The sequence below is a fragment of the Marmota monax genome, unplaced genomic scaffold (genome assembly GCF_021218885.2).
Source record: "Marmota monax isolate L192 unplaced genomic scaffold, Marmota_monax_Labrador192_F-V1.1 WCK01_AAM20220418_F8-fsc00141, whole genome shotgun sequence".
In the NCBI taxonomy this organism is placed as follows: Eukaryota; Metazoa; Chordata; class Mammalia; order Rodentia; family Sciuridae; genus Marmota; species Marmota monax.
The window spans coordinates 899,597-1,021,492 of record NW_026692981.1 but is presented as its reverse complement, the minus strand read 5'-3'; the positions used below and the strand labels follow the sequence as shown (position 1 = coordinate 1,021,492).

Here is a 121,896-nt window from a genome sequence, read left to right as displayed (position 1 = left end):
TTCAGAAGAAAAGAAATAATTGATGAACTGGCTGATATGGATGAAGAAACAAGTGAGTGAATTTACTGAGCCTTTATTTGTCTTACTCTGTGAAACAGAGTAACTGAGACTGAGTAACTGATAATGAACAGAAAGCTATTTCTCTCAGGTCTACAGGCTAGGCATTAAAATCTGGCCGAGGGCCATCTGCTGCTATATCATCTCAAGGCAGACGACAGGGCAAAAGAGAAAGGGGCTTAACTCAACCTAAAAGGTCTCCTAAATTATGGACTCAGGAACAACAGTGGCTAGCAAATTACTACAGACCACAAAGATAAAAAACACCAGTACATATCTTTATGGTTCAAATGCCAACTTCTTTTTCTGCATGCCTCTCAAATGTCATGAGAAATGAAAACAGTTATAGAATAACAATGATAACCAAACATTATGTTTATCATGACCCATGCACTGGTCAAAAGGCTCCACAAATAATTTTATTCAGTATCAAGCCTATAAGACAAATAGTATTCTTATTCATACATAGGTAAAAGGCTCAGAGAGGTCAAGTAACCTGAACAAAGACACATTAAGAGCACTTTTCAGGACTGTTTCCCAAACATCAAAGGGTATTGAGACTGTTTCCTGTAAACATATGATTATGCTTAATCACAGACTACTAAATATTAATGTCTTATTAAATACATTTATTAAAATAATAAATAGAAGAAAAATCAATGGGCCTCATGATAAAATGCATTTTAAAGTCTTCTTTCATAATAAGACTAAAAATAATATTGTGAGACTCAGTCTCTCAGGTCTCTGAGAATTTAATTCTTTCAGAATGGATAATCATGCATTCTGAAATATAACACTATTAAAGAGTTGATCTAACTACTCAAGAATATGTAGAGCTTCCATACTCAGAGAAGAAATGATGACAAAATAAACACTCTTATTCAAGGTGTTCTCCAATATTATGTCTCCCCTTATCTGTCTATCCTTAAATTTTGAGTCTCCAGATCTCAGGCCCTAACATCCTAGAAGGCAGGTTGTTGTCAGGAAATCCATGGTGCTCTGGGACGCCCTTGGGACCCTAAAAAGATAAAAGCTCATGAAATGTGTATGTCCCTACATATATTCTTAAGCACATTCTTTTCGGCAGTTTTTGATTCATATATTAAGAAATACTGTTGGGGGCTGGGGATATAGCTGAGTTGGTAGAGTGCTTGTCACAAATCCTCAGGTTCAATCCCCAGAACAACAAAAGAGCTACTGTTCTAAGGGGCGACAGTAACCAGATTATACCAGTTTATACAATCTCATTTATCTGTAGCACGAAACAGGGCCTCAATACACTTCCTACAATGTGACACAAGATCCCCCCAAAAAGCTCTTGCGACCTACATAGTAGTAGTGCAAGATTTCTTAAAGGTTCCCTCCGAAAATACTTGATGATTGCAGACTATTCCCGACAGTCTGTACCCAAAAACACCTAGTTGTTGGAAACACTGTAACCACGGTACAAAACCCTTCCGCTGGCATAACCAGAATGTGCTACAATAATAATGTAATGCAACCCTTTCGAGTGAAAGGATGGGTGGCCCTGAAAAGGGCCTTTGTAGAGAAAGGAAAGCGACTGCAAGGACAATACCACGGCTCAGCCGCCGAAGCCGTAGAGGGTGCGGCCCTGGCGCTTGAGCGCGTAGACCACGTCCATGGCCGTGACCGTCTTGCGCTTGGCGTGCTCCGTGTAGGTGACGGCGTCGCGGATCACGTTCTCCAGGAACACCTTGAGCACGCCGCGGGTCTCCTCGTAGATGAGCCCGGAGATGCGCTTGACGCCGCCACGGCGGGCCAGGCGGCGGATGGCGGGCTTGGTGATGCCCTGGATGTTGTCGCGCAGCACCTTGCGGTGGCGCTTGGCGCCGCCTTTGCCCAGGCCCTTTCCGCCCTTGCCACGGCCAGACATGCTGAAAGGAGAATTGGGTTCTCAGCACAATAAGCTCCTCTAGCCGCCAGAAGGCTTTTATAATAACCTAGCGGACCTGTTTGAAAACCACAAGAGCAGGGGCGGGAACTCCAGTCGGTACCCGCCCTTCTGCATATTTGTCTCTGGCTCACAGGAACCGGCCCGGAGACCCTGAGGCAACCTAGAACCGAGAAGTGCAATTTAAATGTGTGTGTATACACTCACATATTTTCTACAAACCTTGACACTTGCCCAACAATATGAAATAATACACGCTGTTATTCCTTATGAGATGCTTTAAATACAAATTGAATCAATTCACTTCTTTATTGTTTAACCTTCTTAAATGATTTTTACTGACTTATGGAGTCTAGAAACCTAAGCAGGGCTCTTTAGCATGCAGGCCTACTGGAAAAATAAAACTATGTGATGGCTACTGAATTACAGGATCAGGAGTGGAAAATAGAGAAAAATAATTCCATGTTTATTTTTACTATCCTCCAGTTACACTTTAGCATTTTCTTCACCTGAGAACAATAGAATTGACAGGATATGTGCTACTAATCACATCACATTCCAGCTGTCCATATCCTAAAATAGCATTTGAACCCATTACACCCGCACTAGTAAAACTTGAACATATGGGCTGATTAGGTTTAAATATGTTAAAATTGCACTACCTTGGTGATCACTTCCTTTGTAATTCCATGTATAATCCTCTGAAACTTTATATAACATTCCAGGAAGGGACCCAAAAGGCTCATCCGGCATGAATATAAATCCATGACACAACAATGAGTTAAGAATTCCTCATCTAGAGGCTCCTCAAAGAGTGAAATGAAAGGACCTGGGCTTCGTAAATGTTCAGAAAAGAGCACTAAATTCTATGAATGATTGAATACAAATTACAAATTAGAATAATCCGATGGAAATATATAAGTGGAAATGGCAATGACAACTTCATTAATGAAAGAAAAAATATTATTTTCCTTTCCTCCAATCTTAGAAAGTTTTCGTGTAAAAATAGCTTAAGTATTTCTTTACAATTGAAATGAAGAAAAAATGTTGTAGGAATTAAAGCTGGTTTCCATTTTTTTCCTTTTAAGGATAGGGGATGCACTGGGGATTGAGCCCAAGGCTTGGCACATGTTTTCTAGGCAAATCCTAATCCACAAAAAAAAAAAAAAAATTTTGAGACAGAGTTTGACTAAATTGCCCACACAGGCCTGGAATTTGCGATCTTGTCTCAGCCACCCAAGTAGCTGGGATTACAGTTGGGATGCTCAGACAGGAGTATGGGAATAAATTTAAAGGTGGAGATTGTTGAAAGAAAAGAAGTGCAAGTTCTGTGAGTGGCAGAAGGACTTTCCCCAACCACATTAATTATTTAAGACAAGCAACAAGAGAGCACCAAATCTGTCCAGGCAGATCTGATCACAACTGCTTGCCCCAAAGTAAAGGATACGCTCATTTAAAGACATTTATATATGGATAGATCTGCTCAGGGGTAGACATAACAATTTTAGGCAGATTTTTTTTTTTTTTACTTTTTTTTTTTAGATGTTAATGGACCTTTATTTTTTACATTTATTTATATGTGGTGCTGAGAATTGATCCAGGGCCTCACACATGCTACCCAAGTGCTCTACAGCTGAGGAACAACCTACACTAGGCACATTTTTGATCTTGTGGAAATTGGCATAAACTCCATGAGAGATTTCGATATAGCTTAAGAATAGTTAATCTCTTACTAAAAATGAATAAGATTTCAGCCTTTGAATTCCTTGTTACTCTAAATATGGGATAGACACCTTGCTATGTAAATCCAGGCAATAAATAATTCTTGCTAACTTTCTTTTTATTCCCCATGTTCAATCTATGTTCTGCATGACCTAAAGGGATCACTGAGCCAGAGACCCTGACAGTTTGCAATTTACAATACAGGCATATCTCCCAAGTCATAGGCCAAATAACCTCTGGATGTGATGACATGCACCTCTAACACTTGTTCAGAATTTTCTCAACATCTAAAGGAGATTATCTAAAGCTGCACCCTCAGCTATTGAGGATATGAGAAGTTGTTATTCTACTGTGCAATATAAGGTATATGTGATTTTGTCCCAAGTGTATAGTTCTTTTGTCCTTCCTTACATCTATGTAAATCTGTTAATGTTTACTCAGTAATAAATGCTGGGTTTTCTCTCTTCTATTTGGTACAAAGGTATCCATTCATTACCAGAATTATTTTATTTCTTCAAAATGTGAAGGGAATAAAGAGCCTCATAGAGTCACATTTCTTTATTTTACGTTAAATAGTTATATGGTTATTGAACAAGAATTATATATCTGGATTAATATTGGATTAAAACCCTTAGGAAAACAGACAGTATGGGCTATTTCAGAGTTTAATGTTAGATAGAAACTGGAATAACTACTTCGTTCATAATTGCTATTTATCTTCAATGATGTTAAGGCCCCAACGGGTGAGGCTTTTATTCAATGCAAAAGAAATAGCAAGAATCAAGTTCTCCTATGTCAGCAGTACTGCCCAGACTAACTGGTGCAGGAACAAGCATTTGGGAAATAATCATGATGGCAGAAGAAGCAACAGAAGGAGGTTCACGACACTCGTGGCTCCAGACTCTGTATATGGAAAACCCTTTCCTATCAATAATTGTATGATAGATGGATAAAACCAAATCCATACTTTGGATGTTTACAATCTCCTAGGAGGAAATTAAAATGAACAAGTATACACATAATATGAAATAGATTATAATGGCCATTAAAGTGATCAGTACAGGAATTTAAACTGGAAAGATTAAATCCCAAGGGATGGAAAATAACATATATAAAAATGTCAAAGTACATTCTTAGATTAGTTTAAAATATAATTTAAGCTGGGGAGAGAAAAAGGGGGAAAAATGGAAAAAAAAAGATACAGTGAAACATTAGAGGTTATGATCAATATCATGTAACTCATAAGAGTAAAATCGACACTCAAATACACATCAGTGTTTTTATACATTCCATGACAGTTGTAAATTACAGTGCAGAATGGTGATTCAATGCCATGATAAAAGACTTTGAATGCCTCATAAAAGAGAAATTCTTAAATCCTAAAACTACAGGAAAATGGGGCATAAAAATTTGAAGTGTTTTGTTTTCATTGCAATAAACAAAATGAATTAAAGTCCATAAAGATGGCAGTTCATAACCAACAAAGATACTTTGAAAATAGCCAATGCAGCTGCAAAATAAGAGAGCCGGAACCACAACCATGAGGAGGAAGATAAAAGATGAATTTATGAAGAATCCTTCAAACGTGCTAATAGGCTTCACATGGTGACAAAGGAAGGGGAAGAAGTGAGAAACTGAAGTGCAAACTAGTTAAAAAAAAAGGCATTGTTAGTAGGTCTTTTAGGGATGCGAATTATAATGTTACTTAGATAGAGTTGGTAATTTGGGGGGACTGCCGTGTACCCAAAAGTCAACAATGATAAGGAAAAAGGACAGGACTGCAGGACTAGCCTTCTGCAGTGTCCACACAAAACTTACAGATGAATTTAAGGAAGGTAAGAAAGGCACTCCATTGGACAATTCCTGCTAACTGAAGAAAAAACTCTTCCTAGGTGATGCAGCAGAAAATCAACTGTCATGAGTTAAATCCCTTTACATTGGAAAAACATAAGCTCCGTAGTATGTGAATAAATGCTCAAAGTAAAGTGACTTATACTAAACTGCTTTCTCATCTCAAACATTTAGATTATTTTGAATTTTTTTTTTTTGACATTTATTTTTTTCCTAGTCCAAGTTAGGTGTGCTACATGATGTATTCACACATTTGTTGCTTTAGATGGGATCAAGAAAAGGACAAGATGAAACCCTCAGCTTCTTTGGACTTTGTACCCAGCGCTTTGTGTGTGTGTGTGTGTGTGTGTGTATTTTTTTTTTCTTTTTTTTTTCCAGATGAACTCAGGGGCACTGAACCACTGAACCACATCCCAGTGTTTTACTTAGAGATAGGGACCCACTGAGTTGCTTCACACCCCACAGTTGTGGAGGTTGGCTTGAAATTGCAAACCTCCTGCCTCAGTGTTCCCAGCCCCTGGGATTTCATGCTAGCACCACCATGCCCAGCTGCACCCAGCATTTTTCTACTTCACAGTCATAATGAAATACAGAGTGTACATGCATCGAAATAAACATAATGTGTGTGAGGGGGGCATATCTTATAAGAAGTGAATGAAATAAAATTAAAACACATTCTGAAGACAGTCCTATACTCAATATGAAGAAGCTAAGTGGTACCACCTTCCCTCAACATTTGCATAAGTTGTAAATGTAGTACTTGACTATAAAGAATGTTTTTAAACTTGTGTGGGTGTGGGTGTGGGTGTGTGAATGCTGACACATTCCTTCATCTTATTCCTGAATACCTTTTCAAAGTCCCTCTTCCACATCTAAAACATAACAGACCTAATCTGCAGAGGGTCATAAACATTTTACTGATTTCCCCAAGCACAGCCAGTTCAAAGAATTATTTTTTAATTCATGAAAGAGTTCCTGTTTATAATTTCCACTGAATCGCCCTGAAATAAACTATGGTTTCAATTATTTCAGGAAGATTACTGACTATTCCATTTCCTTAAAGAACTGAACATTTGAACTCCCAAAATTAATCTTCCCTGAAAAACCACTATGATGCTTGTTGAGAGAGAGAGAGAGAGAGAGAGAGAGAGAGAGAGAGAGAGAGAGAGAGACTGTTCTAATGAACTGTTGTTCCAAACATCTGCTACTGTTGTTCTTGTGGAGAAACCCCAAAACATCCTGTTACTGCCTCTAAATTGTAAGATTTCCTGGATAAATCTGAATAAAAATCAAGCAATTGAATTTATGAAATGCCAAGAAGATATCATCAAACTGAAACTGCAAACACAAATCTTATATTTTAAGCAAAGATGTTCTCTTCAACCTGATAATATGAAGGGATGTTTTGACAAAAGCATAGGCCTATGATTTTCAAAAATTGACAAATAGAATATACGACTGGGGTCCTGGATCAGTATTAGGCTGGCATAGAATGACCAAGATCCTGCATTGAACTCCTAGCACTGACAATGGAACGCAAAAAAAGTAAACACATATAAATTATAAAACCCAAACTGATCTCAGTGAATGGTAATATAAAATTAAAGATTCCTTAGGGGGAATAGTCATTCAGTTTCCCTCCCTGAATTTCAACAAGCACATTTCTGGAAAGAGCTAAAACTCTTTAACCTGAGAAGCTGCGAGTGACATGGGAACCAATCAGCTTAAAGACATTCTACGCACTACCCTGTTGCAGGCCAATCCTCTTTTAAGTTTGGGTTGTGTTCACATACACAATCTTAAAATAATATCCTAACAGTCGCATAAAGAAAACATGAGGATAACTTAATAAAAACTTAGAAAAAAACACAATAAGGGAGATTCATTTAACTAATTACCATGGATTACAAATAGACACGGGGACGATTCCAGATGAACTTCAACAGCGATAAACAGCTCTTCAACGGAAAAGGTGGGTGGCTCTGAAAAGAGCCTTTGGGTTCAGCTTAGTACTGTTTCTAAGAGTTTACGCCCTCTCCCCGCGGATGCGGCGGGCCAGCTGGATGTCCTTGGGCATGATGGTGACGCGCTTGGCGTGGATGGCGCACAGGTTGGTGTCCTCGAACAGCCCCACCAGGTAGGCCTCGCTGGCCTCCTGCAGCGCCATGACGGCCGAGCTCTGGAAGCGCAGGTCGGTCTTGAAGTCCTGCGCGATCTCGCGCACCAGGCGCTGGAAGGGCAGCTTGCGGATCAGCAGCTCGGTGGACTTCTGGTAGCGGCGGATCTCGCGCAGCGCCACGGTGCCGGGCCGGTAGCGGTGAGGCTTCTTGACGCCGCCGGTGGCCGGGGCGCTCTTGCGAGCGGCCTTGGTGGCCAGCTGCTTGCGTGGGGCCTTGCCGCCGGTAGACTTACGGGCCGTTTGCTTTGTACGGGCCATTACAATCGAAAAGAAACTGTACTTAATGGAAAACTGAATGCTTACGACTTGCTACCTGTGTATATATAAAGAGAGGCACCTTCTGATTGGGCCACGCAGTCGTTACCTTGCAGCTAGCAGCAAAGGTATTGGTGGCGACATCCACTTCCTGATCACATGAACACTCTAAGGGTTTAACCATATATTAACATCTTCCTGACTCTCCCTAATTGTTTTCAACTCTTGCTCGCCTGTACTATCCTGAGAGCCTTTCAGATGCTTTCTCTGCTCTCTGCATTGAGATGACATGTTGCTTGCTGAACAAAATTCTTCAATTTTAAATTTGGCGCCAGAAATCCATTTTATCAACTTTTGAAAAGGGCACACTAAAATGTGATCAGGCAATTCTCATTCTCCTGCAAAAATTATATTTACATAAAAATCCTAATGTTGATTTAAACTTCCAGGTTTCTAAAATGCATCATGATCTTTTAGTATGAAATTCTCAAAACACCATTAACACTACCGTATGTTTACTACTTTAATACCACCCACGGGAACTACTATGGAAAATAATCCTGCTATTACCAATTTGATTGAACAGCCTTAGGCAACATTTTAAGTCACAGAAGGAAAGCATGGGATGCTATTACAACAAAGCAGCATTTAACCTGTGGCTTTATTGCTGTCACGAAATAAACTTCCAAATGCAAGTCTAACCACTAAGGTTGCCACTTGAATTTCCGCTAAGATCGAATTGCCTAACATGCAAACATGTAGCAGTCTTAAATTTACACTTCTCAGATACCCACGCGTACCATGCTCAAAGTGATTACTTTGACAGACACATTCACGATAACGTTTTTCAGGTAAGTGGAAGCCCTTTGAATGATTATGTAAGTGGCTCTTAAAAGAGCCTTTGGTTATGCATGACTGGACATCAAAAATTCCAGCTTTCCATTTACTTGCCCTTAGCCTTATGGTGGCTCTCGGTCTTCTTGGGCAGCAGCACCGCCTGAATGTTGGGCAGGACGCCGCCCTGAGCGATGGTCACACGGCCCAGCAGCTTGTTGAGCTCCTCGTCGTTGCGGATGGCCAGCTGCAGGTGGCGAGGGATGATACGCGTCTTCTTGTTGTCGCGGGCAGCGTTGCCAGCCAGCTCCAAGATCTCGGCGGTCAGATACTCCAGTACAGCGGCCAGGTAGACAGGAGCGCCGGCCCCAACTCGCTCAGAGTAGTTGCCTTTGCGTAGAAGTCGATGCACACGACCCACGGGGAACTGAAGACCTGCTCGGGAAGAGCGAGTCTTGGCCTTGGCCCGCGCCTTGCCGCCCTGTTTGCCACGTCCGGACATGTTAAAGCTACTCAAGATGCTGCTTCACCAAAAAAGAAAAACCTTCTTTAAGTTCTGGGGCTACTGAGAATCTCTTATACATGTAAACCGGATTGTAAGCTCCGCTCGGTGATTGGTTAAATTAATGTGTACGATTTAGACCAATTGGAAAGATGATATACAATCCCTTAATTTGCATAGGACCAAAGTACTCCTGAAAATTATCCAATCAAAGCATAAACTGTACAGACGTATTGGCATAGAACAGTCCATACTCATGCATCGCATGAGACTCATTTATATATATATATATATATATATATATCTTTTGCCATGCCTGAGCCAGCAAAGTCCGCTCCTGCCCCAAAAAAGGGTTCTAAAAAGGCGGTGACCAAGGCGCAGAAGAGGGACGGCAAGAAGCACAAGCTACTCCTACGTGTACAAGGTGCTCAAGCAGGTGCTCCCAGACACCGGCATCTCGTCTAAGGCCATGGGCATCATGAACTACAACAAGCGCTCGACCATCACCCCAAAGGGTCTTTTTCTACTCTGGTATCCAAAGGGTTAACTTTTGGTAACATTTCTTGGCTATCATGTGGATTCTTGAAATTTAATGAAAAGGTTGTTAATGTGTTTCAGTTGCATTTGCATAATTTCCTGGCAATTCCTGGACAAAGTAACTTGCAAAGATTGACAAGTCTGGGTCAAACTGGATCAGAGTTGTTCTCCAATCTGAAACCATCTCATTTCACAGCATGTATCGGAGTGCAAATACATCTACAACTCTTCCTGTGAAGACATGTGGCTCTGAAAAGAGCCTTTGGTTTGTTGGAAGTACAAACTGCTCACTTGGAGCTGGTGTACTTAGTGACCGCCTTGGTGCCCTCCGACACGGCGTGCTTGGCCAGCTCCCCGGGCAGCAGCAGGCGCACGGCCGTCTGGATCTCCCGGGACGTGATGGTCGAGCGCTTGTTGTAGTGCGCCAGGCGCGAGGCCTCGCCCGCGATGCGCTCGAAGATGTCGTTCACGAACGAGTTCATGATGCCCATGGCCTTGGACGAGATGCCGGTGTCGGGGTGCACCTGCTTGAGCACCTTGTACACGTACACCGAGTAGCTCTCCTTGCGGCTGCGCTTGCGCTTCTTGCCGTCCTTCTTCTGCGCCTTGGTCACCGCCTTCTTGGAGCCCTTCTTCGGAGCAGGAGCGGACTTTGCAGGCTCAGGCATTTCGCTGGGAATTACACGCAACAAGAAAGGAAAAAGAAACACAGAGATGGAGTCTGTTTGGGGCCTCTTCTTTTATAGGGCTTGTATGCAAATAAGGGATTGAAAAACTTTTAGATGTGATTTGAAAATCTAGTGATGACGGAACATATGCAAATTTGATTGCATCATAGTTCCTTTCTTATTGGGTGAATAGCAAATGAAAATTTTAACCAATCCAAATTCGCCATTTCCAATTCTACCTACCACTATAAGTGGCTTCTTGTAGCTTCACTTACACCATTTCATTTTTGCTTTTCCTCAGATTGTTTGTTGGTTGTGTCCCGAACCAGAATGTCTGGACGCGGAAAACAGGGCGGCAAGGCGCGGGCCAAGGCCAAGACTCGCTCTTCCCGAGCCGGTCTTCAGTTTCCAGTGGGTCGTGTGCATCGGCTGCTACGAAAAGGCAACTACTCGGAGCGGGTGGGCGCCGGTGCGCCGGTCTACCTGGCCGCTGTGCTCGAGTACCTGACGGCCGAGATCCTGGAGCTGGCGGGCAACGCGGCCCGCGACAACAAGAAGACGCGCATCATCCCTCGTCACCTGCAGCTGGCCATCCGCAACGATGAGGAGCTCAACAAGCTGTTGGGCCGTGTGACCATCGCTCAGGGCGGCGTCCTGCCCAACATCCAGGCGGTGTTGCTGCCCAAGAAGACCGAGAGCCACCATAAGGCCAAGGGAAAGTGAGAAGCCTAGAATTTTTGCAGTACTTCTTATTCTCCGAAATCAAAGGCTCTTTTCAGAGCCACCCACTAATTCTTTTAAAAGTGCTGGAATACGTTAAGCCTAAATGTTTAGGCTTCATTTTTCATTTTACTGTATTTCTGGAGCTACAATTAATAGATCCCAACACTAGAGGAAAGTGCTCGTTTTTGACTCTGCAACAGTGCATTGTGTTTAATTATATTTTATGATTCAAACACTAAAAGTAGGAGGGAAAACTCGGTTCCTGGTACCCCAATTCCTATAGAGAAGTGTCATGCATTATTGTTAGAAAAGAATTATTAAAAATAAGAACGAGAACAAAGAGAAAAGCTACCCAATCACTTTGCAGGGCGGGTTTTTTGAATTACCAAGAAGGCGCCAAGTCCCTAGGCTGCCTACATCATAGGTTTTATCCAGGACACAATGTGCATGGTATCCCATCCAAGAGGGCCCTTTCATACCAAGAACATCTAGTGTGCTTGCTGCATCTGATGTCAGAATAATTCAAATATACTATTTCCCCAGAACTGAAAAAAAAGGTTCATCAGAGGGATCATTCCGTTTTCACAATGAAAACTGTTGTAACACTTTTGCCTGTTTTTTTTTTTTTTTTTTTTTTTTTTGGGGGGGGGGACAGAATGCATGAAGTTTTACGAATTTAAATGATAAGTATACACATGGGTTTTCTAGCTGGACCCCTGTTTGTGAGTTAACAATGTGATGGTGTGCAATGTATTTAGGAAATCCTTTTTTTTTTTTTTTGGAAGATTTGCTTTCAAACTAGACAGCTGGATTTGTAGCTGAAGGCTCAGTCATTTGTGGAGTGGTTTCTATTCTAAGTGGTAATTTTTAAAAGTGGTTGAAGCCAGAATTAGGCAGTCAGTACAGATAGGTAAATCGAGTCAGGTTGGATCTAGGAGCCTTCCCCTAGGAGCCTTCTGAGCCTTCCCCTTTCAGCACACCTGTTTCCCACCTTTTGGCCATCCCACCAAGCATTCCCGGAGGTAGTCACCTACACGGGAAGGAGAGAGATAAGCGGAAGAGAGCAGAAGAAAGGAATCCTAGGACATATAAAAAGGGCAGAACGCCTGGCTTCTTTTCCCTTCCAAGAGAAGTCTAAGTCACTCCTTCTTAAATATACCTGGGTTTATATGCTTGCCTCAGTGTGCTTCTCTAATGTTCACACTTCAACAGGTGAGGAAGCAGAACTCATCACCAATAACCAGTGATATCAAGATTGCTATTGCTGACAAGAAGGCATTCCACCTGACATCTGTATATACAATGCAAAATGTGTGTGTGTGTGTGTGTGTGTGTAACATGTGCGATAACCATAATCACTGTGGTCAAAATCCGTGAAAATCAGATGAAAGGAATTCTTGATAGTCCTAGAAACATCGGCATATGCCACAGAAACCTAAAAATCAAGTACTTGCTTTTTTTCATAATCAAAAAAAAAAAATGGTCTCTTATACCATTACCATATGACAGTTATCAAAGTATAAAATTCACAATAATAAACCAAGTCTCAAATATATAATGAATGTAATAAATGTGGTTTTTGTTGTTGTTGTTTTCTTTTTTGGAGGGGCTATATATGAGATGTTTTTCTACTGCAAAGATATGTGTGCTCTGTAATGGGCAAAAATCATTACAATCATCAATATCCTACAAGTTTATAATTAAAAACACAGAAACAGTGCCCTAATAAAGAGCCAAATGGATGCACATTCCCCAAGCTTTTAAAAGCTTGGGCAGGCCTTTTAGACTATGTGCTCATATGATAGTGAAAGGAAATATAATCCATCCTTTCTCTCAATCCATAGTTTGATTGTTTCTAAAAAGGGTTCAGAACTATTCTCCATAGATCAGAGTCCATACATTCATGTATTTAATGAGCCACTCCTGCTGAAGAAACTGATTTATGGCTTCACTTTAATCTTCTCATCATGTTGTTATCAATGATGTCTTGAGATGACCTTCAGAACAAGTGTTCACTTATGGAAAGAATGTGAAAGGATCAGTACAGATTCTAGCACCTCTTTACCTTCAGTTAATACATATGACACCTCTTAAATTTTTGTTTTTTGAAGGAGGGAGATGGATAAAGCTGAGGATCAAACCCTGCAGAGCCTCTTACATCCTAGGCAAGTAAGTGCTCTACCACCAAGCCACATTCCCAGCCCCATGTCTACTATTTTAGAAGAGCTTACTCTTACTAGAAATAAAAACAAATAAAATGGAAAAATTGCAAGATATATTTCTGTGGATTCTCATGGTATAGCTCCTTGATATCCTTCCTATACTCATTTATCACATAGCACAATATTTCATTTGTCATTCTTTCTGGACTCCAAAGAAATCAACCTGGCTTTCTTATCTCATTCTTAGCTTCAAAAGGCTTTCAGGAATAGTAAAAAGCTTCAGACTTTCTTTTTGTTTTCAAATAGTTTTTTTTTTTTTGGTTTGTTTGTTGGGGGGGGGGGCGGTTGTTTTTTTTTTTTTTTTTTTTTTTTTTTTTTATAAAATGACTTTGTGCTTCCCCAATGACTACTACTTCTAACCTACAGAACTTTTATTGTATATATTTAAGCTTGAACTTTCATAGACACCAATTGTTTTAAGAATCAGTTTTGGATGCTCACACTTTCAAGGGCAAAAGTATAGTCTCCTTCTATGGACACTCTACCTTTGAATAATTCAAATGCTAATAATTTTTCTGGCTGTCCATTATCCTTGCCTTGATGAGTAATGATATATTTGACAAGACAAATATAATGATATATTTTCCAGCACAAGCGATTTTTTTATGTTTCATTCTGTCTTCAATCCAGTATCATATTAAATCTCATTGAATCATTCAAAATCCAGTGTTTTGAAACCTATGCCATCAGCATTTAATAAGAAACCCCAAACACAGGAGGAAAGGAGGAGTCCTGACACTACTACTATGGAAAACAAAATCAATACCAAACATTTTTTTTATTGAAATATTTCACACTTTCTGCAGATCTTCATTTGGTGTATATTTTACTCAAATAATATTTACATTTTATTGGAGGTAACTTTGTATCAGCCTTAAAATTACAACCATACAGTAATTTCATGAGTTGCTCAAATATACCTGATATTTTCCAATTAATGCAGAGTAGCTTTTTAAATTACATCACATTAAAAAAATTCAGTCCTCAGGAGCAACATCCATATTCCCAATGTTACAAGTCGCTCTACTTTATCAGACAGTGGAAATCCAAGGAGGTGTGGAGGTGGTCATAAGAAGTGATTAAATAAATTTAAATGTGATCACGAAAATTTCACAATGACTTTTTAAATCAAAATTTTACACAAACACAGAGATGGGAATTAGGATAGCAACTGAAGGTAGAGCCAGGCTGCCAAAGACTTTAGGAAGAGATTCAAGAGTACTAAAGTAGAAGTCCATCTGTGGGCCCACAGACTTCGTTCCTATAGTGGATCTCAGTTCAGTTCTCACTCCCTAGGGCATTGTAACAGTGTCAATAACCCTTTCGATTTGATCCAAAGTGAACAGTTTCTTTTAAATTGGAGAGAAGCAAGTAAATCATGCATATTCGTCATGACAAAGTGTATTTATAAAAATTCATCCACAACCCTAAGCATGGCTTCAATCCTACCAGTACTTTTAGGTTTCGGAATCAATGGGCAAGAAGGAACACACTGCACTCTTTGTCTCCTCCTCCCTCTGCCTATGGGCTTCGCAAGCACTGTGGGCGGTGACCAATGATTTTGGAACCATCCTCTCACTCTTTCCCGCCCTCATGTCTGGTTTTCAATAAGGTCCGCAGGAGGACTATAAACATACGTTTTGCAGCATTGTGAATTACTTGTCCCCAACTTTTAACCATGTCCGGTCGTGGGAAAGGAGGCAAAGGCCTGGGCAAAGGCGGCGCCAAGCGCCACCGCAAAGTCCTGCGCGACAACATCCAGGGCATCACCAAGCCCGCCATCCGCCGCCTGGCCCGCCGTGGCGGCGTCAAGCGCATCTCCGGGCTCATCTACGAGGAGACCCGCGGCGTGCTCAAGGTGTTCCTGGAGAACGTGATCCGCGACGCCGTCACCTACACGGAGCACGCCAAGCGCAAGACGGTCACGGCCATGGACGTGGTCTACGCGCTCAAGCGCCAGGGCCGCACCCTCTACGGCTTCGGGGGTTGAGTTTCACCAGCGCCTACCGAGAAAAAAAACTCTGAACGGTCCTTTTCAGGGCCACATTACTTTTCACTCTAAAGGGCTGTGGAGTTGCTTTGCTTTTCTCCTGCAATTGAAAATAAGGTAATTCAGAGGGTGTACTGCTCTTGTCCTAATTTGTTACATCAACTACTATAATTGTTTACTCCTTGTTAATGCGGTCACTTTCGGGAGTGAACCCTTGCCAATGAGTCGCAGTGGGATTGGTCTGTAGAATCTCAGCTGGGAGTCAACCGGTAAAAGCTTCAAGTTGTCCAAGGTTCAGGAAACAAGCAGCTTGTTAACCCACATGTTATTTCTCCTTTGCTCCATGATATTTTATAAGCCATAGCTTTAGTTTCCTCAAAGTTTTGGGTATTTTTGTCAGCTATAAAAGCAAAACAGTTGCTTGGCTATAGCATAATTTTAGCAACTAGAAAATAAATTTTGAAATACTCCTAAGGAAGAGTCAGGTAAAGCTCTTCTTCTGTATCTTGGCCTTGAAAGGCAGCAGAATATGCCAGACCAAAACATGCCATCTAGGAGTAAGGATATAGAACAAAATTGGGAGTGGGAGGGTAGACAGGTTTTAGGCACTCTCCCCTGGCCTCTACTTTCTCTGCCCAAAATCAGGGAGATAACCCTCCATAGGTAACATGCCCTTCCTATACCTGAATGAAAGTATTTTATTACCATCGTTAGGCCTGTGAAGAGGAATCTGTACTAAACAAGCCTTATTGAAGAAATGCTTAACATCCAAAGTAAGTACTGTGCCACCATTAATTACCTTAGCACAAATCCCTTTTTTTTTTTTTTTTTTTTAATATTTTTTAGTTTTAGATGGACACAATATCTTTATTTTTATGTGGTGTTGAGGATCTAACCCAGCACCCTGTGCATACCAGGAGAGTGCACTACTGCTTGAGCCACATCCCCAGCCCACAAACCCCCTTTTTATGTCTTCATCATTTACTATTCTGTCAATTTCAGTATTTAAGCATTCAATTTCTACGTATGCCTATGGGTCTTAATTTTTATGATCTCACATGTCATGGAATAAATGTGTATCTTTCTCTTGATAATCTTTGATAACATGGATCTCATCCAAGAAAACAGGAGGTTAAAAATGAAATGGAGATTTTTTTTTTTTTTTCATGTCCTAGTTTTTACAAGAGGTCACTGGCAGTACCCCATTACAGGCACCTTCAACTGGTGCACTTCACCTCACCTCTAAACCAGATTCCTGCTTACCGGCTAATAGAATGAATCAGAATACCATGGAGTGGTATATAGTCAGTCTTTCTTTTAGTTCTTAGACATCTATTTTTTCTGACAGTACTGAAATCTAATAATTCGTAAGGTGGCCTCCACGCTATTGTGTGAACATAGCCTGTAATTTTTATCTACTAAAAGACTTACACTTAAAAAAAAAATAACCTATCCTGTTTCACTACTATGTCACCATCAAATATCAAGTTCAGGACCACCACAGACAACTATCATGGCTTGGTGCTTTATTTTAACAGTTTTTAAGCATTGGCATGTGCTCAAATATAATTGTAAAGGTCATTTCACTTTCAGCATCACAAACACAAATGGTCTACTTTCAAGACAGGAACCATATTCGACCACATCTTTGTGTGCTTTGTGGATGCAAAACACAGTTCTTGCTCCAAAAGAGATAATTTATTCTGAGCCAAATATGATTGGCCAAGGCGTGGGAATATGGATTGAGGTCACTCTGAAGAATATGCTCCACAACAGAAGTGGTTACATAAATTTTAATAGTCACAAAAAAAAAAAAGATAGAAATCAATGCATTTACTGCACACACTGGTGGGGATATAGATAGGTAGGGATGCAACAGAGTGGGGAAAATTCTTGCATATAGGTTTCAGATGTTATTTTACAACATTTTTATACTTGAGGATTGGTGAAATGTAGAGGTCAGCAAAGCTGAAAAGAAACTTCCAAAAGATTTAACTAGTAGTCACAAGTATATTAGCTCAGATACACAGGTGATAGTAAATGGCTATTAAATTGACTAAGGCTAGCCCAAGATCATTTTGCCTCTCAATCTTGCAACAGTCCATCTCTCCACAATTAAGATGTTCTAGTCAGCCAAGCAGCTTGCAGGATCTTCAATACAAAGGTGGCTTCTTCAGAGAATTTTAGATTATACCTCCAGGGAATAACAGAGCTCTTAAAATCCATCCCTCTCCATATCTAAGTGAAGGAAACTTAGTGACCCAAACTAAGTGAAAGCTGGGAACAGAAAAATTTAATGTACTAGACAACAACGGTAACAATATTAGACTTTCAGGTTGAAAAACACACTCAGGTCTATTCTTTATGTACTGTAGTAGTGACATTACATCACCTCAGTAAAATGTATTTTTCAATTTGTAAGGCACATAAAATCAAAAAGTAGGCAACATATTAGAAAGCACCCAAGGCCCAGTCATATAAGCATCGGGCTACATTGAACTTCGCAGTTAGCCAGTATAAAATTATGAAAGCTAAATATGGGACAAGTTTGAGAACATTCAAGTATTTAGAAAATCGCTATATACAGACCTTAAGGCCTGAAAATAAATAAATAGTATAAAGTAGTACTACAGTAGTCCAATTTATTTTTTGAATATAGTCCCTGATGCTCTGCCACTGAAACATTTTTTAAATGGACTTCTTTCTTTCTCTTTCTCTCTGCCTGCTCCTCCCTTATCTCTCCCCCTCCCTAATCTCAGGGCAAATACAATTACCTTTCTTCTCCATCCGAGACAGATATTTGTTCTTGAGCACGTGTCCACCATTGGAAGGAAGTAATTCAGACTTTGGGGATGGCAGCAGAAGATCTCAGAAATGACTATCTCCCAAATTAACAAATGAATTAGAAGTCTAAACAGACAACAGATTGAATGTAGCCTTTGAATCACACCTTCCAAAGTCCCCAGTTCCTGCTGATGAACAGAATCACAGCCTTTGGGACAGGAGTCCCCAGTGTTTCTCCTTTGCAAGCAAAGCAGTAAACCTTCCTTTTCTTTTTTCTCAAAATCATGTCCTCATTATTGGATTGGCATCAGGGACAATACCAGGCTTTTGGCAACACTACATACATATAGGGACGGGAATTTCCTCCTATACAGTTCCTAAATTCTGCTGCACTGACTAAAGTAAGCCACACACACTGTCATGATGTTTCCTCCTTAAGTACAACAGGTCAAATGTGAAAAGAAAATATATTTACAAAACATAGTACAAGCATCTTGATCTGGCAAAAATGAGTGGCTCTGATAAAACTTTGTATTTGGTAAATTCCTCTGACAACAATAGGCACACAACTGTCTGAACCTCCCTAGAGCTGATGGTTAAGCACTTATCATGAAGTGCCAGGAGAGACTTCTCCAAGCTCTCAAACACGTTCAGGATGCCCAAGGCCTTAGACTGAATGCCACAATCAGGGTGGACTTTATCTAGGACCTTACAAACTTACATAAAATAGCTGTCTTTGCTGTCGTTTATGGATTTTGTTTGTGTGCATGGGTGATCCTTCCACTGTGTCTTAGCTCTGACATTTTGGAAACTGGTGTTCTCTTTCTAAAATGGCTTCAAGAAAAAACAACAGGACACGAAAATTTAGTTCCACTAACAGGTGCTCAAGGTCCTCTTATATAAACAGGCTCATGCAAAACAGGACTTAGAAGTGTACGCTCTGATTGGACCATACTACCCAATGGACTAAGAGTATGTAAATTGTGCGTTACCAATCTGCTTTCTTTTCATTGGCTGAAAAATGAACTTGCTGGGGAGCCAATAGGCTGATTTCCGTGCCATATCATAATTTTCTTTACTAAGAATTTTTCCCAGTAAATGTCCCTTTTGGAAAGATGTACCGACTGTGGCGTTTGAGTTTTGAAACAAGTAAAGGAATCCTGTTGTCTGGGACAATCCAGTCCTGACAGCTCCGCTGATGTCTGAAATTGCGCAGGACACCTCCGATCTCTCCAGCAAGAATTTCCAAACGCTGCGTCACGGGTGCCTGAAAAGACACACAGCGGTTCTCCACCGCCATCTTGCCGGGGTTCGCCTCCGCCTTAAAGAGCCAGCAACAACAAGTTAGAGGATCGTGCAGCGTGTGCCCGGTGGGAAACAAAATTCTGTACTTTGGAACAGAATATCATAAAAGACTGTGTCTAAGAGGCTTAGATATTTACAGTAAATATAGTGAAACTAAGATTCAGAAAAGATGCGTAATCAGTAGATAATGGACTTAGATGTTTTTCTTAATTTTTTTTAAAGGTGCTGTATTGAACCCAGAACCCTCACGCATGGTGTGTAAGCACTGCACCACTTGGTCACACTCCTGGCCCTGGACTTTTAAATGGGCGGATGAGGACACTTGGATGGAAACATTAAGTAAGCAAAAAAGAAAGCTTTAGAAAACTAGAATCCTAAAGCAACTTATTCTGTTTTGTAGAGCGGAACAATAACCTATGATTGTTTATATGTAATGTTAGAGGTATGACACATTGTCAAAGTAACTGTTCAGAAAACGGTTTTTAAAGGCTATTTAACTGAAATTAACGCTCAAAATCTACACTGAAAGGAAGAAGCAAGAGCGAACCACCCCAAGCACTTCCAGACTCCACCCACGGACTACAAGGGCGTTGTCCACAATCCAATCCGAGTGCAATCCAATCAGGGCCTTTCTGTTTGTATAAATAGAGGAGCCAGCAAACCTTCCTCTTCTTACTGAGCTGACCCAAAGCCATGGCCCGCACTAAGCAGACGGCGCGCAAGTCCACCGGCGGCAAGGCGCCGCGCAAGCAGCTGGCCACCAAGGCCGCTCGCAAGAGCGCCCCGGCCACCGGCGGCGTCAAGAAGCCTCACCGCTACCGGCCCGGCACCGTGGCGCTGCGCGAGATCCGCCGCTACCAGAAGTCCACCGAGCTGCTGATCCGCAAGCTGCCGTTCCAGCGCCTGGTGCGCGAGATCGCGCAGGACTTCAAGACCGACCTGCGCTTCCAGAGCTCGGCCGTCATGGCCCTGCAGGAGGCCTGCGAGGCCTACCTGGTGGGGTTGTTCGAGGACACCAACCTGTGCGCCATCCACGCCAAGCGCGTCACCATCATGCCCAAGGACATCCAGCTCGCGCGCCGCATCCGCGGGGAGAGAGCGTAAAATATTTTGCTGAGTGAGTGTTCGAATAAGGTTTAAAGGCTCTTTTCAGGGCCAAATACATCTTACTGGAAGATGCTGCAGTACTCCAAAGTAAGGGATAACTTTGCACTAACTTAAGGTCAAGTTCTTACGTAATGTGCTCTTTTTACCTTTTTAAGTCAAGCCTTTTTTCCATGGTTTTGTTTTGCTGATTTTCTGCCCTAGTTATAAATGGCAAAGATTTATGTTGGTGTCTAATTGGTAAGTCTTAAGGGACTTTTTAACTTACACTTGAGTTTCTGCTTCTTTGCACTATCTCAAGTGATGGCCGTCCACCTTAAGCACGAACAACTTAAAATAGTTGGATTTCCATAATTCTACTTTGATTTTGAAGATAGTTCAGGGTGTCAAGGCTCCTGGTATTCATCAGAGGGTACCTTTCCTTGCTAGTTATAGAGGCCTATCTCTACTAGTGCAAGCCAGCCACCTCGTGGCCCTGCATGCAACCCTGATGGCCAAGGTTTCGATTATTACCCTGAATATGAAAGACATAGATTTCGCAAAGTACTTGGCAACGATCATTATATCATAAATCCCTGGTCCTAGGGAAGGAAGCTTATGTCCAAACAGGACCTGAAGGGAAGGGAGACAGCAATTCTATTCTGAAACTACACAGGCACACTACCTTGAAAATGTAGAAGGATATGTATTGCGGGAGATTTCATGTTAAACAGTCCAGCATGGGCAATTTAGTGATATCCTTCTCTCAAAAAGCATATTCTTAAAATAAGGGAAGAAGACAGGACATGTGGCTTGGAGTAGAGAACTAGCTGTTTTAAGTTGCAGGCTTTCTTGCAGAAGAACCAGTTGGGTTGAATTCACAATATCACAATAAATGTTTAAGAATATGTTTAAGAATAAAACGTTATTAAGAAATGTTTAAGAATAAAACGTTATTAAGATATGCTGATGGGTGGTAAAATCAATATAGGCAATTTCTAGAGATACACAAGCAAAGTTAATCATAGTATATCCTGGCAATTATATAAAAGAAATTTATAATCATGGAAAGTCTGCAAAACATTTGAGACTTGAATGCTGTGAACTCAGGCATTTGAGTATCTTTGGAAAAAAGATCAACTCTCCACAATTAAAATACTAGAGTACTAGATATTTATAATATTATTGACCCCTACAGTGTTGGAAAAAAGCATTCCACGATTGAATATATTTTCCTGTATACTATAAATTTGTTCAAATTCTGGCACATAAGTTTTCAACCTGTTTCTGTCATGGTATTGGACTTGGAGGAATGAGGATTCAGTTGGCACATAAATCATTGTGCCATTAAATCCACCAGAACACCTAGGATGCTCCTTTGCCAAAAAAAAAAAAAAAAAAAAACCCTCAGAAAATATTTTGATCAAATTAACACTTAAAATAAAAGATTATTGAGCAAACAAAACTTACCGTTGAATGCATTCCTGGTTATATAGTTTTATGTAGTGTATATATGTAATGTATACCTGTTAATATATTTTAAATAAGGTTTATGTAATTTCAATATATAGTTTTGGTAACGGAAATAGGAATAATCAACATTTACTGTGTATTTTCAATTTGCCAGAAGTCATGGATCATTATATGAAGCTTCAACAGTACACTACTAGCTAAGACACATAATGGCTATTATACAAGTACTAAAATGAAGAGGAAACTAAAAAAATTTAGATAAGTGGTGGATCCAAAACGTTTCCCATTAATAATTATGATTTTTTAAAGAACAGCATCAGCACAATTATCACCAGTACCCTGAGGACTTTATCATCCTGTCAAAGGAAGACTGTGATATTTTCATTGGCACAATTTTAATTATTTCATATTGCATATTTTAAAATAAATGCATGAATTTTGAAATTAACAGGTTCCTATGTAATTATGAAGTTCTATTGTACAATTACAGAAAGTTGTCAGAAAATGTAACTGATAAATGTACATAAAAACACAACATTGGCAGGTTTTAGATTTTATACCCAGCATGTCATTAATACCCTAGATGTGTTAGCTACATACACACACACATTTTTTTTTTTCAATTTTCAAAAGCTAACACAAAGACAGTGGTTACTAGCTGATGTTTTAAAATGAATTTTGATTTTTGCTTAGGGAAGATTACAGATTTGAGTCATAATATTCATAATATTTTATATGTTGGAACATTCAATTATATATATCCATTCCAGGGCCTTCTTTAACTACTGTTGGAGCATAGAAAATGATACCCCAAACTAATGCAGCTTCAAAAACAAAATTTCTTCCTGACCTTCAACTGTCCTGTCTCTATCTCCTCTTCCTCCCCCATCCCCAGGCATGACACTGAAATTGGATTCTCTTCCTCATAATAAGACATTAGAGCCACTTTTCCCCCAATGCAAGCCACAAAGCCTAAATATATTATTCTAATTTTCCCCCATCTTTCATTGCCTGGGAGCTGAACATAATGAACTTACCTAACCTACCTTGTCTGATGGTGGATCAAAAGATTTTTCATAACATTCATAACATTTTTCATAACATTTCACCTAGTTAAGAAGGACTTGCTCCTCAACAAGGAGGAAAGACTGTCACCCAGCAAGGTCAAGAAGAATCTGGAGAAGTCTTGCTGGGTTTCCCCACATATTCTATTATCATTAAATTATGTCCAATCATATGTCTACATGGCTGTCCACACTTTATCAAACATAAGCACATAAATGAATAGTTTGCCTTGAGTTTTGGGTCTTCATGCTAAAAACTTATATGTCATGTAAACTACATCACATAAATTTATCATTTTTTATTAACCTATCTTTTGTCATTGGGGTATCATTACTATGATGGATAAAGAAAGACATCACACCTTTCCTCCCCTACAGTACATATAATTTAAAAAACAGGTAGCCAGGCACAGTGGTACATACATGTCATCCCAGTAATAACAAATTATCAAGACATTATCTCAAATTAAAAAGGGCTGGGCATTTGGTTCAGTGGTAAATGCACCTGGGTTCAAACCCCAGTATTAGTGGGGGGGGGGGGTATGTAATCTGAATGACCAATGGCTTTGCCTTATGGAAATAACAGCTAAAACTCAAAAAAGACAATTAAGAAATTTTATGTATCATTTTTCCACATCTTCCTGCCTTATTAGCGCAAAACAAAAATAGTGCAAATATTTCTTATTTCTGTTTTGTTGCTGTTGTTGTTTATAGTAAACCTAGCCCCAAAATTTTTGAGTAGTGTACTTGAGAAGAAGACAATTTGAAAATCAAGCTGTGAAGAAAAGGATCATGCCGCAGTCCGGCTGCAGCAAAATAACCGGGGGGTGACGAATAACTGTGTACATTGATACAGCAGGAGTGGGAGCCCTTTATTGTAGGACAGGAGTGATATTTATACATTCCACACAGCTTATCTAATTAGCATAAACTAGATACATCAGTCAACCAATAAGGAATCTCCACACTTAATGGCTCGCTAGTGTTACTTCACAAACCACTCCCTCTGGCATTTTGCCAGGCACCATCCAGACTTGTTTACAGACTCTAACATTTCTCTGGCAAAATGCCAGGTGTTATTTTGACTTGTTTATAGACTCTAACAGGATCATAAAAGAGCAAGAGAATTATAGTACTTTTGGCTTCTTATATTTTTTAAAAAATACTGAAAATTGTTAATATCTGGCAATAATTTAACCCACTTGATGGCCTTTCTGAGATTCAGTTGATTTAACATACAAACACACACAAAATAGAGGAAAACAAAGGAAAGATTCAAGCCCTAGAATCTAGTAAAGAAAAAAATAAGCACATTAAGATTTTTTTCTGTTGACATTCATGGTACCCAACTTCAATCTTCAAAAAAGAACAGAGATAGCTTCTTTTCCTTTCTTCTTTCAGTGGGATTCCTCTGTGTTGTCCAAGTGAGCCTTAAACTTAAGCTCCTCCTGTCCCAGGCTTCATACTAACTGGAATTAAAGGCACAACTCACCATGCCTGCCGGTAACTAGTTTTTAACTCAGATGACATTTGTTCATGGAGATAGAGCTTGACGTGGAAATGAAAGCATTAGGAAGAATCTCCCAAGTAAAGAATAGAGGGACTTACAGGTGAACAAAGCTGGGGGCCAGGGAATAGTCTAATTTGAGTTGTTAACAGTGCTCATTAGTGTGAGCAAAGTGTTCTAATGAAAAGATGCTACCAAGCTCTAGCTTGAACAAAGGAAGCTGGGAGCCAGTAACCATTCTCATCCAGTATAGTTTGGATTTCTTTTTACTCATGACCAGAATTTAGGAATGGGACTTGGAAAAACTAGAGTTAGGAAACTAAAAAGATACAGTGTGTGTGTTGGGGGCAGGGGGAATGCAACAGACACTGACAAGTCTTTAAAAATTAGCCTACTTAATTATTAACAGGGATGGATAATCAAGGCCTCTACATAGTAATGTTAACTGTGCTTTTTCCCCATAGTTAAAGAAACAAGCAGTTGTTAAGCAGAAAAAAGAAAGTGCTGACTTCAGAATGGTCATAAAAATCACTTTGTCACACTTCCAACACACTCATCAGTGCCCTCCATCATCTGAGATAATATCAAAATGCCTTCATGCCATCCATACTAAGATGGCTATGGTCTTCTTTACTCAATGAGCATCACCTAAGATGCTCATTGTAACTAAATTAAACTGTTACAGAAATTTGTGGAAATGGATGAAGACCTAAACAAGTTCTCAGTACCTTGCAAACAAGTGCCTTTCCAAGGCATAAGAATGCACACACAAATTGACATAAACCAAAGGTCATGTTAAATTGGTCCAGTTGCATTCCAAAAGGATTATGACTTGAATAAATCACAATGAATCTAATATTAACAAAAAAAATATGAATTTCTTTCTCAGTAAACCTAAAAAGTAAAAAAAAAAAAACAAAACAAACAAACAAAAAAAAAAACTCCTTTTCCATCATAGATGGGGATCAGAAAAAGAATGACAGGATTACAGAACATGTAAAAGATCCATTTCATTTATTGACAATAAATGCTTATTTATGTTCATTATTTCTGTCTAAGCCACAATTTTTATAACTTTAAAACAAGAATGTCAACTACACCGAATGTCAGTAACATACTGAGATCCAAGGGAAGCAATTGCAGAGTTTTTATAAACCTTAATAAACCAGGGATCTTTTATTTCCTTTTTATTATTTCAGTCTCCCATTTACTCAGATCTCAACCAAGCCACTGTCACAAAGGGAGAAGGATCTGTGGCTTTCTCCCGAACAAGGGAAATCATATGATGCAGCCTGGTTTAAAAAATAAAAACAAAAATTGAACTCCAGCTTCAAAAACTCTAAAAAGATACAGGTTTTAACCTTACCTTTGAATTGAGAAATTTAAGTAGAATGTCGAATTTAATAAGCTATTAACAAATAAGGGAATAATAACAAAGAATAAGATAAAGAGTCATTTTACTCCTAAGGGGTTTGTGACATTTGGTCCCACTTCTTTATATTACACAGAATATTACCAGGCATGGTTGCATATGCCTTTCACCTTGGGAGGCTAAGGCAGAAGGATCACTAGTTCAAAGCCAGCCTCAGCAATTTAGCAAGGACCTAAGCAATGTAGTGAGACTCTGTCCCAAAATAAAATATTAAAAGGGCTGGGGATGTTGCTCAGTGGTTAAGTAACATTGGGTTCCATCCCCAGTGCCAATAATAATAATAAATTATTATTATTATTTATTATTATTATTATTACAGAATGAGAGCTACTGACTTTAAAATACCCACCAAGAATTTTTTTTTAAGTTTAATAACATCAAATTATATGATTCAGTTGCAGGCATAATACTGAAAGTCAGTGTGAAGGAGTCAAAATGAGTGCAAACCAGTACCTACTATACCTGCAAAGTGACATGAAAGTATTTGCTATTAACAATTATGAAAATGTCACAGGTACTTCAAGATCCATATGTACCATATATATCTGTATATACTCATAATTGAAGGAATTGTTAAAATGCACTGAGGGTTAGTAAAAATAAAAATGTAGCTGCTTCCTACCAGAAGACAAAAGTATCTATAGAATTCTGGCAATGAACGTGAATTTTCCAAAAATAAAAGAAGTTTGAAAGCACAGAAATAATATAGAAATGGACCATCCAGGTCAACTCATCTTCCTACAGCTATAAAACAAACAAACAAACAAACAAAAAAACCTTGATGTGTGAAGAACACAGTAGCATTTCCACCTTCTCAAAGCTTTTTGTTGTGTTGCTCCCCCATTCCGTGTTTACTAACTGAATAAACCAACACTGGCTTCCTAGATTCTCAGCAATGAGAAAACCAAAATTAGACTCTAAACTGCAAAATATGCTCTTTACTATTTACACTAAACTTTGGCATGATGGCTGCAATAATTAATGCTATGATAGTATGACAACAATAAGCAATCTTCTAAAAGAATTCCATTTTCCACTAACAAACCTGATCTTCCACAGACCCCTAGTTAACATGAAGTATATTCTAGATGTCATTGGTGCACTTCCAATTGCACGCCCAGGCATGCCAAAAGGCACGTCCTGATTGGATAAATCTAAACAGCCCAGCAGACAAAAAGGAAACCAACTTCAACGAAACTGCCAGACTACTTTTTCCCCCCATTGTCTTGACAGTTGCTTTGGTAATAATCCTGGGTGGGGGAAACAAAAACAGAACCCAGGGTTAGCATTCCTCGTACCCGGATTACTCTTGCAATATTGCGGGAACCACACACTACCGCTCGCCAGTTCACTTGGCAGCAGGGGTTGGTAATCTGACTCGGATACCTCTTAGAAAGTTAATATCGCATCGATCGAGTCAGCCAAAAGCATAGGCAAGCAAGTACAAAACGCAACACAAAAGCCCTTCTTAGGCCAACCGGCTGCATTGGACTGGGCTGCATTAGTAAGTCTTAACCATGCGCGCGGCGGTGGCGCCATGCGCATTAAAATGGCCAATCACATGACAAGGCGGGAGTTCAAATTCTAAACTTAAATGTTAGGGCCAAAATTAAGAACACGTTCTTATGTATGTCCAGACCAGCTCAGCTCTTTTTAGTGAGATCTGTGGGTGGCTCTGAAAAGAGCCGTTGAGATTTTAAAAGCAGGACGTCCCGCTCCAATCTTACTTCTTCCTGGGGGCCGCCTTCTTGGCCTTGGAAACCTTGGGCTTAGCCGCCTTAGGTTTAGCTGCCTTCGGCTTTGGGGCCTTGGCCTTGGACGGACTCTTCGCAGCCTTCTTTGGCTTAGCAGCTTTCACCTTTTTGGGGCTCTTGGCCACCTTCTTGGCACCTGCAGGAGTGGTGGGCTTCTTCGCCTTCTTTGGGGTTTTCTTGGCGGACTTCTTGGGGGTGGCGGCGCTCGGCGCTTTCTTGGGCTTCTTGGCCGCGCCGGCGGGCTTCTTCGCCTTGGCCGCCCCTGCCTTCTTGGCCTTGGGCTTGGCTTCCCCGGAGGCCGCCTTCTTGTTGAGCTTGAAGGAGCCGGAGGCGCCGGTGCCCTTGGTCTGCACCAGGGTGCCCTTGCTCACCAGGCTCTTGAGGCCCAGCTTGATGCGGCTGTTGTTCTTCTCCACGTCGTAGCCGGCGGCCGCCAGCGCCTTCTTGAGCGCAGCCAGGGACACGCCGCTGCGCTCCTTGGAGGCGGCCACGGCCTTGGTGATGAGCTCGGACACCGGGGGCCCTGACGCCTTGCGCTTCCCAGCAGCGGCGCCAGACTTTTTTGCCTTCTTCTTCACAGGTGTCTTCTCCGCAGGTGCGGGTGCTGCGGGAGGCACGGGAGCGGTCTCGGACATGTTTCTAGTCTTGCCAGGAAAAGCTAAAAGTAAGCTCAAACTGTCAGAACGGCGAGTGCTGGGCGCCGGCGGCTGGGGTTTATATAGAGAGAAGCTGCGTGGTGATTGGTTCCCGGTGCCTTGCGCCGCGCAGTGGAGAGGGTTCCTCGGCTCTGCCTGGCAGCTGTGTTTGTTGCCCCTCAAAAAAGAATAAAAATAAAAGAAACCTGGGCACGAAACGTTTAGGGGTTTGGGGAAAACGGATCCCAGAGGCTTCAGGCTTCATTCCTGCCTTGTTTTCTACATCTAGTTTCAAAACCGACACCCTGAAACTTTCCCAATTCCCCCAACTCTCTTTCTAACTTCAGTCAAATTGACACAACTTTCAGGTTTTCCTCAAAAATACGATTTCTCCCGACTTCGTTTGCAAATCTTTTTTTTTTAGTATTGTTCTGTGCATTTTCATCTTCTCAAGATCATATAAATATACTAATTTTGACTCAGATATATAGGGAAATTCGGGTTTTTCGCGGAAGCAATAACACAGGCACTCCCGCGAGCTGTTTGCACCAAGCTCTAGGAATTGGCACTGGGATAGAAACTTCTACATACAAGAGGGATGATTATTTTACAAAAATAATAGATTTTTTTTAAAGCATTTTAAATACCACTGTATAAGTTGGGCTGATGAGTCTGTTTTAGTGATTTAAACAGTTTCCAAAGATGGGAGTGAGGCACCTCCCTTCATCTTCTAGGTAAACATTTCTAAATAGATTTTCCAAACAAACATTGAGCATTAGAGATCAATTACCCCATCTGCAAAAAAGACAGAAAACTGAATCAAGAAGCAATACAATGGCAGTTCTACATCATTTTACTAACTTCTTTAATATAATTTAATGACAGGCACCTTGTCATAAAACTTTTTCCTCTCCGATCTTTAAACTAGAATGTTGTACACATTTCCTAATTCTCAAAATATGCTACTTCAAATTTCAATATTGAAAATGTGAACACAGAGGATTAGAAAAAATCACTTTCTGAAATTTCATGATTCTGACTGAGCTTTTCGCATGTGAAATATGAAATAGGATGCCACAAGTTATTTAATTCTAATTACCTGAATGTGTTCAACACTCAAGGTATTGAACAAACATGAGTGGTTTTCCTACAGCATCCCTTATAGTTTATAATACAACAGAGCTGATAGAATTGGTTCTTATTTAACTAAGCACAAAAGCAATATTTTTCATCAAGTAATCAGGTACCAAAATGAAGCCCCATGTTTGTAAAATAAAGAGGAAAACTATCTTAGTGTTCTGTTTCTTTTAATGAGTATTTATACTTCCAACAACTGATTCATGCTGACTTTCATTTAATGATGACTTGAACATTTTGTCATGTAAATCCAAGTCAGAATAATCAACATTACAGATGCCATGTCTTCACACTTAACCAATTCCATAAAAATGAAGTTCTCTCTTTTTTTAGACTGTATTGGCTGGAATCAAATCTCTGGGACCTTAAACCATGATATGTAACATAAAATACAAATAGGAGTTCTAAAGGATGCCAGCTAATAGGACTGCATCAGCAGCTGCGTATAATTCTTCTAGGAAACATTTTATGGATCTATGGAAGATCATCCTCTGTAGCATCTTTCATCACTAACAGCAGGAAGAGACATTATATAAGTACTTTTCTTCTTAAATGTATAGATTTACATTATGTAGACTTCAAGATACTAATAAAATGTAGGACATTCTCAAAGACATAACAGGATTTGTCTAATAATTGCTAGAATTGTTCACATATATTTCCTTAGCAGATGTCACCATTTCATTCTTGGGCAACTCTTACTGGTTCTCATAGTTATTTAGGTTCCCTATAAATGAGAAAACCTTGGGGCTAATGGATACTTCTTTACTTTTTGGTATATAACCTCTGCCTTTCTTGGAGGGCAAAAAATGAGAATTGATGTCACTAGCAAAGTTCCTAGTCACATTTTTATAGAAGGCTTTGTGTGGAATATAGTTGCTCTATTATTGCTTCTTTGTAAATTGTAACATGGGCAGAGTTCCTGACAGATGGATCACACCTGGGACTATAAACTAAAAGTCAAAAACAAGTTTCACCTATTACTTTGGTAGTTAGCCCTAAAAAAAAAAAAAAAAAAAAAAAGAATTTCTCTTTGGAAACTCAAATCTATATACAAACATTCATATCTAGATCCATAGATTAAATCTAAAATGATAGGTTATTCTATACACTAACATTAATTATTTTTATACATGTAAATATTAGAAGCTATGGCAATCTAACACATGGCTTCACGTTCTCTAACTTTTATATTAATTTCACCTCCACAATGAATGGCTAAGGTATTGGTCACTAGGTTATTTCACAGGGGCTATGCTTAAGCATTTTAAAATTCAGTGAACATCAGAGGCTTCAAGAGGTAAATATCTACACAGAATGAATGCCAAAAGCAGCAATGCAAGGACTAAAAGGAAGATGCAGTGTTGTTAGAACCAAATGTGCTTGAAAGGTCTATAGGAAAATAAGAAATCAGACCTAATGTCGCTTCTAACCAAATGGCCTTACGTGAGGATACTGCCCACTAGAAATTCCCCTGAGAGCACAAATATGGCATATTAATTATATTTTCTAAAAAAGATACCACTGCTTTTAAACTTTCAAAATTTTTTATGTCTTTTTCCGATCTATGATGCCTGATGCATCCCAAAGCTGGCTTATTTCTATCACACTTGAGGAAATACTCTATATCCTCACTTCCTCCAGTGAGACTCCTTGTCAAGTATGCACCACACTCCCCTACAATGGAATAGAAGTTCCTCTAAAGAAATCCCTTATCACAGCACAGACCAGAAGAACATTCAGCAATGAGAAAATATTCTCTATCTGCACTGTCTAATGAATAGTGGATACAGTAGCTGAAGAAATTTTTAATTTTAGTTTAAATTTAAATAAGCACAGAAAGGTGGAGTGTAAGAATCACAGTTCAGAACACTTCTTTTCAAACTTATATGAATGGTAAAAGCCTAATCCCAAGTAGACACTGGGTCCAGGAGATGACTGTTTTCTCTATCTACAAAGCATACACCCACAAAGAAGGGATTTTGAGAAATCATCTTCCCCTATGATATGAAAAGCACTGAATGCAAATGAGACCAATGAGGAAGCAAATGTTGAAATGTGCCTAAAATACATACAAAATCATGATCTGAATAGAACATGACTTTGGTCACTTTGTACTTGGACAGTATTCCACATAACTTATTAGCATTGTCTGTTAAACATGAATTTGCAAGTGCCATTCATTATGACATGCTAGTAAATGTGTCTCCTAGTATAGAAAGTGGGAAGGTCAGGAGATTCAAGAATCAGACACCGCATTACCACTTAGTCAAAGAGGATCAGATCTCCAAGCCTGGGAGCTTTCATCTTTATAATACTGACATCCCTTTACAAAGTGGTAAAGAATGGAAATGCAATTGACACTGGCTCCCCTTACTAGAGCTACTTATAAGTAGTAGGTGTATATACCTCATGTAGTGGTATAGAACTCAGCTAAATGTAACATTTCATGAGTGATCAAATTTAATCATGACTATTGGTAGAGCATAAAAATTTAAAATACTAGCCAGGCACAGTGGCGCACACTTGTAATCCCAGCTTCATGGGCGGCTAAGATTTGAGTATTGCACATTTGAGGCCAGCTTGGGTCACTTGGTGAGAACAGTTCAAAATAAAAAATAAAAATGAAAAGGGATGTGAATGTAACGCAGACGTACAGCATCCCTGAATTCAATCCCTAGCACCCTCAAATTTTTTTTTAAACTAGTGACTTCGTTTTTTTAAAGAAACTTTCAATTTAAAATTTATTTTGTTCTGGCAACTCTCGTTCTTGTACTCAAGGGTAGCACTAGAGGCTCCTCTTTCCAAATCATAAGTCTGGACTTGCACATCAGTTGTGAGAGAGGACCTGGACATGCACTAATCATCCTGGAGGACTCGCGACCTGACTCACAGAAACAAGAGCACAAAGCTGCCTTTCCCCTCCACTCAATATCCATTTCCTTGCTCCAAAGGCCATACTGTGGCAAACCAGAAAAGAGGCGGGGACAGAGGCCAGTGTTCCCGCCCGCGCTCTTTCAGTTTCCAAAAAGGTCCGCACTGGTGCTTCATATGTTGCTGCAGGGGGCGCCTAGCACCACAACTGCAGGAACTAGCTATTGCAAACATGTCTGGCCGCGGAAAAGGAGGCAAAGGCCTAGGCAAAGGCGGCGCCAAGCGCCATCGTAAAGTCCTGCGCGACAACATCCAGGGCATCACCAAGCCCGCCATCCGCCGCCTGGCCCGCCGTGGCGGCGTCAAGCGCATCTCCGGGCTCATCTACGAGGAGACCCGCGGCGTGCTCAAGGTGTTCCTGGAGAACGTGATCCGCGACGCCGTCACCTACACGGAGCACGCCAAGCGCAAGACGGTCACGGCCATGGACGTGGTCTACGCGCTCAAGCGCCAGGGCCGCACCCTCTACGGCTTCGGCGGTTAATCTTTTATTGTATACTGGCTACCTAACCTCACAAAAGGCCCTTCTCAGGGCCACCCACATTGTCATGAAAGGCTGCCACAAATGAGAGTTTTATAGGACGCCAAGGACAAGTTCGGTTAGAAGTGGCGCTTATAAGTGCAGGTTGGGCTTTTATGTTCACTTTGGCACTGAGTTTTACGTCATAAATAGTGCAGTTAGTTGCTGCCTTTGAGGGGACTGCCTAATCTGCCAGGGTTTAGCCGCTCTTTAGCTTTAATTTTGCAAGTCCTTTTTCTTCAAATTCTGCTTGGTCTTCTAGTTTTTACAGTGAACTGAAGTTGTATCATTACTTTGTAGCTCCCATCTCTTTCAGAGTGTTCTTTAGTAAATGGAGATGCATGCAACCTTGCAGCCCTGTCTGCCCTGTAGTGATCAGGGTCTGTATAGATCGCACCTGCATTTTAACCACCTTGCAGTCGGAAGCTTGTGCAATTTATAAACTCATCTGTGCAAAAATAAGATTAACCAGTTCTAATATTTGTAGAAAACTAGTAACTCTGCTTTATCTAGCATCTGCTTTCCTCCACATCCTCATCCCTAACCATCGTTTCTGCAACTGGAATACTTATCAAAATGAATCTTTTATGTACCATTTTTTCTTCCACAAATAACTCGGGAGTTTTTCAAGTTTTCCTTTAGGAGACCTTTCCTTTGCCTGGTTCTCCCACTCCCCAAGATTTTCTTATACTCTACAAACTGCACTACATATATGTTCCTACCAAACTTCACAGTTCACTTTAGGACTAGAGGCATTGCACACTAACAATATTTGATAATTAACGTTCCTTTTGTCTCAAGATTTCTTGAGGGAGGTCTTAAACAATGTCTTCATTTTGCTGTCCTCAGGACCTACAAAAATTATGTGGCACATTCTATTCATTTTATAAATGGCAAGGCAATGACTGAATGAATGAATCAATGAAGTTTAGCATTTGGGCCACTAATAAACTTTTCACAGATTACTTTCCTTGAACAATGACTCTCTTCCCCTAGCAGTTTCTTCTCTACCATTTTTCTTTACTCATGTGTCAAGTTTTAGACTCTCAACCATGTATTGCGGATATCTTTAAATGCAGATTGTGAACAGCTCATGGGTAATGTAAACTATTTAATGGGTCTCATCCTGCATTTAAAACAAATGGAATAAATAGAAATCATCAGGCATCTCATAAATGCAATTTTTTTTCAGATAATTAAATTTTAAGTGCATGCACTTTTATTTGTTCCTTTTCTAGTATTTGGAGGACAGATATTTGAACAATGTCAGTCCATATATCTTCAATATAAATTTGTGAAACTCCCAGGTTAGGGAATTGATCTCAATAACCTTTTTAGAACTCCAATTATCAGTGCTGATAAAATGTTGATATGTGGCAAAGGTTCCACTAATCAGTCACACTTCTAAAAGACTTCTTGGAGCCTCTGCTTCTGGGAGAAAAGCCAACCTGGGGTAGTGATGGCAGTGTTGGCTTCCAAGTGGTGAAGTGTGACACACCAGCAGCAGGCCCCTTCTGCAGCACCCTTTTGGATTTTACTTCTGGATGTATCTTCAGGCATGAATCTATGGCTTTCCCAAGAACACTACTTCCTTTAAATATCAAGATAACCAGAGTCTGCCTACAACAAAGGATATAGAGCTTTTGGGGAAGAAAGAAGTTTTAACTGATTTCTGGTAGAGGATTGTATATTTAAGGGACTCTTAATAATAAAACGCTTTATGCCCCATAATAGTTGTTGTAGGCAGAATAATGGCTTTTCCTCTCCAAAGATGCTCATGCCCTAATCCTCAGAAGTGAAAATGTTTCCCTGTTATGTTAGAAGAGACTTTTGGGGTGTGATTAAATTAAGACCCTGAAGCGTAGTTGATGATTCTCTATTGCCTGAGTAGGCCAGTATAATCATAAAGGTCCTAGTAGAGAATGGCTGCAGGGTCAATCAGGAGATGTGACATAGTAAGCACAGATTTTTATGCATTTTGGAAATATAAGAAGGAGCTGTACTGGCTGCCTTTTGCTCCTGAAAGAAAAACATATTTTCTCATCTCAACTTCCTTTTGTCCATCCTATGTACTGGAAAATCCTTGTCCTGGCTCCCTACCTTACCTCAAATCCAATAATTAAATACCAGCTCCTCCTTCCCTGTATAATATGACAGCCCACTCCCCAGGTATTGAGTGTGACACCCTCTGTGTCATATTGTGTATTTCTTCATACCATTGTTTACCAACCAAATTACCAAGTCGATGCATCTATTTTCTATCTTCTGTCTTCTTTCATGAGAACAAAAACTCTTTGTGACAAGGCCCCTTTCAGCTTGTCACTGCAACACCAGTGCCAAAGAGAGTACTAACACAAAGTGGAAAATAAGGACCTATGAATGTAAATAAAAATAGGGGAAATTTCCCCAAAGGAAACCCAATCTTTTCCTCTAAATCTCTCCTACTACAATGCCAGTATTTGACCAAGAGTGTCCATATATTAGTGTAACAGTTAAAAGCAAAACCATGAGATCTGGAGGAACATACATCTTAAATCCTGAGTCTTGTTGGACTTAACCACAATCTGTGCACAAAGATATAGTTACCTGCTAAGCAGACATTAAGTAGAATGAACCCAGCCTTTTCTCAGAACATCTGAACTTCATTCCTAAGAGGCAAGATGAACTAAAACAAGTCCCTCAATCTTTCTCTGTAATTCTGGTCAAGTTCTCTGAAATCCTCAGCTCTGAGTCCACAATTCCAGATATGCATCCATTTTATTATCAACACATTAGTATTCTTCTTCATAAATTCTTCAGTGTATGGGTGACTGTTTCCTAAGAGTCTGAACAACTACACAGGACTAAAACACAAGAGAATCTGAGACTGAAAGCATAATACTCACTCTGGGCCTGATAATGTCAACAATAAGGGGCAGGCAGCAAGTGAAGTTTGGCCTGGAATAAAATGCAGGTCCCTTTCTGCCATTTTTTCTGACTGTGAGGGTCTGGGAAGAGTCTGGAATCCTACCCTACTTGCAAGATCATAAGCTAACCTATAAATCTTTCATGGATGGTAGCAGTAGACAGAACACTCTTGGGTCATGTCACACCTAGATGACATACATATCACAGCATAAAGTTAATTCTGAGTTTCTCAATGTGCAGGAGACCCTTTTTACTCAGACAACTGACAGGTCTGTTTTTCTGGATGTTTCTGGATTTATCTGTTCCCAGTCTCTGGCATTACTACCTACTGACCCTCGTATGTTAACACTGATGATCTTTCTAATCTTTGCCAGAATTGCTGAAATGTCTATTTCCATATCCTGTTCCTTTGGCTAACTTCTGAGTATGGAACTAGAACAAGGCAATGACACACATGGTCCTTACCAGCATCTTGGAGCTGGAATGGCTCCCATCAACATACTCTGCAAAGGAACCACCTACAATAGCAAAACGCAGGTTTACAGCCCACTGCTGCCTGAGCTTTCACTTAGCAAGCAGCTGAAAGAAAGGAAAGGGGAGGATAAGTAAAATTCAAAAAGCTAAAGCAAGACTTCCTCGCAGCACACCGTGCAACTAGGAACCCAGGCAGGTCGTTCGGCAGGGAGGGTAGGGGGCGCGGAGTGCACTGCAGCTAAGAACTCCCTCAAATGATCACAACCAGGTTAAGATTAGCAATGAAGAGCAGCTCCTTAAAGTGAAACTGAAAAGTGGCTCTTAAAAGAGCCTTTGGTTTTCGAACACTCGTAAAAGGAAAAAAAAAAAAAAAAAGGCTTTACGCCCTTTCCCCGCGGATGCGGCGCGCCAGCTGGATGTCCTTGGGCATGATGGTGACGCGCTTGGCGTGGATGGCGCACAGGTTGGTGTCCTCGAACAGACCCACCAGGTAGGCCTCGCTGGCCTCTTGCAGCGCCATGACGGCCGAGCTCTGGAAACGCAGGTCGGTCTTGAAGTCCTGCGCGATCTCGCGCACCAGGCGCTGGAACGGCAGCTTGCGGATCAGCAGCTCGGTGGACTTCTGGTAGCGGCGGATCTCGCGCAGCGCCACGGTGCCGGGCCGGTAGCGGTGAGGCTTCTTGACGCCGCCGGTGGCCGGGGCGCTCTTGCGGGCGGCCTTGGTGGCCAGCTGCTTGCGCGGCGCTTTGCCGCCGGTGGACTTACGGGCCGTCTGCTTAGTACGGGCCATGGTGGACGGAAATACCAACTGGACACAAAATTGTTGTTCCTCTTATTTATAATGGTAACGTCCTCCTGATTGGTCCGATTCTTCAAATTACGCGCCAAGAATTAAGTAACTCGATCAGACTTGTGATTGGCTACGGAGTCTCGCGTTAGAAAACGTCAACCTTTTGAAAAGTATTCAATTAGCGCTAGGGTCTTTTCTATTCTTTATTATGTTTGGTGGCTTTCTGTATTAGGTGCCTGCGAGTTTTAACCCTCCTTTGGGAATTAGTGGGAAGACCCGGAAATGAACGTTCTGTAGATCCCGAGAGGTTTAAACAAGTCCGCATTTGAACCTGTCTGATCCACCTGTTGTGTTCTTTGTCTTTTATTAAAACTTCAGACTTTACAGTCACATCTTATCATTCATTACAAGCATTCTATTTCACACTTCTCAGCCTTCCAACACTGGCATCGCTTCCAGAAACTGTTAGGGAACATTAAAATCACACCAGTATTGAAACGTATGGACCCTTTATTTTTTGAAAAACCTTTAAGATTGCTGCCAACTTTGATCACTTTATACAAGAATCATCGGTATAGACTGTCTGCCTTTTATGCATGTTCAGACCTCGATCTAGGAAGGCAGAGCTTCCCACTACGTACCACTGCATATATTTTCGGTTTTTAGGTATTTTGAAAACAAAAACTTTACTGGTAAACAATAAAATAATTTAGAATAGGTTTCACAAAGAAAGCCAATCAGAAAGTGTATTTGGATTTCCCTTATTTGCATAAAACCTTCTATTGGCTGATTTGGTCCAATCAGGAATGGTGAGATATTATACCCAATTTGCATACACCACCTACAAAAATGCGCCCTGGCGGTAAGTACTCATTATTCTCTAGTTTCCCCGTTTCTTCTCGCCATGCCTGAGCCCGCCAAGTCCGCTCCCGCCCCGAAGAAGGGCTCCAAGAAGGCGGTGACCAAGGCGCAGAAGAAGGACGGCAAGAAGCGCAAGCGCAGCCGCAAGGAGAGCTACTCGGTGTACGTGTACAAGGTGCTCAAGCAGGTGCACCCCGACACCGGCATCTCGTCCAAGGCCATGGGCATCATGAACTCCTTCGTGAACGACATCTTCGAGCGCATCGCGGGCGAGGCCTCGCGCCTGGCGCACTACAACAAGCGCTCGACCATCACGTCCCGGGAGATCCAGACGGCTGTGCGCCTGCTGCTGCCCGGGGAGCTGGCCAAGCACGCTGTGTCGGAGGGCACCAAGGCGGTCACCAAGTACACCAGCTCCAAGTAAGGTCTCCTAGAGACATTGTCAAATCCAAAGGCTCTTTTCAGAGCCACCCAAATCTCAAACGAGAGCTGTAATACTTTACTGCTATTGCAGTCTACAAGGAATTGTTAGGTTGGATGTGTTCAAATTTGTTTCACCATTGGAAGAGCAGTGAGCTCAAGGTGTGCCCTATCACTTAATTAGGCCTGTTGCTCTTCATCAAATTTCAATGAATCAAAGTTTGCAACCTAAAGGTAAGTTAGCAAGGAATCCTTGTCTGGTAGGGTACCCACACCTTAAATGTATTCCTTCCCAGAGGAATTTTAGGATATTTACGGAGTAAAGAAATATGGTTGCTTGGAGTTAATAAAGGTGAATGTTTGTTCTGTGTTGGTGAAATGGGCCTTCATGGATTTTAGAGTTACATTTTCAGAAAACGGGGTTAGCATGATGATGAGGGTGGAGTTTTCAGGTCCTAAAAGTAAAAAGTGCACAGTGTTAGTGTGTAGCCCAGGTGGGATTGGGATCTAATAATTAGCATTCCTTCTATCCTAACTTGGTGAAGTTTCTTTTGTCTTTAACCTGAGAATGACTCCCCAAACATGCATGTTTACAATTGTAGGACTTTGTTTTGGTAAATGCCCAAGAAATGAATGTGGCCATAGAGCAAAGGCTGTTTTAGCCCCAATTTTTACAAGGATTGTGGTCTAAAATAAATAATAAACTCAAAAAGTGGAAAACATCAGTCTGAAGTCACTTCAAAGAAAAAATACTGGCTTTTTATGGTGTTAAATTTGTCAGAAGACAAAGTCATAATATCAAAAAATTTCAAGTCGAGGTGCTGGGGTTGTGGCTCAGTGGTAGAGTGCTTGCCTAGAATGCATGAGGCACTGTGATCCATCTCTAGCACCAATGTGTCCATCTACAAAAAAAAAAAAAAAAGATTTCAAGTCAAAGTAATTCTAGAGTGACAACTGAGCAAGAGACAAGGGAAGAATGAGCCAGCAAGACTTTAGAGTGAGCAAGCATCATGCACCCTCAAGAGTTCAAGTCCCCAAGACTACAGTTGAGGGCCACCCATGTATACTGTGACATGGCCATGTTTGATCACTGGTAGAAGGAATTTCATAGATGTCCTTAGTTCAGTGCCTTACATTGTATAGAAAGTAATATGTTGACAACTAATATTGTACATTATTCATCTTAAGTATTTTTTAAAGAAATTGGTTTTTGTTTTACTGTTCACCTGTATTAAGTATCAGATATCCATGGAAATGATGATGTAAAATAAATAGTAATCAATAAAAGGTCTATTTCTCTCTTGTAAAATTGTCTAACTCAGGCCTGCCTGGAATTAGAACTATGGTATCCTCAGGGAAGTCATCTCCTATGTAAGGAGCATATATCCCATGCTTATATATAATTATGTCAAGATGCATTCTACTGTCATGTAAAAGTGAAAAGAACCACATTTATTTAAAAAAAAAAAAAAGGAGTTTATCTTTTATTATTGAATTCTCAGATGTATTCTGCTTTTGAGTTCTTCCATGGAGGACCTGCACTACAAGAAATGGGATGGATGAAACACTTATGAAGCAATTTATACTAAATAGGAAAGTTCTAAAAAGTGTAAGTGGGTAAGCAAGAAGTTTGTGAGATGTAGACAAAACTCAAATCTATTTTTAATATGAATGAGAAGACTGTGAGACTTGTAAGAAAAAGGCACCTGGTTGTACATTTTGCTTGGAAAGAAAAATGGCAAGATGTGCAACCATATACTGATCGGTTGTAGACAGCAGTTAGGGACTGGAAATAACATGATTGGAAAACGAGTGACAAAGTCATTTGGGGATGAGATACATGGATAAATCTCTTTCATGTGAGGGAAGGATGTGAAGACTTTTGTGTCCCTTGTAAGTGTTCACCACAGATGACGTCAGCAGAGGAAGACTAATAATCAAGTGGATAGGATGACTCAGCCTGTATAGCAGTCAACCTCTTTCCCTGTCATTGCCCAATGGACTCTTGAACACATTGGCCATGGTGGCAGGGATGGAGGTTATGCATGGTGGGTTCAGCCACATGGACTTCCATTCATCAAGGCTGACCTGGCCATGGCCACTACTTGCTAGCAGCAGAGACCAACACTAAGCCCCTATTATGAGATCACTCCCATGGGTGATTAGCCAGTGACCTAGTAAGCAGGTTGATTTCATTGAACCACTTCCATAAGAGGAGGAGCAGCACTGGGATAGGTACTTAGGCTGAGTATGGATTCGCTTTTTCTGCAAACACTATCATCTGTGGACTTACAGAATGCCTTATCCACTGTGGAGATGTTCAACCTTGCTTCTGACCAAGGAACTCACTTCACAAAGAAGTATGGCACTGGACTCTCCATGTTCTTCATCATTCTGAACAACTGGTTTGACAGAACAGTGGAATGGCCTTTGGAAGACACACAGCCATACCTTGCAGGGCTGGGGCAGGGTTCTCCAGAAGACTACATCTGCTCTAAATCAGTATCCACTCTATATGGTACTGTTTCTCTAGGATTCAGAGATTCAGGGATTAAGGGATAGAAACCAGAATGGTACCACTCACTATGACCCTTAAGCAATGTTTGCTTCCTGTCCTTATATCCTTGTGCTCTGCTGGCTTAGTAGTCTTAGCTCCAGAAGGGGGAATGCTTCTAGCAAGAGGCACAACAGAGATATCCCATCAACCTGAAAGTAATACTTCCTGAGCAACAGGCTAAGAACAGAGTTATGGTGTTGGCAGGGGTGACTGATACAGATTACCATGGGGAAACTGGACTTTTATTCCAACAATTGAGGTAAAGAAGAGTATGCCTTGAATGCCAGGGATCCTTTAGGACGTCTCTTGGTATTACCATATCCTATTACTAAGGTCGAAGGGAAACTACAACAACCCAATTCAGTCAGACTGAGAAATGGCCCAGGCCCTTCAGGAATGTAGCTGTGGGTCACCACTCACTCTAGGTAAAGATCCAAGACCTGCTGTAGTGCTTGCTGAAGGTAGAATGGGTAGCAAATAAGGTGACTACAAATAACAGCTACAACATGACCAGCTAAACAAATGATATTATAAAGAGGATCTCCTATTTTGTTAGCCTGTTTGTGCATATCTACAAATATATTGAACAGATATCTTTGAGTTCTTTTCTTTCTTATTCTTTTGTCATGTAACATGATATTTATTTATTTTTTTTTTTTTTTGAGAGAGAGAGAGAGAGAGGAGAGAGAGAGAATTTTTTAATATTTATTTTTTAGTTTTTGGTGGACACAACATCTTTATTTTATTTTTATGTGGTGCTGAGGATCAAACCGAGCCCCGCTCATGCCAGGCAAGCACGTTACCATTTGAGCCACATCCCACATATTGTCAGTACTTCTGTGTCATTAAATGTACTTTATTCTATAAGTTATTGGATGTCAAGAAAAGTGTAATCACTCAAAAAAAAAAAAAAAAAAAAAGAATTTTCCCTCTACTCTGTGGAAGGAATTAATGTAGTTTTGGTTATATGCAGGTGACAATAGTTGGACTTGTTATGGCCAATCTTGATTACCAACCTAACTGGACTGAAAGATGCCTAGGAAATTAGTGAAGCACTTCTGTGTCTGTCTATGAGGGTTTCCAGACACCTTTGGTATGTGGAACAGCAAACTAAGGGCAGTACCATCCAATACTCTGGGGGCCCAGATGGAACATATGGAAGGAGGAGGAAGCCCGTCAGCACCTGTAGGCAGGTTTTGGCTTGCAGCCGCCATTGCCTGAGGTCACCCAACTGCAGCTTCTTCCACCTTTCACATGGACTGCCTCAGCAATTCTCTAGGGAGTTTCCAAGTATTTAGCCTCAGACTGGGGCTGCATCTTTTGTCCCTCTTGTTCTAAGGCTCCAGCTTCTTGGATGGAGCAGCTACTGGTTTCCACAATTTTTGGCCTATAGACAGCAATTATGAGACTATCCAGCCTCTGATAGTGTGAGCCACTCTAATAAATCTAGGGAGTAGGGGGAGTTTCCTATCAGTTCTGTTCCTCCAGAGAACCCTGACCACACTGACGATCCCCCCCATAATATGCAGCCTTGCTTATGGCTCTAAACACTCAGCTCTCTCATTTTAAGATACTCTTCCATGTCCCTCAAAGTTATCCTTCTGAATTGCCCACCTCACTCAACTACATCTATCACTCAGTCATACCACAAAGGTGAACCAGATTTGGTCCCCGTTATCTACAACATGAAACATTGTCCCATCAGGAAACTAATAATGAATACAACTATAGGAAAGCAATGGAACATACTTAAAATCGCAGAGTTTTAAAGTCGGCTGCCCAAGTTGAAATGCATGTCATCATTTTCCATCTAGGTGGCCTTACGCATGCAGAATCATACTGTGTTTCTTCATTTGCTAAGTAAGATAATACAGTAATGTTCATAGTGATGATTTGACTTGTACAAGCTCATTTAGAGTTGGGCCCAACAGACTCTTAACTTCTATTTCACAGCTCTTACTACTACTATCAAGAAAGAACAGAGCTTTTGTCATACAGATTGTAGAAAACAAGGTTTTTGGAAATCTGGAAAGGAATTTAGAGCAAGATATAATACTTAAAATGACAGACATATGACACTAACTCTTGGTCCTCAATTCCACGTAAACTCTGTAAACCTTCAGACATATGGGCTCACTAGCTGTTAATCTCCTTCTTCCTCATTGTTCCACAGTGGGCCTCATTTCCTATCCTCCTTTGTTGTTAGTGTGGCCTTTTCTCTGCATTTTTCCCAGTGGGCTGTTCTTTTGTATGCATTCTTCATCTTTTTTTTTTTCTACTAACACTCACACACACACACACACACACACACACATTTTTTTTCTGGGAAAGAATACTTTCTGTCGCCCACAATACTGAGAATACCCCACACAGAGGGGACATCACCCATGTTCATATCTCTAGCACCTAGAACAATGCAGAGCACAGAGTCAGTACTCAAAACATTTCGCTGTCTAGGGGTATTTTCAAGATCTGAGAAACACAAAATGAAAGAAAACTAAGTCCTACTTTTCACACTGGACACAATTGTGACTAAAAATAATGCAGCTGCTTAAATGAGAGACAAATAGAGACTCTTGAGCTCCACTCCTCTCAGTGCCCTGCATCTCATCTACAGCAAAAACAGTCAGATCCCTTACAATGGCTCAGTGGTATACCAAGTCTTTGTTGAGTGCATGGATTAATTAAGGAAAATAAAAATATGCAGAACATAATGTCCATCTTTCTTAGCCTTGAAATAAAGGCCAGGACTTAATTATCCAAATGAGTTCTGTATGAGGCCCTTGAGCCCAACATGCCTCTTTCTTCATCCTTGCAATTAGTCTAATGACCTCCAACCCATAGAGATACTATGCAGATTAAACAAAATGTTCCTTATGAAATCCTCCAGTAGGCACTAAATTACAGAACTTTAGACTGGTTAAATCATGAATTCTTGACCATCTTGGACAATGTAAAAGGAAGCTGTCAACACTGGTATCAAGCAAATAGACTGAGCAAACAGAGAGCTACACAGAAATTATAGGTGATAAACAGGGATCTATCCACCTTGGATTCAACCAGATCTTTTAGTTACTGAGACCCAGGGAAACAGAGCTGGATTGCTCACTGTTAGCATAATTGCAGCCACCTTCCTTTCCCCCAACCCCACTTTATGAACACTGTTCTTATTCCCAAGAAATAGAAACTAGCCCAAGACAAAACCTACCGGCCTGGAGAGGTGCCAGTCTCTCCCTGTTCTCTCATTGAGAGATAGGAGACAAGTTACCAGCCCCTGAGATGGGAACATACTGGTTCCCTGTTCTCTCCTTAAGATAAAGAGACCTGCCCGTTTTCGTGTTCCTCCTCTGAGCGATAGGAAAACTGCTTGTCTCTGTTCTCAAGAAACAAACTTGCCTTCCACAAGATCAGGAGATTCTTACTATGTCAATCAAGACTAAAGTCGCCCCTTGCCCCCCCCCCCGCCCCCGCTGTGGTTCCTGCCTATAAAAGGATAAAAGGTAACATTCAAAGGAGAGTCACTGCTGCTGTCCCTCTCTTTGTGCAGAGCCCGTTTGTCAGGCTCCTGACAATAAAGCCACTTCTTATCCCAGGTATGTGTTTGATGAGTCCTGCACCACTTTTCTTCCACTCACCCCTGTCCCTATACAATGAAGGCTTACCTGGTCCTTAAAGTCATTGTGATGTGCAATCTTTATAAATCTAGTGTCTTACCAGGGCCAGCCAATTTGCCTGTGGCCATAAAGCTGGTAAGCAGAAGTACTATCAGTAGGATTTAAACTCAACCCAACACTAACTCTTATAGGCTTTTGCTCTCTCTCTGTTTTTTTAGGGAAGAAAACATAATGTTTTCCTTAACTCTTAAATTCTTAGTTAGAACAGATGCCATAAGAAGAGATATCCAAGAGAAAACTTCAGAAGACTAATCTACATGTTTCACAGATATACATGTGATGCTGCTGGTTATCGGGGTTCTGCTCCCTCACATGTTGAAGTCTGAACATTAGGAAAGCAAGCATAGAAAGCAGGGTTTATTTAAAATAGGTCACATAGACTTCTCCTGGGAGGCAGAAGGGGCCATAGCTGGTGTCCTGGTATCCCAGGTGTTCTGCCCTTTTTATATGTCCCAGGCTTCCTCTGTTCTCCTGCCTTTCCCCCTTACCTTTCTCCTTCCTGAAGGTGACTAGGCCCAGGAGTGCTCGGTGGAATGGTCCAAAGGTGGGAACAGGTGGGCTGAAAGGGGAAGGGCAGGGTGAAGCAGCCCAGGAAACATTAATTAACAATTAGCTCCCTGTAGGGAGGGGCAACTCCTGGGACAGGTGACCTTGGCAATAGATTGGAGCAGGGACAGGTTCTGGATAAGGGTGGAGGAAGGGGTCTGGAGGAGTTAAGTCTCAATCCCTCCAACTTGCTGGGACTCACTCAAAATTGGCCTGACTCCATTTACCTATCTATACTAACTGCCTAATTCTGGCTTCACATCGAGGACACCCAGAGACAGAGTAGTTTTTTAAAGAAGTGGCTTTGAATTCAGGCTTACAGAGCACCTTCAAAAAAGAATAGTAAATTTTTAGAGAAGTGCCAGCCAAGAGAAAAAGGACCAAGCAGAATTATTCTTCATCTTCTCCTGCTTAATTACCTTCAGATCCACAATCCTTGTGCCAAAGGAACATTTTTAGAATGGCACATTCTGTCTCCTACTGAAAAAAAGCTCCAGATCAGCCTTCATCTAACAGATCCAAAAAAAGAAAAAGAAACCAAGTCCTACTTTTCACAGTGGAGCACAATTCAGACTAAAAATAAAGAAGCTGCTTAAATAAGAGAAATAGAGAGACTCTTGAGCTCTACTCCTCTCAGTGCTGTGCATCTCACCTACAGCAAAAGTTAGATCCCTTCCAATGGCCTCTGTAAAAAACAGAATATGCCATTCCCAAATGATTGTTAAAGGAATGAAGAAGCAGATACTAGTCCGATGCAGTGACCCACACCTGTAATCCCAGCAACTCCAAAGGCTGAAGCATGAGGATCTCAAGTTAAAGGCCAGCCTCAGCAACTTAAACAGGCCCTCAGTAACTTAGAGACCCTGTTTCAAAGTAAAAACAAAGAGGGTCTGGGGATGCAGCTCAGTGATTGAACACATAATTCCCAGTACAAAATTAAATACAAAGGAGAGGACTTTTTTCCCTCTCCATTTGCATAAAAGGGCACAAGTTTCCCAAGTAAGGAAGTTCCCTACCACCCCTCATTAGCCTAACCACTTAAAGACAACTCTCACCTAGATGCATGGAGATGCACACAAAAAATGAACAAGCTCTACTAACCAGCCTTTACCTGTCATTTTTTGGTCCCGAAAATGCCAAACTCTCAGGAGACAATTTCCTTTTCCTTGGTCTTAATAAGACATTAGAAAATAGGTACAAAATTTCCACCTAAAAGGATGTTTAACTAAAATGATGTTCTGCATCCGTTTGTTCCCAGGACTGCAACTCACCAAGCCAGTTATCTAACAGGCTTGTCACTCCCAAACTTCGGAGTTAACATAATCCGCACTTATGAAATTGGGTACACACTAAGCAAAGGGTGATACGACATTCTAAAAGAATAGTATTCATACCTTCCAACATCAACTAACCAAAGTAATTACAGCTGTTTCAGCAAAGTGGGTGGCTCTTAGAAGAGCCTTTGCGTTTGCTAGGTAAAGGAAAGGCAAGGGAAGGGAGCTTTACGCCCTCTCCCCGCGGATACGGCGGGCCAGCTGGATGTCCTTGGGCATGATGGTGACGCGCTTGGCGTGGATGGCACACAGGTTGGTGTCCTCAAACAGACCCACCAGGTAGGCCTCGCAGGCCTCTTGCAGCGCCATGACGGCCGAGCTCTGGAAGCGCAGGTCGGTCTTGAAGTCCTGCGCGATCTCGCGCACCAGGCGCTGGAACGGCAGCTTGCGGATCAGCAGCTCGGTGGACTTCTGGTAGCGGCGGATCTCGCGCAGCGCCACGGTGCCGGGCCGGTAGCGGTGAGGCTTCTTGACGCCGCCGGTGGCTGGAGCGCTCTTGCGGGCGGCCTTGGTGGCCAGCTGCTTGCGCGGGGCCTTGCCGCCGGTGGATTTGCGCGCGGTTTGCTTTGTGCGAGCCATGGCAGAAGAAGAGAAAAGACCAAAGGCTTAGAAGTTGTGCCAGAAGAGATTATGGTTATATACACTCAGAAACATTCTGATTGGTCTCCTTGGTTTTCAAAACTCGCGCGCAATAAAGCCATTGGCTACGGAATCAACAAGGTGATTGGTAAATTGCTGAAGGCTCTGATTGGATGAATTACTTCTCATGCCAATTCCTCATCTTTTGTCTGTGACCCAGGGAGTTAATGTCCTAGATGTCTAGAGTGGAACTAAGGAACCACTTAGAAGGTCTTGGAATATGCTACTTCTCATTTGTTTGGTGTGTGGTGGGACTAGATTCCTAACGCTTTAAGAACGGATGTATTTGGTGGGGGGGGGGTGGAGGGGGGGGGGGGGTGGGGGGGTGGGGGGGGGGGGGGGGGGGGGGGGTGGGGGGGTGGATCCCTCTAGGCACCTCGACTGCCCGCGCCTAGATTCAACTTGTGGAAGCTTTGACCTTTATATACATAGGATTTCTGGATGCAGTACCTGGGACATTACCGGCAAATGCCTGGCCCCAGCGTCACTGGGCAAGTGTTAACTGACATGCGAAAGCTAGCCCAAATGGAATGGAGTTTTGCCGGATACTCTAGGTTAAGGTGAAAGCTCAGGCTTACTTTTCAAGAATCTTACATTGCGCTGTTTTTAGCAGTCCAGGTAGCATATTCCTCGGGTACCTTTTCCACAAACTCAAAAATCATTCGTTTATTTTCGGTTTCCTTTGCTAGAGAAATATTCTAAGAATAAAGGACAACGGAAGCTGTGATCTAATCCAACCCTCGATTTCGGAAAATTTGGGCGTAATTTGTATGCCCCTACCAGTCTTTACTTGAAAGCAATTAAAAGCTTTTCTCATTTTCCTTCCTCACAGCTTCCAGGCGTCTCATTTTACTTCAGCCACGGGTATAGCGAGTGACCTAAGGGTTCTGGTCAGGTACATAAAGTTTACCTACTGTGCTACGAAAACTAGGTAAAGCCGGTTACAAAGCTCTTTAAATGCAAATGTGGATGGCTCTGAAAAGAGCCTTTGGGTCTTAGGTAGCTACACACAGACTTTGGTTGCTTCACTTGGCTTTAGCCTTATGGTGGCTCTCGGTCTTCTTGGGCAGCAGCACTGCCTGGATGTTGGGCAGGACACCGCCCTGCGCGATGGTCACGCGGCCTAACAGCTTGTTGAGCTCCTCGTCGTTGCGGATGGCCAGCTGCAGGTGGCGCGGGATGATGCGCGTCTTCTTGTTGTCGCGGGCCGCGTTGCCCGCCAGCTCCAGGATCTCGGCCGTCAGGTACTCGAGCACCGCCGCCAAGTAGACGGGCGCGCCGGCCCCGACCCGCTCGGCATAGTTGCCCTTGCGCAGAAGGCGGTGGACTCGCCCTACCGGGAACTGCAGGCCAGCGCGGGAAGAGCGCGTCTTGGCCTTGGCACGCGCCTTGCCGCCTTGTTTGCCGCGTCCGGACATATTAGAATGGGAACCAAAGTGACAGTAATCAGGAAAACTGTTTACAAGTGCGCAAGCAGCTAGCCTTTTATACTCTCCTGCCGTTTTGCAAAGTAGCCTATGCCATGAGCTGAAGACAAGTCTCAGCCAATTAAAAGGCAGATGATTAAAATTTAAAAAAACACCTCTAATTTACATGAAATGTTTGTAGTTGAAAGTTCAAAGTAAGGTGGAGTTAGGGAAAGAACCAATAAGAGCTAGATTTCAAAAATAGCCTATGAGAGGTTAAGATACTAAAACAGCCAATGAGAAGGAGTTATTCTGCAATCCTTAATTTGCATACAAGCAAGCAAATATTAAGGGTGTTTTGAGCTTGTGCTCACAGTTTCTCTATCTTGGATCCTGGTGGTTGTGTTCGAGAATGCCTGAGCCAGCCAAGTCCGCTCCCGCCCCGAAGAAGGGCTCCAAGAAGGCGGTGACCAAGGCGCAGAAGAAGGACGGCAAGAAGCGCAAGCGCAGCCGCAAGGAGAGCTACTCGGTCTACGTGTACAAGGTGCTCAAGCAGGTGCACCCCGACACCGGCATCTCGTCCAAGGCCATGGGCATCATGAACTCGTTCGTGAACGACATCTTCGAGCGCATCGCGGGCGAGGCCTCGCGCCTGGCGCACTACAACAAGCGCTCGACCATCACGTCCCGGGAGATCCAGACGGCTGTGCGCCTGCTGCTGCCCGGGGAGCTGGCCAAGCACGCCGTGTCGGAGGGCACCAAGGCGGTCACCAAGTACACCAGCTCCAAGTAAACAGTGCTGCGAATGCGTTTATTAAACCCAAAGGCTCTTTTCAGAGCCACCCACAGTTTCATGAGAGAACTGCAACTCAAGAATTATGACAGTAAATTGTTGGAACAATACATGATACTGACCTTAAACTTTATTTCTGTCTTATACCTGATCAATTAAGAGCAAAATGCAAAGCAGTTAGTGTGGGGAATAGTGAGTGTATGCATAATAATGGGCAGGTCCAGAGACTTCTGTGGCTCCAAGGACTCTCCCGGTTCTTCCTAACCTGATAATGGATCTTGTCCACAACTACTTCAATTCCCTGAGATTGCGTATTTAGAGAAATAGGTTTCAAGGTCTTCACATTCGTGTGGGGTTCCTTAGCCGAGCCCTTTGGAAGAACAAAGGGAAGGACAAACAGTTCCCGCTCAAGTTCCCACTCCGGTCCTCTATGCAAATAAGGGTTGTAAATAGGTGTGAAGGGCTTAGGTCTGATTGGCTAATGGCAAAACAACCCTCGTTGGTAAGATATGAATGCAAAAAGGAGCTTCTGTGGGCTGTTTATCCTAATAGGACCCTTCTTGGGAATTCAGTTTAAGTTCATCTTAAAAATATAGATCCTTTCAATCCCCAGTACCAAAAAAGAAAAAAAAAAGATAGGTCCAGATTGCTTAAGGATAGAAATGTGGAAACTCTTGTAAGAATTGCTTTTTAATTTTTGTTTTACTTATCTGTTTATTTATCTATTTTTTTGTCAGGGGCTAGAAGGAAGTTCTGTTTCACCAGCTTCAGCAGCTCATTCAGGCCAGACAACACCCATTTTTCTTAGGACACATCAGGGCACACTCTGATCTTCCCGGCCCTCTAACACAAGGTAATGCCCAAGCTGATGCGGCAACTCGTTCCATCTTTCCAATTTTTGTTGGCTCCATTCAAAAGGCCACGGAGTTACATAATCTTCACCATCTAAATTCCCAGAGCCTTCAATTACTTTGTAAAATTACCAGGCAACAGGCGCGAGAAACAGTAAAAGCATGCCCTACTTGTGCTATCTCCCTCCCCATTCAACACTTGGGAGTTAACCCCCGAGGATTACTGCCCAATCACATTTGGCAAATGGATGTTACTCATTTTCCTGAATTTGGAAAGACCAAATATACACATGTTTCTATAGATACCTTCAGTGGCTTTATTTTTACATCACCACATTCCGGAGAGGCTACCAAGATGTCCTTTCTCATCTTGTTTCAGCCTTTCCGGTAATGGGTAAACCGACACATATTAAAACAGATAATGGCCCTGCATATACCAGTGCCAAGTTTAAGCAGTTTTGTGCTACCTTGCAAATTTGTCATACTACTGGAATTCCATACAACCCTAAGGGCCAAGGCATTGTGGAACGTGCCCACCTTACCTTAAAGACTTGGCTAACCCGCCTTAAGGCTTCCGCCCTTGTATTTACCACTCCCAGGGATCGCCTTAACCATGCATTATTTGCCCTTCATTTTCTTACCCTAGACAGTGAAGGCCATTCGGCCGCAGACAGACACTGGCATCCCTCTTCTAATTCTGTTCACCTACCTGTTATGTGGCGCGATCCCCTTACAAATAAATGGAAAGGCCCAGATCCTGTCCTCATCTGGGGACAAGGCTCACCTTGTGTTTTGGATCAAGAGTAAGCAGCCCCAAGATGGTTACCAGAACGCCTGGTTAAACAGGTCAATGACTTACCTCAACCCAGGGACGGAGGCCCTCCCCCTGAGGACAAATTTTCCTCTTTTTCAGATGCAGCCAACAATTTGTATGAAAATCCTCCTACTTGAAGTACTTCTGTTGAACAGGTTTGTACACGGGGGCCTTGGCCCTCCACCTTCCAACATCATGGAGCACCTTTTTGGCTCCCCCTGCGAATGCAAGGGAGGATCTCGGTCTCAGGCTCCCACCAGTTTTACCCAGACTGTTGACTGCAGGACTAAGGTGGCTTACCTCCGTGCTGAGGCTGAAGCTAAACTCGGTGGGTTTCACCAGCCTAAATGGGTGTGTGTTAACAAGATTATTTCCTCCAGTACAAGTAAAACTCTCCAAAATTGTTCTGCAACTTGTACATATACCATGACGGTGCATGTCTCTTGCTATGCGTCAGCCTCAATTTGTGTTTAATAAACAGGGAGTACAATATTTTCAAGCCTCCCCAACACAAACCAGATCTGCTGAAGGAGTTGGAGTTGCCGCAGATACCATCAATGGCTTTCTTGGACATACAAGTTACCACACCACGCTGCGGTTAGCTGGATGCCAAGGCACTGTTGGCAAACCCTCCCGTTGGCCTCTTAACGCCCCTACGGGGGTCTCTGATGGTGGAGGGCCCACGGATGCTGTTAAACATATTCAGATACTTAAGCTTTTAAAACCCCAACTCCCTGAGCTTACATATCATCCCTTAGTGCTGCCTAAATCCTAACTTCCAGATTTAGATATTAATACATTGGGTATTTTGGAAACTACCTTTTCCTTGCTTAATGATTCCAATCCCATCCTTGCTAGTGATTGCTGGCTTTGCATGACAGCAGGGGTGATAATGCCCGTGGCAGTTCCTATTAATTCTCCCATAGACAATAATGATACATGCCAACCTGGGCTTCCTTTCAGAGTACAGCCTATGAGTACTTTTACATTATGTCTTTTAGGCATGATGCAGAATAATAACTATGATGTTGATGTTGGAATTAATTCTTTTGGAAATTGCTCAATATTACATAATTATTCTTCACCTACCCCACCTCTTTGTCCCCCCAATGGTACAGTTTTTGTCTGCAGAAGAAACTTGGCCTTCCCCAGGCTTCCGACAAATTGGACCGGTGGCTGTGTTCTTGCCTTATTGCTCCCTGATATAAGTATTGTATCAGGAGACGAACCTTTACCCATTCCTAGCCTAGACACCCTAATAAAAAGACACAGGCGGACAGTACAGGCCTTACCACTCCTTGCCAGCCTTGGAATAGCAACTGCTGTGGGCACAGGTACAGCTGGCTTAGGCACGGCTATACACTCTTACCGTCGCCTGTCTCAACAACTTATAGATGATGTACAAACTCTATCAGGAACCATTAAAGATTTACAGGACAAAATAGACTCCCTGGCAGAAGTAGTCCTTCAAAACAGATGAGGCTTAGACTTGCTGACAGCTAACCAGGGAGGTATTTGCTTGGCCCTGGGGGAGCAATGCTGCTTTTATGCCAATAAATCAGGCATAGTACGCACTAAAATTAAACAGCTTCAGGAAGACTTAGAAAAAAAGACGGAGGGAACTGTTTGAAAATCCACTTTGGAATGGGCTTAATGGATTTCTACCCTACCTTCCCCTATTGGGCCCTTTATTGGGTTTACTTTTAATGGTGTCCATAGGACCCTGCATTATAAACAGGCTGGTACAATTTATTAAAGAACAGATTAATATTTTAGCCTCTAAGCCCATACAGGTCCACTGTCATCGTCTGGAGATGGAAGACTGTGCTGCCAACATTTAAAAGGGTGTTCCACCCTTCTCACAGGCTTATTTCTTAAGTTTACATCCCCACAGACCTCTCTTTCTTATATAAAAGTACAAATAACAGCTTCTGACCAACCATCTTCTGCCCTTGCCATAAGGGTTAAGTTATCCCTCCTCCCATGGACCCCTCCGCTTGGGAGAGGACGCACCCATGGAGTGAGGATGTTAGGCCATAATGACGGAGGGTGCAGGAAGGACTGCAGGAGGATGGATCCAGGGATCCCAAAACCCAAGACCTCTGAGTGACACGCCCTAAAAACCGTCTCCTCCAAAAACATGCCAAGGCCACAAAATCTCCTAGTGAGGACGTTCGCTAGGATCAGGAGATATTCTAAGGCCTCCTAGAGGAACAGAGCCTCTATCACCCCCTAAAAACATGGCCAATAAAGGCATGGTCAAATATTTTCTATAAGAAAGGGGGAAATGTCAGGGGCTAGAAGGAAGTTCTCTTTCTGAGAATAGCCTGACCTTTACAAGAAACAGCCTGCCTTGCTGGGAGCCATTAGCCAAGTAGGTATGACAATTTCCTTGCCAGCGTACCCCATGTTGCAGTGACATTGAATGTACGTGACCTTGCTCAAGGACCAAGGCAGATTAGGGTGTTCCCGGTTTTAAGATAATCGTGTTTAGGGCGTTCCCAGTTTAGGTTCCAGGTTTAAGGTTTAAGATTATTCCTGCTGGGAATAGGGCGTATCCTGCTGCCTGAGTTCCCCTTGAGTTCTCACGGGATTCAGACAGTATATTTTGGAGATAGAAGCCCAGTGGAGGGGGATTTGGGCAGAGAACGTGGATTTGGGAAGAGAACGTGGATTTCCCCAGAACGTGATTGTAGACGGCTGGTGTGAGTTCGGGAATAAAGAGTTGCTGTTTGAATCTACAAGCTGTGTGGTGGCTCGTGATTGTGTGCCCAGCCAGACTGCGGCATTTGTGCCCAGCCAGACTGTGGCTCCCAGCACTGCCTGGGAAACATCCTGCGACCATCTATCTTCCTGGAACATCCTGCAGTTATCTCGCCTTGTGCAGACATCCTGCAGCTGGCAGTTTTACAACCTACATCCAGCAACTGCCAATAGGAGAGCTTCCCCATCCCCAGCATATAAATACCTCTGTGTGAACAATAAAAATTTGCAGCTTGATCAGAACTCCTGTCTTGCTGTCATCCCTCGTGTCTCTTGTCCCTTCATTCCTCCCGGCCTAGGTTCATCACCCTCCTTGATGTCCTGCAGGTCAAGAAAATTTTTGGTCTCCCCATGCCTATTTCTCAATTCATTAACTCACTGTATATGCTTCCCTCCCATTTATATACTAGGTCTTCCTCTTATTCCCACAAACCTCATATACCTATTTGTTAGATGGACTTCTTCAGCTTAACAAGTATATGCTTTAATTGGACAGAACCATTGCCTGAGGAGGCCTAGCTTATCTGAACTCACTCTGCCCCTGACAGTGGTCACTTTAGAGAAAATGTGCAAATACCTGTGCCTAGAATGCTGAGGAACACTAGAACACCTCAGCCTTAAAGTAGAAGTAACATCATGTTTAGGCTCTTTCAAGTAGCCGCTGTCTTTCTGACCTTCCCATGGTAATAATCAAGGAGGACCCAAAAAAGTCACTATCTCCCATCTACCCTCAATTGTATATATATAGACGGAGTTAAGAATATACTACCACACATTGTAGAACCCTGATATACTATGTTCAGGTGAGAGAATTTGAGAAACAGCATGTGTAGGACAGTCTCTGACCATGTCCCAGCTTTCTCCTCTAAAGCAGGTCACCCTAAGATTCTTGTGAGACCTGCAAACCCCAGCAGGACTCAACAGGCCTTGCTAGTTTTCCCCTAGTTTAACATTAGTTCATATTTTCTTTGTCCTGCTACACTTCTCCGAGATTGTCCACTTTATCAACCCCAGCATGAAAACAGCTTTAACAGCTTCTTCAGGTCTTTCTTACCTTAAGAAGGCTCTCATGTCATGTAAAACTTAAATGAATGTGCATGTGTTTCTCTTGTTTGTTCTTCTTACAGGCCCCCAGTCAAGGAACCCAAGATGGGTAGAAGGAAAAAATAGTTTCCTCTGTACAACATCCTATGGGTGGATCTGTGTTCTGTGTGCTTGTTTTTCTCAGTAGAAAAACAGGCAGAACACTGAAAACATCCAGAAAAAAACAAAATGAAAATGTTTAAGAAGGATTCTAGTTCACTAGAAATAGCAAAGTACAGGATGTGTGGCTTAAACAAATGTCCTCACAATCCTGGAGGTAAAGTCTAAGATCAACCTTGTAAACAGTTTTCTTCTGTAGTCTCTCTTCTTGGCTTGTAGATGGCTATCTTTTGTCTTTAGGAGGTCTTCCTCTGTGTGTATGTGTTTTAATCTCTTCACCAGATTGAATTAGGGCCCACCTCAATAACCTCATTTTGCATCTTTATCTCCAAATAGAGTCATATTTTCAGATGTTAAAAACTTCAATATATGAATTTGGAACAGATAAAATTCAACCCATAACAAGAAGTGTAGTAACGCTGGGCATAGGGGCTCAGAGGCTCAGAGAGGAAGATTACAAATTCAAAGCCAGTCTCAGCAACTTAGCATGGTCCTAAGCAACTTAGCGAGACCCTGTCTCAAAATGAAAAATAAAAAAGGCTGGGGATGTGGCTCAATGGTAAAGCGCCATGGGTTAAGAAAAAACAGAGTGATAATGCTTCTTAATAGTACTCAAGAGTGATCTCATTATGCTCTGCCTCAGCTCTATATACACATCCAAGTTTGAAATCTTGTCTTCATTTTAAAATATTCCCTTTCCTTTTGTGCATATAGTTAATAATATATAAAATCCTACTGATCTTCTAATTTTTTAAACATGCTCTATGCTTCTGCTTAATTTTGCCCAAAAAACAGAAATATGATTGTTTGAGAGTTTGGCTAAAAATAGGTTTTGTCCATAGTGAAATAGTATGCAACAATCATTAAAAACATTGTGACAAAAATAAATAAAAAATGTTTGTGGGGTAGTGTGGGGATAAGGACAATTGCAAAACAGTGTCTTCTCAATTATAATATATTCACACACATAATATAGTTGGGAAGGAGAGGCTGTATTAGAAGGATCCATGCCAAAATGTGAATAGTACTGTTACATTCTTCTGGGTAAAAAGATTAACTGCTCTGCAGAGAACATTCTCCATTTGATGCTCTCCACAATTACCATTTGTGTGTTCAACAGACAGTATGTTCTACCTCAGATCTTTTCCTCTCCAAAGTCTCTATCCTATTTTAAAAAGAAAAGGAATATATTTAAATAATTATTGAGTAACAATTCTGTACCAAGTGTTATGCTATATCTTAATATGCAAAAATGAACGACATTTTTAAATTAAGGAAAAGTAAAGTGTCTAGCCCAATAGGAAAAAACAGACTGAGAATTTTTAAACTACATAGCTCTGTCATGCTAAGCATATGTTCTTATTTATAAACTAATGCTCCATTAAAGTTGAAGAGGAACAAATGAGAAAGTTAAGCAAAACTTTGTGTAGTATGAATATAAGGGCCAAACAGGAATTTTTAAGGCAAAAAAAAAGATGGAAATACAAAATTCTGAGCTGTGGTTACCTCTGATGGATAGCAGAAAGATGAGATGAGGTCAAAGCAGCCGTTTTGCTTTGTTATTCCTAACTGGCAACTGGATTCAGATATGGTCATCAGATTATCCTTTACAACCTGTCTGTGTTTAATGTACTCTTGTGTTTGTATATTAGCGGAAAAGTAAACTCCCTTCTACAAAAAGTCAGAATCTCCATGATTTATGAAATATAGCTAGTACTGAAATTTGGTTATAAGAAAATCACACCTGAACTTTGCAAAAATTGCTAATATAGACTTGTTTTAAAGAATTTTTTTTAATCAATCACCTACTGTGTCTTCCCAACCCACCCCCTTTCTTTTTTATCACTGAGCTCGCTCCGGAGTCACCGAAAATATAGGCATACAGCCCACCTCGCTTTTAAAAGATTCTTCATGAATTACCATCCCTTTCTGCCAGAAAAAGGAAAAGTGACTTGAATTACATTCTGCTGACATCCTATATGGTATTCCACCCCTGCTTTGCCTTCCATAGGGTTATGCTTTTCGTTCCTGGTAGACTGTAGGCTCCTCAACTGCAAGGAAGAGGAAAACAGGAAGTGAAGACAGATATAGAAATTGCAATGCTAAAACAGCATGGTCACAGACAGCCTCATCCACAGGATATTTAAATACAAACCTGAAGGAAGTAAGGGAGTAACACATTCAGAGATCTGGCATGGAGGTCCTCAGAGAGGGGACTATCAGTGCACAGTCCCTGAAACAGAGACATTACTTCAAGAGAGCTCCAGGGGCTATGAAGTTGGGAAAAGTATTGGGATTTGTGGCCACATGAGTAACAAGATCTTTGTGGACCAATGAAAGGACTTAGGGTTTTACGCTGGAAGGAGAGCCATTGGAAGTTTTCCAGGGGAGAGGCAACCTGGTCTGAATTGCCCTTTATTGCAATCCATTTGGCTGCCACAGTCCGGCTGCAGCAAAATAACCGGGGGGTGACGAATAACTTGTGTAAGTTGGTACAGCAGGAGTGGGAGCCGTTTATTGTAGGACCGGAGGGATATTTATACATTCCACACAGCCTATTAATTAGCATAAACTAGACACATCAGTCAACCAATAAGAAATCTCCACACTTAATGGCTTGCTGGTGTTACATCACAAACCACTCCCTCTGGCATTTTGCCAGGCGCCATCCTGACTTGTTTACAGACTCTAACATCTGGCTGCTCTGGGGGAGAGAGCAAAAGCAGGCCCAGGAGGTGAGGGTTCTGCAAAAAAATCATAAGTGAGAAGGGATGAGAAGGGACAGTGGGGCTGGCTGGACCGGGCCTCAGCAATCAGAATGGGAAATGGTTGGATTCCATTTGTATTTTTAAAATAGAGTTTTTAGTACTTGCTGATGAACTGGATACAGAGTTTGAAAAGACAAAAAAAAAAAAAAATGATAGCATTGTAGCTGACAGGTGAGAATCACCACTCACCAAATCCAAGAGGAGCTGCTCTGCAGAGGTCAAGTCAGAAATGCTGTCTGAGGACTGTTAAGTTGGAAGTGGCTATTGATTGGACTTCAGGCACAGATGCCAAAAAAGTAGTATGGTTTCTGAGACTGGAGTTCAAGGGAAATCTGGGGGCTGTGATTTAATTTCCAAATCAACATGCAGATGATATTTCGATAGCAACAAGTAAACATCAGTTCAACAGAACCAGATTTTCATTTTCAAGATTCATGTTCACAGAACTGCAAGGATTAGTAAAGCTAGGAGAAAAGGCATTAGATAGAGGACTCTTGAGGTGAGTTTCACAAATGGGTTTCAGGAAGCCCAATAACTCCCTGGAGTTGTTTGCAAAATATGTGGGGAAAGAGGTGCACTTTGGAAAAGGCGTGCATGTATATCACTGGATCCTCATAGTAATAACCCCATGGCTTTAAAAGGTTGAGTAAATTTTTCAATTTCATTGCCTATATTTATAACTTAAAGGTATTCTTCCACATCTATAAAGTGGTGATAATACATATTCTACAGAAGAAGCTACAGGAGAAAAAGAATTGATTGAGGAAGCACCTGTAGAACCATCAGTTAGGAATCCACATATCACAAACAGAGCTCATTCAGCCCTTGAATTGCTGCTCTTCATTATCAACCTTCTTTCCTAATAAGTTGCATCTGATCATGTAGCTTCTCTGTTTTCATGTCAATTACGTTTCCAACTCAGACCTTTACCCTAAACTCCAGACTCATACATCAACTGCCCATTTCATATCTTCCTCTTAGATATTAACAACTTTTCAAACTCTGAATATACAAAACTAAGACTAATTCTCTCTGAAACCTGTTTCTTCCTTACTCTTCCCATTTTAGTAACTGGTATCTCCATCCTTGTTGCTATGGCTAAAAATCATTGGAATTATGGTAAATATTTCTCTAGTCCCCTATATCAGTAGCTCAGGGTGGGGGTGGAAGTGTGGATAAAAATATCTGAAATCTACCACTTTTCACAGCCTCAACCACTAACACTGAAGCCCAAGCCACTGTCATCTCATCTGACTTGTTGCAATAGCCTGTCTCCTGGCTTCTACCCTCGTCCTATCAGGCAATTCCCCAGACATGCAGACAGATCATTTTGAAGTAAATCAGATGTTGTCAAGTTGTCTGCTCAAAACTGTTCAGTGGTCTCCACCTCATTCAATGTAAAACTGAAAGCAGTTACACACCAGCCTAGGAGGCCAGATAGGAACTACTCACTTCCATTTGCTTCCCAGACCTTGCCTCCTTCTCCTGCACCCCAGGCAGTCCTACTTGGAACACTGCTTCATTTTCCCATTGTCTTTTTTCTCCGTTCCACTTTGTCAATGAACTTTCTATGCCGCTATCATCTAAATATTACCTTCTTCTTCACACACTGTGCCTTTCTCTGCTTCAGTAATCTCATAGCACTTAACACCATCTAACACACTTTTATTTGCTTACACACCCACACCCAATAAACGCCATAAATGAACATAAGAATATTATTTTTATTCACTTCCACCCACTGCTATAAATATCAGACTATAGAAAATAAAAGTGCTACGACATCCTTATGGAGGTTTCTCCTCAAACCAATGCCTTTGCTCCAATAGAGATTCATATTGACACGCAAGAATCCATCTTATAAAAAGATGATATTCAAAATGCCTTTGTTAGCTTTCTTGATATAAAAGTAGCACCATACAGATCGCTTGCTATGATAAGGGAAAAAAAGGCCTTATTTTACAATAAACTATCACCTTATGCCAAGCATTTATATATCAACTTGCATTTGGATAAACAAAACATCATGTGCCCCCTCATGCGATGTACAAATTTCAAGCAAATCGCTTCTACTTCACATTATAAATAAACGAAGTAAAACATTTTGTAAAGCACTTCCACCAGAAATAAGTCAAACTAATGGAACTTCTGAGGGACTAATCGCAAGCAAATCAATATCTAAAAAAAACAAAAACAAAAAAACAGGAACGCCGAAGGACAGTTTAAGAGCCGAAACAAACAAAAACGTGGTTCACTCTCTGAGCCAAGCATTGTTTGGGATATTTTCTACGTAAACTAAATAGACCTTGAGACTTTGGTTTAAATTAGTTAACAGTAGTAGAGTGTGGGAATTAAACAGTGCACCTAACAAGTCCACTGATGCCTGCACATAAACATGCCCTCATTTCTGTAAATAAGGATGTTTGCGTTTGCTCCTTAACGTCCTATCGACGGCGTAGCCTTAGCGTTCCTCCTTGTAATAAATCGCACTATAACTCCAAGCCGATTGCTGGCCTGCACCTACACATTGCTGCCAGCACCCAGGGCTCTGTGCAGCTCAGGACGCTCCAGGGACACTGTGCACCAGGAGGCAGGGCAGGCAGCCTCCAGACGCCGGCTCCAGTGCGGAGACCGTGTGGGGCCAGCTCCACTTACCTCTTGCGCAACAGAGGACCGCCCTAGCTACACAGGCCTAGGTCAGCTTATACTGCTTACAACAGAACACGACATGCCGTGACAAAGGACGAAATGAAATGCAACACACAACATCAATATGGAAGTAAGGAAGAGCTCTTTTAAAGAAAGCTGTGGGCGGCCCTGAAAAGGGCCTTTGGTTGGTAAAGTTAAGCGATGGCGGCACCAGGACGCTCAGCCGCCAAAGCCGTAGAGGGTGCGGCCCTGGCGCTTGAGCGCGTAGACCACGTCCATGGCCGTGACCGTCTTGCGCTTGGCGTGCTCCGTGTAGGTGACGGCGTCGCGGATCACGTTCTCCAGGAACACCTTGAGCACGCCGCGGGTCTCCTCGTAGATGAGCCCGGAGATGCGCTTGACGCCGCCACGGCGGGCCAGGCGGCGGATGGCGGGCTTGGTGATGCCCTGGATGTTGTCGCGCAGCACCTTGCGGTGGCGCTTGGCGCCGCCTTTGCCAAGACCTTTACCTCCCTTGCCACGACCAGACATGGCTAAAGCGCTAAGGAAGTGTGCCGAAAGCGTGAAAGCAGAGAAGCAATTCCCTTATATGCACGGATTTCGGACCTGATTGAAGACTGAAGACGCGGGGCCTTTCGCCCCGCCTTTCAGAGCTCAGCCCAGATGACGTCACTAACATCCGGGGCCGCCGCCTGAGCATGCCCTCTACGCAGGTCTTTCAGGCGGGCTCTTTGTCCCCAAGGGGGAGTTTTCCGACCTTTCAACAACTACGCCAAACCAAAAAAGTATACACAGCCTTTAGTGGTTATCGTGTGCTTTAGAACAGTTGCGCTGGAGCTTTCACCACATGACCAAAACTGCAGTCTCTGCTATGCGGAAGCCACCTTTGTCCCCGTTACCACCCCTCACTGGAGAGAAAGGAAACGCGCTAGATTGGCTGCATCACCACGCCAAAGAAAACCTCCTCCCCGAAGGCAGAGACACGGCCGGTTACTGACTCGTGGTAAAGGCCCACGGGAGTCCCGGGTTCCATTCCCGACCTACCCTGCTCCCCCTGCTTATTAAAGTCTGACCGCCCTTTGCTCTGCACCCAGTAACTCACCAGTGTGCAAGTGTCTGCGTTTCTCTTCTCCTAGTTGTGTCTTTGATTCTGTAAGCAGCACTCTTCCAAACAATTTGCATCCTATGATCCAAAAAAGGCGATTTCTCTCAAGTCGGTTTAATTGTAGGTGGGCTGAACATATAGCTTATAGACAGTGTTAAGAGTATTATTAGAAGGACGTAGTGACGCAGAGCAGAGTGGCGCAGCGGAAGCGTGCTGGGCCCATAACCCAGAGGTCGATGGATCGAAACCATCCTCTGCTATCCATGGTTTTCTTTCTTTTTCTTTCTTTCCTAATATAAAAATCTTCTAGACTAGTTTCACAATAACTAAGAAAAATGAATCTAGATTTTTAGAGAGGAAAAACAGTCCTGAAATTAAGAACATCTGTCAGGAAATAAATTTGAACTGTTTTGCAATCTTTGCAGATAAACAGAACGTTTTCATGGACACCCAAGTGTACTCTCATAATAAATCAGATTTCTTCCAGCTGCCAAAATGGCCGTGCCATGACAATTCTTTGTTGCCTCCGAAGCGGGGGAAAATGCTGAAATAAACTGAATGCCAAGGACCAGGACGGGGTAGGAACACAGGAATGTAGTTTTGTTTGGTTAGTTAGGGTTTTGGTTTTGGTTTTGGTTTTTGGTTTGTTTGTTTGATTTGTTTTGATAAATAATTAGAAAGCCTTTCTTGCCGAGTGGTTAGGTTGATGATAGACTGTAAATTCACTAAGAGTCACTCTGCAGAGTCTTTGCAACTACCAGACTCCTACCCTTGTGAGTGAGTAGTAGTTTGCAACAGGTGTGGACTTTGGATAGCTACCTTTGAACTCGTCCTCAGAAAACCCTTCTGCCCCTGCCACTGGTAAATGTGTTTGTAATCTTTCTTCCTAGAATATTTCCTGTACAGCCATTCTCTGCCCTTATTTTCTTTAAGCACATGTGTTGTTTTATTTTTCTCTCTGTCTGAAAGGATTCTTGTTCAGATATTTATGTGTCAGATACTGTACTAGAAGCTAAGGAGAAAAAGACGTGAAGTAGCCTGTAGCCTACAACTATTTTTAAAGAAGGAAATATTTTCATTATAATGTAACAGTGGCCCCTTCACCTTCTGCAGCCCTCATTGCTCTAAGGCTTTTTTTTTTTTTTTAATGTTTTTTTCTCTCTTCTCCCCTCTTCCCCTCCCTAACAAGAATAGGGAGACTGTAATCTTTTCTTCCCCTAGTTAACTGCCCTTGAACACATGCACTACAGGAAGGTGATGCCTGCTGAGGATCTGGTAAGTAATTACCTCCCAAATTAAAAAGTGAATCCTAACCAGGGGGCCATCAGGGCCCCCTGGTCCCATCAGAGCATACCTGGAATGTACCCTTGAAGAGTTCTTTAAACACACACACACACACACACACACACACACACATGTCCCTCCTGATGGGGAGAGTCACAGCCTTTGGGAGAGGAGTCCCCTGTGTTTCTCCTTTGCTAGCAAAGCAATAAAACTTATTTTTCTCAAAACTGTGTCCTCATTATTAAATTGGCATTGATAAGCATTGGGGACAGAAACTGAGCTTTGGGTCACAATAGCATCACTTCTTTAAAAGGTTAATGTGTTGAGTGCAGAGGGAACAAGGAAAATTTGTGATTGTCCAGTCATGGCCATCCACTAGTTAAGTGTGGTTTTTTTTGGGGGGAGGGGGGCTCTTATAAAACTCAGCATTAACAGATTAACAGATTAAGATTTATTACAGCAAAGGATAGAATGCAGGAAAATTGGGGGAAATGCAGGTGGCAGAAGGCTGGAGAAGGCTTCCTGTCCTCTGTTATCAGTCAGTAATCACACTTGTGTGCTTCTCTCCAGCTGTTGATAGACCCAGCCTGATTTTCTCTTAAAATTGGGAGCCATCTCGACACAAAGCCATGAAAAGCTAATTTCGGCTTTACTATAAATTACTGCAAATTCTGAACCTGCTTGGAAAATGCCTGCCCATGCCTTGAACTCACCCATGCCTGGCTCTCTCTGACCAGATAGCAGCCCTCTCTGAAACTTTAGTGACGCCTCATAAATCTTGGCCTTCCCTGGCCAGATAACGACCCTCTCTGAGGCTCTAATGACCTTCATAAATTCTGATGATGGGGCCAGCAAAAATGTAAACTATCCTTTGTGTTATGCTCATCAGAGTTTTGTTATCTGTAACCCCCCTTTGTGTAACTTTCTGGGCTATAAAGCTGGGCTACAGGAAAGCTGTGGTGCTCTATTGTTCCCAAGGTTTTTAATGAGAGAGGCAGCCAGGCTGGTCAAAATAATAAGCTCGCTTTAATTTGATTTTAATTGGAGTCAGTGGTCTTTTCTTGTGTCGTGGTCTAACACTGAACTGCAAGGACATTGTCAGTTGCACCTGCCAAGCAAAGTCCACTTGAATATGGAGTCAAAGTTGTTAGAGGGAGCTGGTCACCTAGCTATCACACCAGCCACCATGAATGTTCATGTCTGCTTTAAATATGCTGACAACCTGGTTCATGGTGATTCACTGCTTCAGGGATATAGAATAACATCATTACCCAGTAACAATGTGGACATTCCAAGTATTTAACTTTCAGAGTGTGACCAAGGGTCATCACCAAGGCACTTACTACAGAGTTGAATAGAATACAACACTTTTCCTGTGTAACTTTGCCCTGGCAACTCTCTGTTGAGGAATGTTGGCAGGTTTTGAGCTAAAACTTGGATTGTTAGAGTCTGTAAACAAGTCTGGATGGGGCCTGGCAAAGTGCCAGAGGGAGTGGTTTGTCAAGTAACACCAGCGAGCCATTAAGTGTGGAGATTTCTTATTGGTTGACTGATGTATCTAGTTTATGCTAATTAAGATAAGCTGTGTGGAATGTATAAATACCACTCCTGTCCTGCAATAAACGGCTCCTTCTCCTGCTGTATCAACGTACACAAGTTATTCGTCATCCCCCGGTTATTTTGCTGCAGCCGGACTGCGGCATTGGATAAGTACTTATTAGCCAGAAAGAGCACTCTAGGCAAAAGAAAACACACAGAAACACACACACACACACACACACACACACAAGGAGGCATAAATAATAAATAAATAATTCACAGTAAGGGAGGTTGTGTGAGGGAAAGTTGGAAAGAAGTGAACTGGCTGTGTTGGAAGCACCTCCAGTTCACTCACTGATGCATGAAATGGCCAAACCCGTGACATCAGATAGATGAGATTATACTGGTCTGTCTAGAAGAGAAAGGCCCTGCACACCACCCAGCGCCATTGGGGGTTGCTTCAGGAGGAGGAGCAAGCAGGACTATGAGAGGCAGGTTTTGCAGCAGAGGGAGCTGGCAAAGAAGCCAAATCCATTATGTCAGAAACTGAAAGGGGCACAGCTGATCTTGCTGATAAGAGAACAGCACCAATGGGGAGCTTTCCTGTTCAGTTGGGGGTGGGGGCATATCTAGCAAGAAAAGGAACTGTGGTTAGGCCTCTGGGGGCCCGGCAAGGGTAAAAAATGTCCAGGAAGCTCTTGAATGTTTAGAATTACAATGCACTCTCAAGATATGCAGAGCAGATAAAGAAAGGGCAAGTCACTAAGGGAGTCAGTATGCAATGCACACAGTTTAGGTTTTGTTTTCTATGGACAACTCTGAGCAAAGAATATGATAGGATTCTCTTGGTAGCGCAAAAAAAAAAAAAAAAAACTAGAATTTTTATGGTTTTTATTTACCTTATGATTAGTTTATTCTTCAACAAATCATTTCCCTCCTAAACTGTGAGACGGAGGGTTTGGCACTACCTATATTCATCTATGTCTGACCAAGCCACACTGGTCAGCTCCACTTAATGTTCAATACATCATTTAAACTTCACTGGCCGAGCAAGCTGTCCCTTTGGCAGGCCAGTAATCCCAGTGGCTGGGAACATTGAGGCAGAAAGATGGAGAATTCATAAGCCAACCTCAGCAACTTAGCAAGGCCCTAAGCAACTTGGCTGGACCCTGTCTCAAAATAAAAAGGGCTGGGGATGTGCTGCAGTAGTTAAGCACCCCTGGATTCAATCCTTGGTGCCAAAAAACAAAAACAAAACAAAACAAAAACACTTAACCAATAGATCTTCACACACACTTGACTCTCAAAACATTCTTCCTGCAATCAAATCATTTCCATTGCAGTCAGTGGAAACTTCATTGTTGGGAGGGTGGAGTAGGGGTGGGATATTGAAAATTTATATGGTTCCTCTCACACCCCCAATCCAATCGTCAAACCCTTCAAGAAATATCCAGAAATCAACCACTTGCCACCACTTCCAGCAACATTACCATGATGGTTTAGTGACAGAGGTTCATGTGTCATCTGAATATTACAACATCTTTCAACCAATCTGCCTGCCTCCAGGAAAAAGAGGGAAGGAGAGAGAAAGTCCATAGCTGGGTCCTCCTGGGCACACAGCAACTTGTGAGCTGAGAGGCCTAGAAGAATATCTTCTTGTCAATAAGCTCACAATAGAGATAATTATGGGATTCAAAAAATATGTATATGAGGGTTGGGGCTGTGGCTCAGGGGTAGAGAAGTGCCTGGCATGTGTGAGGCCCTGGGTTTGACCCTCTGCACCGCATATAAATAAAATAAAGTTCCATTAACAACTAAAAAAAATTTTTTTAAGTATGTATATGAGAAAATCAGCACATTTTTATTGAGCTCCTACTAGTTTCCAAAAGTTTTTTTTATGGACAAGGTGGGGAAAGGCCATATAAAAAGCTGCTTTTCCCTGTTCCAGAAACTGCTTATTTAGTAATCAAGAAAAATCAAAAGCCATCATAAATGAATGAACATGCTCCCAGTGCCTGGATTGAAGAAATACCTTTTGTGTCCAATGCTAATATGAACTTCAAACGAGATCGCAGAGATTCACTAAGAGCCTTCAAAGAAGCCACCCAAAACACAACTTCAAATCTGTATCCCGTCGTGGGGCCAACAGTGCTCCAGAGCACTACAAATCCCATAAAGACGTTTCTTCCTCATGGAATGACTTCATCGCCTTTTATTGTATACTGACCAGTCCATTGACAATTTTCGGATTCCGACCTTGTTCCTTAGCTTCATAATACATGAGAACCTCAACAGAGAGCAATGGCCCTGGGTTTACCGGGGGGAGCCCCCCAAAAGAGTAACGACCCTGCCTCTCGGCTACCCCAAGACGCCCATCCAGACCAGGCCGCACAGTGCACAGTGCCCGACACCGTCGTCGCGGGGAAAGCAGACCCGGACCCCGCCGGGCGCGGCTGCCCGATGACCGCCAGCCCAGACGGGCGCCCAGTGCCCGGGTCTGCAGGGTGGGTGCGAGCGGAGCGGCCGGGCTCGGTGCCGCCGGACGCGGCAGGTGGGCATCTTTCCGGTCCCACGAGGCCGCTGTCCTGCACTCGGGAGCCACAGATTACCAGACGCGCGGAATGTCGACCCCGACGCCGCGGCCCCCAGTGACCCGGGAAGGCTGGGGTTTCCAGGTCCCGGTGTTCCCACCGGCTTCAGGAAAGCTGAGGAGCGGAGCGAGACGCCCCCTGCACGCCCTAAGTGTCACGGCGAGCAGCTGCTCCTGAGGACCACGTGGCCTAACGGATAAGGCGTCTGACTTCGGATCAGAAGATTGAGGGTTCGAATCCCTTCGTGGTTAATCCTTTTCCTCCGGACTCCAAGGGCGACGGTGCCTGTGTCCTTCCTTAGTAACGGAGGAACCGTCAGCCCCACGTCCTTCTCTGGTTTTCCCACGCCCTTGTCTTCGCCTGTCCTGCGGAGGAGTCACCCTGGAGCTCGAGGCCCTGGGCCCCGGATTTTAGAATCCAGGGTCTCAGCAATAAAGGGAGCGAAAGTCCAGCCGCACGGACCGCAGACGGTCAGCGCGCTGGAGGCCTCGGGCGGGCCGCCCGCGTCCTGGAGGAGAAGAGCCCCAGGAGCCGGGAGCTCGTCCTCCCGCCCAAACCGGCTGCCCGAGCCGAAGGCGCCGCGGCCACGAGGCGCAGCTCGGTCACTCGGATGGTCGGCCTCTCCGCGCTCCGGATGCGGTTCCACTGCGAACCGCGCCCCCACCTCGGTCCCCGAGCAGAAGGTCCAGTCCTTCTCCTCGAGGAGGAAGGCCCAGGTTAGGGAAACCGCTGCGGACCACCTGTTCCACAGAGCGTGCGCTCCCCCCGATTCTCCACCGAATGAAGCCAGTAAACACAACTTGACTCAGCTCTCACCGTGTGTCCGTCTGCTGGTCTTTGGCCACAGATGACCGACACTATTGAACTTTCCGCACAGAGACAGAGGAGCTAACTGTTTTGTAGTACCTCTCCTTTATCCATCACTAAAGCAGATCAAGAGGCAATGGGTTAAAAAGTTGAAGACCGTCTTTACAGGTCCTAAGTATAGCATTTTTTTTTTTTCAATTTGTTGTATTTCCACATTGCTGTATTTTTGTTTACATATGGGATGTTTGGAGCCAAAGGACAGCTTTTAATTTTTATTGAGTAGTTTTATCTATCTTCTTCTGCATTATTTCTTTATTCAATAAAAAAAATGTTAATGACCTAATGATTTTCTTTTACTAGGGAGCAATATAGTATATGTAACAGTCCCTTATGATTTTGCTGACCATTGTCATAGATTCTAGGGTGCTGTTGTACGTCCTTGTGGCCAGTGAATATTTGTACATACACTGTCCTTGATGAAAGATCACCCTGTCCGCGGGGTGCAGCCTGGCATCCCTTTACTCTGTGATCTTAGGTTGAGGATAGATTAAGAGAACAGGGTGGGAAGTACAGAGAGGAGCAGAAGACCCCGTCACAGTGGCCTGAATGACAACATGGACCTCCATGACAGCTACAACAGTGGACAGGGTGATTGGTTCTTTGGTGAATTTTAAGAGTGAAATCCATGGACACAAGGGTGACAGCAAGGCAATAGGATTAATTAGAGTGATAGGAAGAAGGCATCACTCTGCATGGAGAGGGGTCCAGAAAAAGATAGTAGGCAAGGTCCATCATCTGGAGATTTGTATGGATTACGGGAGAGAGCCCCCTATCCACTCAGTGTCCCGGGCGAGGCACTCAGGGTCCAATCAGGTTACCCTGTCCCCTTTTTTTTGATGGGCGTTGGGTACCAGAGAGCAGATGTCTGGCTATATCCGTTTTTTCTGCTTATGCAAGAGTCAGCCTGAACTTGATGAGGCCTGGCTTTTGTCTATTTTCTTGGCCCTGACCTTGACACCTGACCTTGAAAGAGCCCAAGTTCCTGCCGGTCCATTTAACCCTTCCTCCTACCTCAGTGAGAAATGGGTTGCTTCTGAACACATTCTCAACAGGGAAGCAAGAGGCTCAACTCTTTCCTAGTTTATCTGAGAAATGAGTAGAAGCTGGAATGCTTGGAAAAGATCTTCAATTAAAATTAATTCAACTTCGCGGTAAGAGGTACATCCGGTTTTGCAAAAAAGTACAAAATAATAAGTAGGATTTTTACAGAAGGCAGCAGAGACTGTTGGTGCAAAGCCCACCAAAGGGCAAGAGAATGTTGATTCGACCAAGGGGTGAGATGGGGGACAGCTGGGGAGCGCCGTGACTCTCAACCTGGGGGTCCAGTTGGAACTCGGGACTGGGGCTTAAATCACGAGTTCGAAAACTAGAAGTAGGCCAGGCAGAACCTCAGACTCTCATGGGGCCGACGAGGGTGGGATTCGAACCCACGCGTGCAGAGCACAATGGATTAGCAGTCCATCGCCTTAACCACTCGGCCACCTCGTCACCTGCCTGGCACTTCTTAGGGATCATATTTCTTTATGGAAGGTTTCTGTTTCCTTTCGGTTTGGGGTTTTTTTTGTTTTTTTTTTTCTTTTTCATCCTTATTGTTTTAACGAAACCGTTTCCATTTCGCAGCTGCTATCATTTCACCATATTACTTCCTTGATGTATCTTTGCTCTCCATAAATGGCTCTCTTTGATAAAGGAAGTAAAAAATAAGAGGAAACTGGGGAGAAGAAGTGGACCTGAATAAAGATGAAAAGTACACTTCTTACAGGGGAAATGGGAGAAATTAATGAAGAACAGAGTTTATATCCACTTTTGGTTTTTTTTAATCAAAATGAATTTTTCATATCTTCAAAGTCACATAGATTAGCACCACAATTAATCCAGTTCGTGTTGCATACCTGGAAGCTTCTAGTAGGACTCTCAAAAGGGTGTTGCCACTTGCCATTAGTGCTGGGTAGAAATGGTCACACCTCTCTGAGAAGCCCAGGTGGTGATTAGTGTCACGCTGGGAGTGATGCCTTAAGGTCACATTGCGACTGGTTCTGAATCAGAAAACCAAAGATTCTGGACTTTATCTTGCAAAATTGCAGAGCTAACTGAGGAGACTTTGATTTCTTTATTTTGTAAGGGTAAATGTGGCAAAAATGATAACTGGCATTGCCATTTTGTCCAATTATTGTGCATTTCTATGTCTGCCGTTCAAAGACCACCAGGAATATAGCTGCAGGTGAATAAGTTGTTTTTATTGCTACTATAACTAGAAAGAATGCACCATAGGAAACCTGGGAGGATCCCAGGAAAGAGATGTTTTAAGAGGCCTTATTATAGAATTGTGCTTGTGTTGGGTGATTTGGGGGAGGATACTAGGAAGTGAGGCTTTGCACTGCATTGGATGCTGTCCTGAAGACAGGGAAACTTTTGGTAATTGGGTACCTGGATACATTTTACCTAGAAGGCAGATTAGAATGAAGCTGAAGCTGAAAAAGCAGTGGCTTCTCAGATTCCCTGGTGGAGGAAAACTTCAGTACTGTGGGCTGCACCACGACTGTTTCACTGTGTGTGCTTGGTAGAAATTGTAAAACACTTGATGTGGTTTGGTTGTTTCTATCTCATTTCATCACCATCAGGAAGGTCAATCTGATGCAGATGTTCTGTGAGATTGTTCAGCAGAAGAACGGTGAGCACAAGGCCAGTTCCTACAACACCCAGGCCTTGAGAACTGTCAGGCTGGCTCCCAGATGCCAAGGGCTGCTTTTCTCTTTCTCACTTATGCTCAATATCATTATTAAAAAAAAAAAAGTAATGTGTGAGTATGTAGTAACAAGACATATCAATGAAGATTAAATATGGAATATGACCAGGGATCAAATGACATATCAAAAGATGATTTAATAACTATTAACTCTATTAAATATCAGAACATATTAAGCTAAAACAGGTAAATTATACAAAGCTGCATTTTTTTAAGCACACTCTTTATTCCACACACAAAATTCCCTACCATGGTGATACCTCATGTTGTAGAAATGCATGGTTAATAATTTAAAAATCAAAATATAGAATGTGTCAGAAGGTGGTGACTGCCTTGGAGTGATGACAACTTGAATCAGATGGTCAGTTGTTCCCATTCCATGAGACCCATTTAAATGGTGGTGGTGGTGGGGGGGGGGGGGTTGAGAAATATTCATGTGAGCTGGGAGTTGTGGCACATACCTATAATCCCAGCCACTCCAGAGGCTGAAGCAGGAGGATTTTGAATTCAAAGCCAGCCTCAGCAATTTAGAGAGGCCCTAAGCAACTCAGAGAGACCTTTTCTCAAAAGAAAACATAAAAAGGGCTGGGGATATGGCTTAGTGATTAAGTAACTCTAGGTTTAATCCTCACTACCAAAAAAAAGAAAGGAAAAGAAATATTCATGTCAGGGCATCATCCCTAGAGATTTGGTTTCACTTGCTCAGAACTGATATTAGAAGAGCCAAAGTCGAGCTCTTCAACACTGACTTAATTATAAAGAAAACTTAAAAAAAAAAAAAAAAAAACTGAGGCAAAGAGATCCTTTCCAGTAGTAGTTCTAGCAATCAGATTCAATGCATCACTGCTTGCCTAAGTAGAAGGACATGCCTGCCAAGTGTCAGGTCAGTCAGGGCTTATTCTGCCTCAGGCTCTGTAGCGGGTTTAAAGCCCAGTGTAGTGACGAACAACTTGTGTACGTTGATACAGCAGGAGTGGAAGCCGTTTATTGTAGGACAGGAGCAGTATTTATACATTCCACAGAGCTTATCTAATTAGCATAAACTAGATACATCAGTCAACCAATCAGGAATCTCCACACTTAATGGCTCGCTTTTGTTACTTCTCAAACCACTCCCTCTGGCATTTTGCCAGGCACCATCCAGACTTGTTTATGAACTCTAACATTCCCCTGGCAAAATGCCAGGTGTTATTTTGACTTGTTTACAGACTCTAACAAAAGACCATGACTCCCATCCAACCTACAGATTTGAACTGCTGCCTTTTCCATTTTTGTACTTTGATAAAATACCCTGCCATGCTGATAAGGCCCCTATAGCAAGGAACAAATGATGAGCAGCAGTCAGTGGCCAGCAAGTAACTAAAGTTCCCAATTCAGTAAGGGTTAAGGAGGAAATCATGCCCTTGAACACATGAGTCTGAAAGTGCCTCCTTCCCTGGCTGAGCCTGGGATGGTTACAGTCCAGCCAACATCAGGACCAACCACAGACTCTGGGAGACCTGAAGCAGACCCAGTTAACTTGCTATTAACGTGCTTTAGATTGGATCTAGTGGTCATGCTGGGACCAACAGAAGTTGTGGTAGCTGAATAATGGTTCCCAACAGGTCCTCCTCCATGACTGAAACGAAATAAGCAGGAGGGCGTTTCCAGGGCTTTTCCTAGAACAATTTTTAGAGGCTAGAGTGATTCCTGGGGCTCCTGCACTGTCATTGAGAGCACCAGAAAATGTTTTGAAGTGTGCAGAGTCAAGAGAGGAAATTGGGGATTACTGTATTTGGAGTCTAAAATGTTAAATGTTACATGTTGGGATCTCTGTATAATAAAACTTCAAAGTAACATGCCTATATTCTTGCAGGTGCTCTGTAGATCTTTAAAATATGTCTGGCACAGATTCAATTTAGGGAGAATTGATAGGAAGTGTTGTGTGTGGAGACCACGGAAGCTCTCAGATGACTAGGATGGCTGGGATTTCATTCTGTCATTTTCACATCTGTGTCCACAGTTAACCTACAAAGCTCCAGAGAAGAAAAGAGTCACAGGTGGAGCTTTTAAACTAGGGACACTTGATCATCCTAGCACATAATTAACAATTTGATGGACTAAAGCCACCAAAAAAGCAAACAGGCATCAGAAGGAGAGGTCATAGGAGACAGAGACTGGCAACTTTCAGCAGCCAGAGGAAAAAGTGAGGAGCTGGGTGTTGCTCAAGGAGAGGAGGTGCCAGTCCCAGGGGCTGTCTGTACATGCCAGGGGTAACTCCTGGTTTGGGCAAACTTAAGGACAAGGTCTCCAGAACTGATCCAGGTCCATTGAGACTTGAAATCCAGGTGCTAGCCATTGAAATGAGGCATTTTATCTCATTATAAGTACTTTTAACAGAACAGTTAATCTTCCAGATAGTGGGGGCCACACATGAGCTTAAGGTGTTTGAAAGGAGCCTCCCTAGGTACAGTCAGGAGAGACACTAAGACATGCCTGGCTGTACTGCTATTAAGGTTGGGATTTTCAGAGCAGTGTTAGTTCTTAGAGACCAGTAGGCTCCAGGAAAGGAAGAAACTAAAATTGGAGTTTGTAAAACAAACACTTACTTATCCAGGGAGAGTGGAACTTACCAAATCTGAAGAACTCTGAGCAAAAAGCAAAAGGGGACATCAAGTGAAAGTGGGACTGGGCTAGAAATCGAGAAGTAGGTAAGGAGAGTTCCCACCAGGCCAGAGAATCCAGGTGGTTTGGCGCAAGTAACTGCCAGTGCTTAGAGCCAGGGGTGTGAGCCTGGCAGTGGGCAAGACCTTAGAGAATCACAGGGGGAGATCTCCAGGATGTTTCCGAGGCCCCAGGAGATGGGATTCAACTTCCTGGACTCAGAGTCAAGCGGCCAACCCTCAAACCATTGCAGCTTACTACTGCCATTCTCATGTTTATCCTTGCACCTGAAAATACATGTGGAGGGGGATCCAAAGAAGGAAAGATTGGTCGGAGATGCCTCTGTCCCCTGAACCATGAAGAACCCAGGCCGGAGAAATAATTTGCACATACCAAAAGCGAAAATGCAGAGTCGGACAAGAACCGCCTGGAGAGGAGAAGGCTGGGGAGAATATTTGTGTAGAGCTGGGTCTGCAGACCGTGAAGGCCAGGTCATCAAAAATCACGTCAGGTCCCACCGAGATTTGAACTCGGATCGCTGGATTCAAAGTCCAGAGTGCTAACCATTACACCATGGGGCCAACAGACGAGGGAAACCCCCTGGGATATCTGGACAAAAGAGTCCAGACGCGTGTCGTTCTGCTCTTTCCAGGGAGTCCTGACCTTGACCCCATTAGTCCCCAGGTTGTCAGCTACGCCCCAGTTGGCGCACACTCGTGGAAGCTCTCGGGCGCTACCAACTTCAAAGGACCAAGTTCGAGATACTAGTCCTTTGAACTAGAACCCGCTGAGCAGTCGTCACAAGAGTCATCGAGACCCGGGGACTCCGACATCCCACAAAACAGGAAGGACGAAAGCAGCTGCGGGATGCCTAGTGAAAGTGGCGTTATGCGGGGGGTGGGGGTGGGGGGGGTCTACGCTCGGGGAGAGGGGGTAGGGAAGAGGGGGACTACTGCTCAAGGGCTACCGATTATTTAGTGTGGGGTGCTCACCTTCGGGTGGAAAGGGCGCTAAAAGTTACTGAGGTCCCACCGAGATTTGAACTCGGATCGCTGGATTCAAAGTCCAGAGTGCTAACCATTACACCATGGGGCCGCCGAAAGCCGCCCTCCCAGGTAAACTTTTGACAGCACGCAGCGGTGCGTTGGCTTGGTGTCTGGGTTCCCAGACTCCGAAGAAGTTGCACCCAGGCCCGGGCCTCGCCTGTGGAGAGTCTTCAGTACAGCTGCTCCTTGCAAAGTCAGAACTGTGCACTTGAATTCATTACCTGGGCAGTGAAAATTCGTTTGCTGGGAGTTCACAGAGGAAAGTGACCGCGCCGGAGTGATCTCCTAAGACGCCTGGGCGCGGGAGGGAAGAAGAGAAGTACGCGACGTCTGGGATTCACTGGTCATCCGCGGAGGAGACCAGGTGTTCCCGTCTGGTTATTTTACTTCCTTTCCTTATCTGCATTTTCCAATGGTTCGATTTTATTTATTTCACTCTCATTCGTGTTGCATCAATGATTATGTGAATGTGTTGGGAAAAATAAGAGAGTTTTAGATTGCAAAAAAAAATAGTTTTTTAAAGAAAAGACAGCAAAAATCTAAAAACCGTCTTGAAAGTTTTCTGTGTGGTCTTTGCTCGGCGATTCTGGCCCCCGAGAGTGGGATGGCACAGGATCCGGGGGACAGGGGGGGTAGGGATCCCCAAACATCACAGGCCCTCAAAAGCAGAACTGCGCTGCACACGGCCGAGCTCCTGGAGAACTGCAAGGCAGGAAAGCGAAGCTGGCGAGGCTTTGGAAGACCCGACGCCGAGTTCAGAAGTCCGGCAGGGAAGGAAGAGAAGTCACGGCTTCCGAAGGAAGGAAGGAAGGAAGGCAGGCAGGCGTGGAGAAAACAGTAAGGAGGCTGCACACGCGCAGGGGGGTTCGCGTGTTTGCACAAGCGGTAATCGCGGGTTTAACACCTGCAAAGAAAACCTCTCTGCGTAGTCGGCAGGATTCGAACCTGCGCGGGGAGACCCCAATGGATTTCAAGTCCATCGCCTTAACCACTCGGCCACGACTACACGATGGAATTAGTGCTCACAATATTCCCATGAGGAGTATTATATTTCTACATCCCGCCAGAGTGTACCTTGATGTTGGTGATGGATGTGCCTGTCGCGGCCGAAGATTGCGACAGTGCTCGGAGGAGTAATGACAAACGGGGACGCTGACGCAGGACGTTCCCACGACCTTGGAAGGGCCAGGCCAAACCTGAGGTGCGGACTCATGTCCAGGAAGGCAGACACGGTTGCAGACTCTGCGGTTCTTAACCCTCATTTCTAGTCCCCAAAATTCTGAGGAGAGAGATGTTTGTTAACCTCATTCGACCGAATACCTGGGCTCTGGTCAAAAGGTTAAACGCCTAGCAGAGGATGGTTTCGATCCATCGACCTCTGGGTTATGGGCCCAGCACGCTTCCGCTGCGCCACTCTGCTGGCTGTCCTGGCCGATGTGCGGGTAGCCAATTACGCTCTACGTGGGTGGTATCAGGCATCTCCTGGTCCAGGGGGCTTGTCGCGACTGCGGAGACCGCAGGACCCCGGGACCAGAGAGGCCGAGATGGCGCCAGCGAACAAGGCAGAGATTCCTTAGGGCTTTCGGATAACCAAACGCAGGCCGATCGCGGAAACTTAAAAAAATAAATCTACAAGTCTTGGGGACGCTCCCGTCCGTCAGCATGGGAAGGAGGCTGTCAGATACGTGTCTTCCAAAATGTTGGACCGGATAGAAAAGAGACGCTGTGCATTGGCCGGGAATCGAACCCGGGCCTCCCGCGTGGCAGGCGAGAATTCTACCACTGAACCACCAATGCCCGCTTAGCGAGACCTTTCTCTGCTAGTGTGATGCGGAGAGGCGCGGTTCGATTTCCTGAATCCAGCTCAAGAAAAAGCGGAATTCCAACCTGAGGAAATGCGTGAACCTGGCGGTGAACTCGGCCGCGCGACCCTGGGACGGCTCAAGGCGAGCAGCGCCGGGAGCCTTGAACAGCTGCCCCTGTTTCCCCTGAACCTGGGCCAGGAACTCGGTTCCATGAACCCCAGCGACAGGGGAGTGGACAGGGCGAGAGACACAGGTGGGCGGATTGGCTGCCGCTCATTCCCCCATTCGCGAAGCTGACCTGCGCTGGTCAGGAGCCCGCGGTGACAGTGGATTGACATTGTCTGGAAAACAGCACCAGGGCACCAGGTGATATTAGCTACAGATGGTGCCTTCGTGTGGCTTTTAATTAAACAGTGCAAGTCAGGTATCTTCCCTTATTTCTAAGAAATCATCACTGTGATGCACCTAAGAGATACTCCTGTTGGTCGTCTTCACTTGATGGCATAATGCACGCTGTTCCAGAACAAATATCCCAAGCATATAATTTGTGAATGATATAAAAATGGTCTTTACGAGGTTCACTCTATTTCTCCAGATTTTGTTACTATTTGTCGAATACAGGCTCCAAAATATTACCAAAAAATCCTACAGAAAGAACAGTCGAGTTTATTGGGCAAGGAGAAGATTAACTCAAGAATCTTAACGGGGGCTGGGGGGGAGTTGAGCTTTTTACAGAGCTTTCTGAAATCTAGATGTCGACGAATCAAAGTAGGAATTTGGGTATGATTGGGAAAGGATCATGATATATTTTGGGATTGTAGACTCAGCCACGAGAGGAATTTGAAGTAAAATGTCATATTTGTTGTCTGTTGCTACATAAAGAATTGTCCTGATACTTAGTGTCTTAAAACCAGACAAACATGTACCATCTCACAGCTCCTGTGGGTTGGAATTCAGGAGTAGCCTACCTGGGTAGAGGTCTCTCCCAAGGTTGAAAAGAGATGTTGTTAATGGAGTGGAGAACACCTGGAGTCCCACCAGGTGTGCAGAATTTCTCTTTAAGCTCAGTCCCTTGGTGGCTGGACAGAAGCCTCAGTGTTCTCTAAACGGTCCTCCAACAAGTTCTGAATAGGCAGCTGACTTGCAGCAGATCCAGTGATCCAAGACAGGCAGCCAGGATGCTGCGGCCTCACAAAATTTCCTGTAACTTCGTTGTTCTATTCTCTGGGGAGGGAAATTGGGCTCCCTCTCTTGAAGTCTATCATTTGGACTTGTGTTGGTGGCTGAAGAGTAGCTCGGTGGTACACCGTTTGTCTGACATGCATGAGGCCCTGGGCTTGATCTCCAATATCACAAAATAAGAAAAGAAATGGAGGTGTTCTCAGGTGTGTGCCAAGGTCTCTTCTCTTACTGCAGTCACTTGGGCGAAATATCCTTGCCATTTTTAAAGTGTCTAATACGTCATCAGAGGAAAAGAAAGTAGGTCATTCTGATGGATATCTCACCCAAGTTATGATAAAGGTTAATGAATTGACTGAATTTATTTTTTTAAAAAGATGATTCCTATAACTTAATCTTATCATGTTTCGAAAATCTAATATTGACAAACAATAATTATATTGTTTATCTTTTTTTCCCAAAATTTTTATTGCTGAATGATAGTTGTACGTAATGGTGGAATTTGTTGTGACATGTTTTACTGTGACACAATATAATTTGTCCAATGCCACTCCTCAGTGTTTTCCCTTCCCTTCCCTCCTCCTTCCTCCAGTCCCTCTCCTCTACTGATTTCCCTTCAATTTTTTTGAGAATTCTCCCCACATACATACACTCACCTTTCTTCTTTTGCCTCTCTTGCTTCTACATATGAGAGAATAACCATGACCCTGGACCTGAGTTTGGCTTATTTCACTTAACATATTGTCTCTAGTTCCATCTATTTTCCTGCAAATAACATAATTTCAATTTTCTTTATGACTGAAAAAAAAACTCCCTTGTGGGGCTGGGGGTAAACCTCAGTTGGTAGAGTGCTAGTCTAGCATGTATAAGGCCCTGGGTTCAGTCCCCAGCACCACAAATAATAATAATAATAAACTCCACTGTGTATGGTGCCACATTTTCTTTATCTATTTATCTACACCTAGGCTGGTTCCGCAGAATGGCTGTTGTGAACTGGGCTGCTAGAAACGTGGATATGCATGTTTCACTGTAATATGATGACTTTAATTCCTTGGGGTAAACACCGAGCGGTGATAAAGCTGGTGGTTCCATGCCTAGCCTTTTGAGGAACCTCCACACTGACTTCCATAGTGGTTGTGCCAGTTGACAGTCCCACCAGCAGTGTCAAAGTGCTCCTTTTTCTCCACATCCCCTCCAGCATTTATTATCATTCATATTTTTGATAGCTGCCATTCTGACTGGAGTAAGATGAAATCTCAGTGTAGTTTCTTTTTAAAAGTTTATTATTATTATTATTATTGAGCACCATTGTTACACATAGTAGTTGATTTATTCTGACAAAATCATACATGTTTGGAATTGGTTTCAGATGGGTCTCACCCCATGCGGTGTTCCTCCCCTCCTCCCTCCTGGTATTCTCCTTCCTCCACTCTTCTCATCTGCCTTTTACTCCCTTATTTTTTTTAATTTATTTTTAAGTTTTAGGCGGACACAACATCTTTGTTTGTATGTGGTGCTGAGGATCGAACCCGGGCCGCACGCATGCCAGGCGAGCGCGCTACCACTTGAGCCACATCCCCAGCCCTCCCTTATTTATTTTTGATTGATACTTTCTGCATGTACATTAAAGTGAAATTCCCTTTGGTACCTTCACATATGCCCATAACATGGTTTGTTACATTTATTCTATATTTCCTCCATTTTCCTTCCTTTCCTCCCCTCCTCCTCCTTCTTCTCCACTGATCTTCCCTATATTTTTGTGAAATCCAATCCCTCACCCCCACCACCTTTTTCCCCTTATTTTGCTCTAACTTCCTCAAGGAGAGAAGACATTATACCCTTGACTTTCTGAGTCTGGCTTATTTTACTGAGCACACCGACAAATGCCATCATTTCTTTCTTCTTTATGGTTGAGTAAAACTCCATTATGTGTATATATAAACCCAGATTTAAGATAGGTAGTTAGTGTAGTTAGCTAAATCTTGTCTAATATCGGAGTAAGATAAATAAAATGGAGCCCATTATAGAGAATGGAGCCCGGGAAAGCAGAGCAGCATTGGGGGAAATAGAAATGTTGATGTCCCCAAGGCCCAGAGCCTGTCCTAAGGAACTGTTAATGAAGCAGCTTTCAGCAAATAGGAAGGTGCTAAACCGCCCCAGGCCCTTCCTGCCCAGATGACTCCTCCAGCCCACCTATCTCCCACCTTTTGGGCCTTCCCACCTGCATTCTATCTCTGCAGGATACAGGGAAACAAAGGTCAGGATTGTGGGAAAGCTGAAAGAAGACCTTAGCTATAAAAAAGGGAAGACCTCGCCCTTCCACGGATTCCCCCTTCTTCCTCCGGGGAGAAGTCTTTTCTGCTGTCCTTTAACAAAGCTTCTACTTTCCATCTAAACTTGCCTCGGCGTGCTTCTCTGGTGCTATACTTCAGATTCGGGGAAGCAAGGACTCTTCACCGGTAAACAGTGGTATCATCTACACCACATTTTCTTGGTCCATTCTTCCATTGATAGGCATCTGGGCAATTTGGCTATTGTGAATTATGCTTCTACAAATACTCATGTGCATTTGGATAAATATCAAGGAGTAGAAGTAGCGGGGACATACTGTGGTTCTGATTCTCCAGTTATCGGTGACAAGCTTGCTCCCTCACATGTGGAAGTATAACATTAGAGAAGAGCCTAGGCATGCACATAAAACAGGGCTTACATACACTTGTCCTGGAAGGGAGAAGGGGCCACAGCTGGTATCCTGGTAGCCCAAGAAGTGAGGTGGTCCTCCTTTTTATGCGTCGTAGGCTTCCTTTGTTCTCCTGCACCCCTCCCCTTATCTCTCCCCTTCCTATGTATGTGCCTAGCCCTTAGGAGATGCTCGGTGGGATGGCCAAAAGGTGAGAAGCAGATGGGCTGGAGAGGCCAAGCAGGAAAGGGGCCTAATTAACAACTCCCTGTGGGGACAATCCCTGGAACAGGTTACCTTAGCAACAGGTTGAAGCCTGGCCACGTTATCCTGATTAGGGTGGAGGAAGGGCTCTGAAGGTGTTAGCATTTCAATCTCTCTCCAATTCCCAGACCCCAATTGACCTCCTTGATCTGATCTGACTGTTACCTGTCTACACTGACTGCCTCTTTTAATTCTGGTTTTAGTTCCATTTTTGAGGAATCGCCATGCTGCCTTCCAGAATGGTCCCACTAATTTTAATTTGCAGTCCCACCAGCAATTTATGAGAGTACCTTTTCCCCACATTCTCGCCAACATTTATCACTATTTTTATTCTTGATATTGCCATTCCAAGTGGAGTGAGGTGAAATCTCAGTGTAGTTTTGATTTGCATTTCCCTAATTGTTGATGTTGTTGAACATTTTTTCATATATTTGTTGGCCATTTTTATTTCTTCTTTTGAGAAGTGTCTATCTACTTGATTTGTTCATTTATTAATTGGATTAATATATTTAAGAGTCAAGTGTTCTTTAGTTCTTTATATACTCAGGATATTAATCCTCTGTCAAAAGAGTAGCTAGTAAAGATTTTCTCCCATTATGTAGGTTCTTTCTTTGATATAGGAAAAATTATGAAAGGTTTTGAAATGGACCTGAAAAATGACTGACTGTGTGTGTAGTCCCATGTACATTTTTTAGGTAATTTCATTTTCCGGGAATCTATACCTGTCATTGTCCTGAGCTTTTTTTCAACTCTAAATTGAAGAAAATGTTTAGTTATGCAAACTGTTTTTCCATAGAAATGCAAATGAACTGTGAATGGAATGCAAGTTATTGTCATCTTGTGGGAAAGAGCCAGTCTTGTTTCTATTTACACATTTGCTCTACATTCCTGTTGCCCAACTAATTTTGTTAGTTCTCCTTTGAATTGGTGACAATAGCCTATAAATAATTCATTTTGTCCCATTATCCCAGATGTAAAACACCTGTAAAAACTTAATCACACAGTATCATAACTTTGAAATAATCTTTATGTGTTTAGAGGCTATTCTTTTGAGAAAAGCAATAGGTGAATGATTAGAGCACCTAAAAATACTTTTAAAGTCTTTGACCAGGTGATATAGACTTTTCTGTGAAAGCACTTATACTTAATGTTCAACTGAATTAAATATTTACATATATAACTGATATAAGAAATGCATTCATGAAAGTGTTTTCTAGAACTAGGTTGTCGTTATATTTGGAGATGAATAGCATTTCGAATTATCAATGGCAGAGAATAGCTATCCTATAAACAGGACACGGGGACAGGGCCTACTGCATAGTGACATGCAATGGGTACTACGTGGATGTTCCCGCCTACATAAATGACAAACACCCACCCTCTCTGCACATGGAAATTCATCTCCATCCTGCCAATTCCTGCTTTGAGTCCTAAGATGCTGACCTCTATGGTCACTCAGTAGACCTGTTTCCCCAACCCTTCGATTTCCTGCTGAATCTGCCCAGTGGAAGGCACCGCCAGAAAGGAGATGAGACTCAGGGTGTCACAGGCTGCAGGTTGGTGGAGTCCCTGCCTCAGTGCTAGCTGCTTTTGCCAGCCACAAGGGGCTAATAATTGCCACCTGTGATAGCAACCTCTAGCTCTTCTCCATATCTGGTGAAGTCCCACAATCCAGTCTACGCCTTCATAAATAACTTCTTTGCACTCCCTTTAAACACCAATTCTGTATACCTTCTTCTGTAAACCCCTTTGTATGCCGTTCTTTTGCTGCCAAAACCCTGGCTAGTGTACTGCCTTTGAGAAATAGTCTTCTAGCAAGCCAGATATGTGAGCAAGCTGCATTTCATGCCCAGTAGTGTAATAAGGATAACCCAAAACCACAGTGGATGCAGAGATTGATATTGCTAGTCACTTATCCAAGATCCATTTTCTTTTTCTTCCCGGAGCGTGAGGTAGCTCTACAAATGCTTGATGTGGTAGAGAATCCACAATCACACTCTGTTTTGTTTGTTTGTTATTGTTGTTTTGGTTTGTTTTTTGATAATCTATTCACTGCTTATGACTCGATACACCTCTGAAATATTGGATTCCAAGCTACAGGAACCACAGGGGAAAACAGCCTCACCCAGTGTCCTTTGAAACAGACCACACTGATGGAAAAAAACAAGCAAGAGGGTTGTGGGAGTCTAGATTTGATATAATTAATGAAATTCTCATTGTAAAATGGTTAAAGAATGTGTCACTGTTGGAATGGACCATGAGGCAGTGGAACCACTAGACAAAGATCAGAGAGCAAACACAGTGGGACCTGCAATAGTTTCGGTGGTGGTGTGTATGAACATTGAATTGTTTCCAAACATTCCACTTCTGTTAGGCAAAACAGAGGTATTGGCCTTCATTCACGCAAATAATTGATATGTATATTGTCATGCATGGATCATTCACAAATTGGTGAACAAAAATGAGTTTTATTGGCCAGGCTATATGGGCAATGGCCAAACAGACTCCATTTTACCCTGATACTCCCTCCATATCATGTAAGAAATGCTCCTCTCAGGGGAAAGCCCCGCCTCTGAACCCATTAATAGTTACCTAGCATAGTATACTTGGCAACACAAATAGCAGTTCTTATACAATGTAAACTTATTCTCTTTGGTTTCCATTTTTCTTGGGTGATATACCTTGTCAGAGATTGGTTGTCTAGACCTAAGTAACCATTCTCTAACTTGTACTCAACTAGGGTCATTTTGACTTACTTCCCTTCTGCTTGCTTGCTGCTATGCCAACCTTGAAAGTCCGGTGGGAAATATCAATGTACCCATTGCTTTGTCTCCCTAACTGCTCAATTCAGCTTCTGAACCTGCTTGCTTGCAGCTATGTCAACCCAGATGTAGTTTTTGTCTTTAAATATCCTAAAATGCTCAGGCTTAGGGCTCTTCCTTGCAGAGACAGTTGTAGGTCCTTTAGGGAACAGTCACCAGCTGGCCGGCTAAATAAAGGCTCTTCAATTTGGACAAAACTGGGACATGGTGTGTTTTCCCAAGAGACCTGCCCCACAACACAAGAAAGCTCATGTGCATTTGTTGAACTTCAAAAGACACATGTGCATATGCAGTCAACAATGCAATGAGAAGTCCACCAGGAGGGAGAAAGCATAATATTCTCAGACCTACTATTGTCCAAGATGATACCAGATTTGACATGAGGAGCTACATTATTTTCAAATGGCAAGAAAAGGATGTCAGAACAACCCAAGTTGTGGGAAACCAAAAACACATATTGTCAAAAATGTAGATCTCTATTGAAGTGTTTTGCTCCTTTCCACCAAAAAATAATTGAACAGGTCATGAAGGTCACTTCTTTGTAAATTTCACAATGTGCTGTTATAGGACAGCTTGTATATATTGTCCCTGGGTCTCATTTGTAGAATCATCTGTATTTCTGATAACAAAGGGCATATAAGCTGCAGATTTTTATTATGATTTCCAATATATTATAATGCATCTATGTCATTGAATTGTTCACAGAATTGACAACTTGGAACTTTGAGTTAATCATTAATTACTGAATTAAATAAAACACAAGTTCATTTGTATTTGTGTGAAAGTGATGATTTTAATAGTATTTCTCCTTTTAATCCACAGCTGCTAAATTCACATGATCTGGTGTCAGAAAAAGTTAAGTTCCCTGTTGGTTTGTTCCTTTTTTAGAATACAACCTTGAATAAATTATTTATGGTAACCTTCAGCTTTTCTGGAAAACAGAGGAGTTACCTAAAATCTAGAGAGATACTAGCACCACACTTAATGTGTAACTGTCACCTTAACCCAGAGCAATACCCAACCTAACTGTTGACGGGGACTGAATTCCCCACTCTCCAAGTCCAATGTCCCAACTTTCAGCAACAGTATTTGGAGATAAAGTCTTTAAAGAGGAGATAAGGTAAAATCAGGGCTATGGGCAGGCCCTATCTCAGTGACTGATGAGGAGATGAGGACACTGGACACAGAAGTTCTGGCAGCCCTAGAAAACCAATACAATCTGAGATGGTGAAGCTTAGAGCAAGATATAGAAAATAATTATTGTACAATTTTGGCAGAGGACTGTAACTTCAGATCTTTTAGGAATACAATAAAGTAAAAAATGCAGGCTTGATTCTTTTTTTTTAATGACAATTATCCTATTTTCCCATTTGGAGATAAAAAATTTTTTCCCACATTTAATAAGGCAAAAGACAGGGCCAACGAATGGCACAGATAGATTGATCCAGGTAACATCAAGGTAGTGTAATTGAGTGCATTCTTAGTAAGAAAACTAGCTTGGGCTTTCATTGCACAGGTCCATTTCAAGGAAAAGGAAAAAAAGAGAAGGGGACGTGGACAGCAGATGGTTCCATTTGTCCCCTGAGAGTCGCATGCTATCCCTGCACCAGCTACCATTCTGTTCTCCTTCTTGCGGTGCTTGGGCTTAAACCCAGAGCACCACACAAGCTAGGGAAGTGCTCTGCCACTGGGACACCCCCAGCTCTGCACCACCACCTCTGCTATCTTGCTGAAGGTGTTTGGCAATGCCACAGTAAAGTCTGCCTTCTCCCTTCTCCACAACCAGTGAGTGCCTTCTGTGTACCAGACACTTTGCTAGGCACTGGAGGTAGCAATAAAATACACAGACTTGTCCAGTCCTGAGTATGCAGTCCTAATGCAAGAGTCAGTGCCTTTCCATGTGTAGACAATGTGGGGAAATGTGATGGAGAATGGAAAGCCACGTTCAGGCAGCACACAAATGGGGGCCCTTGCCCAGAGACCCAAAAAAGGCTGCCTTGGAAGAAATGACATCTTATTTTCAATGAACACTGAAAGATGAGTGTCTGAATCCTGGTGCAAAGGAGGAAGAGGAAATGGCAGGAGCGAAGGCCCAGCGGTGAGAGGAGCCTGAAAGGCCCTTGAGGACCTGAAGAAAGGTTAACGTGACACAGGGCCATCAGGCACGGCTGGTGTCAGGACATTCGCATTTAACATCAAGGTAAGGTTTCCATGTTAAAACAAGCAAACTACTAACAAAACATTACACTGTACTCCATTTATGAATACAATTATGATGAGTCAATTTAAAGTGATATTAACTTTATGAAGATAATGACACTGGACTAATTGAACAGGTGGAGACTGGGGAGACAAGAGATTGAGGTCAAGATCACCGGCAAAGAGAAAAGGCCTTCCTTCCTCTTTCCTTGGAGGGCAGAGACTGTCTGCCGGCCACGGGAGGGGAGGTGACCCTCAGCTCATCCTGATGCTTGCAGAGAAGAGGTGAGGGCCATCCCGGCCAGGCCCAGGGCCAGCGGGCGTGGATGGAGCCGCGCAGCGGGTGCAGAGCGGCATCGGGGAAGCGAAGGGAGAAGGGAAGCCCAGAGGACCTGCCTGTCGAGGGTCTGCGAGGAGGGAACGGGCCCCGAGAGACCCGTCAAGGTCCCTCCTAAGAGATGGCAAAAGACGCGCCGCCGCTGTCAGACGGGAAACCCGTGCCCCATTTCTGGGTCCCAGCAGCAAGTCAGGGAAGGAGGCAGAGAATCTGGGGGCGGATAACCTGCCCCCGGACCTCGGAGTCAAGTCCGCCCGCACAAAACGGGAGCCAGCTGACCCCGACGTGATTTGAACACGCAACCTTCTGATCTGGAGTCAGACGCGCTACCGTTGCGCCACGAGGTCGCCGTTAGGCTCCTTTTTAATCTAAGTTAAGGATCCTAGATGACCCCTCCCCGGCCACGGACTCCTCCCCTAGCGGCCCTCCAGACGGTCTCCCCGCGCCGTCCACGCTTCCCGGGTGTCCTGGGGACAGGCTGCAGGGGCTGCAGAGCCGACCTCCGACCGGAGCTGCGCGCGGACAGGTCAGCGGTTCCCGCCGACGAGACTTTCCTGTTCTGAGAAAAACCGTGCGTGGCCTCGGTTCAGGTCCGCAGCGACACGGGCACGAGGGGCGGCTGGGCGGACCGCGCCGGCCCGTTCTCCCCGGGCTGCCGGCCTCGCTCCAGGGGCCTCCTCCCGGCCGCGGTCTCCGCCGCGCGCCCAGCCGCTCAGGTCGCTGCAACGGCCCCAAGGAGAGCGAACGCTCGCTGCGCGCCTTCCCACCCTCGGGTCGGAGGTCCAGCAGGTCGGCGGGGTCCCCGCGGTGCCGCGGGCCCGACCTACGGAACCAGGGGCCTCCGGATGGGAGAGATGGGGGAAAGTTTGGGCATCGCTGCGGCGGCCCCAAGACCCTTCGCTTTTGAAACCTGGAGAAGCCGGACAAACCTCTGCTCCTCCTCCCCAATGAGCCCTCTGGACTCGCCGGCTCTTCCTCCTGGCTCTTAGGTGACCCTGGAGGACAGCTCCCAGGTGGGTCAAATGGTGACATTGCTGCAGTGTGAGCCAACCCCTTTCCCCGCGTCCAGCCACAGACATCCGCAACCCCCTACCCTGGTGAAGCCAGAATCAGACGGGCAGTCGGTACAGAGAGGTAAGTCGAGTCAGGTCAGATCAAAGGAGGCCAGTTTTGAGTGAGTCCGGGCAAGTTGGAGAAAGTCCCCAGAGGAATTAAAATGTTAAGTCCTCCAGAGCCCTTTCTCCACCCTTATCAAAAACCTGCCCCTGCTCCAACCTGTTGATAAGGTAACCCGACCCAGGAGTTGCCCCTCCCTACAGGGAGCTATAAGGTTGTTAATTAACGTGTCCTGGGCTACTCCGCTCTGCCCTTCCCCCTTCAGCCCACCTGTTTCCCACCTTTTGGCCCTCCTAGGGAGCATTTCTGGGCCTAGTCACTTAGGCAGGAGGGAGAAAGGTAAGGAAGAAAAGGCAGGAGAACAGAGGAAGCCTAGGACACGTAAAGGGGGCAGAACACCTCCTTCTTGGGATACCAGGACACCAGCTGTGGCCCCTTCTCCCTCCCAGGAGAAGTCTGTATTACCCTTTTTAAATAAACCCTGCTTTCTATGCTTGCCTCCGTGTTCTTCTCTAATGTTCAAACTTCAACATGTGGGAAATCAGGACTTATCAGCCATAACCAGCAGTATCACTGGGAGCCCCATGCAAAGACTTCTCTCCACATGCTTAGGTGCCTCAGGAATAAACTCTCCCACAGACTCCTTCCAAAGATCTGCAAGCTCTGCCCAGAACAAAACCGCCCTGCTGCAGTATCCCTCACCCCCGCTGTCTCTCAAAGGCATACTCAGAGGTCTCTCTGGGAAATTAAATACAGATTCAAGGGAGCATGGGGGCACTCAAAGAAATGGACGCCTTTGGGGTGAAGCCAGGAACAGGCAAGAGTAACTCAAACACCACCACCACCCACACAAATTGACTCCAATATGACTTGTTGGTTAAAACCTAGAGCAAGAAGAAACATCTTTTGGAATCTGCCCCTGGCCAGTGGGAAAATCATGGACTTTAGCCCACCCCAGAAAAAGAAAAAATCATCAAGCTTGTGTCTCCTTTTGTTTGAGGAGCTGGTCCCTTGGACAGTGCCATCTCCCTCTGTTGAGCTCCAGTGAAAGACTTGCCTGTGTGTATTCACAGTCTGGCCTCAGTCTCATTGTTATTGTTTCCAAGCCAAAAATCTGACTTCAGAACATTCCAGGGTTCTTTCTTTTTACCTTTGCAAATTGGCAAGTAATCTTAGTGTTTGTTTAAAAATTGTAGCTATTCTTTGCCCGTTTTTGTTGTTGTTGCTATTTTTGTTTTGTTTCTCTAGGGGTTGCTGTTGATGAGTCTTCTAATTGTACATTATCCCATATTTTAAGTTATTTTTGTTAACTTGCTGACCTCCCTCCTGACTTGGCTGGCTCCCCCAAGTCCTTTGGAGAGTTTCCCATGACAGCTTCACATTACCTGTTAGAACAGGCTGCAATCGGGGTGTAGTGCTAACTTAGGAAAGCTCTGAGGGGAAGACTTGGAGAGATGCTGTGTGGCCGGTCAGGTCTATAAATGTTCTCATACTTGAGCATGCAAAGGAGTCATTTGGAGAGGCAGCTAAAACCTAGAATCCACGCCCACAAAGATCCTAACTGAGGTCAAGGGCGGCCAAGGGGAAGAGAGGCCACTGCTCCCAGGGCTGCTGGGCGGAGGACCCAGAACTGTTATGTCCTATCACAGAGGACAAAGATGAACAGATGGGGGTGGGCGGTAAGCAAAGGCAAGGGATGCGGAGGAAAAAACAAGATGAAACTTTCTGCCTGCATTCATGAGGCCCTGGGTTCAATCCCAGTTCAAAAAGAAAGAAAGGAAGGAAGAAAAAGAGAAATAGAGGAGGGGGAAGGAAGGAAGGAAGGAAAAGAAAGAATGAATGAATCAAGGTAAAAAGACCAGCTATCTAATTACTGACTTTAAGAAAATAAAACAACCACTCCTGATGTGATCCTTACCCATCAGGCCACACGCTCCACACCCTGGGCACCTGCTAATTTGCTGAAGGAAAATAATCTTCTCTGGAACTCAAGTTTAAATGTAAGTGAAATTATTATTATAAATTAAGGAATTTTCAAACTCTAAAAAATCATAAAGGGTAGTTGGAGAAAGATGTTTAATTTAATGGTCAAAATCAGTGTGAAGTTTGAACTAAAAACTACCATGGGCAGGAATATGGAGTTTCATTTAATAATTAATAATGGAGTGCTTTATCTTTTGGAGGTAGTCAGAAAAGCCACCAGAGAATAGAAGCTTCAGATGAGAGTCAAAGAAGGGGATCAGAGAAGAACCGGACATGACAGACGCAGGGAACCACTGCTGCCTTGCAGTGTTTGAAACCGCGGCGTTCACTCAAGAAATCACCTTTGTACACTGGGAAGTTCCCATTGCAGCAAGTCTAAAGAATAAGTCCACGTGGGATGAAAAGTTTGGCATAGAAAGGAACCCCAATGGGAATTTGTAGCCCCGAAGGCTGATGGAGTGAGATGATTTGTCAGGTGAGAAAGCTGAACCCTAAAGTGGAGTGGGGAGGGGAGGGGATAATGGGGTTCACAGCACAGAGCTCCTCCCCTGGGCCAGGCGCGGGGCATAAACAGCAGGAGTTCACTTTCTCAATGTTCTGGAGACTAAAGTTGAGCTCTGGGGCTCCACCTGGGCCTGGTGATGAGGCAGCAGAACTTGGGATACTGGAAAAGCGCATGATAGGGTAGAAGAAAGCACAGACCATATCTAAAGGCAAGCAGCATATCTCCTTGCAGAACCAAAAGTTAGGGCAGCAAGAGGACAGACATGACAGGAAGTCAGAAGTGTCAAACCTCTCCTGCTGTTCCATCACCCATGAGACCCCTGCAGGCCCAGGTGAAGAGTCAGTGTTTTCAGCAAAAGCAGACTTCAAGGCCCTGAAAAGTTACCTAGGCAACCATTTTCCTCATAACCCACATGTTAGAGGTGTGGTTTTCAGCAAAAGTAGCTCGAAGCTAATAACGTATTTCCTGGCTATGCAACCTCGGATGTTGGTGCTTTTAAGTTGACGAGTGAAGCTAGAAGTGAGAGGGTTGATTGAGGCCTTTCCTTAGTAACGATTTCCTTTTGTAAGAACCTTCTGCTTTTGTGGCTTGATCAGGGTCTGACACCTGGTCTATTACCAAGAGCACCAAGGTGGAGAAGCAGTGTGCACACCACAAAGGGCAGCCGTTACGGCACCCAGGGGTTCATCCCATCATCCCCACCTTTGTACCACTGTGGTGTCCCTAACTGTCTCAGGGACACCCCTTTATCTTCAGTACCAGTGGGACATCCTGACAAGTGCCTCTTGATGCAAAGTGGGTTCAGTGTAAAGACAATGTCCAGACAAAAATGTCCAATCTTAGCCAATCACTCAAATCAAAGGGACCAAATCAACAATTTGGGTTACTAGCTTAAAGGGAACAATAGATAAATGAAAAAATGCTGTGAGGAAACTACAGGACAAATCAGAATGTGGTACCTTCTAAAACATAATTGACACAACAACGACAAAAGGCTGGGGGACTGTCCTAAACAAATAGGGACAAAGGAAGCATTACAATGGCTGAACTTTGGATCCTGGTTAGATAGATATTAGATAAATTTATAAGGGCTGGGTATCAGATATTTTTTATGAATAGCTCTTTTTTTTTTTGGTTGATATTATGGTTATATAAGATGCACATTAGGTAGAACATGTCTATGTAGTTAGGGGAAACATAATGTCTGCAAATTAATTTCTTGTGTTTTAGCAGAAAAGACTAGTATGGCAAAATCAGTTGCTGAATCTGAGGGGAGTTGTACAGATAAGTCTCTATATATGTTTGCTCTTTGCAGGGAGAGGACACTGGGAATTGAACTCAGGGGCATAACCACATCCCCAGCCTCATCCCCAGCCCTTTTTGTTTTGCTTTGAGATGTTCTCATTAAGATGTTCTCACTAAGTTGCTTAGGGCCTGCTCAATTGCTGAGGCTGGCTTTGAACTCCTGATCTTCCTGCCTCAGCCCCCAGAGCCACAAGGATTACAGGCATGTGCCACAAGTGCCCCGTTTGAATTTTTTATGGTAAAATTTCAAACTTTAAAAAAAAGTCTTGGCAGAGGCTGTACCACTTAAACAAAGGCCCTGAAGGATGAGCCCAGGGCTAGGAACAGATAGGGCAGGGGCTGGGGTGAAGGGAGGGCAGGCCTTTGTCCCAGGAGTCCCAGACTCCCTGGACAGAGGAGCTGAAAAGGCCAGACATGCTGGATTGAAGTCCTCCATCATTTTCAAATCTCTGTGATAGACCCCATACCTTAAAGGAATTAGAGAAGGAAAGGGACACACTCAGATGTGCATTCTCCACTAGCACAGACACACTCTGCCTTCAGGGACATCTCCAGGGATGTCCCTCCAAAAGCAAGTTGTCAACTAGGCAGAACTGTGTTCAGTTCCTCTCGGATTCCATGCTAGCCCTCCCCTCAATCTGACTCCCTAATGCACATCTTCCAGATCTGAGCTTAAATAGGATTCATTCTGCAGACATGTATTGAGTGTCCACGGAGGACTCAGAAGTAAAGAAAGTAGAACTGGAACCTTTCTTCAGGAACCTTCTCTTGTGAGTGACTCTCCAGGCAAACATATAATACCTTTGTGTTTGGGATCTAGCACCGCTCCCACTAGACTAGAGGGCACCCTGCGTCTCTCACCCTAACCATTGTAATTGTTCACTTCACTTCACTACTCCAGAAGTCTCCGAGAGTAGTGGCCATAATTTTCTTGCTCCACTGAATGAGTAGCACCTGGCAAAGCACTTGGTGTGAAGTGCTCAACACAAAACTAGTGAAGGAATGAAGAGGGACTGGGAACTGACGGCCAAAAGACCTGTTGGTCTTGTAGGTTGGTGCAGTAACTCATGAGAAATTGTGAAAGAAGAAACTAAAGAAAATGGGCCTGAGGCTTGGGGGGAAGAGCTAGATTTAAGAAAAAAAAACTTTAAAAAGCCAAATCGAAGGTCTGGTGGTCAAAGAAGAAGGACCTGGGCACAGTGGTGCACCCCTGGCAGCTCTAGAGGCTGAGGCAGGAGGATCACAAGTTCATTAGCCAGCCTCAGCAATTTAGTGAGACCCTGTCTCCAAAAAAAAGAAAAAGAAAAAAAAAAAATATATATATATATATATAAAGGGATGGGTTAAGCCTCCTGGGTTTAATCTCAGGTTTAAAAAAAAAAAAAGAAGAAGAAGAAGACAAGAAGAAGAGTTCTAGGTGTTTGGTTTTAGCATTTGGGTGCCATGCCAAAAATTTGGAAGGAGGTTCAGGTTAGGATAGAGCATTTATTTTGGGATATGTTGCTTTTGAGATGTCTGTGGACATACAAGAAGAAAGAAAAAAAAAGGCTAGGACATTAGGATATTCTGGAATCCATAAGAGAGATTTGGGGTGGAGACAACTTTTAATTCCCCATCACAAGAGCTGGGCTTACCCATCTTCCTCTATTGGAGCCACTGATAACACAGTCTTTGCTTGCTCACTCAGCCCACACACACAAGTATCTTATTATGGTAAAGGTAGCATTGTTTAAAAATGTGGCGTTCCTGGGATTCTGTTCTTGCTTTGGAGGTGATCTTTGGATATATTTTAAAATGCTTATCCACAGAATATCTGATAGGACTGTTCTTTCCCATGTGAGAGAAGGCCCATACAGTGAAGAGAATCTGACTTCCACCAATATCTTCTACTCTCCAATTCCACTCAATAATATTCTTTTTACTGATTAAAATATTTAGAGATTTATGAAGAGATAGAAGATACTCATCCTTGTAGAACATTTCTGTGAATCCAGCTTCCTGAATTTTAAGATAATAATTGCAATAGTAGCTAACATTCGTTGAGCCCTTATTATATTACAGGCACTGGACTGTGTCTGAAGATATAGTGTTAGGTGCTGGACAAGCTGAGTAAGTTGTCTGCAGGGCATGCCAAACAAAGTTAGCTGCAGGGTGACCTGGTCACTCAAACCCTCTGTCTGGCTCTTTATCACCTGTTTGCTTCAAGCCCAAACACCCAAGCCCCTGCTCAAGGCTGAGCGCTTCTCCCCCCTGCTCAAGGCTGAACACGTAACCCCCCTTGTGCCAACAAGGCAGCTTGCAGACCCAGAGACCTCATTAGATTTGGGCTATAAAAACTCCCTCCTGCCGGGCCCCTCTCTCTCTTGCTTTCTCTATCTCTTTTGCTCTCTCTTGCTTTCTCTGTCTCCCTCTTGCGCACGCTCTCTCTCTCTCTCTCTCTCTCTCTCTCTCTCTCTCTCTCTCTCTCTCTCTCTCTCTCTCTTTCTCTTTCTCTCTTTTCTCCTCTGTTGCACTGCTGAAATAAAGATCTCTTGGTTACTCTGAGTGTTGTGGTCACTTTCCTTTCATATAGGACCTTTGAAAAACTTCTTTAGCTGAATTATTACTGAGGATAAATTTCCTACTAGGCAAAACATATGAGGAATTTTTAAAGTTACTTAAACATATTGCTGATTTGCAAAGGCATTCTCGACTTAACCACGTATATGCTTGGAGCAGAAAATGGTTGCTGTCTGTGCATTTTCATTGATAGGACATGAACTCAGTTGTTACTAAGCTTAGATGCCAAGTGCACGATATATTCTAACATGTAGGATATCAAAAAGTATACCAAGGGTCTGTAGTCGTGGCCGAGTGGTTAAGGCGATGGACTAGAAATCCATTGGGGTCTCCCCGCGCAGGTTCGAATCCTGCCGACTACGGAGGGAGGGACATTTTTGATGTCCCTCCAGGCAGTGCCGGTTAGTTTTCCCAATCTCCTTTTCCTTTCGATTTTACAAGCCCCATCCCAATAGGGAAAATAATTTTCTCTAAGATGTCTTACAAGTTGCATCCAAGTGATTTTCCCATTGCCCAGGAAGAAGTTGTGCGTGCGCAAAGTCAAAGGAGCCAAGAAAACTACGTCGTGTTTAGTTCTGAGGTTTCCCTGGCTTCGAAGTTGTGAAAACTGGGGGGAAAGCAACCAGAAGACGGGTTTGGCGTGTTCATTTTCGTCGGCCGCGGCCCCGCACTCCTCTTCCCGCAGGTCAAGCACCATCTCCCCCGGGGAAGCTGGGTCGGTGGCGCGGCCGGTAACGCACAGGACTCGTGGGCCGTACATCTGCAGGTTCGAATCCCGGCTCTGTCGCGCCCTGAAGTGGAGGGGTGGCTCCAGTCAGCAAGTCCCTGCTAAATTTAAGGAATTTCGCTTTACTCAAAATGGACAAAAAGTTCATAAAAGTCGTATGAACATAATTTTTCTAAATAATAATAAAATAATAAATAATAAAATAAGCTGATACCCCCCCCCCCGCAGGCACCAGAGAGACTCCCGCGGGTCACGTCCTCTGTTCAAATTCTCGGGGGAGACTTTTTCCGTCTCATGCACAGCAGCCTCAGACCCGGTTGTGCTTTTACAATCTTCGTCGATTTTGCTACTTGGGCTACATGATTTACCCAGAGATACTGTACCCAGATACCGTCAGAGAAGCGCATCTAAGTAAGATGCCTTTGTGCATATACTCGCTGGGGTGCGAAGCAAAAACCTCAGGTCTAGCAGAGGATGGTTTCGATCCATCGACCTCTGGGTTATGGGCCCAGCACGCTTCCGCTGCGCCACTCTGCTCCTTGTCCTGCAAGCGTTATACATAGTATTTATCTTTTCTCTAACTTATCAGTTTTTCAAACCATACAATTACGCATTTCCCTTTCACTTCTAAAGCAATCATCGACTCTTTCTAATATGATGCTTACTAAAAAAGGGGTTAATAAGAAAATAAATAGAAAAAGAATTGAGCGCGGTGGCCCACGTTTGTCATCCCAGCAAGTAGGCAGGCCGAGGCAGGAAGGTGGCAGGTTCAAGGCCAGCTTCAGCAATTTAGCGAGGCCCTAAGCAACTTAGACCTGTCTCAAAGTGAAAAATGAGGGCTAAGAATGTGGCTCGGAGGTTAATCGTCCCTGAATTCAATCCTCGGTACCAAAAACAAAAACAAAAAAAAAAACACGTTGTTGTGGCTAAAGGTCGCCAGTGCACAGAGGCGTGGTTGGATAGAGGCGCGTCCCCTGCACTGTGCGGAGGTGTGCGGTGCACACGGCTGAAGGTCTGCGCACCTCCCAACGTCCGCTGGAGCACCTCAAGGCCCAGGTGTGCGTGTGGGGGTGGGGGGGGACACCGGCTGATTCGTGCACACTTTCTTAGCCTTTCGTGGCCCCGGAATCTAGGTGCTAATCGCTGGTTCCTGTGGTCGACTCGGGTACCCGGCTTCAGGTCCTCTGTCTCTGAGGAATAAACCGACTCTTGGCGGTGGACCAGGGCAGGGAAACTGCAGCCACTGAACCTCGGGCAGGGAGTTCACCCCGGGGCCAGCAGCTGGGTCAGGTCACCCGCTCGCCCAGACTCGGTGCCCACGGAGATCTGCAAGATCTGCGCTTCCCCGAGGTGACGGAAGGAGGGATGGGGCCTTGAGCACCGCGGTGGGCGGGGAGAGAAGGAAAGGCCAGCGCCCGCTGGACAGCGAATGCCGTTTCAGTGAGTGCAGACGGAGGGCAGATCTCCAGGGGCCACAGATACGCCCCCTGCAAGGGGGGTTCCTGCGCACGTTGCAGGAGCATTTTAAAAAGCTTTTCAAGCAGCATCCAAGCCCGGACAGCAGAGAGGGTTCTGCATCCTTCTCCATAGCTCAGCACACCCCAGGCAAGTGGCCGTGCAAAAGGTTTGACCCCGACGTGATTTGAACACGCAACCTTCTGATCTGGAGTCAGACGCGCTACCGTTGCGCCACGAGGTCTCCTGGGGCGGCCTGTTTTAATTACCTATCCACCTGACCTACGTCATTAGTTTTTGATACTCTGTAACCACTGGACAGCTGCTGGCCTGAACGAGAGTCCGTCCCGCTTCGCTCTCTTCCCCCTCGGGAGGGACGCTGAGGACGGTTCCGAATCGTTTGCAGAATTGAATGGCGAGGCCAGCCCCGTGTGTCCGGAGAGACTGAGCCTCCGCGGAGGCTGGAGAAACAAGTTGGCTTCCCACCCTCACAGTCCACCTTCGACCCCTGAGTCTGAAACCGGCCCTAAAACATGCGAGGCACTTTGTCTGCAGGGGCGAGGCGGTCATTGTGGCGCGTCCTTTGGCCGGGGAAAGCGCTGGTTTAGGAAGCTCCGAGGACCTGGAGCCCGCAGGGAGACAGACCATCAACCCCAACAGTGCAGGGGCCCTTCCAATGCATAGAAAAAGATGCTCTGACAGTGATCCACTGCTGCGAAAGGGATCTCGCTCTTAGGATTAAGGTCTCCCTTTCTCAACCCAAAAAAATGAATCCAGAGCCTGGGGTTCCCGCTGGGAACCATATAGAGATGGTCGGTGGCAGAAGTGGGTGCCCACCCTGCAGGTGGCGGGGCATCTTTGGCCGGTCATACTCGAGAATTCGCCTGTTGACAAGCGAACTCTTCGTATCCTGGAAAGAAACTAGGGATCCCGGGAAGGATGTATTGAGAGCCTGCGACATTGGTGGCGAAATGAACGCGACTTTCAGAAAATGAAAGGCGAGGTTTTGGGGAGGATCTGCAGACCCCAGCAGAAAGGAATGAGCCTGGGATCCGGAGCTGCCGGAGAATACAGTGATCTTCTATTGACAGTAAAAAACGAGGATGTAACGGTACCGACAATCACAGAATGGTTGTGAGTTTGCATGAGGAATGTGCTTTAAACGGGTTTATATATGCTTAGAACGGTGCCCGCCGTGCCCTGAGCTTTCAGTAGATAATACCATAATTATCACTCTCAAGTTTGGTGAAATTCTTAAATGCCTTTTCCCACATCACCAGCATGTGTTGGGCAGAGATTGTGACAAAACTTAACGTTTATTATTTGTTATTTTCTCCCATAGATTTCCACTTTGGTGTTATTAGACAAAGATTAGTGGATTTGTGCCGCAGTCTGTCTGGCTGCAGCAAAATAACCGGGGGGGTGACGAATAACTTGTGTACGTTGATACAGCAGGAGTAGGAGCCGTTTATTGCAGGACAGGAGCAGTATTTATACATTCCACACAGCTTATCTTATTAGCATAAACTAGATACATCAGTCAACCAATAAGGAATCTCCACACTTAATAGCTCGCTTTTGTTACTTCTCAAACCACTCCCTCTGGCATTTTGCCAGGCACCATTCAGACTTGTTTAGGAACTCTAACATTCCCCTGGCAAAATGCCAGGTGTTATTTTTGACTTGTTTACAGACTCTAACATTTCCCCCTTTTGTTTAATTTAAATAACGACCATAGTGGTTTTTACAGAAACACCATAAATAACCTGCTACAAACAGAAAGGGAGGATACAAAATGCCGCAATACCAAGCCACTTGATGGCTCCATGCAAGAAGCCCTTGGAAAAATTATACCAGCAATGACACTGTTAGCAAAGATACCGAGTTACAATTTGTTATAGATTACAGTTTGTTGTCTCAGTCCAGGTAAAGTAGTGTCTCAATAGATTAACTCACAGTCCAGGTAAATCACAGTCCAGGTAAGTTCTGCAGGCAGCTAGCTTAAATCACAGTCCAGGTAAGTTCTGCAGGCAGCTAGCTTAAATCACAGTCCAGGTAAGTTCTGTAGGCAGCTAGCTTGATCCGAAGTCTTGTCCGGTTCTCAGCTGAAATCTCAGTCCGGTTCTCAGCAACACTGGGAATTCTTCCACCTTGGTCTTTACCGGCACTGGGACGAAGGCAGGAACTCCGGATGGCTAAAGAAAATCCTGTAGCATTCTACTAAGAAAACAACCTTCTGAACAATTTAGTACATTATATCAAGGTTTTTTTGCATTTGAAATAAGCATTAATAGTGCTCATTACTCATTAGCTTCCAGGTGTGGGAGAACCATTGTAGTTTAGTTATTGGCATTGAAAATGACCAAACATCAGGGACACCAGCAGCGTCTTTTGTTGGCTGTAGTGCCTGGGCAGCCCCAGATGGCCCTGGGGAGTGTCCCGGACTCAAACTGCTACTGGGCACAGGGAGCAAGAGCCTGCGAGACTGTGCCTCCAAGTCAGGTCTAGATTTGGGCTCGCAGCAGTGGAAGAGCCAGCTCCCAGGCCAGGAGGCAGGGAAGGGCCAGTCGCCGCCGCCTCTTGGAAAATCCTTGTTGCGCTGTGACCGGCTTGCACACTCGGCAGCCGCCTCTCCGCTTCACGCACCCTCAGGTAACGAAAAGTATTTAGTAATAGCCTTTTGCTGCAACTTTTTTTCTGATAATCCTTCTTCTGAACTTTCTTTTTCTTTCTGACTAGAGTTCTTGGGCTTTTATCAACACATGCCCTAACTATTCTTGGTTCCACTGGGGTGCCTTCTTCCCTTAGTAATTTACTTCTCACCCCTTCCATATTTTCATCATAAAGACAATACAATACACTGAGACAAAACAAGACACAAACATACTGTATCAATCTTCTCCATTTTCTCGAAATGGTCATTTTTCCTCTCGCTCTATCTGCCTAGGGACGAGCAGATTGCTCCCGTCCTATCTATGGACGGGCAGCTTTTTTTTTCGTCACTTACCCCCGAGTGTCCCGGGGCTCCCCGTACGGGCCACCATCTGCCGCAGTCTGTCTGGCTGCAGCAAACTAGCTGGGGGGGTGACGAATAACTTGTGTACGTTGATACAGCAGGAGTAGGAGCCGTTTATTGCAGGACAGGAGCAGTATTTATACATTCCACACAGCTTATCTTATTAGCATAAACTAGATACATCAGTCAACCAATAAGGAATCTCCACACTTAATAGCTCGCTTTTGTTACTTCTCAAACCACTCCCTCTGGCATTTTGCCAGGCACCATTCAGACTTGTTTAGGAACTCTAACATTCCCCTGGCAAAATGCCAGGTGTTATTTTTGACTTGTTTACAGACTCTAACAGATTTGCTGTTTCAAATGTTAGAGCTTTTTTTTTTCCTTTAATAAGCAAAACAAAAATTAGTTTTAAAAAAATGGCCACCATCAAAAATGGTGAGATCATAGCTAAAATCAGACAGGACATTGACAACACAAGGTTGCAAAGGACCTGGAGATTAACACCAACTCAAATGGGCAACTGCAATTACAAAGTCAGCAAAAAGACTTTAACCAGTAAAGCACTTTAATTCATAGGATTTCTCCAATGCAGGTGTTTTGTCTAATATTTATTAATGCAGAGCACACAGCTAATTTCTTTTGGATCATTTATAATTCTATCTAACATAGAAAGGGTTCTGGATAAAATTTTAAAAATCAGCTTGTTGTTCATTCTCAGTGACATGTTCCTGGAGCACTTGACAGTTGGTAATGAAGATTTCACTTACCTTTGTTGATTTCACTCCTTACCTTGTTTTTCAGCCTACCTAGCCTTTCCTTTCCCAGAGCTGAAGACCCCTGGTCTTGGGGGTCAGGCCAGAATTTTCAGTATCCCCCAAACCCTGGGTCTTGACACCAAGTCACCCTTACCACTAATTCTGACCTTGGGCCCTAGTCCTGTGGCTGACTTGTCTTTGTGCCCATATGTCTGTTTCTACCTAGTACAGATTCCAGAAATTTGGGGTCCTGTTCTGTGGGAGGCCAACCTTACCGGTGACTGAGTTACACTCCCCAGCTGGGTGCTGAGGCGCTCAGTCACAGAAATGGGTGTGTCTTGCTACAGCCCCATGGGTGGAGCTATGCTCACCTGTTCCTTTGTAATATAACCCCTTGCCCTGTTTAGGATAGAATCTTCCATGGAAGTGCCTTGTGTGTGTCCCCTCCTCTTACTGTGCCCTTGGGTGTGGCCTACCCAGGTGTCAGTCAACCTGCTGACAGTGGACATCATGAAGATAGACTCAGCCCCCTGAAACCTGACCCCTTGCCTCATTTGAATAGCTTCTCCTCAATAAAAGGGGTCAGTGTGTGTGTGTGTGTGTGTGTGTGCGCGCGCGCGCGCGCGCGCGCGCGCGCTCTCTCTCTCTCTCTCTCTCTGCGGACCCTTAAGGTCAGAGGAGCCGTCACAGCAACCCCAAAGAAAAAGGTATTTGTGTCTCTTGTGTGGTTATTTCGTGCAGCCCAGTTTAACTAGAGTGACCCCTGAGCCTTTTAGTCGTGAGAACAGAAACCCGGCACAGTTCTGAAGACCTAAGGAAACAGACTCCAAGAGTCAGCTTCCTGGTTCATGCTGGCCACTGTCACATACTGCCTTCTGCCCCCACCAGCCACCCAGAGCACCTGCTGCAAGAAGGTTCCCCATGTGTATGAGTCTCCATGTCTTTGTTCCTGTCAGGCACCTCCTCACTGATGGCCCAATGCCCACCTTGACAAGACACCCCTGGATCTGTGTGGGGCCACCTCTGATGCAGACACACATGTACCTGCTACTGGCTACCTTCTCATTCAATAGTCTTCCCCTCAACCTTGACTCTCCTGGTTCCTGTAGTGCTCTCTCCTCTGGAAGTCTGCTCCATCCTGGTGGGTGGGCAAAGTTCCATCCTGCCTCTTCAACACCAACATAAATTTGTGTTTGGGATAGAAACGTAGGTCAAGTACAGTTGTGTGTGGTTAAAACCTAACTAGATGATTCATATCCTCTTAGAGGGTTAAGGTTTCCTTTTTGTTTGTCTGTTTTGTTTTGATTTTTAAGAAGACAAATAATGACCAATATGTGAAGAAATTGGAACACTTGTGCATTGCTGGTGGGATCTTCAGCATTTGGTACAGCCATCATATGATGGTATGTAGATAGTATGGATGGCAGTTCTCCAAAATATTAAGCACAGAATTAACCTGATTCAATAATTCCACTCCTAGGTACATACACAAAAGCAGGGACAGTTTATTTGTTTGCCAATGTTCATAGCAGCCTTGTTCACTATAGGGCAAAGTGGAAACAACCTAAATATCTGTCAAGTGGTGAATATAAACACAATAAACATACAATAGAGTATTATTTGGCCTTAAAAGGGAAGAAAATCCTGACAACATGCTACAGCAAAGTTGAACCTTGAAAACATGATGGTAAGTGAGACAAACCAGACACAAAAGGACACATATTGTACAGTCCCACCAGTGTGAGGTTTCAAAGTCAAGTTCAGAGATACAAAGTGGGATAAAAATCAATGGGAGCCCGGGGAGGGGAGAATGGAGTTATTGACTAATGAATACAGAGTTTCGCACTGGGATGATGACAGTCCTGGAGATGCATGGTGGTGACGGGTGTATAACAGTGTGGTTGTGCTTTACGCTACTGAATCGTGCTCCAAAAATGGCTAACATGGTAAACCTTATGTAAATTTCACCATGATAAAAAATAGCTTAAAAGTTAATTTAAAAAATAACTAAAAGAGCAAGACAGAGAGGCAGAATAAAGAGGAACCGGAGATCAGAAAAGGGGAGTACAAGGTGATTTTTTTGCATTCCTTCTTCTGGTGCAGAAATACAAGAATTTGTGAATCAATAGGCTCAACATGAGATCAGGTCTCTTTAGTTTTGTAATGCAAGGTTGCCGCAGTCCGGCTGGCTGCAGCAAAATAACCCCGGGGGGGGGGGGGGGGGGGGGGGGGGGGGGGGGGGTGACGAACAACTTGTGTAGATTGATACAGCAGGAGTGGGAACCATTTATTGCAGGACAAGAGCAGTATTTATACATTCCACACAGCTTATCTAATTAGCATAAACTAGATACATCAGTCAACCAATCAGGAATCTCCACACTTAATGGCTAGCTTTTGTTACTTCTCAAACCACTCCCTCTGGCATTTTGCCAGGCACCATACAGACTTGTTTATGAACTCTAACATTCCCCTGGCAAAATGCCAGGTGTTATTTTGACTTGTTTACAGACTCTAACACAAGGTCATGGGCCTTCCAATTGCTTATCTCCAAAATTAACTCAGGAGACCCTCCTGACATGTACCAGACAGTGGCAAGTTTTACCCACTTGTCACTCAAGGAGAAAAGAGAACTTGTGCTTATAATTTCTCTTACTTTGCTTATAAATTTGTGAACATTCTTCCCAGACTTTGTAGTCACTTTTGTGTTACCTTATTCACACATACATTTGATAAAGCTTAGGCAGAAATTATGTCCTGACTTCTACATTGGTATTGGGCAGGGGGCAGGGGGTTGTTTTAGGCTTAGTCTAGGAAAATATCCCATGACGATGCTTTTCTTTCCTTTTCTGTTAGTTAAATACTGAGATCCAGTAGAAGACACCATGGACCTACATGCCTGCATCACACAATGAGTTCTTGGTACCTAGTAGGAAGACTAAAAAGAAAATCTTCATTAGATGTTGCCTGAATAGGGAAAACAACATTTATTAAGGTGAAAAACTGAGACTTATGGGTTTTTTTATTACAACAACTGGTATCACTAATATGCTACTAATAAAAAAGGCTCATTTGTCTCCCGTGTTTTAATGCAACTTTAATTAAATTTCACAACTATATCATTCTCATAAAGCACCAAGTGATAAGGTAACTAGAATCATAAGTAACACACATGTTATACATATGGTGGAGAATATATGACTTTTCCCAAATTCCAAAAATTACTACCTTATTTAATAATGCATGATTACTTGGTAAACTTATTAAGGCTCTCTTCTGCACGTTACTTCCTCATACTGAAAACCCAAGTTAAATAAAATAAACAAGTGGATAGTATTCTTCTGTAAATGCAATACGACCCTGAAAGTCTCACGTTCATGTGACCTTATTCTAGCCTGACTTTCTGACTTCTTCCAGCGTCAGCCAAGTGAAGACTTTTCTTACCTGCCAGTTTGTTTCCATGCTGATTTTCACTGGGCGGCTTACTCTCCTGGTCGTCTCCAGGCAGGCAGTGGTGTGCTGGTAAAGGCCTCTCCAGGAGAAACCCTAACCTGGTGCCGTGCTTAGCCATTTCTATTGTGGAAACTCTGCCCCCATGGCTAAGTTGAGCTGTGGATCAGAAGTCTCTAACGTCACTGAACGCTGCATTGGAGACAGGTATGCAGGACTGGTTCCCCAGGAGCCAGTGAATCCGCTACAGCGCACCACCAAGGTTAGAAAGCAGGGCAGGGCAGTGGTGGGGTACCCCAGTAACTGGTCATTCTCAACAGAGGAGGAAGGCAGAGGCCTGTAAAGGCTCAGTATCCACTAGTGCAGCACCTACCTGGAAGCTCCACTTCTATTTTCCTCTAAAAGTGTCTGTGTTGAGGCCGATTGTGGAATTGGAGAAGTTCAGCCTTGTGATATCCAGTTTCCTCTGGTTCTCAAGTTAGTTTCTCTCGGTGCTCAGTTTCAGATGTCCAGGGCCTGTGGACTTTTTAACCCTAGCCCTTATCAGACAAGCTCTGAAAAGCAAGGCCTTTATTTATTTCACATTTGCATCCTCGAGGGAATAGTTAGTTCCTGAAAGACAGGGTGTAGACACCCAGACCCCCAGTTGGAGAGAGAGAAACAGAGAATCATTATTTACCCTTGGCTTAAAAACTCATTTGCTCCACTTCTTTACATTAATCTGAAGTCTTTTATTTGCACTTGTGGAATTAAAGGAGTGGCATAAAAAGCCTTCTGACTCATCCAGCGGACCTCGGCAGTAGGAAGCATCTCCTCCGTGAAAGGCTATCTTCTTACTCCACCCAAGTCCCCCATGAGTTAACTCTGACTTTAGCACTTCCAAGCTTAGATGATCGCGGCTCAGATCCACAAAACGAGGATACCTAAAAGGAGCCTTCTGATCAGTGGCGAGGATTATCATTTAATCTATTTACCCCCCCTTAGGACTTGGTGTGCATGTAAAGAGTTGCCAGGTGAAAGGTTCCCTCAGGCTGTGTAAGTGTTCAAATTCTGAAAGGCTGATGTCCCTGGTGGCAGTGTTCTGGGACCAGACCCCACTCGACAGGCATGGCGGTGGGGAGTAACTGCAGCCAGCAGGCTCTAAAGGCTTCAGAGGCAGTGCCTGGGTCATGCTGGGGCCTCAGAAGGCCCCATTCAAGACGGCTGGCCTTGCTAGTCACCTTGACGGGAAGGCAAGCGAACTCCCAGATGGGACAGCTGCGGGTCTGCCACCGGGGCCTCCTACTTGCTGGGTCTCCCTTTTGTCAGCCCGTGCCCAGTGCCTCCAGAGTCACGACTCTTGCTTGACTGTATCTGGAACATATTTTTTGGCTTCTAGTCCAGTCTACCTTGGCATTGAACTTGCTACTGTCCATTGTTAGCTTCTCCGTGCTGCAGGCTGGGTATCACACTGTGACAGAACAGGCTGCAACATTTTTATCTGCCACCAGCCTTGAACTAACTCTATAATGTCCTGTTCTCCATTAGTAGGCAATATGGCTTTGGTTGAAGGACATATGGGGGCCTGGTCGTCCAGGTGACAGGCAGGAGGAGGCACATCCCACCCTCCTGACCTGAATTCTCACCTGGGAGGGGGCGTCACCCCCCAGGGAGGGTGATGTTCTCTACCACAAGCAGCGCCAGTGTCAAAGCCTACGATACACTTGGCAGTGTGAACCAGTCGCCCACAACCAAAGTGGCCCCAAGGCCCCACCCTCGGGGAAATAAGGGTCACAGGTCACTGTGTTCATCCCCCATCTTCTTAATGTCACCAGTTTCATTTTTCCCCTCAGGGAACCTGAAGCGATTGTCATGTGGCCTCTAGTACCTAAGACTCTCAGGAAACTCTGAGCTGTCTCTCTTTTCCATTTTCCTCTTGACAGGAGTACAGGGTCACTGGCCTCCCATGGGGACCTAGACAGTTTGGTCCTATTTACAACTTCACCGTTGACCCCCGGACACTTGGGTCTGCAGTGCTGCTTTACCCAGCAAGCACACCAACAGACAGCGTAAGCCCTCCCTGGTCTCTCCCTTAGGCAGTGAGTCCCCCTTCCTGCAGAAGCCCTTAACTAATGTATTAAGAAATAATGACCAGAAGAACATGCATGTGTTGAGTACAGATGGACTCCGGGTCCACCTGACTGTCCATTCCTGAGCGCTCTGGCCCCAGGAATGAGCAAGCACAAAAGTACCCAACAACCAGGGGATCACGTTCTATACTCCCCTGTTTCTGTTTTCCTTCCTCTGAGACGGTCCACGGGCCCAGCTCACTCCTCCGTGGAGTTCAGACGGTGTGACTTTACATCCCACTTATCATCCAGTTGCAGGTTGATGTCTCTTCCCTGAGCTGGCTACTGGGGAGTATTGTCCCTCCTGCTCTCCCAGAAAGCCATGCTTCTATCAGACAGGACCCTGCACACTGCTTGGGTTTGCAAAGGAGTTTCACCACACGTAGCTCCCCAACCTGGGTCTGGGGAGACAGAACACTTGCTGCAGCCAGTTAAGCAAAGCAGATCTGCACTTGCAGGTAGGACAGCAAAGGACAAAAGTTGCTGGTGGCCAAGGAGTTGGAAAGCTGCCCTGGGGGACAGGGTTTTAATCACACTCGCCCCACATGCACCACTGTAAAGCATCCCTTCCTGGGTCAGAAACCTCAGAGACTTACTGGGCTGAATCTTTGAAAGATGTCCTGTCTCCAGGGAGAGAGGTCGAAGCCAAGGTTGTCCTCAACAGCTCCTCCATGACTTCCATCCCTGCAGGAGCCAGGAACCAGGACCAGGCTGTTTCAGGTACTTCCTTTCTATCTCAACATATTGCATTCCTAGAACATTCTACAACCATTCTTGAGAACTACTAGCAAGAAATGGGTGTGCCTGTAATCCCAGCAGTTCGGGAGCTGAGGCAGGAGGATCACAAGTTCAAAGCCAGCCTCAGCAAAAGTGAAGCGCTAAGCAACTCAGTGAGACACTGCTCTAAATAAAATACTGGCTGGGGATGTGGGCCAGTGGTTGAGTCCCCTGAGTTCAATCCCCAATACCAAAAATAAATAAATAAGTAAAAGAAATGGGGGAGAACTGGGCCAGTCCAAGGCTACCCAGAGAACCACCCTGACCCCCCCCTCCCCCCTGCAGAAAGGAGTCCCAGCAATGAAACGTGCCAGCCCAGAGGGAAGAACTGCATCAACAATTATGTGAGCAAAGAGTCAAGGGCTAGTGGGTTAAGTGACTGAAATTTTGAATAGATTTGTCATAAAAGCTGGTAATGCTCTGAGCAGTATGCACAACTTGCATATTCACTACACCAGGTGTAGTGGCACAATCCTGTAGTCCCAGCTACTTGGGAGGCCAAGGCGGGAGGATCACCTAGGCCCACAAGTTCAAGACCAAACTGGGCAACATAGCAAATGAGAGGAGCATCACAGGAAGTGGGTAGCATCCACATTTCAGTGAGAACACCTAGGCTAGAGCACAGCAGCCCATCAGCTTGCTTGGGGTTTGCTGTGAACGTTATGCAGCGTTTACATAGGAGGGGAGAGTGTCTCACAGGGGCCTGAAGCTTGTATACTTTCAGGACTCTCTTTAAGAAAAAAAAATACAAAATTGATGCATATAAATTAAATACAGGCCCTGGGAAAGGCCCCCTGATTAAGTTGTATTTGCATCACTCTTAAGTCTACCTCTTGTGCCTACAGAGAGGCAGCAAAGGGGTGGGCAGAGAAGACAGGAGACAGCCTGCACGTTTCCTCTTTGGATCCTTTTCTCTTAGCTAAGATACACGATGCCAATGCAGCCATCCCTTGAGGTTTGCAAAATGGTGTAGATCTGGAGACTGTTGCTCCACCGGCAGAAAGTCGGGAGCCATACGCAAAAGGACTGGCCAGAGGACTTCTTGCCATCTCAGTTAAGGGACTCAAGAGCCCATCTCCAGATAACACCATTTAGTGTCAGATCTGAAACGAGAGCCTGACACCTGTCTGTAGGCTGTAGTGACTCCACAGGGATCTCAACGATTTTTCTCTCCCAAAGCAGGAGCAGTCCCCAGGAAATTTAAATGTACTGATCAAAGCAGGGTAAACAGCATGTCCATCTCCACAGGTGACCCTCCGTTTCACAAGTTAGGGAACTGGCCAGAGTCACACGTTGGACTAGTTAGTACTAGTTGCAACTAGCACTCAGGGCTAAGTCCTTCTTTTCCCAACCAAAGTACCTCATTCAACAACTGCAAGTTGTTCAAGGGGACCCTGTTCACGCTGATTCTCAGTGGAAGTTACCTCGTGGGGAAAAGGAGCAATTCCAGCCATGTCTTGGGACCTCAGTTTCAGTCCTACATGCCAGGGGGTGATTTTTGCCTTCCTGAGTTAACCCTGAGTCCCAGGGACTTTTTGTTTTAATGACTTTCAAGTTTTCTTCATTATCCTGTGACAAATGATAGGGCAAAACTAGAGTCACTGTCCCAGCCAGGTCCCTCCCTGTCACCTGGCTGGACCAGGAATCTTGGGGATCCTGGGGCACCCTGTGTACAGCTCCAGCGTCTCCCAGCCCTGTCCTATTTTCCTTCACAGGAATAATGCTCAGCAGTTCTGACCCAGACACTCTCTTCCTGAAGGGCTCCCCTTGGGTGGCCACTGGGACCTCACTCTTGCTTGTCGTGGTGCTTCTGCTGGTGGGCACACTTGGGTTCACCTGGAAACTTTACCAGGAGAGAGAGCGAGATCGTCGGGCCAAAGGTAAGGCCGTCAGAGACCAAGCCGGAGAGACTCACAAGTGGAAAGGGGACCGGACAGGGACAGGGTGAGGAGAGGGCGCCTGAAGTTCTAATGCTGACCTTCCCCACGTGTTGGACCAACCTTACCCCACTTACCCCACCAGAGCTATGACCCTGGCTGTGACCTCAAGTCCAGCTCCCTGACAGCTCAGGGACTCAGTGTGCGGACCCCAGTAGGTCTCCCAGAGGGCCCTTTGCCGACACACCTGGCTCCTCCACTGGAGACTGATTACCCTCTGGTCCTTCTGCAGAAAAACTGAAAGGAGAGCTCAGTAAGTCCTGTGCTTCTGTCTCCTCTGTGTGTCATTCAGGCCGCTATCAGGACCAATGACCTCACAAGACTTCTTTGTTCCTCTTCAGGCTGAAGAAAAGCCAGAACGTGAAAGGCGAGCCAACTGGAATTGTTCTGAAGACTTCACCTCCTTCACCTAACAGGTGGCTTTGTCTGGTTTCCTTCTCCTGAGGCCTTGCTCACTCTTGCCCCATGTGTCATAATACCCAAATGTCCCAAGGGACTTCTAAACCTGTGACCAAACTGAGCTCAGCGTCTTTTGTCAATTCTTAAAGAACCTATAATCTTTTAAGTTATTTTTAATCTACCAACACGTACTTAAGCAAACTCCTGATCATTGGTGGACATCCTGTAATCAAGGATGGAGGTGGAGATCCAGTTTTCAAGCTAAGGACTGTGTGTGTGACCACAAATCAGTAAAAAATGACCTCTCTGGGGCCAGATTCCAACTCTCCAAGCTGCACCTTTAGCTAGTTCCCATCTCACTCAGGAGTCTGAGGCTATATTTTCAGATATACCCGAGGAACTCGTTTTTGTATTCTATACAAATCACAGCTGAAAACACACTAGTCTCAGATGTAAAGCTTGCTTCCCCGCCCTTTCTGCCTGCACAGTGGGCACGTAACTGCCCAGGCCTCCTGCTTCTGCTCCATCTGCCACGCACCACCCACACCAGCCGTATCGCCCCATCTCTAGTCCCTACAGGCAACCAGTTGGCTCCTGCTTCTGCACCCACTTCCTCTGCAGGGCTGACACACCTGCTCCTTCAGACAAACCAGGGCCTTTCGCCTCTCTGGAGCTCCCCTTTCCTCACCCAGCAGTTGAGTTAAGTCTGCATACAGCTGGGAGCAGATGTCCTGGAATGAGGGGAGGTGGGCAGACACCTGGTACAGAACACAGCCGTGGCTGTAGGAGAGAACCCTGCCGTTATCCTCATCACCACATCCTTCCTCCATCCCAGATGGCGAAGCAACCCCTCCCTCGGAGGGAGGTGTCGCCTTCGTGTCCCAGCACCTGCACCTGCCCGTCCTGGTCTGTTCCCTGATTTCAACAGGGCAGGTGTCCTTTCTGAGACTAGTCCTTCCCCCTCTTCCTGGATCCTGTGCAGCGTCCCTGGGGCTTTGTGGTACTTCACTCATTCCTTCATCAAAGACCCACCAGCACTGCGTCAGGTACTACTGGGTTCACAAGAGCTGGACGCAACATCAAGCTAAGAAAACAGCGAAAAAGCACAGAACACAGAAGTAACTTTTCATATCGAGGGTAGGACGGCTCTGCGACCTTAAGGGTCAGCTGAAAAAGAGAGTGTGCACCTGGAATCTATTTTTATGGGGAGAGTTTCGATGGAATGTTCTTCACCAAATAACGCAGGGGAGAAGGTTTCAAAGGTGGAGTCTTGCTTCTTGATGTCTTGCGGTCAGCAGGTTGATTGACATCTTGGCAAGTCACACCCATCTCCGGGTGCTGTGTGGGATCACAGGCAGAGCGAGAGGAGAGGCGCAGTTGCATCTCGCAGCCCAATGAGGGAGCAATGCCAGACCTGTCCCCTCATAGAGCTACGGTGCTCATAGCTCACACACAGCCCATGGATGGCTTGAGACAACCACCTACTATTAACAGTGGTGATCAGCCCCTCCTCACTCCCTGAGTCCTTAGGCCAGCGCCCCACCTCGGGCCTTCATCACTTCTTGTGCCACAGGAGCTTCCTCCTAGGGTGACCTGTCCCCTACCATCTGGCTCTGCCTTAAAAACTGGAGATATTGTGATTCCATTAGGTATTATCCCACAGAATGCAGTTCTGAATGTCCCTAAGGGCAAGGAGAGAGGACGTAACAGTCACAGGAAACAGATGCTTCCTGATGAGCCCACAAAACCAGGACTGGGCGTTGGCCACACTGACATGCAGGACCCTGCATTCCAGCTCCTAGAGGAAACAGGACCAGGCCCCGGGAATGAGTAGACCGTGACCCTGATGAAGGGAGACCCAGCCTTCCCCCGGGGCCTTGGTTCATGTTCTGCACCACAACAGAGTTTCACGAGCTGGTGCCCTTTTAGCTACAAGGCACAGAAAATGTAGATCAATGGGGAGATGGGTAAAGAGTTCTCAGTGGAGCCATTAGAGGGGCCGAGAAAGGCAATGGAAGAGCCCATTTCCTCCCCCTCCCTTCCCTGACACACTCTAGTGAGGAGCTTGAGGAGAAGCCAGGTTAGTGTGAGAGACGAGGAGGGCCAAGGAGGCACAGGAAAGCAGCCAGAGTCCAGAGGCACCAAGCAAGCCGCAGCTCTGGCCAGCGAGTGCTCACCGCCCTCTTTCTGCTGCACATTGGAGAACAGCTCGGCCTCACGCTGGTGAGTGACCACCTGATTCCCAAAGTCTTAGGCTCAAGATTCCCTTGGGAAAGGTCTTAGTGGCCTTTCTTCATCTTCCTGGTGGGGCCATGGATGGAGGCCTGGGATGCCCCACCGACGTCCAGTCCTGATGCTGCCCCAGGCAGCAGACCTTTCCCTTCCCTGATGCTGCCCCAGGCAGCAGACCTTTCCCTTCCCTGATGCTGCCCCAGGCAGCAGACCTTTCCCTTCCCTGATGCTGCCCCAGGCAGCAGACCTTTCCCTTCCCTGATGCTGCCCCAGGCAGCAGACCTTTCCCTTCCCTGATGCTGCCCCAGGCAGCAGACCTTTCCCTTCCCTGATGCTGCCCCAGGCAGCAGACCTTTCCCTTCCCTGATGCTGCCCCAGGCAGCAGACCTTTCCCTTCCCTGATGCTGCCCCAGGCAGCAGACCTTTCCCTTCCCTGATGCTGCCCCAGGCAGCAGACCTTTCCCTTCCCTGATGCTGCCCCAGGCAGCAGACCTTTCCCTTCCCGCAGTTGAGACTCTTTTCTTTTCCCTTCTGAAAGCCCTCCCCACCCACTTTCTCTTTGGTTCTTTTACTCTACTCCTCAGGATTTTCAACCCCATAAGCTTAAGTCTCAGGTGGGTGATGAGCACCTATCCTCTAGGAGACCTCAGAGCACAGGCAGCTGCTTAATTGGGCCCCCCTGGAGAGCCCCAGAAAGGAGGTGAGGAAATGCATATAAGCTGTCTCTTTAAATACCCACCTCTCCTAGAACAGCTGCGGCCACAGCAGACGCAGAAGCCTGGTGCTCTCCAGGGATTCTCCCACTTATTGATCCTAATAGTCTCAAAGGTAGAGGCCACTATTATGCCATTTAAAATAGAGGAACTATCTTAAGAGAATAGATGAGTTGGAGCAAGAGAATGAAAGTCTTGCTCCAAGTCATCCACCAGGGGGTGGTGATGCTGGGACTCAAGCCCCAGGGGTCAGGTTCCAGACACTGATCTCCAACAGGGACAAGTGTGGGGACCAAGCAGCTTGCCCGAGGTCTCCAAGCTGACCAGTGACTCCAGGGGTGCCAGCCCAGGGGTTCCCTCTGTGCATGTTCCCTGGAAAACCTACACATGCATACTCCCATTTTCTTAGCTTGGTTTCTTTCCCAGCCACCAGCCTAAGTTTGTCTCCCTGGATTATGCCATAGCCACTCAGAGCAAGCTAACTTCAAAAGTCTTCAGTCACCAAATTCACAGCTTGAACTCTGGAGACTGATCCATACCCAGGTCTATACAAGGCTACTCAAGAGGAAAGGGAACAATTTCAAAGCACTCCCTGAAGCAATGCAACAGAGAAGGAGATTATGAGGGCTTTCAGAAGGAAGCACAGACAGGATTTTGTAAACGTTCGCCTTGAATGAAATTTAGTTTCTTCTTTGTCACAAGACTGAGTTCAGAGAGGGTCGCCAAAGGCAGGGACTGTGACTGTACAGAGTTGGACTCTTCAGTATCCAGTACGGATGGTCCCAGCTTATGACAGTTCAGCTTGTGACTGTTTTAAGTTTGTGATGAGAAAGAGATGTGCATTCAGCTGAAACCACACTTGTAAGTGGGAAGTTGGGTCTTTTCTGGAGTTAGTGACTTCTGGAAGAGTCTCCTGGAGAGGCTGGGCGGGGCAGTGAGCCACAGCCAGCCTGCCACACCGGTCATGAGGGAAATGCCCACAGCCTACTGTGGTGCGGCTGGGGCGGCGAGGGAGGCCTTGGGCGCTCAGCACGGTGGTCCAGACACAGCATGTGCACATACACTTTCAGCCTGTGAGGGGAGCTGGCTCCCACCAACAACCCACGCTCGCCAGATGGGCATGGCCACAGCTTATTTCTCTGCCTCTTCAGAGTCCAGGATGGGTCTGGTGCAAAGTGACACCTGTGCACCTGCAGCCTGCGAGGGTCTCCTCGGCACTCAGCCACCAAGGACCAGGGAGGTGCAGAGGGAAGAAGAGGGCTGGGCCTGGGATCTGGGAAACCTCAGCCAGCCCTGTGCCCCGGGGGAAGGAGCCAGGGCTGAAGAAAAGTCTTCAGAGACTGGCACTGTCATGCCTGGCTCCGAGAGGATCAAAGATAACCTTTGTCCTGCTATCTGGGGTCCTGGTCCGGTAGAGAAGAAAGATGAGGCGGTAGTGAGTGGCAGTGAGTGTTTTGTACCAAATGCTGCAGGGGGTGAGCCAGCATGGAGGGGGATGCCTGGGCAGCTTCCCTTCTCCCAGGGGAAGCTGGGAGACCTGGAATATCTGCTCCTGGTAAAAGCGTCTGAGCTCTCTCTCCCAGTGGCTCTTTGAGTCAGGGGACATTTGAGAGCCTTCTCACTCCAGCTGTTCTGAGCAGGAGGGAGGGAATCCTTGGGTTAGGTCAGCTCTTCTGCTCTCTTCCCCCGTCCTCCGGGGCCCTGAGATGCAGAGCGGCTGGCACCAGCTCCTCCCCTCTTCCCTCCGCAGCTGCTGTGACTCGGGACCCAGACACAGTCTACCCGGAGTGTGAAGCAGAGTGAAATTCCCGGGCGGCGTGCCCCTAGAACCCTGGGCGTTTCCGTGTGGCCCTGGTGTGCTGGGCCAGTAGCTCTTCTCTTCAGGGAGACAATACTAGGAAGTGGAGGTGGAGGACCGGACTTTCTGGGGGCTTGGAGTTTGTGAGGAAAGCTGTGGAAAGGCGTGGGGAAGCCAAGAGTCCCCTCAAGCAGATTCCGGGCCCTGGGATGGTGTGCCAGTAAGCATCGGGCCCTCTCCTGCCGTCCCATCCCTCCATCCCCCTGAACTGCCCCCCTACCCGGGTGGGGATCTTCTGGACCACGAGTCTGGGAGTGTCTCCTTCTATAAGGGGGCAGGTGGGTCCCACATTACACTTCCCCCAGGCCGCCTTCTCCAGCCCCCTGCGGCCCTACTTCAGCCTCCGGTTCTATCACCCATGCCCTCTGACCCTCTGTCACCGAGGCTCCGGGCACCTGGCCCCTCTCAGCTGACTCCCTCGACAGCTCTGCCCTGAGCTTCACAGGGCCCTGGGCAGCCCTGCTGGGACCTTCCTGCACACACGCCCCTCCTCTCCTGGCCCCGGGAGTGGGGCTGAGAAACTGGTGTGACTCCATTTCTTGAAAAATAAATGAATAACAGCAGCTTCTACCTCAAGCCCTGTCCTAAGGAAGGGGGCATGACCGTTGTCCTTGGGAAAAAACCCACAGAGCACTCCCAGGTACATACCCACCCTGCTGAGTTGTTTGTCTGTAAATAACAGGAGAGGTCTGTGGCACCAGGTGTCCCTGACTCAGTCAGGCTAGGTGAGGACCCATAGCAACCCCCCTAGCAGCCACCAATCAGCATGAGACAGGGAAATACCTGGGATGCCAGATGACCCCCCAGTAGTTTATGGTGGTGGATAACGTGTTGGGAAACCATGTAGTTCAGCAGTACTCACCTCATGGCTTAAACCAATCAGTTCAAAGGAACCCCCCTCTTGTACTAACCAATCACCCCTACCCAACTTGTTCCGCCAGTGAATGTGCTAATAATCAAGGTTAAAAGTTGTTGTTTGACTTTCCCGTGGTGTGGAATGATTTGCTGTGTGATGTTGTGACGCATAGAGTTCCCCCCCCCAAACCTATAAAATCTCACTGAACAAAGGACCAGGACTCACTCCCTGGGACCGCTGCATCGGGAAGGGTTGTGAGTCCAGGCTGGAGCTTGCAATAAAGACTCTTGTGTGATTGCATTGGATTCGGCTCCTGGAGGTCTATTGGGGTCCCACGAATCTGGCATAACAGGGCCACTGGGTGAGCTCTGGGGAGGGCACGTTGTTCCAGGACTGAGTGGGGCTGAGGGCCAAGGAATGACGCTGTTGTCAGGAAGGCCCATCAGCCGCTGCCCTCCCATCCGGAAGCCAGACAGGGACACAGGGGAAGCCCATCCGGAGCTGCTGAGGAAGACAGGGCTGGAGGGTTAGAAGAGACAGAAGGGCAGAAGCCCAGGCGGGGCCTGTTTCTAACAGGCGCCGCGGGCAGTGGGCTCTGGGTGGGGCTGACTCTTTCTCAGTCTTTTCATACAAGCATTTTGACCCACAGAAAACCTAGGGAGAGACTGAATCAAGCTCACAGAGCAGAGTCACTCCTCCAGATGGGGGCTGGGCTACCCCTGCTGCCCATCCATCCCGCTCCCTCACTTCACCCCGAGAAGCTGGTGCGTCCTCTGCCCAGCGATTTCAAGCATGAGCCATCATGTGTCACCCCAGATTTTTGAAGGGTTGTCTTCCAGTGTGTAGATTCTTCACCTCTCCTCTCATAGTCACTTCCTGCTTTAGAAAATCTATGTCGCCAATGGTTGAGAACACATTTTGTGACACTTTTTCTCCTGAAAAATTGGGCCTTGCTCTATCTATAGCATTCCATGATGTGCTTCTTTTACTTTAACACTGATGTGACCAAGATGATTTTCTTTTTTGCTTCTTACCAATAATGCTGTTATAAACAGCCTTGAACCTAAATCATTGTACATTGTTCTAACCACTTCCACAGAATAAATTCCAGATTTCATTTTCATTAGGATAATTCTTGACTGAGCAATTGTTGGACAAAAGGGACTTGAACTGTTCTTCAGCGTATGTACAAACCCATCCATTTCCTACAGGCAACACTGTCTGTAGGAACCACATACTTTTGGTCTCTGTTAGGCTCCTCTTCCAAAGTCTGCAGTAGAAACCCACACTGAGGTCTTGAGTTCCTTCAGCATCTCACTCCCCTCAAGGAAAAACCCCAAGCTCTCAACTCTGAGAAGTACCAAGTCTACATTGCGTTTAGCAATTTTGATCACTTACTCTGTGTAAGGCACTGCTGTAAGAAAATTGTCTATATTACCTCATTTCACTCTCATGATAGCAACCAGAAAGTCAGGTACTACTGTTATCCCAAAGTAAATTGATAATGGAAAGAGGCACCCCAGTGGAACCAAGAGCAGTTAGGGCATGTGTTGATAAGAGCCCAGGAACTCTAGTCAGAAAGAAAAAGAAAGTTCAGAAGAAGAAGGATTATCAGGAAAAAAGTTGCAGCAAAAGACTATTACTAAATACTTTTCGTTACCGGAGGGTGCATAAATCGGAGCGGCGGCTGCCATTTGCGCCAGCGGTCATGGCGCAGCAAGGGCTTTCCAAGCGGCGGCAGCAGGGCTCTTCCCCGCCCCCCACCCGGGAGCGGGACGCCACTGCGAGAGCCCAAATCTAGACCTGACCTGGAGGCACAGTCTCGCAGGCTCTTGCTCCCTGTGCCTGGTGGCAGTTTGAGTACCGGACGCTCCCTGGGACTCTCCCCCAGGGCCTTCTGGGGCTGCCCGGGATGCTACAGTCTGGCGGCAGAGGACGCGCCCGGCGTCCCTGAGGTTTTGTCATTTCCAATGTCAATAACTACTAAATTGTTCAGAAGGTTGTTTTCTTAGCGCCTGCTGGAATAGTACAGGATTTTCTTTAGCCATCCGGAGTTCCTGCCTTCGTCCCAGTGCCGGTGAAAACGAAAGTGGAAGAATTTCCAGTGTTGCTGAGAACCGGACGAGACTTCGGCTGAGAAACAGATGAAACTTCGGATTAAGCTAGCTGCCTGCAGAACTTACCTGGACTGTGATTTAAGCTAGCTGCCTGCAGAACTTACCTGGACTGTGATTTACCTGGACTGTGAGTTAATCTATTGAGACACTACTTTACCTGGACTGAGACAACTAACTGTAATCTATAACAAATTGTAACTCGGTATCTTTGCTAACAGTGTCATTGCTGGTATAATTTTTCCAAGGGCTTCTTGCATGGAGCCATCAAGTGGCTTGGTATTGTGGCATTTTGTATCTTCCCTTTCTGTTTGTAGCAGGCTATTTATGGTGTTTCTGTAAAAACCACTATGGTCGTTATTTAAATTAAACAAAAGGGGGAAATGTTAGAGTCTGTAAACAAGTCAAAATAACATCTGGCATTTTGCCAGGGGAATGTTAGAGTTGGTAAACAAGTCTGGATGGTGCCTGGCAAAATGCCAGAGGGAGTGATTTGAGAAGTAACAAAAGTGAGCCATTAAGTGTGGAGATTCCTGATTGGTTGACTGATGTATCTAGTTTATGCTAATTAGATAAGCTGTGTGGAATGTATAAATACTGCTCCTGTCCTGCAATAAACGGCTCCCACTCCTGCTGTATCAACGTACACAAGTTATTCGTCACCCCCCCGGTTATTTTGCTGCAGCCCTACTCCGGCAATCCCTGTTTGACAGCTAGGCAAACTAAGGCATCGGGAGGTTAAGTAACTGGCCTAAAGTCACACAGCAACCTGGCTTCAGGCAGTGCTGTGAACCACTCCGCTGTCTCACCTCTCCTCACCAATTCTGAACTTCAGTGCCCGAGGTCTATTACATGGTAGATGCTTAAATGATTGAACCAATGAAGATCTCTGCTGCCTCATTTCACATCCACTTATCTCTCAGCACCTTATCCCCAGGGCCCTGTGTAAACTACTGGGTAAGAAGTGGACTCAGAGTCATTTCTCTGAAGCAGTAAGGTTCAGAGGTATGAGCTTTGGTGCCCAGAGTGCTTATCTGAACTCAGGATGCAGGCTGCTTCTGTGTCAAAGTAACTTGAATGCTCCAGGCAGGAGAGGGCTGTGTCACTCCTACTGATACGCCTTCAAGCAGGAAGGTCCTGATAGACTGTGAAGTTTTAAATAAATAAATAAGGATTGGTGGACGGATGGCGATGATTGAGGGGGATGAATTACAATAACACAAGCAAGTTCAGTAAAACGTTAATTGTAAACGTAGGTAGAAGCTCTATGGTGTTCACTGAAAATTCTTTGTACTTTGCTATATGTATGATACACTTTTGCAGGGGAAAAACTGAGGAGGGAAGAATTGTGTTTTTCTGCTGATAACAAAGATAGGAACTACTAGTGACTTACACAAAACAAGGGCTCATTTTCTTTTCATGTAAAATGAATTCAAAGAGTAGCAGTCCAGGGCTGCTCTGGCAGCTCAGAGATGCCCCAGCCTGCTTCTATCTTCATTCTGTTGTCTCAGCGTGTGGCTTCCATCCTTAAGTTTTCCTCATGGTTGCAAGATGGATGCTGCACCACTAGCGTTAAAGTCCATATTCCAGGCTGAGGGAAGAAGAAAGGGAAAAGGCAGTAAGGAGAGTATAAAGATCTCCCAGCTGTTCCAGCCTTTCCTAAAAGACTCTCTGGTTGAAGCGCAACCCAACTATTTCCACCTACCCACCACTGGCTCCATACTCTGTTGGTATCCCCTGTCTGCAAGAGGGGAAAGACATACTGCAGTAACCAAGAAAATCGAGTCTAAGAAGAAAGGATGGAAGGGGTATTGCACAAGCAGCCATCATCTCAGCCCCGGAATCCAAATTCAAACTGCTGTGAGCAGCACATTCCTTCAGCCCAGGGCAGATCTGATGGCTGAGGACTTTGATCACTGTCTTGCAACCCAAAGTGTCTAGAGAGGCCCTAGGTAGGACCTGCCTGCTCCACAATATTTTCAGGGGCCTGTCTAAAGCCTAACCTCAGCGAATAAGCAATGTGCTGCTAGAGTGGGAAACAAATGCACATGAAAATTCAGGTTGGCACGAACGAGGACCTGCAGCTCAGAAGCACCCAGATAAGGTTTTCCTGAAAATGTAAAGCTCGGCCGGAGGTCACCAGGTCACCGGCAGCACGTCTCTAGGAGCCAGCAAACTGCATTTCCTAGTGACAGCGCCTAGCTGTGGATGTTGGCGGCGCTTTAACGGGCAAAACGAGCCTGGCTTTCCCTGCATTCAGACTCTCTGGGGCTCTGCAGTTAAGGACCATCTCCTCCAGGCACCCTCTGTAAGCCAGCGGAGGTGAACTAGCACAGCAAGGTTTCAGGTGATATTCATTTCTCTCTCTTTACACACTGACAAATCTAGGTTCCCACTCGGTCCTGCTGATATGTTGCTACGACATAAAAGACATCCCGGTGGATATGAGGAATGGAACACTAATCCCACGCAGGGCGCCTCCGAGATTCACCTAGGCGCACGGATGTAACGCAGCAAAGCACACGTGGGAGTCGCGCTGGGGTTTCCCTTCGCAGGGAGCAGCCTGGTGCGCTTCTGTTTGAATTCCAACCTCCGCCCGAGGCCGCCGCCCAGCAACAGATGACAAACACCACCGCAGAGCCAACCAAAACCTAGTCCTCCTGGAGTGCAGACACCGCTGCTTCTTCCTCTTTCCTTTCTTCCAGACCCGAGGCCTAACGCCTGCGGAAAGGACGGGGCACTGCGGATTCTGGAGGCTGTAATTTTCAGACCGAGACCAAGAGGTAGGTGGGGGCAGTGGAGGAGAGCCAGGAAGGAGCGGGGGCTGAAATGCTGGGGGCCTAAAGAGGAGCCCACAGAGACAGGACCCAGCAGCTGCGCTGCCAGAGGGGGTGTTGGCCCAGGACCTGCGGAGGCCAGGGCTGGGAGAGGACAGGGGGCGACTGAATGAGGAGACTCGGCTGCACCTTCTTAAGAAGGTGTGAGAGGCTGGGCGCCGCAGGGCACGCCTTAATCCCAGAAGGCCGGGAGTCTGAGACAGGAGGATCTCAGGTTCAAAGCCAGCCTCAGAAACTTAGCGAGGCCCTTAAGCTCAAATCAGATGTGTCACCTTAGGTGAGATTCTTTAGAATCTCTTAGATAAAGAGGTATGCCTCACAGATTCATTTATAAAGATGTTCACTATAGAATTGATCATAGTATAAGTAGTTTTAATCAACATCCAGACAGGACTGGGAAGTGGATCAACAATTCATGATCCAACCGTGGAAGAGATTTGCATTCAGGCATTAGGAATCATGTTTTTGATGAAGAGTTTTACTTATGATTTTAACATTAGATTCATACATTACACCTTATTTGGTATCTACTGTGAGTAGTGTCTATTTTTCTTTTCATTCTTAATTTCTCCAAAACCTAAAGTGTATTTTGCGATGGGCTGCAAGCTATTGCATTGTATAAACGTGCCGTTGTTTACTTAGCCCTTAATTTATTTGCAATACTTTAAATATTTTTTAAAATTTGTTTTAATTAGTTATACATACATAAAATGCACTTTAAAAAATATTTTTAGTTATAAATAGACACAATGCCTTTATTTGTTTATGTGGTGCTGAGGATCAAATCCAGGGCCTCACATGTGCTGGGGCAAGCGCTCTACCACTGAGCCACAGCCCCAGCCCCCATAGAATGCACTTTGATATGTCATACATAATTAATTTTTTGTGATATTTAAATTGTATCCACATTTTGCTATTGTAGATGTATTTTACTGTTTGACTGCCTTAAACATAAATTTTGGGGCTGGGTGCAGTGGTGCACACCTGTAAGGAGGAATGTGAATTCAAAACCAGCCTCAGCAAAAGCAAGGCACTAAGCACCTCAATGAGACCCTGTCTATAAATAGAAAATACAACATAGGGCTGGGGATGTGGCTCAGTGGTTGAATGCCCCTGATCAGCTTCAATATCTGGTATTAAAAAAAACAAAAAAACATAAGTTTCTGTTTAATACCTAATCTTTTCTTTAAGAGTAATTTTTGTAAGTGAAATTTTGGCATCAAAGTATACAACATTTTGAGGTCCTTGCTCTATATGGCCAATATGCTGCCCAAAATATTTATGTTCCCACTAACAAAGTACATGGTTACATGGTTACCATTAGAAATTATTTTCAAAATTGATTATAATTAAAAACAAACAAACAATAAATGTCCTTACAAAAAAGAAAGAAAGAAAACTCTGAAGACTGCAGAGAATCTTTAGCTCAGGGACTAAAAAAAAAAAAATTATCCTAACCCCTCTTGCAACACAGAGTTGTTTTGAGGAACAGAAGATGTGTCGAATGCTTGTGTTTTATCTGAGGGTGCATTGGTCTTTTTCATGAGTATAACAAAATAGCTGAGCCAGGATACTTTGTAAAGAAAAGTTCATCTGGCTCACAGCCCTGGAGGTTCTGATGAGGCTTTCTTGCTGGAAGACTCCCCAGGTGGTGCAGGGCCTCACGTGGCAAGAGTGGCACCTTCTCTCTCCCTCTTCTTAAAGCCACCTGGATTCCATCATGGGGGCTCCACCCTGATGACATCATCTAACCCTCATCATTCCCCGAAGTCTCCACCTTCTAAGCACGGTAGTCAGACTAAATGTCCGTAGCTCACTTCCTCACAATGGAAATGAACTTTCAACATAGGAGCCATGGAGGGGAGGGTACACTCAAACCTCGTCCAAACCTCAGCAGATGGAGCCTTCAGGCCTGGTGGGGAGAGGAGGGCCAGTAGAGATAATCGGGGATGTCCTGCCCCCCACACTTGTCTATCTCTTTTTTGGTCCCTGACAGTAGACATAGTGGGCTTGGCACATACTGGGTGCCTGGCACATATTTGTGAAATGACTGGATGAAAGCACGTGGAGCCCTGCTCCTGTGCCTAGCTCTCCTGATCAGTGGGTAGGGGTTATAGGCGGTGGTCCAGCCCTTGAAGGACTCCAGAGCCTCCCCAGGGTTAGGTCTTCTGAGCTGAAATTTGACCTTGGTGCTGGCCATGGGTTGGGTTCTAGGGCATGTGCTGCAAGCTGGGCACAGCCTCAAGCCATTTTTCCAGGACTCCCTACTGTCTCAGCTCTAGGAGAGAGGGGAGACGGGGGGTGCTAGACCTATGTCCTCATTCCTAGGTGGTGTGGTCAAAGTGGAACTGAGTGGCTCTCTGGGGCTCTTCATAGGGCAGCTGGGAGAGCAAGCAGAATCAAGGCCTATTCACTGGCAAACCCACAGTGGGCACCAGTGGAAGCAGGGAGGCCTGCGAGGAGGGCCTGTCTTAATCGGAGCACGACATGCAGGTGGGCCTGACTGTAGCAAGGGAAGCCATGAGACTTTGCATGTTTTCCTGATGGGTAACGCGTACATTTAACATACACACGCTGGTGATTTTCTAAGTTGGGACTGAAAGGTTAAGAGACTCCAGGGCAGGCACTTTTAACAGAGGAGGAAATTGGGTCTCAAGGCTTGAGTTAGCTCTGGGTAAGTGCAGGTTCAACGAGAATCCTGTATCTTCTCCAGGCCATGGTTTCCTCCCCTGCATCTGCCCTCTCTTGACATGCAGCCCAGATGGATACATGGCGTTCCCCAGCCTTCCCCGTGCTCTGCCTCACCTGCCTTGTCTTGGTCCAGTGGCCCACTCCTTGTGCAGGTAAGGAATGACAGACGCTCTCTCTGAGTGTCTGAACCTAACAGTTGCCCATTAATGCCACTTAGAACTTCTGACTCCTTCTCAGACCTGGAAGTTCCATCCCATATTGAAGATTCACAAGCTGTTAAGAGACAACTGCCTCAGTGAGGACTGTTCCGCTGCTAGACCTTCACCCCTGCCTTCCCTGCCTGAGCAGCGCTGGTGCTGTGGTGGCCCCCACTCTGACACCCTCTGATGGAGTTTCCTTCTTTTGCTGACCAGCTCAGTTTGCTGTGATAGGACCCTCTGGGCCCATCGTGGCTGTGGTGGGTGAAGATGCTGATCTGCCCTGTCACCTGTCCCCAGCGAAGAGCGCAGAGACCATGGAGCTGAGGTGGGTGAGGTCCAGCCTGAGGCAGGTGGTGTACGTGTACGCAGACGGAAAGCAAGTGCAAGACAGACAGATAGCCGAGTACCGAGGAAGAACCTCCATTCTGAGAGACGGCCTCGCTGCAGGGAAGGCTGCACTCCGAATACACAGAGTCAGAGCCTCTGACAATGGAAAGTACCTGTGCTATTTCCAGGATGGCGACTTCTATGAGAAAGCCATAGTGGAGCTGAAGGTGGCAGGTGAGCTACCAAGTCTTGTGCTGGGGTTGCTCCTCTGGGGTCTGGGGACAGAGGCAGTGTCCCTGATCAAGTCAGCCAGGGCTCCTGCCCAAGTCAGCCAGGG

The 121,896-nt window shown here is 44.6% G+C and overlaps 12 protein-coding genes, 12 non-coding genes and 1 pseudogene across 24 annotated transcripts in view; 8 read left to right on the top strand and 17 right to left on the bottom strand.

Moving 5' to 3' along the window:
- Window positions 1–427: 427 nt before the first annotated feature.
- LOC124097887 (histone H4) lies at window positions 428–1,992 on the bottom strand. Its single transcript, XM_058582003.1, has one exon. It carries the CDS (start codon window positions 1,949–1,951, stop codon window positions 1,640–1,642), a length of 312 nt encoding a protein of 103 aa, XP_058437986.1. The 5' UTR covers window positions 1,952–1,992; the 3' UTR covers window positions 428–1,639.
- A 2,242-nt stretch (window positions 1,993–4,234) lies between these two features.
- On the bottom strand, window positions 4,235–7,979 carry LOC124097859 (histone H3). Its single transcript, XM_046452438.1, has one exon. The coding sequence runs from the start codon at window positions 7,977–7,979 to the stop codon at window positions 7,569–7,571; it is 411 nt and encodes a 136-aa protein (XP_046308394.1). The 3' UTR covers window positions 4,235–7,568.
- A 940-nt stretch (window positions 7,980–8,919) lies between these two features.
- LOC124097862 (histone H2A type 1-B) lies at window positions 8,920–9,536 on the bottom strand. The gene has a single exon (XM_046452441.2). The coding sequence runs from the start codon at window positions 9,310–9,312 to the stop codon at window positions 8,920–8,922; it is 393 nt and encodes a 130-aa protein (XP_046308397.1). The 5' UTR covers window positions 9,313–9,536.
- Window positions 9,537–9,884: 348 nt separating this feature from the next.
- On the bottom strand, window positions 9,885–10,568 carry LOC124097878 (histone H2B type 1-C/E/F/G/I). The gene has a single exon (XM_046452456.2). It carries the CDS (start codon window positions 10,515–10,517, stop codon window positions 10,137–10,139), a length of 381 nt encoding a protein of 126 aa, XP_046308412.1. The 5' UTR covers window positions 10,518–10,568; the 3' UTR covers window positions 9,885–10,136.
- A 237-nt stretch (window positions 10,569–10,805) lies between these two features.
- On the top strand, window positions 10,806–11,695 carry LOC124097866 (histone H2A type 1-B). The gene has a single exon (XM_046452444.2). It carries the CDS (start codon window positions 10,848–10,850, stop codon window positions 11,238–11,240), a length of 393 nt encoding a protein of 130 aa, XP_046308400.1. The 5' UTR covers window positions 10,806–10,847; the 3' UTR covers window positions 11,241–11,695.
- Window positions 11,696–15,114: 3,419 nt separating this feature from the next.
- Window positions 15,115–33,102, top strand: LOC124097899 (uncharacterized; annotated as a pseudogene).
- LOC124097854 (histone H1.3) lies at window positions 25,666–28,563 on the bottom strand. Its single transcript, XM_046452432.2, has one exon. It carries the CDS (start codon window positions 28,487–28,489, stop codon window positions 27,824–27,826), a length of 666 nt encoding a protein of 221 aa, XP_046308388.1. The 5' UTR covers window positions 28,490–28,563; the 3' UTR covers window positions 25,666–27,823.
- A 3,679-nt stretch (window positions 33,103–36,781) lies between the features above and the next one.
- On the bottom strand, window positions 36,782–47,236 carry LOC124097830 (uncharacterized). The gene is made up of 4 exons (XM_058582021.1): window positions 46,816–47,236; window positions 38,422–38,542; window positions 38,160–38,265; window positions 36,782–37,292 (listed from the first exon to the last, which is right to left on the bottom strand). Exons 1-4 carry the CDS (start codon window positions 47,220–47,222, stop codon window positions 36,841–36,843), a joined length of 1,086 nt encoding a protein of 361 aa, XP_058438004.1. The 5' UTR covers window positions 47,223–47,236; the 3' UTR covers window positions 36,782–36,840.
- Window positions 38,115–38,587, top strand: LOC124097883 (histone H2B type 1-C/E/F/G/I). Its single transcript, XM_046452462.2, has one exon. The coding sequence runs from the start codon at window positions 38,156–38,158 to the stop codon at window positions 38,534–38,536; it is 381 nt and encodes a 126-aa protein (XP_046308418.1). The 5' UTR covers window positions 38,115–38,155; the 3' UTR covers window positions 38,537–38,587.
- Window positions 47,237–48,019: 783 nt separating the features above from the next.
- On the bottom strand, window positions 48,020–48,748 carry LOC124097869 (histone H2A type 1-H-like). The gene has a single exon (XM_046452448.2). It carries the CDS (start codon window positions 48,698–48,700, stop codon window positions 48,308–48,310), a length of 393 nt encoding a protein of 130 aa, XP_046308404.1. The 5' UTR covers window positions 48,701–48,748; the 3' UTR covers window positions 48,020–48,307.
- A 307-nt stretch (window positions 48,749–49,055) lies between these two features.
- LOC124097873 (histone H2B type 1-C/E/F/G/I) lies at window positions 49,056–49,482 on the top strand. Its single transcript, XM_046452452.2, has one exon. It carries the CDS (start codon window positions 49,101–49,103, stop codon window positions 49,479–49,481), a length of 381 nt encoding a protein of 126 aa, XP_046308408.1. The 5' UTR covers window positions 49,056–49,100; the 3' UTR covers window position 49,482.
- An 11,172-nt stretch (window positions 49,483–60,654) lies between these two features.
- LOC124097888 (histone H4) lies at window positions 60,655–61,115 on the bottom strand. The gene has a single exon (XM_046452468.2). The coding sequence runs from the start codon at window positions 61,058–61,060 to the stop codon at window positions 60,749–60,751; it is 312 nt and encodes a 103-aa protein (XP_046308424.1). The 5' UTR covers window positions 61,061–61,115; the 3' UTR covers window positions 60,655–60,748.
- A 707-nt stretch (window positions 61,116–61,822) lies between these two features.
- Window positions 61,823–61,894, top strand: Trnam-cau (transfer RNA methionine (anticodon CAU)). Its single transcript has one exon. It is a non-coding gene; the product is annotated as a tRNA-Met (tRNA).
- A 5,332-nt stretch (window positions 61,895–67,226) lies between these two features.
- Window positions 67,227–67,299, top strand: Trnar-ucg (transfer RNA arginine (anticodon UCG)). The gene has a single exon. It is a non-coding gene; the product is annotated as a tRNA-Arg (tRNA).
- Window positions 67,300–69,321: 2,022 nt separating this feature from the next.
- Trnas-gcu (transfer RNA serine (anticodon GCU)) lies at window positions 69,322–69,403 on the bottom strand. Its single transcript has one exon. It is a non-coding gene; the product is annotated as a tRNA-Ser (tRNA).
- A 4,410-nt stretch (window positions 69,404–73,813) lies between these two features.
- Window positions 73,814–73,885, bottom strand: Trnaq-uug (transfer RNA glutamine (anticodon UUG)). Its single transcript has one exon. It is a non-coding gene; the product is annotated as a tRNA-Gln (tRNA).
- A 442-nt stretch (window positions 73,886–74,327) lies between these two features.
- On the bottom strand, window positions 74,328–74,399 carry Trnaq-uug (transfer RNA glutamine (anticodon UUG)). The gene has a single exon. It is a non-coding gene; the product is annotated as a tRNA-Gln (tRNA).
- An 875-nt stretch (window positions 74,400–75,274) lies between these two features.
- On the bottom strand, window positions 75,275–75,356 carry Trnas-uga (transfer RNA serine (anticodon UGA)). The gene has a single exon. It is a non-coding gene; the product is annotated as a tRNA-Ser (tRNA).
- A 342-nt stretch (window positions 75,357–75,698) lies between these two features.
- Trnam-cau (transfer RNA methionine (anticodon CAU)) lies at window positions 75,699–75,770 on the bottom strand. Its single transcript has one exon. It is a non-coding gene; the product is annotated as a tRNA-Met (tRNA).
- A 306-nt stretch (window positions 75,771–76,076) lies between these two features.
- On the bottom strand, window positions 76,077–76,147 carry Trnag-gcc (transfer RNA glycine (anticodon GCC)). Its single transcript has one exon. It is a non-coding gene; the product is annotated as a tRNA-Gly (tRNA).
- A 9,764-nt stretch (window positions 76,148–85,911) lies between these two features.
- Window positions 85,912–85,983, bottom strand: Trnaw-cca (transfer RNA tryptophan (anticodon CCA)). Its single transcript has one exon. It is a non-coding gene; the product is annotated as a tRNA-Trp (tRNA).
- Window positions 85,984–93,384: 7,401 nt separating this feature from the next.
- Window positions 93,385–93,466, top strand: Trnas-aga (transfer RNA serine (anticodon AGA)). The gene has a single exon. It is a non-coding gene; the product is annotated as a tRNA-Ser (tRNA).
- An 830-nt stretch (window positions 93,467–94,296) lies between these two features.
- Window positions 94,297–94,368, bottom strand: Trnam-cau (transfer RNA methionine (anticodon CAU)). Its single transcript has one exon. It is a non-coding gene; the product is annotated as a tRNA-Met (tRNA).
- Window positions 94,369–95,458: 1,090 nt separating this feature from the next.
- Trnaw-cca (transfer RNA tryptophan (anticodon CCA)) lies at window positions 95,459–95,530 on the bottom strand. The gene has a single exon. It is a non-coding gene; the product is annotated as a tRNA-Trp (tRNA).
- A 22,599-nt stretch (window positions 95,531–118,129) lies between these two features.
- LOC124097841 (butyrophilin subfamily 3 member A1) overlaps window positions 118,130–121,896 on the top strand; it is a 14,434-nt gene continuing 10,667 nt past the window's right edge. Inside the window, exons 1-3 of the mRNA XM_046452406.2 lie at window positions 118,130–118,287; window positions 121,055–121,184; window positions 121,446–121,793. Of these exons, the coding sequence (XP_046308362.1) occupies window positions 121,103–121,184; window positions 121,446–121,793 (430 nt within the window). The 5' untranslated portion in view covers window positions 118,130–118,287; window positions 121,055–121,102. The remainder of the gene's footprint in view (window positions 118,288–121,054; window positions 121,185–121,445; window positions 121,794–121,896) is intronic.

Coding starts and splice junctions, on each gene's coding strand:
- LOC124097887 (XM_058582003.1), bottom strand. CDS start 1,951: ATGTCTGGCCGTGGCAAGGGCGGAAAGGGCCTGGGCAAAGGCGGCGCC.
- LOC124097859 (XM_046452438.1), bottom strand. CDS start 7,979: ATGGCCCGTACAAAGCAAACGGCCCGTAAGTCTACCGGCGGCAAGGCC.
- LOC124097862 (XM_046452441.2), bottom strand. CDS start 9,312: ATGTCCGGACGTGGCAAACAGGGCGGCAAGGCGCGGGCCAAGGCCAAG.
- LOC124097878 (XM_046452456.2), bottom strand. CDS start 10,517: ATGCCTGAGCCTGCAAAGTCCGCTCCTGCTCCGAAGAAGGGCTCCAAG.
- LOC124097866 (XM_046452444.2), top strand. CDS start 10,848: ATGTCTGGACGCGGAAAACAGGGCGGCAAGGCGCGGGCCAAGGCCAAG.
- LOC124097854 (XM_046452432.2), bottom strand. CDS start 28,489: ATGTCCGAGACCGCTCCCGTGCCTCCCGCAGCACCCGCACCTGCGGAG.
- LOC124097883 (XM_046452462.2), top strand. CDS start 38,156: ATGCCTGAGCCCGCCAAGTCCGCTCCCGCCCCGAAGAAGGGCTCCAAG.
- LOC124097830 (XM_058582021.1), bottom strand. CDS start 47,222: ATGGCTCGCACAAAGCAAACCGCGCGCAAATCCACCGGCGGCAAGGCC. Junction 38,543..46,815: donor CGTATCCGCGGGGAGAGGGC/GTAAAGCTCCCT, acceptor CAATGTCTCTAG/GAGACCTTACTTGGAGCTGG. Junction 37,293..38,159: donor AGCGGACTTGGCGGGCTCAG/GCATGGCGAGAA, acceptor ATTATAAATAAG/AGGAACAACAATTTTGTGTC.
- LOC124097869 (XM_046452448.2), bottom strand. CDS start 48,700: ATGTCCGGACGCGGCAAACAAGGCGGCAAGGCGCGTGCCAAGGCCAAG.
- LOC124097873 (XM_046452452.2), top strand. CDS start 49,101: ATGCCTGAGCCAGCCAAGTCCGCTCCCGCCCCGAAGAAGGGCTCCAAG.
- LOC124097888 (XM_046452468.2), bottom strand. CDS start 61,060: ATGTCTGGTCGTGGCAAGGGAGGTAAAGGTCTTGGCAAAGGCGGCGCC.